This window comes from Haemorhous mexicanus, chromosome 6 (assembly GCF_027477595.1).
Source record: "Haemorhous mexicanus isolate bHaeMex1 chromosome 6, bHaeMex1.pri, whole genome shotgun sequence".
Lineage (NCBI taxonomy): Eukaryota > Metazoa > Chordata > Aves > Passeriformes > Fringillidae > Haemorhous > Haemorhous mexicanus.
Genome location: NC_082346.1, coordinates 44,109,885 through 44,211,816, shown reverse-complemented (window position 1 = coordinate 44,211,816; position 101,932 = coordinate 44,109,885). Strand labels below are relative to the sequence as shown.

The 101,932-nt window shown below is 42.2% G+C and overlaps 2 protein-coding genes across 5 annotated transcripts; both read left to right on the top strand.

Moving 5' to 3' along the window:
* Nucleotides 1-1,017: 1,017 nt before the first annotated feature.
* Nucleotides 1,018-78,910, top strand: SPTLC2 (serine palmitoyltransferase long chain base subunit 2). Of its 3 annotated transcripts, none has more exons than XR_009486996.1 (13): nucleotides 1,018-1,149; nucleotides 11,948-12,142; nucleotides 19,443-19,597; nucleotides 20,632-20,780; nucleotides 21,104-21,228; nucleotides 25,821-25,914; nucleotides 28,571-28,676; nucleotides 29,508-29,727; nucleotides 31,550-31,676; nucleotides 65,533-65,668; nucleotides 67,692-67,821; nucleotides 72,829-73,696; nucleotides 76,071-78,910. XR_009486996.1 is itself a non-coding variant. In XM_059850069.1 (12 exons), exons 1-12 carry the CDS (start codon nucleotides 1,060-1,062, stop codon nucleotides 72,946-72,948), a joined length of 1,647 nt encoding a protein of 548 aa, XP_059706052.1. In that variant the 5' UTR covers nucleotides 1,018-1,059; the 3' UTR covers nucleotides 72,949-78,910. The 3 variants fall into 3 exon arrangements, 1 of the variants encoding a protein (XP_059706052.1); XR_009486995.1 differs by having other exon boundaries at nucleotides 76,068-78,910; XM_059850069.1 differs by having other exon boundaries at nucleotides 72,829-78,910.
* Nucleotides 78,911-80,547: 1,637 nt separating this feature from the next.
* Nucleotides 80,548-101,612, top strand: ISM2 (isthmin 2). 2 transcript variants are annotated; one of them, XM_059850068.1, is made up of 6 exons: nucleotides 80,548-81,245; nucleotides 95,110-95,367; nucleotides 95,864-96,233; nucleotides 97,032-97,172; nucleotides 97,683-97,754; nucleotides 98,214-101,612. In XM_059850068.1, exons 1-6 carry the CDS (start codon nucleotides 81,105-81,107, stop codon nucleotides 98,729-98,731), a joined length of 1,500 nt encoding a protein of 499 aa, XP_059706051.1. In that variant the 5' UTR covers nucleotides 80,548-81,104; the 3' UTR covers nucleotides 98,732-101,612. The 2 variants fall into 2 exon arrangements, with proteins under 2 accessions (XP_059706051.1, XP_059706049.1); XM_059850066.1 differs by having other exon boundaries at nucleotides 80,549-81,245; nucleotides 97,677-97,754.
* Nucleotides 101,613-101,932: the final 320 nt, after the last annotated feature.

The window sequence follows — 101,932 nt, the reverse complement described above, 5'->3', positions numbered from 1 at the left end:
CTCCAGCTGCCGGGGGCGATACCGCTCAGCAGGGCGGTCAGGCTCACGCCAGTCTTCAGCCCAAGTGTAAATCCCACGGGATTAAGCTCTGCCCGAGGCTGGTCTGCAGGGTGCCCTGCAAAGGCCTTCGGTGTCCTACTGGACTCGTGCCTAGACACATCTCTCCCGAGCCGCGGCAAAGGCATTACAGTAACTAGGTCTGATCCCCAAAACGCTCTCTGGAGCTCTCACCCGGGGCTCTCCGTCGGATGATTTCATTAGGACACAGCCCAAGGCGTCCTGGGACAGCCCTCCACGTCTCGGAGGAACCGCTTCGTTCATCAGCTCCCTCAACACGAACCGGCGAGGGGCTGCCCGCCGCCTTACCCACCCCGGCCCTCTCCGCGCTCCAGCCACCAGCGTGCCCGAGCCAGGGCTGCCGGTTTCCCGGCAGGGATGGTGATGGCGGCAGCAGCACCAACCCGCGCCGCGTTGGCCCCAGCCCCCTGCCCAGGGCGGGCGGTAACGCGCTCATAGGCGCTCTGGAGCGGACCGAGGAGGGTGGAGCAGATCCCTTCAGCCCCGGGCCGGCCCCAGCGGCCCCGCTACCACCAGCGCCATGCGCCCCTTCCCTACGCGCGCCCGCCCATTGGCTGCGCCCCAGCCCCGCCCCACTCCCCCCTCCGCCATTGGGCGGACCCTGCTTCTCTCGCGCGCCCCTCCCTCAGCCTCGCGCTGTGGTTGGCTAGCTATTCCCCTCCCCTTCGCGCCCCGTCCTATCCCTGCCAAGTGATTGGGCAATGCTTACCCTCTGTCTCCGCCTCCCCACAGGCATTCTGCTTCGCGATTGGGGGAGCCCCTCCTTTCTCCTTGCTCCCCTCCCGCCCGGGCACCGCGCTGGCTCTCATTGGGCCCCGGCCGCCCACCTCGCACGCGCGTCGGCGCGTCCAGGCGGGACCCGTCCCCTCGCGTGACGCCCGCGCCGGCGATTGGGGCAGCGCGGGCCGCGCTTCCGGTGCGGCGCGGCGCGGCCCGGGCGGGCGGGGGCGGCGGCGGAGCGGGCGCGGCGGGGCCGGCGCGATGGAGCGGCCCGAGCGGCCCCGCGCCAACGGCTGCGGCGCCCACGGCGCGCTCCGCAATGGCTTCGTGCGCGGCCCGCCCGGCACCCAGGTAAGCGCGGGGAACGGGGGGCGCTGGGGCGGGTGGGGGGCGCGGCGGCGGGGTCCCGGAAGGCACCGCGGTGTGGCTGTGAGGGGTGTCGGCAGAACCCAGTGGTTTGTGTCGTCGGCCCTCCCCTGTGGAGAGAGGGCAGCGCCCGGAGGGTGAGCGCTCACCGCACTGGTGGCGGCATGGGAAATGACTGTCCTTCGGGTCACGGCTGTAACTTTACTGCAAGGCTTTTACTGGTGCCGCAGCTTTGAACTTACACCTCGCTGTAGCACAGTAAGTCCGTGGTTTAGGAGAAAAGGTTTTAGCAGTCCTTCACCGTGTTTCGTTGTTACAGGTGCGACGCGCGGGTCTGTGGGTACAAGTAGCCTTGAGCAGGGACTTCCCTCTAGAGCAGAGTTGGTGGTTGATGCAGCGCTTCCCATCTGGCTGTACTAACAGCCTGTGATGCAAGTGTGTATTTGTGCTTGCAGACTTCAGTTGTTTCTGTGCAAAACTCTCAAGTTTGGTGTTCTAGTGTAAAGAACGTAAAAGATTGTCATGAATTCAGCCTCAGCAGAAGGTTGTGTTTCCTTAAGCACCTCAATCTGCTTGAGAAAAGCCTACCTCTATCATCTCTCCTGATGCTTCTGTTTTTCAGTCCTCTGCTGTCCCTTCTATTTTTTCAGTGGGGGCTTGTGCACTCACTGTGTGAACTGGATTGAGAACTGATGCAGGGTATAACAAAACTTTTTTTTCCCTGAGTTATCTTTAACTGAGTATACTTACTGTATTCCTTTGACTGGATGGATGCTCATAGTCTTGCCCTGGCCCTTGGGAGATACAGCACCATACTGGAAGTGAACAAATGCGGGGAGGTACAGTACCTTCATTACCTTCGTTTGGCAGCAGTGTCAGCTTGTACTGGTTTGGGGAGCTGTGGCTTTGGTAGTCTTGCCTTGCAAACACCAAGCCCTGCTGGCTATAAAACCTTACATGTAAATCTTTATAATAAGACAAAGCGTGGTGCTGGAGAGTATTCTTCTGTGAGAGTTTTTCCCCACCCTGTGCTTTCTAAAGAGGAACGTCTGAATACAGTTATATTCTTCTACTTCAGAACAGAAAGTGAGGTAGGGAAGCATTTTCCTCAGGGGCTTTTTTACGTATGTATCAGGAAAATGGTGATGCAGCATGTGAATGGGAAAAAACGTAGATTTCGGACTGAGGAAGCTTTAAAAACCTTGCTGGTTTATGAGATGTTCTGTTCACTTAGTAGCTTGCACATGATAGTATGCTCAGATATGTTTTGGAGACCTGAGGCATTTGAGATAACTGTTTCTAAAATGGGTCAGGGATCACTGGAGAAGTGGTCATGAGAACTCTTACCAAAAATCCAAAGTGTAGCAGCAGTGTGAGATATAAGAGTGTAGGAAAGTTTTACATATTTCTGCCAGCTGTTTGCAGGTCAAACAGATTTGTAATTAGGAATATTACATTTTTTTCTCCATAATTTTATGTTTATGCTGACTTTCAAAGTGAGGGTCTGGAGGTTAGAACTGGACTGGAAGAAGCAGTTGTTTAGGGGAACGAATTATGTCCAGCTTTTTCAGACAGAATCCATGGTGGTAAGTTGCCAAAAGATGTTTGCTGATATATCACAGATTTGGCTACTTGATTGGTCTTTTGCCTTTTCAGTTTTGTTTTTTGTGCCTTTCTACAGAAGAAGGGAAACATGTGAATGCCCACTTTGTGTTGAATGTATTTGCTGTGTATGTATATACTACATACTTATCCCATATAGCACTGGAGAATCTGCAGCTGTAAGCAAGTACCAAAAAGGAGGCAGCTTGCACAAAAGAATGTGATTGTTACTTAGTAGGAAAAAAAAACACACAGAAAAGTAAGGATGAGGAAAAGAACTTTTTCAAGAAAGCCTTTAATGGGTTTTGTGTGAGAAATAAGAGGTAAAATGAGATCTAGCTGAAATGATGGGAAGAGGAGGGGAAAGGAAAACCGTCAGTTTAAAGAAATGTTGCAGTCATTGACAATTTATCTGGAAAACCATGGAGCTTCTGAGGGGAGAGCTCAGAGACACAGTAGTGCATTACCATGTTCCCCAATAGGGCTTGATAGTGCAGGAAAGCTTTACCCACTTTGAACTGTGTGAAAAAAGAGTCCTCTTCTACCTAGGATGTTTCTGCTCAGGTTATCTATGTAAGTTCGAGGGTTTTTTAATTCTTGATTTGTTTGTTTATGTTGTTCAGGTTTTTTTTTTTTTAAATAAAGCTTCCTTTTTTCTAAAAAAAAAATAAAGCTTAAATTCAAATGTGTCTTTATGATACTTCCTCCACTAAGGGTGGTATTTGTTATAGAGTAGGTTCTTTACTGTTACTCCAGCATGTACAGAAGAGAGTGAAATTGTTCACTTAATTTTCAAAGAGGTTGTATTTGTCTCCTTCTGAACTGCTAAACCTCTTTGGTAAGAGGAGGGGGGAAGCTTGCTGCCTACTAAAACTGTGCATTAACAGGCTCTGGCTACCTTGGAGATTAATGAAATATCATCAGTGACTGGGAAAGTGACCATTTGGAGTTAGAGTTTGAGCACAGTAAAAACATTCTGCTGAAGTACTAAGATAAATAACAGCTCTTTGCTTTCCTGAGGTATCTTGTGTTCAAATTACTTGGCTCCTGCTTGAAGTTAATCTGTTTAGGGATTGTTGCATTCACTGAATTTTAATCTCATTATGAACACCTTAATTAAAAGAGGTTGAAGAACCATATAGAAATTAAAAATTGTGGAATGTTGGAGAAAAGTGACTTTTTTTCTGATTGTATACAGTTAAGGGAGTTAATGGTTAGAAAGGATAGTAATTTATGGATGGACTTAAAATTGATTTAGAACTCTGGTGTAATACTGCAGTATATAAGATAAAAACCTGACATCTCAAAGGGTATTGTGATGTGAGGAGTTGAACATAGATAGGAGAAAGAGAGCAAATCTTAGTAAAAGAGATGTGAAGTTACCCCTTCAAGTTGTGCATGATTCTGCTTTTTATGCCTTTCTGCTGTTTTGGGGACAGTGTTGAGTTCAATATAAAAATAGTGCTTATGGCCTTATCAAGAAACTTGTGGGATTAATTAATGGGGAGAAATTGCTTTTTCTTTCTGTAATGCAATTTTAAACTGGAATGTATTTCTCCCTGGTAATGTTTTGCAAATGACTAATGGTTTTCCAATGCTGCATCTGAAAATAGTTTTCTTGCTTAGAATAGGGAGATTGGGACATCTTTAATGGGAGAAGATGCCTTTATTTTCCAAGATAATTTATTTGAATCCATCTATTATTGTGCTCCAAGTCAGTTAGATAGGAGCTGGAATTATATAAACAAATTTTAATTTCCCTGGTGTTTCTAGAAGGTTTTCAAACACCATCCTATAGCAACTTCCAGATAACATACATGCCTTTGTAAACAACGTCTTGTACTGCTTCCTCAGGAAGACAAGGAATAGTTTGGTTGAGAAAAGTGGGAGGACTGTGGGATTTGCATTCCTTTAAGACTGTTACAAGTCCTGAATTCTAACAGCTATTAAAATGCAAGCACAGATACTTCTTTCCTAGAAGTTTTAGTGTGGATATACAGAAAACAGTTTGTGTAGTCTTGTGATTTGTTTTTGCTCTTCTTAAATAGCACAAACTGCTTAAAGGTTCATCTTGTGGGATTGCTTCAGGATGCAGGGGAACAATGGCTTCATCCTGATTTCTAAGATGCTTTTGCTGGAATTCAGGTTAGTGTAGTTTCTTTTGGAGAGCACACTTAAGATGTCTGCAGCAGATACTGCAAGTTCTTCTTGCTACAAGTGGTTTAGTGGTAGCAGTGACGTGAATCACGTTTCAGATGAAAGCTAGGATAAGATAAATGTGTTAAATAACTACCATATCCACTGGTGTAAAAAGGAATTAGAGTCCAGAATTGCGAGCAGTTTTTTTTCACATCTGTGTGGAAATTTAAAATTTAAGTACTTCTGATGGAAAAAAAAAAAGATCCTGAGACTCTTAATCTCATTAACTTCTTGCAAATGGTGTCCAGTTTTGAGCTTCTCAGAAAGATGCTGACGTAACCACATTCATTTTGTGAATCCAGTAGAGGGTCCCCAAGAAATGAAGAGGCTGTGAGAGCTATGTCTGCTCAACGTTAGGAAGAGAGAAGGCTTAACTAGCTGGCTGCAGGATATAGAGAAAATAGGGCCAGACTCTTGGAAGTGTGTAGTAATAGTAGGAGAGGCAACATGTGTAATTTGGAGGAATAGGAAATTTTGATTGCAAATAAGGAAAATAATTTTTCCCAAAAGGGTGGTAAAATACTGGAAGAAATTGCCCAAAGAGGTTGTGGAATCTCCATCCATGAAGGAGTTCAAGAAGATGGTTGGACATGGCCCTTGGCAACCTGTTGTAATTAGCCCTGCTTTGAGTTGGGGCTTGGACACAATGGAGGCCCCTTCCAACCTTAGTTATTTCCATGGTTACAGAGGTGAACTCATGGACTGCAGGGGAGTTTGTCCAGGTTTGGACATTAGCATGTAATCCCCGAACCCCTGTAAAGATGTGTGCCTTAGGGCTTATAGCAGGTACTCTGAGGCTTTCATCAGACCTGAGGAGAGGAATTGCTACTTTCCAACTCTTGCTTGGTTTGATGATTGACTGTATTTCTTATGTCAATAACATAAAACTGAAGTGAGAAGAAAGTTGTGTGATCCAGAAAAGACTGCAATCTTGTTAATATATTGTACTTGACCAAACTCCTCTATTTTTGAAAAAGTGTACCTGTGCACAACAATCTTTTTCTAGTACCAAATTCAGTTATAAAAGCCTGTAAGCCTTTGTAGAAGGAACAGCTGCTCAGCATTTTCCCTGGCTAAATGAATATTTGAGGTCATCATATTAAATTAGTAGTTGTAGTGCCAGTGCTGTGCTTGTTGAGAATTTGTGTCTGTGCTGGTATGAAAAAAAATGCCCATGGTAGCTGCTGATATTATGGGCTTCTCTTAGATTTGAATATGAGCTACTGAGAAATTAGTTTGGGTGAAGTGTTAAAAGTCTATTGATTGTATTTGGATTGCCAATTTAAATTTAGCTGGTGATAAGCCTTAAATGCACTTAAGAAATTATTATAGATGTTTACAAGTTAATTTATTTTTACTATATTTATTTGAGTGATATGTTGTATTTTTCTGTCTTAATTGTACAACAAAAACAATGTTTTTTCTAAATTTCATGTGTTCAGTTTGTTGGGGTGACAAAAGCTTTATCTAGGTTATCTATTGACTTAAATTTCACTAGGTGGAACATAAAGCATTGGCCTGTCTTCAGTGAGGTTTCCAGTTTTTTGTTTTGCCATCATTAAGAAATTAATCCTAGAAAAAAAACTGGTTTTAATTCAAGAGTATAGTTCTGAAGAATACTTATAGTTGAGAAAGGATTGAAAAGTTTAGGAAGTAATGGGGTTTAATGTCTATAAAAATTAGAGCAGATTCTAAAATATGTCAGGAAATGCTTTCATAGGTATCTGAGAGACTGGAGATTGACTTGTTGGGGAAGCACTGCAGACCTGTTCTGTCTTTGGAAATATTTATTGTAAATCATATTTAGTATTCTGTGTGCCTGAAATCTACTGAACGTAATAGATAAAGTTACATGTAAGGTTTAAGGTAATTTAGGGTAAAGAATTTAAAAAAATTCTTTTAAATTAAAAATTTTAAAAAATTAATTATTTTCTTAAATTAAAAAATTTAAGAAAAGTTGTATATTCTCAGTAGTATTCAAATTGTCGCCTATATGTAGTAAGCAAAAGCTACCAAGTTTAATTGCATCCTTTACTTGCTAATGGGGGGCAGGGTAGAACCCAAGCCCAAACAACTTTTAAACATTATGAAGATTTACACTGTTTTTGTAGATGTGTTAAGTGCATCTTAAACAAGGACTGTCAAATTTGTTGTGACTAACTAATTGTAAATAAAAATATTTGATAATAGTTGTCAAGAAGAACAAATCTTTAATTAGAAATCTATTCTTAAAGTCTGTTTTATAAAACAAGTTTATCTCCTATGGGTTTTTTTTAAAGCTTTAAATGTGATTCAAACCAGTTAATTCTAACTTTGGCAGTAAACACTTTGTCTTTTTACCCATGCAACAGTCTGAATTGGAAGTCTAAGCAAAGCAGTGCAAGGAAAAGGGCTAGAGGTGACAGTAAAATTACCACAGTGTATCTAACATTTTAGAGCAGCTCCTTTCATGGAATTCTCACTGCTGTGATTTCTGTAGTGCTGATTTCTTTAATCCTTTGTGATGAATGTGGCCGCTTTTGCATACGGAGGCACACTCATGGATGTGGCCTTTCACAGTGTGTTTCTAAAAATAGAAGCAGCAAACCCGTTAATAAAATTTCTGCAGCATGTGTGGTATTTGGCAATGAGAAGCTACTAAATTTTAATAAGAATTTAGCAAAGTTTTATTCCAGCATAAATAATCTTTTTAATGTGTTTACATTAAGTCTGCTAGGTTTATCTGAATTTGTTCTTCCTGTCAGTATGAAATGAAATGGTCTCTTTAATACAGAGCACTGGTCCTTTCCCAGGGTAGCAGCAGTAAGCAGTTACCATATACTGCTCTTGTACTTGTGCAGCATGTATTGCACTTGTAGCATCTTCTCTCCCTAAAGTACATGCCTGCCATGCAAGGTGTGTACCCAGAGTCCTGTGGTAAATCCTGTGTGTTGTCCTCAGGAGCATCTGCGGATATTCCTGTGTTTGCACATGGCTTTTGTCTTCCCACTCACAAAGGATATAGAGAGCGTCCAAAGGGGGGCTACAGAGCTGGTGAAAGGATCTAGAAGGAAAGCTTTGTGAAGAGTCACTGAGGGCACTTGGTCTGTTCAGCCTGGGAAAGCAGAGGCTGAGGGCACACCTCATTGCAGTTACAGCATCATCACCAGGAGAAGAGGAGGGGCAGGCACTGATCTCTTGGTTCTAGTAATCAGTGACAGGACCCAAAGGAATGGCATGAAGGTGTTCTGGGGCAGGTTAAGGTAGGATATTAGGAAAATATTCTTTACCTAGGCACTGGAACAGTGACCCAGGGAAGTGGTCACAGCACCAAGCCTGACAGAGTTCAAGAAGCTCTTGGACAGCTCCCTCAAATGTGATGTGACTCTTGGAGTTGGACTCGATGGTCCTTGTCCATCTCAGGGTCCAACTCAGTACAGTCTGTGATTGTCATCAGACTCTCATGTGTTCTGCTTAGACCAGTGTAGCCCTTTCTAGCAGTAGCTGTTTGATACTGCTGCAGCTCAGTAACTGCTACAATTCTGTTTCATGTGGTTTGTTTTGCCAAGAGTTTGGCCCAACACAGGCATTACCTGTGGCTGGTTCTTTTCTGTCTTCTGTAACCAGCTGAGTTGTGCTCTCTGATTGTCCCGCAGCTGAGTTCCTTAATGTGATGGTGCCCTTCTGCATACATGTAATCTGCATAGTACAGAAAAGAGAGTTGTAGGTGAGCATACACATAATTTTTTTGATCCATGTGTTTAAGTGAACTCTGACTGTTCTTCATACTTGGATATGCTGTGTATTTTACTTCAAAGGTCATGGCCCACTTTACGATCATAAAGCTTGTTGAAATCATAAAAGTCCTAATCTTCCACGCCTTTTTTCTCCTCCCAATAAAAGGAAATTAGGCACTGAACTGTAGCCACCTTCTTTCTTGGTCTCTGGAACTGAAATTGCTGTTCTTATGCAGCAGCTTTGGAGCTTGCAGCATGTAAGCCTTCATTTGAAGGCTTATGTGTGGATTTGTAAGGCATTCTTGGAAAAACAAATAGGCTTGTATTTAATATGACTACAAATGTCTCTTCTGTAGTCAAATTCTAGAGATTTTTTTATGGTCATATGCTTCATGAAGAGTTTGTGGAATTGCATTCAGTCTTTAATTTTTTTGATTCAGCTAGGATAACACAAGCTTCTCAGCTGATATCACAGCTGACACGCAAATTTAAGGATGTATTAGCACACTGGTAGAAGAAAACTGAGAGGTGAAATTGATTGGAGTATGGGTTGGATCAATATAGGTATTCCTAAAAAGCCTTTCTTAGTGGAATGTTGGGATTGACCATATTGAATAGTTTTTTGAGTTTTAGCACTTGTTACAAGCACAGACACCTCTAAAGACCTGGAAAAAAATTGGTAAGTTTTTATTGTGATTAAGTTTGCATACAGATTTGGGTCTCTCAGGTTTTTTTTTTTCAGTAATTACTTTTTGGTGCTTGGTAACCTCAGATCCATTCTCTTAGGATGTAGTCTTTCATCTCTTCCAGATGAACTTCCAGTTACCTGGGAAAGACATTAGAAGCTTTGATGTGATCTCTAGTTATTCAATACTAGGTAATTTGTGAAGTAGTCACTACCAGTTTTCTGTCTGCTTATCCAGAAATCAGCTGCTGGTAGGCAGGCACAGGTGGCAGGTATGTAATGTGCCTGCTCCTGAACAGCTGCTCTTCACAGTCTGATCTGACAATGTGAGGATGCAAACTTCAACTTGTAATTCCCCAAGTTGTGAAACTGTGGTGTTTGGAGCTTCAATGTGTGATCTTTCTTCTATCTGGATGCAACAAAAGTCTACAGTTTTGTGTACAGGAGCCATAGTGATACAATTAAGCAATTTTGAGAGTAATAGAGAAAAGTGGCTCTCACGGTTTTTCCTTTGCAGTGTTGGCTCACTGATTCTGTGATTGTCATGGTGCTGCTGCCCCTCCTCTCTCTCCAAAAGCTGCTGCCTCTTGTTTGCTGAGCTCTATCGAATGACTTTGTGGAGCAGTGCTGTAAAGACTATTAAGGTCTAATGAATAACCTTCTGCAGACAATTATATTTCCAACATGGATCAGTTCAGTGTTGAAGGGATGCTGTGCTGATAATCAGATTTAGTTGTTTTAGTTTTGCTAGCTGGAGGCTGGTGCAGATGGCTCAAAGTGGGAGTGAGTGGGGCAGAGGCAGTTTCTTTGGCTGGTTTGTTCATGAAGTGAATGGTGTGTGAACCTTTGGCCTGCATTAAAGCCTGAAATTGCCAGCACTTGAGCTGCAATGTGGTAAGCAAGTGCTCCTACACTTGTGCCAAAGCCATGGTAAGTTTCTACCTTAAGCCACCACTGTATGTGACGTGTTTTTAAAATAATACTTCGGTATTAAACCTGGCCTCAAAGCACTGCAAGCTAGTTACCTGCATCTGTCTTTAAATACTGCTGCTAAAAGAGAAGTTCCTACTCTGTCTCTGCTATTTTGTTTCCATACATCGTCCTATTCTTAAGCCCCACAACTATTGTGTCCAAATCAAGGATTGGTTGTGCTTAAAACTCTGTCAGAGGAAGGGAAGAGGTAGAAATGACTATCAGGAGGGAAGGTGCTGTTGTTGTTTATACTTGGTGGCTGCAGAGCTATAGCATAATTGTATTGCTAAGAACAGCCCCTTGCTTCTGAGAATTTGCTTTCATGATATTAATGACAGACTTCAAATACAGACTTGCTCCAGCACCTGAAATGAGCAGGTATCACTTTCCAAATAATTCAGTGTCTGGTGATGCCAACAAGTATGTGTGCTGTAATGATTCATCAACTGTTGTAGAGGTTAGTATGATTCTACCTTACTTTCCCATATGATAATGAGTGACTTAGGTGAATAACTGGTTTTATTCTGTCTGCTGGCCCACACCCCTCAGGAATTATTTGCCATTGTCTTTTTTTGATGAATTTAGGTTCATCTCTTTCCTAGGTGTTGAGGTTTCTTTGATTAGTACATTTAAAGAAATACATTTATTAGTTTTATATATATTTGATACTGCACGAAGGGGATTTATGTCTGGTAGAGTGTTCTTTCATATGTAGCTATTCTATTATTGTGCAGCCATTCTGTAAATTAGCCATGCAGATATCTGTTGGATCTTATCGCTAGATTTCTGTTTTTGTTCATTGACTTATGAGATCTGATGTTTAACTTAACAATTTCAAAAAGTAGTCTAGTTAAAACCATGATCTTTTGCCCCAGTGTTAATATTGGGTGAGAATTTGACCTGTAGCTGTGAAGTTTTTCTGTAATAGTTGCAAATATTACATATTCTAGTAATTGTACTTGAGATATTACTTATACTCTGGATTTTATGCAGAAAGCCATTCTTTGTTCTGTATGCTGACATATATGCCGTGTTGAGACTCTATATACAATGACTTTTTTGTCTGTGGTGTCATGTCCGCCTCATGGATGAGAACAGTGTTTATGTCAGCATCTTTAGGCTAACAGCTACAGAGACACGTGGATTATAACTGTTTTGTTACACTAATATAGGCTTCCAAGTCTGAGAATATATTGTTTAGATCAGTAAACTGTCATGTGGTATTTTGTTTTTTCTGTAGTAACCCTGGGGCACATCACTGTTCTGTTACTTGTGCCCTCTTGGTAGAGGCAATTTTTTCATTTTGGTGTGCCTAGATGTAAGCAATGCTCTGTATGTAACTTTGCAAACTAAATAGTTTTAATGAGATGTTAGATCAAACTACCCTAGATTGGTAACTGTGACTTAGGTTATATCAGCAATTTGGCAACTTTATATATGGAGGCTGGCAGTGTTTATCAGTAATAGCTGAACTTAGCTGGATGCAGTATTTGCTGAGTGGTGGGGGATGCAGAGCTTGTAGATGACCTCGGGGCTGGGGACTCCTCTGAAATGTCTGCCTTTTTTTCAATTAATATCTCAACTGTCTCTCTTTAAATTTTCACTATAGATAAATCATATTGTGCACAATGGAGGATTATACAAAAGGCCTTTCAATGAAGCTTTTGAAGAAACACCAATGCTTGTTGCTGTGCTGACCTATGTAGGCTATGGTGTTCTCACTCTGTTTGGATATCTGCGAGATTTCATGCGGCAGTGGAAGATTGAAAAGTGTCAAAATGCAACAGAAAGAGAAGAACAGAAGGTAACCACTGGGAAATAATGTTCATGGGAAATGATGTGGCTGAAACTTGAGTGTTTCTTTGGGGAGAAGTGTTGTTCAAAGTTTTCTGCTGTTTTCCTTGTCTTCTGGATGCCCCAATTACTCTACAGGTAGTGCTGTGTCATAAAAAAATAATCTTTCGAGTTATTTTTCCTCAGAGTAGTTTCCTCATCTGTCTCAGTGCAAAGCTGCATCAACAGTTACATCAACATACTGAAAGATCCCCCAGCTGCAGAAGCAAGAGTTTGGGAAAGAGAGTCTGCATATTCCAGTATCAGTACTTAAAGAAAGGCTCTGGTTTTAGTTTCATACCAGTGGGAGGCTTTCTGATGCTGATCTGGTGGCTGAGTTTTGATTTAGAAATGTTATTAATTCTCTTTATCTGAAGCAGTTGCAAAGAGAAGCATGTGGGTCAGATCCACAGCACAAGCTATATTACTTGAAATTCTTTTGGAGTCCAGAACACAAGCAGGTTAGGTGATGAGTAATCTGAGGTACTGACTTGTGGCTCACTGATAGTGATTAGAAAGAATTAATTCATGTTATGACCTATTCACAAAAGCTTCTGTTACCAGGTGAAAAGTCTTGCCTGCTTCGGCAGTTACCTGGAATGGATAATTCTGATTTTCAGTACTTGTAAATTATTTTTAGAGATCTTTATTCCCCACAGGAGTTATTTGTTTTTAGGAAGCTACTGTGAACCGTGAAGTTCACAAGCTGTTTTCTTGCTAACTCTTAATATGACCCTTCTTAGAAGAGTGTGACTACCGGTGAGCTGTCTCCAAAGGTTTTACTCTTGCTGATTTGGGTTCTCTCAAACTGTTTTTCTCAACTGCTTTGGAGAGCCAGTGTGGCTTATAAAATGTTAAGCGAGTTCCTTTTCCAGTTGCTGGTCTCTGGTTCTCTGTGCAGCCACACAAGCAGTTGGCTGGCAGAAAGGACATCTCAGTAAGGAAAACAAATAATCAAGGGTGGCAGGGAGGAACTAAAAAAGGGAAGGCTCCTTTGGAGCCTTTTTTTGGAGACAGCACTGGAGTAAAGTGCCTGTCTTTTTACAGTAGATTAGCTAAGGACAAGTGCCTAAAATTACCTCACAGTAGCTTCTTTCTGTGAACATTGTGAGGTAGAATTAAGCAGATTCATAGTAGAGCACTAAATTCCAGAACAGAAGCATTGTTACAGGAGTTTAATGAGTAGAACGCATTTCATATTGGTTAAAAGTACAGGAGTTTAAATTTACACTACTGCCAAAACAGACTTCTGGAATATTAAAGTAAAAATCTTGGATCCCTTTTAACAGCTAAAATATCTGATTAAAAAATTCTGGCTAAATCTCAACTTGGAACTCGATGTGTTCATTGATGCCTTTTGAGCTACTTCGGTTTATGATTTGAGAACATGACACCCTTATATTTTTCTGTACACAAAGTGGAAGTTGATACAGCAGAGAACAGTCAAAACAGTTGCAGAAAACTACCAAGACATTAGAATAAAAGTTTAAATATTGGTATGTATTCATGGTGTTGAGGATTATAAAGGAGTAGCTGAAGTGTTGGTGCAGTTACTCTATACTCTAATTGTTACATTTCTGTTGCACGGTTGTTGTGAAAGGCTTGTTCTGTTATCACTGTGTAAGACCTGCTTACAGCAGCCCCTTTCTGTGCGAGCAGTCCTTGCTCTAACATCAGTGAGTGAAAAAAGGGGGCAGTAGGTCTAATTCAGTAACACGTTATTGATATTAGGCTCTCAGTAAAGATTGTCACAGAGGACCTTGAAGCACAGAGGTTGTTAGCAACAGGTTATCCTAGTCCTAAAACAAATGTAGCCTTGAATTTTTTTATAAATTAACTTGGCATTGCATCTTACCCTGAAAGAATTTAAACTATTTCAGTTTCTGTGTTGGTTACAGCTTCCATGAGGAGATGCACGTATTCTGATTTTGTTTTGTACATAGGATGTCTGTGGAAGGAGCTAATAAGAAGTGCCAGTGAATATGGTGTAAGAATGAAAAATAGGAAATCCTGTTTAAAGAAGTTTGGGTGTTGGAGAAATCTCAGCCTAGTGTACTTCCCCAAATCATGTCTCTAGCACTTAACTTTCAGTAGCTGCTTCTGATATCAGACAAACAGAAAAGCGATCACGTGAGGTCTAGAACATACAGTACTTATCCTCACCCTTTGCTGCTTTAAGCTTTGTTTGCTTGCAAATGAATTGATGAGAGCACGTTGCAGCACGTTTAGTGTGGGAGCCAGGGGTTATTTTGGTGCAGGAGGTGGAGGTGTGTGCTCAATTACTTGTTTTGCAATTATTTTCTCCAATATTTGAGTCTCTCTGCAGGATGACAGCCCAGTCACCTTTTGGTAAGGGAATGCGGGTACTAGTGTGTAGAAAAGGCTCAAAACTCACCTTTTTATTGTTACTAATATGTGTAAATCAGAGAACCCCTGTGATTACACTGGAGTACTTTCTGGCAGATTAGTGGGAATATTTCCTCCGTGTGGAAAGTAACATTTTTTATCACTGAAATTCTCAAGCGCCAACTAGGTTATTACGATTTTCTTAAGTATCAAGCAAAAGGATTAGCCTTACCTTTTTAAAAAAATTTGTAATTGCTAGGTAAAAAATTACAAAATTATGTAGTGTGAGGAAGTATTTTGTAAAGGGCTGAATGAACCTGCTCTGAAAATCATGGAATTGAAGTATGTGGCTTTTCTGTGGTGTGTTTCTGAAGGTGCTTACATTTAAAAGCATAATATAAACTTAGGTCCAAAATAGTATTAAAAACAAACACAAGGAAAACACTCAGTTTTTCTATGTTATGGAGGGCAGTTTATTTCAGTAGAGCAAATTCTTTCTTAAATTGTCACTTAATAGTATAATCTTACTCTGCATCATAACGAGAAAACTGCAAGTGGCCAAACAAATTTAAATAGAGCAGAATTTTGAACAGGGTTGAATTACAACTGCTTCTGATGGCAGGTAAATTCCTTGGAATTTATTAGAGCCATGCATTGATATGAATGATTCCAGGAAAACCTAATAATCACTCAGTGTTGAAATACAAAAGGGTGAAAAGGGGCAGACTTTGCTGGTACTGATTTCCAGGAAATAGTTTCATGGGTTTTGGCTTTGTTTAAAATATATCTAGCTGAGCTTTTCCTGGAAACCAGTGTTATGTAGCACATCCTCCCTGAAGCATTACTGGTCTGTTTTAGGCATGGGTAAATGGCAAGATTAACAATTCTCAATTACCCTGGAATCAATTTATGCATACCCAATTAATTGTGCTATCATAAAATATAGTAAATCTGCAAAATGCTTCCAGAATTTTACGGGCAGGATGAAAATCTCTTTAACCTTCCCTCCAGCCTGATTTGCCTGTTGATTACCTTCCATGTTTTGTGTTTGGGAGTGACTCTAAATGGGGCTGGTAACTCTCTAATATACTTCTTCATGCTCTGTAGAGCTAGAGTTCTTGCCCAGCTAGAACGTGTTTCTAGCATTTGGGGTTTTCAGACCCGTGTTCACAGGAGTCCAGCTGTAGGAATATTTCAGGGGCAGTAAACTGGAGCTGTTTGTTCGATGTTGTCTTAGCACCTCTATAGCTCATTAGGGGCCTCCTGATGATACAAAGGCTACCCACAGTTATTGCTCCACTTTTCTTGACTCACGTAACAGTGAGATGAAACTAGTCTTTCTGCTTCCTTTTAGAGGCCTGGAATTTGTTGCAATTGTCTGCTGGATTTTTGTTCAGAGTCAGTTATGTGTTATCAGAGAGCACGTCAGGAGAATTGCAGATAAGCCCTGCTGGTGCTTATGGCACCATTTGTTAGCTTAGGTGCAATGCTGTGAAAACTTGGCTCTGAAAGTAGCATAATCACTGCATTTGCATGTCCCTGTGCCCTGAGCTAAAGGCTACAGAGCTCTCATTATGACCTTCACTTGTTGCAATATTCATTTAGAGTATGATGAAATAATGGATTCCCAAATCACCTATGCTAAGGTGTTGCACCCCAAGGGAGAATTTTATTCTTCCCTTGACTGGCTGTGCTTTTCATTGAAATTGCTATGCTTTTCAGGTTTCTGGGAGACCACTAGTACTTCAGTTTCTTCATCAGGCATCTCCTCAATAGGGAATGTGTTCTAGGCTGAAGTTGACAGGAATAGAGCTGTTTAAGATTTTCTAGCTCCGTAAATGAAAGAACTTGTTGCTTTTGCTCCCTCTTTTGGGTCCAATGTTGCAGTTGTTTGATTCTATTTACTCAGAAGATTGCTCAAAGAAGCAATTCCTAGAATATTTTTCCTCTGAATGAAATTGTTTACTCTCAGACTGATGTTCTTAGGGACTCTTACAGCTAGGAAGAGTATTGGATCTGAAATAAGATGAAAACTTTATAGAAAAATAGCAAGATCTGAAGATAACAATAACAAGATTTAAAGGTGGTAATGGTTGCTTCCAGCTGTAGGGCACTGTTGCAGCAGAGCACTGTGGTTGCATGTGTCAAAAATTTGAACTCATGGAATATGCTAAGTTGGAAGGCACCCACAATGGCACTGAAGTCCAGCTCTAGGCCTGCACATGACATCCCAAAGAGTCACACCATGTGCCTGAGAGGGTTTCCAAACTTCTCAATCTCTGTCAGGCTTGGTGCTGTGACCACTTCCCCTTGGGAACCTCGTCCAGTGCCCTTTGGGTGAAAAGTATGGATTGATAGAGTTCATCCCTTCCTTCTCCCCAGGTGGTTTTTTGGTTTTTTTTTTTGGTTCAAAGATTGAAAACATTAAATTAGCATGAGGAATTCATTTCAAGTGGTCTTTTTGTTGTACTATCTACTCTTCATCTGGAATGCCACACTGTAGAAGGATGGAGGAGGTAAACAAACAAACAAACCAACCCCCAAATCCATCTGCTCCTGTATGCCAGTTCCAAAAGAGGGCTCTGAAACTCCAAAAGTCAGTATCAGTTTATAAAGACTCAATATCCTTACCCTTTGTTTTTTACATTCTCAGATGTGTGGGTCATGAGAACCCCTCAGTGGGGTTAGGATCACTGAGGAAATAAGACAATCCATTTTTGCATTATGCCAAAATAACATTTCCTGCTTGCTCTATTCCGAGGAACTTGCTCATGAGACCTATCTGAGGATGGTTTGTTGGAGGGAGCAGTACATCTATAGATAACAAAGGAGTTGACAGTGTGCTGATACCTACGCTTAAAGCCCTTTACTACAGTCGTACAACTTGATACTCCAAAAAACTAAAGCTAGTGTCCCATATTAAACCTAAATTCCCTTTACCCATAATTTATTCCTTGAATTCTTGTTGACTTTTAAAACGTATTTTTTCTTTATCATAATCCAGTAGGTTCAGAGAACTTCTCTACCTCACAGTAACTTTAAACTTAGTTCTAATGCTGGCTTTTAAGATCATGTTTGTGTTACATATACTGGTGGTGCCAGCCTGTTGTGGATGATTGTCCTTATGTCACCAGTTGAGCTTGTTACTGTTCTGGCTTTGTCAGCTTGGGTTTCAAAAGAAGACTCATCTGATGAGTAATCTGAAGTGGGATTGGGCTGTATGGACCCAGGCATACCTGTCTGAGTTGGTATGATGACTCACTTCTAGCCTCCGCCTTCCAGCCAAGAACCTTGGCTAAAATACCAGTTGTTTCTCAGCTCACATAGTTGGTGTGCTTGGATAACTGCTGCAGAGCTGAACTCTTGTGCGTAGATGGTTAAGAGGAGTTGAAAATACTTAGAAGCATCTCAGTAGTTTATAATTAGATTTAACAAATCTCTGAGGTATTGATCTTCTTATGTGCCAGCGTTTCTTTTTGGTCTGACTTTCCCCACCCCTCTACAAGTAACAGAGTAGCAGAGGGTTTGAAACAATTGCAGGTAATTATTTTGATTTTGTCATAAATTGGGACAGTAACGTGGAAGAAACAATTGCCCTTCTGTGCATCTTAGGACCTAGAAGTTTTATTCCCACTGTCTGTCTTTGAGAATAGACATACTTGTGATTCTCTGAAAGAGTGATTGCTAGCTAAATTTGGGTTGTTTTTCCACAGTTGAAATGATGGAAATTAATATCTTAGTGCCTTTTTGACACAGGCAGATCAGAAATAGGTTTAGGTGCAGCTGTATCTGCTTAGAAGTTGGCATTTTTGGGCTTGGTCTTTTCTGTGCAGCTGCTGGTAGGAGGATGCAAAGTGAGAACCTAAATGTTCCATTCCTCCAAACTGCAAGGACAGGGTTGTTAAATCATTAAAATAGGAAGGTAATGAAAAAAGTACTCCTCCTGCAGGCATGCATTGTAAGTTAGAGCTTTTAAGTGCCTGTTTGTGTTTTTATTAAAAATCTGCCATAAATGCTCTCAGTTTTGCTTCGGTGGTACAAATGTCTGACACTACAGTACTTGGTGAGATACTCTGCCTTTCTCATACCGTCACCAAAAATAAAATTCCCATCACAATGTTTGCATTTTTCTTGTGAAAAACAGGAAGAAATGCTTGGCTGGCTCATATCTTTGTGATAAATTCTGCTTTTTCCTTCTGTAGATGATTGAAAAGGTGGTGATTTATTTTTTTCCCCTAACAGAAGCAAATGAATTATGCATTCTTATCTCTACTAAATGTCAGATTTTCTTTAATTAAATAGTAAGAAGGAAATCTTGTGAGTTTAGGACAAGAAAAAAATGTTCTTGAGTGCTCAGATGTCCTTGCTGCCACCGTTAGTTTGACATTCTTGTGTTATCCATTCAAGGCAGTAACTTACTTTTCCTGGAAAACATTGAAAGGGAAGCTAAAATTCAGGAAAGGCTCATTCATAAAAATCATGTGGGACTTCAGTGTTGATAAGCTATGCAGAAGAGAGGTACCATAATGCAGTTTATTAGCTTCTACTGAAAACAAAAAATTGTGGAAGATCCTAATAGTAATGTGTAAAATAATGCTAGTGGTGCTATATTAGATGCATTCCTTATGCACAGAATAAAATATGGTAGAGCACCTTAGTTTTCAAAGTCTTTGTGTATTCAGTACAGCAGTGTTTGGTGCTAAAAAGCCATTGCAGGTTCCCTTGCTCTGCTTAACTCAGAGGCTGACTGTAGCACTCCTGCAAAATTATAAGCCCACAAATTAATGAAGAGGATTATTTTATGTTTTGTGTTTTCCTGAGTTTTTTCATTACCCCAGAATGACAGATAAGAATTATTCCTGCTACACTTATTTTACTGTAATATATATTTTCCTTTTACTTTGAGTGCTTTTGATGTGTTTCAGGACTTTGTCCCATTGTACCAGGACTTTGAAAATTTCTACAACAGAAACCTCTACATGCGCATTCGGGACAGCTGGAACCGTCCAATCTGCAGTGTGCCAGGGGCCAAAGTGGACATGATGGAGAGAGTTTCCCATGACTATAACTGGACATTCACGTGAGTCAAAATTGAAGGAAACACTTGCTGTCTTAAAATATAGGGTCTCTAAGAGCAAGTTGCAGGCTGTGAGATTAAAGGTGCAAAGGATTTTGAGCTTTATTATGAGAGTTTGAGCTTTCTAGCAGCTTGAATCAATGAATTTTGCTCTTCTGAAATAGATTTAGCCAGCAAGGTGATGATTTGTATATAATCTTTTGGCTATTTTACTGTGTTAAGGTTTCCTGGGCATACACCTGTAATAAAATTAATACCTTTGTGCTTGATGACAAGAGCCTGGTGTGGATACGTTGTATTGTGCTGCTGCTTGTGACTTTGTGTTGATTGAGAAGAAGTTCTGCCACTTTAAGTAAATGCTGCTGTCTGAACTAAATTTAACATCATTGTTTTAAGTCAGAAGTGAAGTAGTCTGTAGAATCAAAAAGAGAAATACAATAAAGGATTTCTAGTAATGGGAAATGACATATCACAAGTTTTATGTGAAGAGTTTTGCAGCACAGTACTCGGTGAAACTAGTTATGTCTCTTCTTGGCTTTCAAGGGCAAAAGAATTAAAATGGATTTTTTTCTGCTGAACTTCTTCCTTATTCTCCTTGTCACGTATTGTTAGCACAGAAGTGCCAGATGTGTTTCCTTTCTGTGGTTAGAGGATATCCCACTTGAGAGGCTGCCAAGTTAATTAATCTAGAGATGTTATTTTGGATTTAAAAGAAAAATTGTATGTTTCTGGGATGGAGGGAGAAACATGTCAGAGCAACAGATGGTTTGAGAAGCCTCAAGCAATTTCATATGTGATAGCAAATTCACCTGTAAATGTAAACTCTTCTGGGAATTAATTTGTGAGTTAGGGAGAGATTCTTTTTAACTGATTGTTGCAGTTTGATGATGAGAGGCAATACTGAAATAATCTAATAGTTGGTTCTGTTGAGTTTTAACATTTCAGTGTATAGTCTAGGAAAGTGAAATAATAATCTTCTGGTGTAGATAATTTTTAAAATTTTGGGCGCCCTAACTTGTGCTGTTTTTAAAACACAGATACACAGGGAGAGTGATAAAAGACATCATAAATATGGGTTCCTACAACTACCTTGGGTTTGCACAGAAGACTGGGGCTTGCCAAGAAGCGGCTGCTAAAGTTCTGTCCCAGTATGGAGCTGGGGTGTGCAGCACTAGGCAGGAGATGGGTAAGTTGGAGGATGATAGTATGTTCCCTGAATGTTTATTTCAAAGTCTGTATCTGCTTGCAGGTCTTTAAAACATTGTTTCAGCGCTGAACTTTAGTCTAACTGATAAAGCAGCTTTTACTTCAGCGAAGACAAATTGACTTCCTGGATTTAGTTTATGTTGCACAGCAGTAGTCTTATGTTTTCTTATATGGGGTTTTTTCAGTGTTCCCTTATGGGCCTTTAAATAAAGCACAGCTTCGTTGTGCTACATTCTCTTTGTAGAATTTAGCAATAGTGAAAGCTTCTCCTTACTCTGAGTTTCCCATTTGTTTTATGTGCAGGAAACTTGGACAAGCATGAGGAGCTGGAAAAGCTAGTTGCCAGGTTCCTAGGTGTGGAATCTGCAATGGCATATGGAATGGGATTTGCGACCAACTCTATGAACATTCCTGCTTTAGTTGGCAAGGTATGGCTTAAGTCGTGGACAAAAGCTCACCTAACAGAGATTCTAGTGGTTAATTTTTCTAAAAGTGGATAATTTTTCTACATTGTTTGATTTTGTTTTTCCTCAGTGGTAGCCCCTGCAGATTTTCTCTATGTAAACTGTAGGTCACAGAATGCATCTTTAACCATTGCAAAAATCTCTTTGGGAAACAGCGTCCATGGGACCAGTAGCAGCCTAGAACTTTCTCTCTGGGAGAAAGCCTGACATGTTAAAGCTTGTTTCCTCAGGCTACTCTTTGGTGTTTGAAATGGTGGCTGATTAACAGACTGATTGGCTGAAGGTATTTTGGTGCTTTTGAAACACTAAGAACCAACTGTGTCAATTACACAGATAAGCTGAATTGCATATTGGTACATGGAGAATTTATTATCTTTGAGTGACAGCTGAAAAATCCTTCCTTGGAAGAAGTAGAAAGGTTGTTTGGGGGAAATAAAGACTCATGATGTTTACTGTGTGCCCCATAGAACAGTAGACAATTAGTCTGAGTGTCCAGTATCTCTAACTGTGCTATTTTAGTTATTGGGAAATGAAATAAATGTGAAATTTTTGTTTGCCTCTTCTGGTGCAAAATACATGTTCTCTTAGCTCCTCCTTAGTGTAAAATAGTGCAAGTACTGGAACAGGTCTTTTTATTTTGGCAAATGATTCACTGTCAGGCTAATACTGCTAGTCTGTTGGAATTCTTTGCCCCTGTGTAGCAAATTATTTTCCTTTTATTTAATTTATTTATTTTTTCACTTCCTGAGATTGCTTCCTAAATCTTCCATGTATGATATCTACATATTATAAATTTGCTGCCTTGTTTCTTCCTAGCAGCTTTTCTTCCTGGTGATTGATTCTCTTTCACATTAGCTGCAGCGTCTTCCTGCATGCTTTTTTTTTTTTCTTTTTTTTTTTCTTTTTTCTTTTTTTTTAACAAGGAAGTAGCACTGTCTACATCATGTGCCTTTTCTTTTGGTCTGTTTTAAATATCAAATGCTTTACATGTTAAAAAAATTTTTTTTTGAGTCTGATGCTTGAGAGAAATTCAGTGCTTCAAATCTAATCTTTCTGGAGTCAAATACTTCTGCAATGCTATGAATCTGAGCAACATATGTTACTTCTGAAATGTCTTTTACCTGCGTTTTTTGGCTCTTTGTCTTTCCATATCTCTCCAGTTTTATGTTCAGCAGAAAAATTATTCATAATTTCTCTGAGACCTTTCCGATTCAGTACACACTGTCAGGTACATTTAAGTAGATTGCTCATTGTTGTCACTACAAATTACTCATTCCTGCAAACTTACTCAGTCTTTTTTTCTGTGTGGAGCCCACTGTATATATTCAATACTTTACGAGAATACCCTTGAGACACCTTACTCAGATGCTGAGTTTTCACCTTTCACTTCAGCAGGTTTTATAACCATTGAGAGAATCTGAACAGTAAATTTCAAGGCATGTAACATACCTTTTTTATGCAGCTCATTTTAGTAAGCCAACTCTTGTCATAAATGGTACAGCAATCTCTCCTGGGTTAGTCAGGAGGACACTTGGTTTCTTGTACACTTGAAATAAAGTAGTAAGAAGTTTTTGCCTCATAACAACACAGGTGCCCTTATACTCAAGTGAATACTCCAAACAGAAATTGCACTGTGGTAAAGAAGAGAGTTCTTGTCAAATGAACCATTTTGCAGTTCAGAATGTTCACTAAATGGTTTTTTTTTTGGCTGCCTGAAGTTGCTTCTCACTGCACATTTGATTTCTTCATTGTCTGCAAATAAGGACACATAAATCCTAAATTTTAGCACCACCCAGTACACAATTAATTACGTGTGCTCTACCTGTTTGGCAATGCTTTGATAGTCCTCAGTAAAGCTCAGAGATTCTCATGCTTGATTAAACTCTTGGGCTTTTTTTTTTTTAATGACTGTTCGTGTCTTTTTGCATGTCCTAGTTGCATTTTTGAGTGTAAAGCTGCTTGGAACACAAGATATCTTCCAAGTTAATGGTATCTGGGCTCCTGTATTACTACTTAATTAGCTAAAAACAAGCTACTGAGTGTAGTTGCTCACATATACTGGGCCACCAGTTCTTTTTCTGCTCTGTGGAATCCTGAAGCACTTAGTTTATGTTCCTACTGAATCCTCTTTTAATAACAACATATACAGTCCGACTAGATCCATCTCTATGCCATAATTTCATCAGTATTAGTCAGCAAAAGGAATTCAAAAGCTTTGTCATTATTTAGTTGATTGTTATTCACTATGCCTTCTTAACAGCAGCCTCTACTAAGCAGATGCTGAAAGCTGTATTTCAGCACTGTTAAAGCATCACTAAAATCAGGTGTTTCTGCACCTGGTGGTTTTCAGCAGTAGAGACCCTCTGTTCACAGCAGGTTGTCACATGCCTGATACACTCACTGCTGAGTGTGCTGAGTCTAGATCACAGATAATGGGACTTCGAGGGTTACTTAGTCAGAAGTTGTTAGACTATTTGAGGCTAAGCTAGACTCTCAAACTTGCCTGTTTTGGATTAAGTATCATTAATATAGTCAGTAGAACTAGGTAATAACACTATTCTATACTGCCTTTAGCACAGAGCTTTTCATCATAGCTCTGGATGGAGACTATACAATTGAGTTAGAACAGTGATGCTTGAAGGATATTTTTTTGGTTGTAAGAAAGCACATTAATTTCCACATATAGGTGAATTGTAAAATGAAGTGCTCAGGAGTGAATTACACAATTCATGTATGTAGCACTCTGTAGTAAAATGTGGCATTCACTTCAGTGGGTCTTGCAGGATGTGGTGGTAAGCCTGATCTTCACTGACACATTCTTCTAGAGCCCAAGTAGTGTTATCTCCAGTTCCTGTTAGCCTTGTCCTGGATGCTTTCTCAAATGTAAATTTGCTGATAAATGCAACTGAAGTCTTATCATTATAGTAGCATCACTCAGTTTTACATATAATCATCAGTGATTGCTATTCTGTGCCATTGCCCTCTTTCTAGTGGCAGACAGTACTAGACTAGTTACTACTTCTTCAATTTCAAATTAATTTGTTTCTAATTGAATGTCCTGTTAGCACAGGGTGAAAAGAGGCTGCTGCTCATCAATTTGTTAAATCTACTTTCTCCACCAAAAGCTTGTCCTTGTTTTTATGGAAAAGCTATTTCTAGAAAGTGAATCTTTTCTTTTCTCCTTTTGTTTTTTAAAGCTATCGCTTTTCCTGCTTTCTGTCATTCAAGAAGGATACTAGTACTGGATTATAATATTCACTTTTTTGATACAACATTGTTTAACAGCAATGTCCTCTGATGTGTACATAGTCTCTCTGATATAATAGTTACAAAGAGCAAACAGTAGTTGGAAATTTCCATACTTCATATACCAAAGTCTATGAAACATGTAATGGGAATGTTTGTAGCAGCAGTATGCACACAGGGCATTTGTGGCAGTTTCTGGGGAAAGCCAGTCTCTAGCTTTCTCAGAATGTAGAATGTTTCTAGGTGCATCACAGTTCTAGTGCAGAGTCTCCTTTGTTCTGGACAAAGTACTCCTGTTGTCTGTGACACTCCTGGTATAACTATAGGCAATGTTTTTCACAGTCCTTTCTAGTAATTCCCATTGCAGAGAAATCCTCTTGATTCCTTCCTCCATCAGCTGTTATTAGAGAAGCATGGAATGAGTATGTTTCAGTGTTAGATCTTCAGCATCTTGATGCCCTTTCTAGATTTTTAACTGAGCAAAGTCACTTCTAAAGTTGCAGCATGTTTGCATAGTAATTGGAGTGGCCAAGGTTATTTAGAAATGTTGTTGCCTCCTTATGTATTAATCCCCCATTATAAATACATTCCTGTAACCCACAGTGATAATACTGTGACTGAATGTTCAGCATATCAGTTATTGACCTGTAGTCATCACTGCTCTCAAAGCATACATATCCTGTTTTAATGTTTGTCCAAGGATTTATCTTCTGGGCTTTTCTTGAAAAAGCAAATGAATTCAGTATCATGTTTAATGGCTTCAGAAGACTTCTCCAGTTCACCATGCAATTCTGTTTTCCACTTTCTGTCTCTTGTATATTACCTCCATCTACATGTGGGTTTAGTCAGTGGTTGCCTCCTAATGAAAGTAATGGTACAACGTTGAGAAGGCCTTTAACCTAGGTCTTTGGTGTCCTGTTTCTTAGCAGCACTGTCAACTTGCTGAGTGAACTGTGGCAAGCTGCTCTGCTCCCTGTTTTACCTGACTGCATAGGAGGATGAGTACTCATCAATAGCATGAGATATTCAGGCAGATTCAGCTGCAGGACTTCCAGGGAAAGTGAAACTTGAGTGTTTCTTTCAGTTAAGAGCAGTTCTGTATTTTTATTTGCCATACTAAGGCTGCAAATTGGATCTTAGCAAGTCTTGCCTGCACTAGTTGGAATTTGCAAGTAGTTGGATTTGCCTGCATTTATGTTGGAATTTTTTTTCTTAAATGATCTTGAAGCACTTCAGAGCTGAAAGGTGTTACATGCTTGGCTGTGAAACACAACCTTTTCAATATATTCCTCTTTCCCCTTCTAATTCAGGGCTGTCTGATTCTGAGTGATGAACTGAATCATGCATCACTAGTGCTCGGAGCAAGACTGTCAGGAGCAACTATTCGAATCTTTAAGCACAACAGTAAGTATCAGATGGTGGACTCTGCTTTTCTGCAGATGCAATATTTTCTATCTTCTAATAGCTGAAAATCCAATCTCATGCAAAGAAATCAATAGCTGGTTATGTAAAAGGTCAGAAGACTGCTGCTACTGGAAGTTGAGTCATCCTGAATCAGATTTTTGTGTTTAGTCCCAACTGATGACACTTTTATCCTGAACCTGTTCTGGCCTATATCTTCTGCATATGGAGGAGAAAATGCTACCCTTTGGCAAGTCTAGGGACAGTGGTGTTTTAACATGGTTTCTTGTTCTGCCATGCTTGGGTAGCTCAGCATGGTTAGACTATTCTAACAGTGTGTCACATGATGATGCAATCTTGTACTGGTCTAGGTTACAGTTTGGGGGATAAGAAGGTTTAATTTTAGAACCAGATGCTAACATGCTCCTACAGTAACAAAAGCTTATGATTGCAGATGTCCTAGCTAAACTAGACAGTCATGAATTGGCACAATGTAGTACTAAAACAATTTTTGGGACATAAAGCATAGATTAAGTTCAATGAATTACTTGCTTTAAGTATTTAAGTATTTGTTTCCAAAATACACAGATTTTTAAATTTCCTAGTTTGATCTTCTTCCAGAGGAGGTATTTATAATAACTTTCAGGTTAAAACTACCTAGGATTTCCTTCTCTTACTCTTGATGAAAGAGGCATGTGATTGTTCTTGATTAGTAAGAACTACCTTTATTCTTCAGGTACTCATAATACTCTTTATAGTGTCAGTCTCTGAGATCGTGATGACTCTTGCTCTCTTTGAAGTGTGTAGTGGTGACAGCAAAACTTGGGTGACTGCAATTATTTTTCTTTCTTTGTCCTACTTGATAGTGTGGATTCTCTCTGCTGTGCTTACTGTTTCTTTTGTGTTTGCTCTTACTTGTTTTCTATCATTTGTATAATTTGTTTTACAAAAAAGTAGAGCATTTGGTAACATTCTTTTTTTCTTTTTAATTCTTCATAAATTTTGGTTGCTGGGCAAGAACACAAAAGATTTGCATTCAATTTCTCGCATTTGTATGGACATACTTCTGAACATTGCATCAGGTGCAGAATATTAAAGAACATTGGTGACAAACATAGTTCTGGTTATGGGGAGAAGGACTTAAAAGCTGCTGTGATGAAAAATAGATGATTTGTGGGAATGGCTACAATAGATGATTTGTGGGAATGTGCTTTCCCCTGGTGAGATTGTGGGATATTCTAAAAACGTTTTAGATGGTGGGTTTTTGTGGAAGAGAATGTAGTGGCATATTAGAATTAAGGCAAAATGCAAACAATGGTCTTTGCCTGTTATGATGATGATCAGTTCATATTTCTGTATGTGTTCTCAGCCCTACTCTTGTTATACTCTACGCTGCCTTTTTAATGTGATTTTCTTAAGATGTTAATGGTTTCATTCATAATCAGATTTTTAGAAATTGGGAGGGGGAATGAAAGCTTCCCCTTGAAATTCCTTGTTCAATGTTTTTATTTTTTTCCTGCCTTATTCTGTAGTTTGTCCTTTTCATTAAGCTCAGACTCATCTTCCCCTTCTTGAAAAATTAGAGTAGAAGTTTATTTTCCATTTTCTCTCTAATCACACTAACCTTGTCTTTCCTTCATTGAGAGACGTGTTGGAGACAGGGACTACACTGCAGATTTCTTCATCATTGACTTTCTGAATGTTAGCTGTCTTTTAACAGTACATTAACTGACCTACTCTGCTGTTTAGTTTTTAGTCTAGATCTAGTTCACAAGCTCCTCTTGCTGCTACAACTGCACTAGTCTACCAGTTCTCTTTCCATTACTAATTTGTGCTCTTTTTCATGCCCTAGTGTTTATATCTATCTCTTGCTCAGCACTTGGCTTTTATGCTTTGATTAATCCCATCTTCACTCCTTTCCTTGAAGTTTTTTTTCAGGACTGATTCCACATGTATGTATTTGTTCGCATTAGTTAGGTCTCTAAGGATCACATCAAGTGTTTGTAATCAAAGCTTGTAAGATTTCAGAATATGTTTCTACTGACAGTTTCATCTGTCTAGTTTCTGATATGCAGAACATTGTCCTTTTTCCTGCTCTGGTGGTTCTCCTTTTTTTCCTTTTCTCCTTTGGTTTAGAGGCTTCCTGTTCCCACTTCCAATCCCTTCAATTTTAAACAAAGAAATAAAAAAGTACACTTGCCCTTCTTATTTCCCTGCACTTTGGTCTATCTTCTTCTTATCTTTAATTCATTATCCTTGAACTTGTTGTGTTCTAGCTCTATTCTGTTGTTCTGTTCTGAATTATTTCTATCTACAAGGACATTCGTACTACTAAATTGCCTTCTCTTTTCGTCAGAATGAGATACCTTCCTTTTTTTATTTCCCCCCCACACCCCCACTTTCTTTGTGCCTAATGGTCTAACTCGTTCTTTTAGTTTAGAATCATGAAATTCTTCTTTGGAGTTCATACAGTCACCTATTCCCTTCAGTCTCATCCATGATCCTGTAGGGAGATGAAGCCTGTGCTTATTGACTTGTATGTGGTCTGTCCTCCATGATGGAGCAATTTGTGCCTTTTTGGAATGTTGCTGTCTTTAGTCATGTCAAAGTTCAAGCTAGTAGCTGTTTTGGTACCATTTAACAGTAATTTCTGGTGCAGATATGCAAAGCCTGGAGAAGCTGCTCAAAGATGCTATTGTGCATGGGCAACCTCGTACACGGAGGCCCTGGAAAAAAATTCTTATCTTGGTGGAAGGAATATACAGGTACAAACTATTCTTTATATTCCTAAGACCCTCCACATGAGATCTAAATGCTTGGTGTTTGGGTTTCTTTGCCAAATCAAACTATGAATATTGTCACTTCATAGTTATTTCATTAGTCTCATCTGTTAATTACATTCCACTGTGTATGTCTCACATCCTGGGCTTTCTGTTGCTAGAACTGTAGCTGCACCTGGTGTTATCACAGTGTTTCCCACATCCTGATTATATTGTAGAAATTAATAAATCAAAACTGATTACTTATATCAGAGCTGAGGTCTTAAGTTGCTTGTCCATTCCATTCTTTCTGTGCTTACTAGATTATGCTAGTGTGAACAGAATTGCACAAATTTGATGTTTTTGCTAAGAGTGAGTAGGAGCAGTAGGCATACCTGTGTTAGGCATTTAAATCCTAGTGACTTTCAGTACAAAGAGTGGTGTTTTGGAGTGTTACTAATGAAAGCCTGGTCAATTTTTAGAAATATCAGGTAAGTAGATGTCAAGTCAGAGTACTGACATTAGAGTGGAAGTAAAACTGAGATAATTTTATAAATGAATTTTCACTGAACACATTCCTGTGCCCTAACTTCCTGTTGCTGCTACTGTTCAGTTTGTGTGTCAGCATTCCAGAGATGCTGAACAGGTGAAAAGGAGAGATCTGGGCCCCAGGTGCAGGGAGGAGAGGTGCATCTCTGCAGACTGTGATGGGTCTAGCAAATTTTAAATGTTTGTATTTACTGAAAGAGTGAAGAAATGAAAGCTTAGTGATTTTAGTCTCTATGAGATGGTCCCAACAATTAAATCAACTTATACTGAATTTTTGTTTCTCAACAGTATGGAGGGATCCATAGTCCGTTTGCCTGAGGTGATTGCCCTTAAGAAGAAGTACAAATCCTATCTGTACCTTGATGAAGCTCATAGTATAGGTGCCCTGGGTCCCAGTGGCCGGGGTGTAGTGGATTATTTTGGACTCAATCCTGAAGATGTGGATGTTATGATGGGAACATTCACGAAAAGCTTTGGAGCTGCAGGAGGATACATTGGGGGCAAGAAGGTAAAAAGCTGGGAATCTCATGGCTGGTGGTAAAGCCCATTTCAGACAGGTGGTGGAAATCTTCATTAAGCATTTCACATTTAATCTGTTCTTCAAGTACCCTAATGTACATTTGTTTCATAATTTTACATGCTGTCTAATACTGTGGAAGTCTACAGTGCAGAAGAGTCTAGTCTAGTAAAATACCTCATAATTGTGTAATTCTCACAGGGTCAGTGATGATCTGAGTTTGCAGAATGTACAGTAGTGATGCAATACCTTTCTAGGAAGGGCTAGGAGCCAGGAAGCAGGGATTTCTTGACATTACTTTTAATGAGACTTGAAGGAAAAATGCAAAAAGCTTAAGTTTTTCAACCTGTTTGGAGGAGAATCCTCTTATGTTAGTCTGGTAGAATTGATTTCCCCTGGGCACAAAAAATTTGCTTTCTGAAATGACACTTTTACCCTTTTTCTTTTTTGGCTGGTTGATTGTTTTTGTTTGTTTTGGCATTTTATTTGTTTGAGGTTTTGGGGCTGTTTTTTTTTTTTTTTTTTTTTGCTACCGTCTTTTTCTATTGGAAAGTACAGCTAGAAAGTGTTGCACTTGCCAAACCTCTAATTCTCAGAGAGATGGTGTAGACCATTCTCTGTGTCACCTTTCTCATATCGTAAAATGATCTCACAGATCAGGCTTCTAAGCTTTTTTGGAGGGTAAAATTCTACCATTTTCTTACCAGGACAATAATTTTTATGTATTAATTGTGATAATTACTTCCACCCATAAATGAAGATGAAACTTGGAGATATTCTTTGTAGGGTGTTTACTACAGTTAGATTAAAATTTCTTCAACAACTTCCCCAGGAAAAAAAAATCATATAAGTCTTTTTCCTAAGGCAGTGAGCTAGTGGGATTGACTCCATGGCATAAGGTAAAGCAGCTAAGAGGCCTTTGCAACTGTTTTAGCTACTGATTGAGGGATTGCTTCATAGGTAAGAGGCTTTAAATCTTCTTACCTAGTTTATTTCAAAGTCCCTTTACAACTTCCTTTCCTTCAACTCTGACCCTAGGCAGATGGCAACAGAACACCTCCGGAGGTTTTTATGATACATTTGCAGCTTGTGATAGCTACAGAGCTGTCATTATTCATTTTATGGTAGCAAAAGACAGAATCTCTCCTGGCATTCATACTGATGTTTATATTTTAGCGTGGTTTTGTTACAGTTAACAAGCAGCCTAGATGTAAGGTGTGTTGGTACTTTGTTCCTAGATGAGCTGCTTTTGCCCTCTAAGAGAAATAGGATGTGTTTAAGTGGGAAGTGCAGAAGGATAAGGCTGAGGTTTGTACATTCTGAAATGACACCTACTGCTTTATTTATATTGTACTGATGAACGAGAGAGATTTTGTGACCTGTTCCCTTGTTTAGTGTTTTTTGTGGGGAAAAAATTATATTTAGCATGATCCATAAACACCTATGGATCCTGCTCCCCGCTATTTAATTTTCTTTATATTTGCACTGCAATAATAAACACGTTTGAAACTCACCCTGGGCACAGCTCAAGTAATGCAAGCATAATGCAAACCTTTGTTGCAATCCACTGTTGATGGTGTTAGCTAAACAAGTCTGTCATAGACACTTGTCTCTGATCAGCACACGTTCTTGCACTGTGACATTATTATGAGTTGTCATGTCCCTGCTGTTTCTTGTACTGGAAAATTAATCCTTGACGGGGCATTCTGAAAGAGGTTTTTTTGTGGTGCCCTGTTTTATTGTGATTGAGGATACAGAAGCATTTCTCTGAGTGCTGGGAAGGCTATGTCTGATGCCTCTTGTGTTTTGCTAGGAGCTGATTGATTACCTCAGGACATACTCTCACAGTGCTGCATATGCAACATCAATGTCGCCTCCTGTTGTGGAGCAAATCATCACCTCCGTGAAGTGCATTATGGGTGAAGATGGTACAACTATTGGTAAGTCTTTCTAGCAGTAAGCATGTAGGAAGGGAAAGCCAAAAAGAGCCTCTATCACTTTGACAGATAGCACGTTCAGTAGACACTTTCATAATTACTCATTGGTAATTCTGCAGTTGAAATTTCTGGGTCAATAAACCAGTTTACAATTCTGCTTGACAGAATAGCCTAATAACAGAATAACGAGTTTTCACTTAGAGATAAGTTGTCTTAGTCTTGCCTAAGACACGCTATTTTCTTGTACTGATTTTTGTTTTCTGTCCAGCTATTCTAGCTACCTTCTTTTTCTTTCTATTGTCTGTCCTTAGTTATTTGCCCTAGTTTAAAACATTGCTTTCAGAATATTTTGCTGTTGTATCTTTTATAGTTGTGTGCCGGTTTATTGCAGGGACAGTGCTTTCAATTTTCATTTCAATTAAAGTGAATGTGGAAATGTTTCTGAAATCCCTTTTTACTTGGGGAGCTGGAGGCATTTTTCAAAATCAGTGAACTTAATGGATTTGGAGAAAGAATTCAGCATATTTGTCTTTATTGTCTTAGTTTTCCTGTTTCATTGTAGAAGTAAAAAGGGGAAAATTTGTACTACTCTCTGGGCATTCAAAGTCATAATGGCAGATTCTTGCGTCTCATTTGCCTATGGGTAGCAGCCTCCTTCAGTTCCAGCATGAAGTAAGTAGCCCTTTAAGCTGCCTTGAAGCTGAAATGGTACAGTTTGCATGGAGGTTACTTTCCCCTCTTCACAGGTAATTAAAAAGTTGTGAGCAGCTCACACAGGATGCTGATGTCGTTTATTGAGGATCTGTTGGTGGCATTTAGTTTGGAGGCTCTTAGAATTCTAACTGCATTATATGTTGAATTCTTGGAGCTTGAGGCATCTGGCCACGAGGTGGTGGTGGTGGTGTATGCTGAAGAAATGAATTGGCTTTTGAACATGTGTCATCTGACCAACCAATCTGTTTGATATCTTACGGTGGAAAAGCTCACTGGAGATATGGCTTGAGAATTTTCCTGTTGTAACAGTTTTCATTTGGTTTGCTTATATTATCTGAGAACAGACTTAAGTGCCAGCAGTTGGTGTAGGTGGTTGCTCAGCAGAGACATCATCAGTGAGGCAAGTACAGCTAAGCAGCAGCCTGTGTCTGTGCTAGCTTTGAGTGCTTCTGAGTGGTCCATGGGAGAGACCTGTACCAAGATACAGGAGTTGACTCCCTGCTCTCGAGTACAGGTATTAAGCAAGCTTCACACTACACAAAAACTTGTCTTTCTGTAATCTTAAAAGTAATTGTTTGAGGTTTTTATAGCTGATGATTTGCCAACAATCTGTGGTCTGCTTAGACGTTGCTTATTTTGGGTTTCTTCCAATATCTGTTTTGCTTAATGAAGCAGGAAGCAAGGAATGTGTAACTGATTTCTGTTTGCAGTATTTAAACTCAGGCATTTTTGTCTCTTTCTGAGGCTACTTTGTGGTATTTGTTCAAGCCAGGAGAATGGAAGTAACTTCCATTCCACACTGTTCTCCTGCCATTATGCCAGCAAGATCCATCTGAGCTGAAAGGCAAACCAGATTAGGAACCAGTATGGCCAAAAAATAAACTCAAATGATTGTTTCTGTTGTCATGTTGCTTAAAATGCACATTGCGCTACATCCTGCTAATTTGGTGCCAAGAAGTACCAGAATTCCTAGGCATTCTGACAAGAAAATGAGTGGTTTTGGTGTTTGATAGGGGTCTAATTTCCAGGAAGTTTCTGTATGTCCACTTTCTATATAAGCTTTAGCACTTTCCATAATTGATGGGTATAGCAGCTGGATAGCCAGAACCCTGTCAAATCTCGAAAGATTTCTCAGCTGCAGGTCTTGTGAAAGTGTTACTGGCTTTTTAAGCATCTAAGTCTACTTTGAGTTAAGATAAGCACCTCACAGGATGATTTCTGCATGAAAGTGCTTTACTGTTTATTTTCTGCTGTGTGCTGTTTCCCAGTCATGCATTTTTAAAACTGCCTTAAGGCTTTAGAGATAATATTACTTTGTAGACATTTTCTGTGGATGAAGTAGACAAATGTTCAGTTGGGTGAACTAAGCAGCTGATTAGTGATAGCATGTCAAAATTTTTTCTTTGTTTAAAGGCTTTCGCTGAACAACTTGTGTTTGGATTGTGTGGAATTACAGGTGGGGCTCTGGAGGACCACTGCCTGCAGCTGGTTTGACTATGAATAAATAAGGAGTAGATGGGTGCTGGTAGTAGTTGTTAACTGTGAAAGACAAGTGGAGAAATAGTGTTAAATGGGGTCACTGGCAAGCACCTCTGAATTGACTGTGTACTACAAAAATTTCATTGCTTTTAAGTTAGTCAAGCTGAATGAATTGGTAAAGGAAGTTGAGATAGGGCAATGGTTTTACAGCAGCACAGGAGTTGGAGCTGGAATCCGAACAGTAGATGGCTAGCTCCCAACTTTGCTTTGGACCACAGCTAAATCTTTTAATAGCTTCAAGAGTGCTTTCTTGAAAAGAGCTTTTGTGGCTTCTTTGTCTGCCTGCTTCTGTTTACCACATGCTATTTGTAAAACCTGCTTTCGTGCATGTCATCAAATCTTTGTGGAAATGGTCATGTCAGATTGAGATAGTCTGTAGCTGAGGAATAAGTAATAGGAACCAAGTAGTTTTTTGAAGATGAAAGGGTTTTTGTAAATAATTCTGCAAGAATATGTTAATTGTCTAGGTTATTTCTAAATCTAAAGAAGCATCTGAAGACTCCAAACTTAGAATATAAGGTGTTGTAATTACTAAAACTTTACAAAACTAAAAAAGTGTATGTCTCCTTTCAGATTTTTCCAGCAAGTTGCCAGTGACTAAATAGGATATTGGTAAGAGGCAGCACAGACTAAACACAGATGCTAGGAAAAGCTTCTCTACAGAGAATTTAAGACATGTGCTTATGTGCAGATATGCTGCCTTAGTTGGCACAGTAGTTTTCTTGTGCTTGATTTCTACTCAAATTAATCTGTTAATTCTTTGTAAGTGTATGCATGTGACTAGCAGACTTCAATCACCCCGAAGACAGAGCAGTATAATTAGATATTAATATATTATCTGTTCTCTCATCCAGATTGCAAAAACTATGCTAAAAGCTAGAGCAATAAGGAGGCAGAGCCACCTTGTGGATTCTTGGTAGTGGTGGGTTCTTCTATGGGTTCTTCCAGTACTGCAGCTCCTCTACATTACCAGATCAATACTCTGTCCTATTTTACTTTGCATTACTTGTCTTGTACTATAATTGGCTAGAAGACCATCATGGAGTCTTAAACAAGACATACATGATCTGTGATTCCTTTGAGAATTTCTTGAAAGGAACAGTCATCCTCAAGAGTGTGAGCCCCTTGAGCATATAGACTCTCCTCAGAGAACTCAGGTGAAAACGTACCTGAATATCTTGTATATCATCACATTTGGCTTTAATATATATAGTAGAGCAAGGTGAGCAGGAGAGATGGAGATGTCTTCTTTCTACAAAAACAAACTTTTGGAACTGTTTTCCAATTCAGAGTCTCCATGGTTGAAAACTTTAATGAGAAAGTGTTGCAGATGCTTGTCAGCAGTTTGGTGAATGTTGCTCTTGCTGTGTTCAGCCACAAATGAATGAATGTCAGATAGTTTTATAGATAAAGGAGCTTTTTAAACAATGATAATAAAAAGACACAATAAATAGACTTTTCAAGGTCATAGTATACATACACAAAGATGACAAATTGATTCTTGGAATGGAGTTCTGGAAAGCTGTAGCATAGAGCCACTTGATTCTTGCTGTTATTTAAATTGACTGTAGGGAAAATGAGACAGCTTGGTTCTTGTCATGGTAAATGAGACATTGTTATGATTTATGATGTTAAGTACTTGACCTGTCTTGGTGAATTTTTCAGCATCAGTGATTTGGTTTGAGTTGAAAGCTATATTTTTTGCTGCTACAATTTCACTAGGACTGGGAATCCAGCTGGCTCCTTTCTGTTATTTGCATAAGAGCCAGTGATGCATCCTGTACAACTGGAGTTCTGTTAGCCTTGTAGCTGTTCAGGACCCAGCCTGTTTGTTGCCCTGCTAACATTGCTGGGGGCAAGTGGAAGAAAATCATAAGTAACCCAAGTGAGATACAGGCAAATCAAAACATGCAAAGTGAAACCAGTCTAGGGACTGGTTAACCACCTTCAGAGGTGAAACTTAGTATGCTCTCCTATGTATTGAAAACTGAAGATGAGCCTTAAATACAGGTGTGTTTTAAGTCTCAACTAAAGCTGCCAGTACTAATGGCTTGTAAAAGAGATGAGCTATTTCTTTCCACAGACCTTAACTCAGTAATAGTAATTATAACTCTTGACATTTGTAACAAGTTTGACTGATTTCTCTGTGAATTTTAGGAGGCAAATATCCCACACCTAATCATAGAGCCATACATAGCATATTGTGAATAAGTCATGGATCAACCTTGCCCAAGATGGCTCTTAAATTTGACTGAATGTTGTCTTGACCACTGTATAGAAATGAAGGATTAGTATCCAGCATAGTTCAGTGGAGGTAGCAGTTGCATTGGCCATCCCAGCTGCTAAACTATTGGAATCAAATAACTCCTCTTTGAAGGCTGGTCAGTCAGTTAACAGCACAGAGTCAGATTGGTATTTGTCTCAGCACCTCAGTTGTGAAGAGCCAGTAACTGATTCCATCTCATCAGTGAAAACATGTTAAAAAAATTTTAGAACATTTCTACTCTTGCCATTGCTATGTGCAACAATATTGAGTGAGTTAAATCAGAGATGGCAGTTAAACCAATTATAACCAGAATAATAAGAATGTACAGCTGTCTTGGCAGAGAATTGAGCATAACTGAGCTGTTCAGAATTCAGGACCATTGTTATACTGTTAATATGCCCAGAGAGAAGCATGCTGGGGAAAAAAACCAAAAAAAACCCAAAAAACCAAAAAAACAAAAAACAAAAAACAAAAAAAAAAAAAAAAAACAAAACAAAAAAAAACCCTCAGCTTAGATGGTCTGCTTAAATTCTGAAGGAGAAAAGACTGCAATTAGTATTTTAACTTCCATGTGGTTAATTAGGCCCTCAAGTGAAGATAGGACCTCAGTAGTTCAGTCATCTGCCTAATCAGTAGGTTTCTGAAGTTGGACATTTTGTAACATTACTTTTTTCTTTCCAAAGACAAACCAGAATGATATGCAAGTACAAACATAAGCAGTAATGAAGGAATAGTCCATGTTTCAGCACCTGGAATTGAATTTTAAGTAGCTTATGGTATATTTATAAATAAAGTCAATCCTTTGCCATTCATCACTAGCAGTCAATCCACAAATGGAAGCAGTGACTGCTGTTGTACTCAAAGGGGGAAATAGGCCTTCTGCAGGCTGAGGCTGAAAACATTCAATTATCATTAAAATCTGTTCATTTGAATTTCCTCCAATAATGCACTTGTTAATGAGGTGTTAAATTATCACCTAGGGAACCTGGGGACCAGTCAAAACTAATTTGAGCAAAGTGAATTTTTTTTTTTTGTTGCTGCCCTTGAGAATCTCAAGCTGAGCTGGGAAACTGTTGGAAAAACAAATACTCTGGGGGTCATAAAGAGAGTTTCCTGCTTCTCTCCAGGGGTCTAACAGTTTTAAACATCATTCTCTGTATTTGTACTTCCAGCTGAGGATCTTTTAAATCCAGCCTCTTGCTGCACCCCTATCTCCCTCCCACAGAGCGTGGCAAGCTTCCAGAAAAACTGCTTTAACCTGGACTGCACAGGAGAAATCTTTCAGCCTTTGATGCTTTGAAGAGTGTTTACAGACATTAGCAGAGTTGTACCCTTTGTGTTGTACCTTGAAATATGAGAATTCTTCAGTGCCTCTTATTTTGGGCTTTATTCAACATTGTAGTGTTTGTATAGAGCTTATAAACCTTTATAAGTGTACACCTGCTTTGTTCTTGTAACATTCTGGTTCTTTCTATTTCTGTTATGGTAGGAGCTATCATCCTGTGTCTTCATAGACTAAACACTGTTCTGTCATAGCAGAAATACAACTAGAAATATTGTTTTGTTGAAGTAATTTAATTTGTCTTAATTTCTATATTTGGTTTAAAATGTGTGTCTCACTTTTTACTCTCAGTAGCATATGAGATGTCAGGTTTCTACAGAATGCTGGTGTGCTGCTCATACAGGAAAAGGAGAAAATACTGGTAGCAGGTTACTAGCATATATACTATATATAATATATATTGTTAGTAACAGCACAACTCAAATGCTTCTAAATCAGTAGCATTAAGGTTAAGCATTTCAACAGCAGTAGTCACACATGAGGCGATGTGCACTCTTTCTCTGGATTAGTGTGAAATAGAGTTCATGGTTCCTGATGTGGTACATGATTTACTAGAGCAGAGCTTTTAGAAAATACCTGAATGAGCCACAGAAGCACTACCTCCTATCATCAGTCCTGGCAGCTTCTCCAATTTTCTACATAGAAAAAATAATACTAGTACTGCAGTAGTGTCTGCAGTACAGAGACTTGTAGGAAGACTATATAGTATAACTGTTTCTATCTTCTTTGGAAACAGGCAGTAGTCAGTAATGAAGCCTTTCTGTGGGCTGTGTTAGGCTATGTGGGACTTGCAGGCCAGCTGGCCTACCGTCCATGCCTACTTTAGTGGGTTCTGATGGAAAATATGTTTGGCACAAGGTCAACTCCTGCTATTTCACATCAATGGAGTTGACCTTCCACAAATTCCCAAACACAGGCAATCTTGACAATCTACAGTGTGTGCTTTTGTCCTGCTAGAGTGCAGATGTTTGTTAATGTTTCAGAATTAATAAACTTTCTTAGATAGTACAGATTTAATTTTTAAAGGAAGAAGCTGTCTGAAAAACCTGCATGCCAATTAATGTCTTTTGAGAGCATATGGCCAGAGGAGAGATTTGAGATTACTTTAAATAAGATTGAGTGGATTCTTGATTTCGATATTGGGGTTTTGTTCAAGACAAATTGACTTGTCAAGGACAGGATAAACCAACCTGTAGGGCTTCTTTCTGTCACAAGAAGCTAAGCTTCTGTTAATGCTCAGGTTATTGCCTAATTGTTGCATAGTGGAAAAGTTGTGGTTACAATACTGCCTACATGGGGGAAAATGTGTTACAGAGTATGAATGCTTCTCAAATTCGTGTTGGCTCGCAGCTCCTAAGATTTCTTAACTGTTTGTCCATGGACATTGGGATTGCAAAAAAAAAAGAAGAAAAAAGGCGCCAGTACAATACTTCTGAAGCTTTTTAAGACTTTCAAGCATGCCTTCCAGCTGGTCAGCTTAATGTTGTATCATATAAGTGTGTTGGCAAACTCAGGCTCTAAATGAGAGGTGGAGAACTCATTTGTCCTGCAACTATCATCTCTAGAACTACGTACTTGGTACAACCAGATGTGTCACTCCTGTAGAATAACTATACAGGGAGCTGGAAGCAAAATGTTCAGTACCTCCAATCTGAAATACAGCTTGTCATTTCTAGGATTATAGCTATATTCCTGACAACTATCTTTTTGTTCAGGACATGGCAGCATAGAGGGTTTTTTAGCAATTGTAGGTTTATAGGCACAGCTTTGATCTTTCCAGGATCCTTGGAAAACAGAGCTGTTCAGGAAAAACAAGTCTGTAAATGTCAAAGGAGAGACAGGGTCCCCAGGGTTTGGGCCTTTTCAGGCACAAAGCCTGCTCTTCCACCTCACTACAGTTCCAGGTGGCGGGATACCAGAAGCTTCTTGCCAAATACAATTTGCTGACATGGGAAAGCTCAATACCCTTGCTCCTGAAATTATTGCAGGGTTTTAGGGTAAATCTGAGAGCACACTTTAGGACAAGTATGGCTATATAACAGATTTACAGACAGATGTGGGCAACTCTGACTTGGTGTGAAATTTGCAGGCTATAGTTTTTATCATAAGCTGAACTTGGCTGGAAGCATCTTTGATGTCAAAGGAGAAACTTGAAATGTTATAAAGGACCTCTTATTGAATGGATCAAAGTCTTCACAGAAAGATGTATGAAGATGTGTTCTGTGAAAGATTCAGGTGCTGCCTTCTCAATGATTTCATACAAAAGCTTCCTTTTGAAAAAATAAGCAAATAAACCAAGCCAACTCATTTGGTGGAAGTTCTCAATTTTAGGACCCATTAGTAAGGAGCACATTCACACTTGCAGCATCCTGTCTCTCCCATTGCTGCCTTATGTTAGGTGAAATCTGTAGGAATATTATATTGGGAGGTCCTGTTGAAGGACAGAAAGCACTTCAGAACTTAATGTGCTCCATTCCATAAGGTCCCATTTAATTCCACTGATGAAAACAGGTATTGAGGACTATTCGGTTCACTTTAGCCCTTAAAGGATTCTTCTACGAAAAGACATAGTGGAAGGTAGTCTGTCTGGCAGGCTGTTTTTCTGGATTTTCAGACTAACACAGAGATAGATACTTCTCATAGTACCTTACAGTATCAGTTACTGATCAAAGCATGCTTCTGTGTAGGATCTCGTTATTATCTGAAGCTCATGGAGCCTGTTTCATTGGCATAATTTCTTTATACAACTGGCTTGTGTTAAGTTTTTCCAGAAGATGGTACTTCAGTGTTTATGGCTGCCACCTCCCAAAGGAGTTTGCCAAAGAGTACAGTAGTCAAATACATCCCATCCCTCAGGTGGTACCCCCTCAGGGGTACCTCACTATCCAGGTGAGAGAATGGATGCCGTAGCTCTGTTTGTTGCTTTCTAGATGAAGCTGGTTATTTCTAACCAAAGCTGGCTATTTCTAACCAAAGCTGGTTATTTCTAACCAAAGGTGGACACTTTATAGGTGGCTGGTGTGTCTTTTCCAGTGGATGACAAGCCTTGCTGTGCTAGAACTTGAGCGCTAGTCCGGCTATTTTAGCAACAATGTTGTTAGAAGCTTTTAAGGTGTTGACATGGAGTATGACCAATCAGCTGACTTTTGCTGAATACTGTTTCTTGCACTTTGAGCATTCCTATCTGATTTTAAATTTAGGAGCAACACTTCAGTATGTGGCTAATGCCTGCACAGCTGCAGGGAATGAGGGAGAAGACTGTTGCTAGTCATCTGCAGTTAATTTGCAGTGTTTCTTAGCGTACCTTATTGCTCATGATTTATGTGATGTACAAATCCCTCTATTTCGCTGAACTGGCTTTGAGTTTTAGAAGAATAGATTAAGACCTGTGGATATTATAAAAACTTGTGCTTTTATACTGGTTTAATGTAAAATTCAAAAAACAATTACAGGAAAGAAAATTCTAATTTTTATGACCAGCTAGCAAGAGTTCAATAGGGAAGCTAGTGTATTAAAGCTCAGTCAGAAGAGCTACTGAATTACTCTTCTAAAGCTGAGTACTTGGTTATGGATTCTATTGTGAACTCCTTAGAGATGTGCCTAATGGCAGGACAAATATCCCGACAAACTAAATGTTAGTACTATTAATAAATAATAACTTTACCATAAAACTGCGTAGACTACACTTCACTACATTTCCCTGAACACTATTCTTGTATTTGAGAGTTTTAAGGGAAAATTGTTTTGCGTTTTTTTCCTGAACACAACAGAGCTAATTCTTCTTTTCCAAGTTTGGTTTTGGTAGGAGTTTCCTGTTAACACAGGTCATTCAGTGACATTGGGTATGGTTGTCAGACTCTTCATCTTTTCTAACCCTATAGCTTTGGCTATAACCTGTGTTTTATGCAGTCATTTTTAAAGGATTTTAATACTTTTCATTTTTATAGTACTTCATACTTGTACCTTCTTTCTTCATTATATTTTGAGAGAAGTGAGAACAGTTTGGGTTAGAAGAAGGCTACGTAGCCACTTTGGAGTTTTAGGTTGGTGTCTTTTTTTGGTGGTTTTTTGGGGGCTTTTTGGGGTTTTGTTTTGTTTTTGTTTTTTTTTTTTTTAATTTTTTTGTTTGTTTTGTTTTGTGGTTTTTGTGGATTTTTTGGTTACTTTTTGTTGTTTTTTTTATTGGTTTTGGGGTATATTTTTTATCTTGGTGTGAGGGTTTTTTTTGGTTGGTTGGGTTTTCTTGGTTGGTTGTTTTTAGTTTGGGGTTTTTTTGGTGGGATTTCCTCCATTAGGAAGAAGGCATTAGTAGCTTGCAGCCTGTTGATTCTGGATATGGCACCCTAATGTCCTGGTTGAGTCCATAGATTTTGTTACTTAATTGACTTGAAAATTTTAGTACCAAGGGAAATCTTTGGAAAGTGTTATGTAGATTAAAAAAAAAAATCCACTACAAATATTTGTCTTGTGTAGGGATTAGTTCGTCTGACAATTCATCATGAAGTGAAGGATTTGCATAACAGTGTCTTCATGCAAGCTCTGTGGATACCTGGTAACCAAGGGGAATTACACTGGGTTCCAGGAAGTAGATGGGTAGGGGGTTTTGACAGTTCTGTTGTAATGGCATTTATTGGAGTGGTGGGACTCCAATACCACTGCTGCTGCTCAGACATGGTCTTGGATCCATGTGGTGGTCTTCATAAAATACCTTCAGTTTTGGGTTTTATATATTCAGTGGGATTGAAGGCTCACATGAGGGACTTCGGGAATATTTTTCACAGCAGGATTTTTTCTAATGCAGGGTATAAATGTTCAGTGACTTCCCTTTAGATTTCAGGGTAGTCTAACATGTGGCCACAAGGGCTGTGTATTCCATACACCATACATTTGCTTTTCTAACAGAATTGTAATAATGTAACCATGGGGTATTTCAAGTGCCTTTTCTTTTAAAGTGTTGTCTGTGTGGGTCACACCTGTTAAACTTAAGCATTGTGCTTTTTCTTGGAAAAGCTGGTGTGCACTGCAGCAGAGTGTTCAGGAAAAATAAATACAGTTTTCTGCACTATTTCCTGTGGTCTATGCATAGAGAGAACAGCTATGCCATATAACATAGGGTGAACTCCAGCCTAACAGTAGCAGAGTGGCAGAACTTGTGCTAATAATATATGAGTACAATAGATGCTTTTTGTTATTTGTTTTATCTGTTTTAACATGGGTAGATTCAGAAGAAATTTTGTGCTATTGCTGTAAATGAGCTTTGGAGATGGAAAGAGTACTTCCAATGCTGATATTTTTATTTTCCTCTGGAAGAAGTACTTACAGTGTTGTCCTTTTTGTTCTCCTTGCGCTTAACCTAAAGCTGATTTCATGTTTTATACTGACCATATCTTTCCATTTTTGGTTATAGTTCCCTTGAAATGTGGAAAGGGGCTGCTTTGTTGTTCTTACTGCACATGTTCACCTGGAGGTGATAATCTGTCTGGTTCTGTAAGGTTTTTTATATCTGTATGATATTTTACAATTAATAAATACAGTAATATTAGCTGAAACTAGGTGACTGCTACATTATGTGTAACACTTCCAGTTTGAAACAAGAGAACTTCATCACATATTTTTGTATATATATTTAATAGCAATTCATATCCTGTATCTTCTCTTGTACTGCATAGGGAATGATTTCTTTACCCTTTTGTGTTGATGTTTAAAATCCCAAGGAACAGTTAGCTTTGATACTGACTTTGATTGTAAAAAAACAGTCTGCACAAAACAGATGGAAAATATAGTTCACACTCTTTGTTGCTATGTTGTAAAGCTACTGAACTGTCTCCATGGAAGTAGATTATAAACATCCTTAATATAATATGCTTTGTCAAAGCTTGCACATTCCTTGGCCTCTAAAGAAATGTGGTGTTTGTATGTGTTCCTGATGTTTTTGCTCTCTGTGGCTTCAATCTGTCTTAAAGGCCTGCCAACCTATTTGTACTATACAAAGGTTCGAGTCTTTTTTTTTTGTTCTTTCCCTTCTTCATTGATGCTCTCTCTTGAGATTTTTAAGAGCAAAGATGTGATTTTTGAATTTCAGTGCCCATGGTATCATAATAAAAAGAAAACATTGGTTTTAAATGCTTGCTTTTTTCAACAATTCAATTAACTTGGCAAGGTAAGTTTCATTGAAACTATATGATTTTTTTCATGGTTCTGACTTTATAGTGAAGGTGCTATAACTAATTCAAAAGAACAGCTTGACGAGCTCACATTTCTTTCTTCTCAGCAAGACACAAGAATAGCTGTCAAATAGGATATGTACAGCTGTCTTTTTAATGATAATGAATGCTATTATGATGACTGCAGTTGTGATATTACAAAATCTGTATGAGCTAATGTGTAAGTGGTGTTAATACAATCCCACAAATCCTCCCAGTGATTAATATGTACAATTAGATAATACCTTTACCCAGGCAATGCAAACTTAATGTCTTTGTTCTGGAGGGATAGCCCTAATCACATTCTTTAAAATTACCTGGTGATCTGAACCGGTGCTTTATAAGTTCAATGACTGTAAATCATAATTGTTATGCTGCAGGGCATTTTAGTCATGTGACAACAGTGCAACCAGATACAGTAAGCAAGGTATAAACAAACAGGAACAGCTATTGTGAGTTCCATTTCAGAAACTGCTTTCTGGATTGCCTAGGGGAGCCAGTGGGGGAATTCTTGCAGGCAGTATTGCTATTCTTCAGCAGATCCTTCAGCTAGTGTCAGAGTGAAGTTGGCTGGTAATTGGTGCTCTTGTTCTCACTTTGTATCACAGTAAATTTTTTTTGTATGGCTAACCTATTTAGCTGTGATAACTCTAGAGAGAATTTAAACTGCTTTCAGTAGAAATTCAGCCTCTAGAAAAGTTCTATGTGAAAAAATACAGTGGTACATGTAAAGTTGGAGTTAGGGAACCCTTCTGCATCTCATGAGCCTAGTTTGTCATTGCAGCAGGGCTTGAGACATATCACAGGAGGTGAGTGCAATGTGACCATGAAATGTAACTGTTGTTTGTATGCAATTCTTTGCATATGAAATAATTTTGTGTTCAGTCAGTCTTACTAATTTTTAGATACGCAGGTACGTGCTGTTGCTTTCTTGTTCTTTTTTTTTTTTAGTGGTAAAATGGAGGTAATGGGTAATTTTATCAACTTAATCAACCAGACATTATCTTGAATTCTCCTTTAAGTGGAAAGGGCTTGTATGTTTCTGACAGCCTTCTGACAGGAGGCAGTGTTTTGGTTTGGTTTTGTTTGTTGTTGTTGCCTTGGACAAGAGCCACTCTTCATCAAAGATGTCAAATCCTACTTCTATCTAGGTGGATTTCCTATGAAGAGTCACACTAAACACAAAAGGAGAGCATGGGATCTTTTGTTCTGTGTGGTGTAAACTTTAAAGTAGAGACAGCTGCTGTTTATGCAGTGTCTGCTATATCATTGAGTTAGTACAGAGGGAAAAAATTCAAAAGCAAAGATGCATGTGATTTTAGTAGTCATGAAGTAATCCAATGGTACCAGCAACCAGCAGTCTTTTAGACTTTCCTAAGTATTAAAAAAAGCAGGTTTCTGTAATTCAAAGTGCATTTTGACTGAAGAGAAGTGTCAAGAGACGGTATTATGACTTCCCATCTGTTGAAACTTAGTTATTGCAATTAATTTCAAGTTGGCATTATGTTTGAGGACGTGGTTGTCTCTTATATGGATAACTCCAGCAGATAATTTATACAATGTGGATCTACTATTTTATAATTTCTGTATCTTTAAATTCAAGGGACTGTTGAAGCTAAACAATGAGAGCAATTCCATTTTACTTTGCATGCTGTCTTGCATAAGATGAAAGCCTGCATAAATGTAAATCGGCATTGTGGTTGTATTTGGGGCCTGTTTTTGGAGGGGATTGGATTTTTTGTGGTTGGTTTGTTTTGGTTTTTTTTCCCAATGCTAACTTATTAATAATTCAGACCTAAAGAAATCAATGCTTGCTGCATGACTTGCAGCATGTTAGGCTTAAATGAAACACTGATACACAGAGTTTGTTTCACAGCAGTCTTTGAATATGCTCTATAACCACAAGTTTTCTGGCAGCCCAGGTTTTTTTTAAGTTTGGAGGGAACCACTAGTCCAGCAGAGCTTTTGCAGAGGCAGGCCTAGGGGGATGTATGTCCTGCTCAGTAGTCCTTCCCTCTTCTTTAGGTAATGTTTGTGTAGACTTCAAAGACTGCTTGAGGTCAGCAGATCATTTCCTCTGATTATCACACAGGGAGCCTGAGATGGTAATGACTCCATATCCCTGTTGGGTGTCATTTTCTTATCTATACAGAGGGAAAGGGCAGTTTTTAAAATTAGGGTAAAAAGCACTGCAGCTCAAGTGTTAAACCTTGTGAAGGTTGCTGCTACAAGCTCAGTGGTTCTTAAGATCTCTTTTAAAGGTTGACAAATGTAAACACATACATTTTGCTGAATTACAGCCGGATGAGGCTGTTGGTATCCCTTTAGCTGTGAATTCCTAAGGGCTGGATGTGCCTTATAGGACAAATAAATGGTCAGATGAAAAAGCTCCAAGTTCAGAGAGCTGGTTTCAGCAACCTGAATGTGTGGGAGAAGGTACTGTTATGGCCAAGGCATCAACTGATGAACCTCACATAACAGCAAAAAACCTCACACACTTCAGCGACAAATATCTCGCATGTCTCAAATGCCAGAGTTGCGTAGGAATTATGCTGGCATTAAGACAGCTGAAATGTTTCCATATTAAATTACAAATAATCCTGCCTTTTGGATGTACCAAAGAGTTGTGTGTTGTTCCTGTTGTGGAGCAATATTTTAAACAGAGGGATTTGAAAGTTCATCTGTTGAAATAGTCAGTGCATTCTATTGGCTGTATTTTTATCAGAATGCTAAAAATATCTGGTATTTTAAAAAATGCCATGATGTTGCATACCAGTGGAGCGTTTAAAAATCTGTATTCCTCAGAACTGTACTGAAATTCACTTCATTGCAGCTCACACAAAGTTATGCAAAGTTGATCATTGGTGCCCTGTGTTTTTTGTTAGTTGTGGGGTTTTCTAGGGTGTGTCCCCCTGTTTAATTTAATTACATCTCAGTGCAGATGCTAGTTCATCAGTGGGTGTCAAGAGGTACTAAGGTGTTTCAGTTAATAAAATAGGTTAATTCAGTTCCTGGCTCTAGAAAATCTGGATTAATTAGGAAATCTAAATTGCAAACTAGAAGGAAGAGTCATAATAAAACGTACATGAGAACTGTTCAGACACACTTGTCCTTAGGGCTATTTTACATTATTTTAATATGGTATTAATTAGAAGGCGATATCACTTCTTCAGTCACTCACTGGAGCAGGAGATTGATAAAGAGGAAGATTCTGAACATGCTACAGTCTGGTTCTGCCTTGGTGTAAGTGCTGACATAATTAGCAGCTGATCACCTGTGCTCTGGTGTAGCCTTTGTTCTTTGGCTTGATTTTTCCAAGTACTGTGGGTCATTTGATATTGGTGGTTCTGAATGTATTTTCTTCATGTAAAGACAAATGCCTTCAGTTGCCTGTAGCTTGATTTGGGATCAACTGCATTTTGTTTGCTCTACTTTTTCATTAACATTGCTTTAATTGTAGTGGCAACATTAATCCTTTATAGCTGTCGGGGAATCTCAAAAAGGATGATTTTGTAGTATACTCTGTGTAATATGGCAGAGTTGGAGACAACAGTATTGTACAAAATAACTGTAAAAATGTTTTGTTATCAAGGTGATACTAATTGTTGTGTGTTGGAAAACAAACATCAAGCCTCCAACTTGGAAAGAATATTGAGCTTTTTCTTGTGTGTGTCTTTGCACACTGACTATGAGTTGCTGCACACCTGTGTCTGGGCTTTGGAGAAGCCTGCAAAATCTCCTTTAAGGCTACTGCATAGGTGCAAGAAATGCTTAGTAAAAATAGATCTGTATCTGTGTGTCTGTGCAAGTTATCAATTGCTGTCTCCACTGTGTTATGCTCCCACTGTATGTGCTTACTTAGAGTGAATAACAAAGAGATTTTCCAGTGATACTTAAAGTTCTGGTGAGACTGGACCCTGGTATCCTAAGGTAAGAGCCACCCTTGCTCATTCAGACAACTTATTCTTTCTCTGGGAAGCTTTTTGTTAATGCATATAACTGTGCTTCTTGAGAGAACCAAAGAATCATGCTTTATCTTCTACCCTTTTTTAATGAGTTGTGGTCTTCTGGATGGTAATTCATCAGCTACTTACTGCAGCTTCTGGAGGTGATGAGCAGAAATCTGTCGGCTGAAATTTTTGTAAGGTCTTAAATGCTGTTCAATTTTTGTGGTAGTTTGGGGTTTCTTTTGTTTCCTATCATGCTTTGCTTCAATGTATTTTGTTTCTAAGGCTGTAAATCATAGGTAAAATATATTAGAATCTGTAATGGCATCCTTTAGGCAACTCCTACATGAAGAGAAGAATATACTGATTTGATCTTTGCTAGAGAGAGGGTCAATCAAAAGTAAACTGAGCTAAGACATCTTCTAATACATTTGTTACCACTGTGGAACTTAAACTGCAGGAATATTTCTGTTCTATTCTGTTAGATGTAATTCCTGGAAATGGTCACACTTGGACTTCCAGCTCATGTTTAATTTCCCAAGCTAGACAGTTATTCTACTTTTTCGAGGTGAACAAAATGTTCTGGTGTTATGAAAAAAGGATGTGTTTCTTAACCACTTCATTAAATATGTACTGTTGAAAGAAGGACAAGTTCAAAGTCAGTTTTTGGCGTGGAAGTAGGCTCAGAAAATGCTTTGAGTGTTCAAATAATTACTGCTTTTTATTTGGCAAGGATTGAAACTCAAGGGGAGATTTAGTGTGCAGTGAAATTCATCCAGTTTCTTGCATTGCTCAAAGTGAAGGTGCTGTTTGGTTGCATTGTAACTTGTTTAATTATCCTGCAAGGTCCAGTCTTCTGAATTACTCCAGTATGATTGCCACGTGTTTCCAGATGTCAGAGGAGTATCAACCTAGTAGTGTTTTGGTGTGTGAGACACGGCCATTCTTTAGCATTGCTTGCTAGTTAATTTTAATTCTCTGTGCTTTACAACCTTTCCTCCCAGAATAAATGTTGCTACTCCAACTTTTGACATGCAAAAATGCAAAGCAGAAGAGGTGCATAGCAAAGCAATGAATATCTCCCATAGTTTACCTAAAAGGCCTGGGACAGAGGAGGTATTTTAATGCAATACAGCTACTTTTGCTGTAAAATTTGTGATGAAAAGAATCTATGCAAAAAGCTTTTAAAGAAAATTCAAAATGTCTTTGCTGTTTGGGGGATTTTTAAATTGTGTGTCATCAATGTCCTCTGAGACACTTGTGGTGTGTTTTTAACAAATGGTCTCCTTCACTTCTGTGAGTCTAATGAATCTTGGAGCTGCACAGTGGGAGTCTTGACAGACTGGAAGTTGCATTAAACAGCTTTGGGTTTTTATTGAAAACATTGTCCTTGGTTCAAAGGAAAGGTAATTATTCTGCCCTGGAATGATAGCAGCCCCTCCTTTATTGACAGCACACCATCTGGTTGTGATAAATTACATGGCCCTGGCAAGGCTGCAGCTTTTTGGTACCAATAGGTGACGTAAAAGCTTTATGTCCAGATGGTAGAAAATAAGAAATAAAGATTGTTTGTACAAATGACACACTTCCCTGTGTTTGGTATCATGGTTTAACCTTCAGTGAGTCACTAAGTTTTTGGGGTTTTTTAATGTATTTTAGATACATCTCTTAAAGGAAGATTTCAGAAAGCAAGGTGGTATATAGGATTTTTTAGGAACTAATTCTTGCTGCAAGGTAAATTCCACTGATCTCTTGAGGGAGAACTTGAAAAAATTATGATGGAAATCTTGAGTATTTCACATGCAATTGGCATCATTTATTTTACTTTACCACCCAAGGACTGTTAGAGTAGTTCTCACCTAGCACTAAGAACAGTGCAGATTATTAAAGGGTTTTTTTCAAGAACTGGTTGTACTTAAACTTGTTTGTTGCTGTAGCTTCAGGGAGGTAGGTTCTTTATTGAAAGCTTGCCAAGTAGTCAGTTCACATCTATTATTAAAAGTTCAGACTGCTTCTAGGTAGTTTGGTAGCGAATTTGTTCTCCTGGCAGCTACTTTTTCTTGCTGTCCTAGCCAAAATATTATTTCTTCTTCTAACTTGTTTAATTTTATGATACCATTTAATGATATGATGCATTCAGGCTCAGTTCTTGTGCACTGTCAAAAATAAACATCTGAGCTAATGGTTATTATTAAACAGAGAAATGTCTGCAAGAGTCTTGGAGGATAGAGGCAGTATTCGTTCTCATAATGCCTGAATTAGAGCTGTAAGAAAGGTTTAAATGTTTATGAGTAAAACCTACTGCATGTGACTTCCTACAGTGTCTGATTTGTTGAGAATGTTGGCTGGTACCTACTTCCAGACTTTATTTCAGAATGCAATTTTAAATTCTCCTGCCATGTATTACTATTTAGGGTTTAGAAATGTCTTCCATTTGTTCTTTTTATTTGTTTTAAAAACATAATCACAGCACACTATGATGAAGCTTATTCTTGACAAGTTCTCCTGGTATCTTTTGTGAGGCTAGTTGCTGCAGAGGAAAGTGTCACCAACTAACTTTGCAAAGCATTTCAGTCTCTTTTATTTGGGCTGAGGTAGCAGTAATACCACTCATTGCAAATTCTTCCTTTCCTACTAGTGCTGGTTTTGGAGTTGGATCCTTGCAGTTATATTTGCACAATGTGGCATGAATAACATTTATCTTAGATTTAGATGTAAAGAGGAAACACTTTGAACCTGACATTGCTATGCTTGTTATTTCTGTGGCTAGGCACTTTGGACATGCATGTGGGGATTGGCCACAGGTTAAAATAACTCTAAAGCCACATTGAGTTGTTACTAAAATTCAGTCAAGAATTCTATGTATAATGAGCAAAGTGCCCTGGCAAGTTGGGCTCACTGTTTGGCTGCCAGGGTACATAAGAAGCGGATGTGTATTATTCTGGGGTTTGGCAGCTCAGACCTTCACCTTTTGTGGGCAAAATGCCTCAGCAGCTTCCAGCTGTTTAGGCAAATGCCTTATATCTAATATGCACAGTCTGCGGATGAGCAAAAGTTACAAAGAGCTCATTATTAGTCCCTCAAACCAATAGACTTGAAATTTTATCCTCTGTTATGGAAGACAGTTTAAAGTACAAGGCAGAACTAGATGTATGTAATTGTAGTTTGTATTAATTAATGTGTGTAATGTTTTCTGCACCTGGTAAATTGTGACTCTTTGATAATTTTAGGATTTACCAAAGAGGGAAAGAGCTCCTGAAAATGCAAATTATGAGGGCGCTCAAGCATTAGAACACACTGCTCATAGAGATTGTAGAGTCTCCATCTGTGAAGGCAGTCAAAACCCCAACTGGACGCAGTTCTGGGCAACCTACTCTCTCAACCTGCCTCCCACAACCTCTACACCTACATCCTACTCTAGGTGATTGTTCTTGAGCAGACAGATTGGATTGACCAATTTTAAGACGTCTATTCCATCCTAAAGACTTTTTGCAAAGGAAAAGTGGTACCTTCCATGTCAGTAACCGCTTTTTTCACCACTTGGGACGTTTTATATTTTTACACAGAGAATAATAAATCTGCAGAGCTTCTTTTACATTCCACCAAAGTCTTTTTCAGGGCCATAGGTAAGGTGCAGAGTAGATGTTTCCAGAGTCATTGTCTGTGCAAGATGCATCCTAAAATGACTTCATTGTATTGACACTTGCAGTGATATCAGTTCCTGATGCTTCATAGGTGATTTATGTTTGTTTGCTTATGGCCAGTTCCAACCTATGGCCAGAGAAGCTGACTTGTCCTCTGATGAGATTCCTTCTGATGGTCTTTGACAAAGCCAATACAACATGTCAGTTAGCCCATCCTATTAGGCTTGGCCAGCTGAGGATAATTCTAGCATCTCATTTCTTGGACAGACCCTAGATATATTAAATACTTTCAGATCTGATTGAGCAGAATCACATCAGGAGATCATCAAAGCATTTGGAACCTCTGTCTGGAGTTGAATGATTCCCATGTGTAGAACACTGTCACAGTTAGAAGGGATGTGCTAATTGGTAAGCAGGGAAGAGCCTGCATTCTTACCATGCCAAGTAGGCTCTTTTGTGACATGTGTGGGCTGTTATATGTCCCTTGCTCAGCAGTTCTGGAGTAGCTGTTTGATAACTGTCTTTACAATTTACCCATTGTTTAGATAGGTTTCTTGCATCTGCCTTGGCCGCTTACATCTTTGAGATGCCATTTTCTCTATTTAGTCACCCTGTAGTCCTGAAGTACCAAAGCAGTCCAATAAAGGTGTTTCCTTCAGTAAAAAACTTCTCTAAGGCAAATGCCAATTTTCATTCCTACTATACTTAGACACATTATGAGGGTCACAGTCAGTTTCTCTTTCCTCTCTGAGGACAACTATTTTGGTGATCTTGCTGCAAAGGAATGATAGATTTTAGGGGTTTTTTAGTTTTTCTTCCTAATAATTGACTTTCATCCAAATCTTCTTGCATTTTCAATTTATTTAAGCTTATACTTCAGGACTGAAACTTCCAATTATAGAGAGCAATCGAGTGTTGTTAAAGGCATCTGTTTATCAGTGCCTGCAGTCACCTCACAAACTATTAGAATTGGTTACGGAAGTCTTCTCTAGTAGTGCAAGCATGCTCTGCTAAAATATTCTAACATAGCCCAAAATAACTTAAAAATGTCTTTCAGACACTTGCAGGTCCATCAATCTTGCATTTCAGTCATGGCTTCATCAGAATTCCTGCTGCTGGTACAGCAGGTGATAGTGATGCTACATTTGATAAAGTAGCCCTCTATTCATATATGTTTTAAAGACTTGGATCCATTGTTGGCTTGTTGTAATGATAGGGACTGATTGGAGTCTTCTATCCTGATTTTTAGATTTACCTTTCTTAACACTTGGTTTGTTATTTTCATGTATAATAACCTTCCTCTGTGTCCTTAGTAGGGTACTGAATTCTGTAGTTGAGAGACTGTAAAGGACACATGTAAGGCTGAACATTAGCCTTGTCTCAATCACATGGGGAAGATGCAGGTTGCTATACAATTGTGCCAACTACAAAAGCAAAAATCATAGAAGTTGATTAGTAATGATGTATGCATACCTGGAAGATTAAACCTGCATGCATACAGGGTAAATAAAGAACTGGGTTTTCAAGAAGTAATTTTTTTTCTACTTTAATGACTATGAATTAATAATTTCAATGGTTCAGCTATCAATATTTCCAATGGAATTTACTCCTTTTATGTATTTGCAGCTATTACTAAATGTTTGGGGTGTGTTTGTTTTAGGAATCAAGGTTGGCCAGATTTGAGGCAGGATGAACTGTTTACCCGTTTGTGGTTTTTTTTTTCTGTAGGATCAGTTTAATCTGGTTTAATCAGTCTGGTTTAATCTCTTTCTCTTTAATCCTTGAATTTTCAGGATCTTATAAAAAGTATTTTTGTTGTAGAAAAGCTGACTCCTGCAGTTCGATAAACATTGGCTCAGTTTAAATCAATTGGTTTTAATACTGCCTTTACTAACTCCTTAATGTTTATTCATGCTGGTCCCTTAGCACATGTATCCTATTTCAGTCTTTCTGCTCACTTGATGAAGCCTGCTGTTTGAGGCAAATTCTGACTAATCAAATAATTATAATACTGTCATGGCTGTGCACAGAGGATCGGCCATTTTAGCTGATTTTGTTACAATGTCATTTTGTAACATCTTTGTGTCCCCATACTGCAGAAACCCTTTGACATGAGATAAGACTGTTGTGCTCACTGCTGTACGCACATTGTCACTGTTTTAGAGAAGTTTAAGTGATACAGAGAGCAGGGCAGTATGAAGAAATCAGGCTTTCAGATACTCCTTCAGTGGCTACAGCAAGGTTGGGCAATGCTACTACTGTCAGATTGGAAGTGCATATGCAGCCAGATCCTTAAGTTCTTTCATGGTCACCAACACAGATATTCTATTAATAGAATAATAAACTCTGAAATGTGGTATTTTGAGCAATTAGTAGGATCCTCTGGCAAAGTGCTTCTGTTGTGGTCTTTCTGTAGTTAAAGGGAGCTTATGCAAAAGATGGAGACAAACATTTTAGTAGGACCTGTTGCAGTAGGACAAAAGCTGTTTTTAAACTAAAAGAAGGTAAATTCAGACTAGAAATAAGAAAGAATTTTTTTTGTAAGGGTGATGGAACACAGGCTCAAGTTCTCCAGAGAAGTGGTGGATGCCCCATCCATGGAATCATTCCAGGCCAGGCTGGATGGGGCTCTGAGCAACCTGGTCTAGTGTTAGGTGTCCCTGCTTATGGCAGTGGTGTTGGAACTCTATGATCTTTAAGATCCCTTCCAACCCAAACTGTTCTGTAATTCTAACAGATTGCGTCTTTCCAGTCACATCAAGCAACATGATCTCTTCTTGATGAGAGCTGCATCCTTTCATGATGAAGTTCATGGGAGAGAGCAGGCTGCCTTGGAGTTCTTTAAATGCAGCTGGTAGTTGCAAACAAAATCAGAAAGTGCAAATATAAAAATATTCCTCTGGGCTCTGGAATATGCCAAAGGCTTCAATCTCACCAGTATATATAAACTCAGTGAATACACAGTACATGCACCCAGCTGTTTTTTGGCATTCCTTTAGACTCCACTGGAACTGTTTAGTTTGATAGCAAATGCAATGACGGATACTTAATATTAGCATAAATTTTGTTTCTCTGAGACATTTTTATACCAAAAATATCAGCCATCGTTTTTTTTTCCTCCTTTTTCCGTTTCTGATTCTCCTTGGCTTTACCGTTGTCAATTTTTAAAATCAGATTTAGCTGTTTTCCTCTCTCCTTTAAAGCACTGACTATTTTCACCCTCACCTCTACAGTGGCTCCGTACTGAGTATCCACATAATCCAGACAAATACACTGCATACAGTGTTGTTAAAAGCCAGAGTTAACTCAAAATGGTCACGAGCCTAGCCTTTCACTGCTTCTCCCAAAATAAATTGTTGCTTATGCTGCTGCCATATGGCCAATGAACATGAGCTCACAGCCGTCTTTTGATTTTCTCATCCATGCTTTCAAGTGTGCTGACTCTTGAACCTCTTCTCCCCCCATGTTATTTGTAGCTTCTCTCCTGAGTGGTGAACTCAGGAAGCATGCAAGTATGTCAGAATAAATAACTTGACTCAGCTGTCCTGTTAGCGTCTCCTGGGTGAATTAAGCCCGGCCTTCCCGTGCTGCAGTGCAGCCCTTTTGCCGGGAGCACAGGCTGTGAGCAGGTACCGCACCTGGGACTCCTGGGTGCCGCGCTGGCCTCTAGTGGAAGGTGCCCGCTCCTTCTGGTGACCTCGGCCCTGAGACATACAGCCCAAAGACTCTTCCCATTCCCAAATTTGCTTTAAACCTGGATTCCCCATCAGCCCTATGAAAAAACCCACTGAGTTGATTCTGTCTTCAGCCTGGTTTGCTGAATACTACATTTTGAGCTATTAAACAGTAATGTAACAGCACTGAGTTAAGGAATTATTCTAATTCCTTTCTTTAGGTTTCCCATTGTGCTTGGAGGTTCTCTTGGCATTTGCTGATGTGAGCTGGTTCTTTCTAATATAAAACTGGGGAAATACAGTATTCTGGCCCATACATTTTAATATCTCTCTGTGCAATCTCAGGTTACATTACATTATTGTATATAATACTTTTCTGAAGATCTATAATGAAAATCTGCAGACAGCATCTGAAGGGAAGGATGTAAAATTCTTCCTGCAAATATTGGCAATGATGCAATGTTCACATAAGCAAACTTGGAGGAAGCAGACTAAAACCTGTGGAGTTACCTTGTCACTGGAACTTAAACAATGAGATAGGAAAAGTATTCTGATAGATAAGAAATCTGTAGGTAATGTATAATAAAATTTTATTTACTATCTTTTATAGAGGGATCTCTCAGAAGAAACCAGCAAAACTTTGCTTCATATCTCCATCTTGTTTATGAGCTGTTGTAAATAACTTTTTTCAGGCTGACAGAATAGGCTGCTGTAGGAGGTCAGCTCTCCCTTACTGTGTGGGTGAGGGATACCTTTGAGTGGTTTGTGCAGGTGAATCACTGTTGATCCCTCTTTCTGCCTTGGGGTGTCATGAGTTCGTGTCATGAGTCTGCTTTTTGACAGATGATGTTACAAGTGTTTTAAAATTAGCTCAAAATCAGCACATGCTTGGTCCTTAAACATCCATTACAGCATTTTTAGCAACATTGTGCTCTTCCTGTCTCTTAGTGAAACTTTTCCTTAAAAGGTAAAAGTTTTGCCATTTAATCACTGTTGAACTGGAATTTTGTTTAGTGTTTTGTTTCTTTCTTGGTTTAAAATCTCACTTTACTTTCTCCGGTTTTAAGTTACTCACTGTAGCCTCTAATAGGTACTACTTTGTTTCTAATCTGACCCTTGCTTCCAGTCAGATATTCATAAATTGTGCTTGTCCTTTCTGCTAGTTGGCAAATCCAAAAACATTTTGGGTTTTTTTCATCATGCATATATTATTAGAAGTCATGCTTGACTAGTGCTTTTCAGGAGCAGCCTTCAAGAGGAGAGTTTTCTATATCTTCTGTGAAGAACATGTTCATGGCACTAAAAGGGTAGTAGTGCTGTTATGTCTTCTCAAAAAAAAAAGACATTGGCTGTTGTGTTGGGTTTTTTAATGCTGAGGTATTTACAAGTATAATGTCCAGAAAATAGCTTGTCTTATTATGCTAACATTGCAAAAGATCTTCATAAGCCCTTGGGAGGCAACTTAGCTTCTGAAAGCTTAGTGGAGAATCTGTTAAATCAGCAGAAGAATATTGAATTCCTGGTTGAGATTTGAAAAATGCTTGTTTCCAAAACAGAATATGCTGAATTATGTCTTTCACTGAAACAGCCAACCAAAAGATGGAAATGTAGGAATAATAAACAGAATGAAAGTATAAGCCTTTGCAAAAACAAGGGGGTTTTAATGTGGAAAAATTTACAAGCTTGATTGTATAATAGCATCGCTCTGACTTGAAGAAACAAACTTTTAGAGAATGATATATGTAACTGAGTTTTCCTTGCCAGTTTACTTTGATGTAAGCACTTCCCAATGTCTGAAAACACAGAGGTTTTGAAGAAGAAATTTTATCTTCTTTTCTTTTGTTTTGCCCATTGATAGCAAGGTATATGGAGAAAAAGCACTATCCATGTTAATGAAATTGTGCTTTATCTTCTCTGTCATTGATGCTGATGCTCTCAGAAAAGCAACCACAGAGTATTGCAGTCTGGTCCGTATTCATGCTGTGTAGGTTGTGTGTAGCCATTGTCTGTTTGGGGAAACAGGACACAATGGCATCGCATTGTTCTCAGTGCCATTGAAGTGCATTGTGATTTCCTTCTCTTCCCTTTGTTTGTTTTCTCTGATGGAAGACTTTTAACATCTGCTAAAAATTGTAGTAAGCTTAAATGGTCCAGGATTTCTGTAAAATTGGGTTATAGGTTGGTTATTTAGTTTGGGAACAATGGTGGATGCTACAGAACCTACCCTTTACACAAGCTCTTTTTATTCCACACAACAGTCTGTAAACATTAATGCTTCAGTGTGCCCTGGGGGCTAGGAAGGCCAGTGGTGTCCTGGGGTGCATCAGGTAGAGCATTGCCAGCAGGTCAAGGGAGGTGATCCTGCCCCTCTACTCAGCCCTGGTGAGGCCAGAGCTGCTGTGCTGTGTCCAGCTCTGGGCTCCTCAGGACAAGAGAGAGTTGGAGCTTCTGGAGAAGGTCCAGTGGAGAGCAACAAAGATGATCAAGGGACTGGAGCATCTCTCTCATGAGGAAAGACTCAAGGAGCTGGGCCTGTTCACCCTTGAGAAGAGACAACTGAGAGGGGACCTTGTCAATGTACACAAGTATATGAAGGGAGAGTGCCAAGAGGAAGGATCCAAGCTCTTCTTGGTGGTGCCAAGGAACAAGGAAAGGGGCAATGGGCAGAAACTGATGCCAGGAAGTTCCATCTGAATATGAGGAGAAATTCTTTATTGTGCAGATGACTGAGCACTGTAACAGATTGCCCAGAGAGTCTGTGGTGTCTCCCTCACTGGGGATACAACAGAAATGTCTGAATACAATCCTGAGCTAAGTGATCTAGGTTGACCCTGTTTGAGCAGGGAGGTTTGACAGAATGACCCACCTTGGTCCCTTCCTTACCCATTCTGTGTATACATGCACTCAGAGCTGCCATAATCCTCATAAGCATTTAGTTGTCCAAGTACCTTCTTTTAGTTAGCTTGGTTTTTATTTTTAGTTCTAAGACCAAAACTTGTTTAGTTCTGGGAAAGCATTTGTACAAAGAAGGGAAAAGTTTTATTATATTCCCTGGATTGTGGCTATCAGGAGAGGAGAAGACAAGAAACCTGCTGAGATAAGCAGTCCTATAAAATTCATAGCCCTCCTAGCAAGGGGTATCTGCAGAGGTCATGCTAACATCAGTGAAGTTGTGGTGTTTGGCAGGGTAGACAGATTGCTGGATACATCCCTTCCTTGACTTAAATAAGCTCTACTAAGGTAAATGATTCTGCCACAAATTAAGGATCGCACATCTATCAGTAGTTAATATGCTTCTGACCTCCCAACACCTGGCAAGAATTCGTAAGATGGAACCAGCTTGAAAAACAATGTGAAGTGAATTACAATAGAGACTGAAAGCAACTTTTCCACAAAGAATTAATAGAGTATTTTCATCTTAAAGGTGCCTTATGGATCTGATATTAACTTGCTACCATTTTCTTTGAGTGATTTAAAACATCTTTAATATGCTCCTGACAATCTTGTTAACAAAACATATTTCTTTTTAGACACATACTGAGTCTTACCAGAGGCTGAATGCTACTGTCAGACTACATCTTGACAGTTCTTGCAGAATTCTTACAAATCTCTGCTAATAAATATTTTCATTTCCTTGATCACATAATGGAAACTGAACCTGAAGGTGTTTGATTGCATTACAGCATGACCTGTTATTGAGGGACTGAGTAACTGGGCCAGTAAATGTGTCACAAGTGGAATGATTCTGCATGTGCTGAATTCCAATCTGTTTGTATCAAGGGTGGTTTTTTTAATTCTACATTTTTCATTTCATCATTAAAAACAAATATGTTAGTTTTGAATCAGTACGTAAGGCAAAGGCATAAAATTGCTTAGTTTAGCCTCTCTTTCCATGTTGACAACAAAGTAAATGGGTTAAAGGCTGCAATAATAAAACTCTAATATTAGTGTTGAGCATCTACACAATTGGTTAAGAAAGAATATAGAGTAACTTCATCATAGCTGCCTAATGTGAACTGGTATTTGTTGACCAACAAGAGCTTCTGCATACAACTTAAGAGTTTCACTGATGAGGAGTCATTTTTCAAGATGTGTCCTACAATTTTGCCTTGAAGTCTTTGTAAGAACTAATTAAAAATGTAAAGCTTCCTTTATAGTGCAGTAAGTATCTTTGTTTTAGATCCAGGAGGCAGTGATCCCTAGTGTGACAAGCAGATAAAATCCTGCCTGTGTGTGGTTTAGCCTGTCTGAAGTTGGTTTGCCCCTCTGAGTTCAGTGTCAGAGGGCAAGTCTCTCTGTGTATAATACAACATGCTTTTTATTTCCCAAGAAGCCATGCTGATGAAGTGTTGCACTGTTTGGAGCAGATTTGTGATTGCTCTCCAACTACTGCATAGAGATCAAGGCAGGGGGAGGGAAACAAGTACATCCTGGTTGAACTGAATTTTCTTTTGTGTTCAATACCATCTATGATAGCTTATTTATCAACCTTAATAGATGACAGAAATGTTACAAATACTAGATTTTTGTGAGAGAGTAACTTCCACAAATTCTTAGGGTTCTTTGTAAAGATGATTTTTTTTAACATGGAATTGAGAAGTTACACGGACATCAGCTCTGAGAACTGTCTTCTTTTTTATTTTTCCAAGGGCTAAGTTCATCCTGGCCTTGCAAAAATTTTTAATTGCTGAGCAATTATTGTTTATTTATTAATAAACATAATTTTGCAAATATGGGTTGTATGAGAATCCTTAAGTATCTGGACTGTTAGTTTAAGCATGAGCTTTTATGAAAGAGCGAGGTTAAATGCAGGTGACTTTCTCTGTTGTTGTGTCATTGGTAAACCCATTGCAAAAGGAGTTTAGATGTACTGTGGTGGGATGTGCAGCTCTCTTTTTACCCTGTTGATAATTATAGTCAATATCAACTCAATTTCTACTTCAAGAAGAAATGTGCCTAAATATCTGTTATGTAAGAACATAATCACACACTGGATAAGGTTGGAAGGGTCCACCATGGGTCATTCGCTCCAACCATCCTGCTCAAGCAGGGTTACCCTTGAACACTTTGCACAGGATTGTATTCAGACATTTCTTCAATATCTGGGCCCTGCAGTTTAGGAAGAACATTGAGATGCTCAAATGCATCCAGAGGAGGGCAACGAGGCTGGTGAAGGGTCTGGAACATAAGCCCTGTGAAGAGTGGCTGAGGGAGCTGGGGTTGTTTAGCCTGGAAAAAAGGAGTCTTAGGTGAGACCTTGTCATTCTCTGCAACTACCTGAAGGATGGCTGTAGGCATGTGGAGGTTGGTCTCTTCTCCCAGGCAACCACTGACAGAACAAAAGGACACAGTCTTGAACTGTGCCAGAGGAAGTTCAGGTTAGACGTCAAAAAAAAAAATCTTCACTAGAAGAGTGATTAGGCACTGGAATCATCTGCCCCGGGAGGTGGTGGGGTAACCATCCCTGGATGTGTTCAAAATAAGACTGGACATGGCACTCAGTTCCATGGTTTAGTTGATGGGGAGGGACGTGATACTGATGAGGGAGAATCCACAACCTCTCTGAGCAATCTGTTACAGTGCTCAGACATCTGCACAATAAAGAATTTCTTCTCATGGGGTTGTTCTTCCGCAGATGCAGGACCCTGCATTTGCCTTTCAGACAGTTCTTCTCTGCCCATCTCTCCAACGTGTTGAGGTCCTTCCGAAGGGCTCCACAGCCCTCTGTGGTATTGGCCATTCTTTCATGTCATCAGTGAACTTGCTGATGAGGTGTCTTATATCTTCCATCCAAGTCATTGATGAACAAGTTAAACAATACTGTGCCCAGTATTGGACCTTGGAGGACACCACTAGCGACAGGTATCCAACTAGACCTTCTGCCACCAATTACAACCCTCTGGGGTCTGCCATTCAGCCAGTTCTCAATCCACCTCCCTGTCCACTTATCCATTCCACACTTCCTGAATTTGCCTGTGAGGATGTTGTGAAAAATGGTGTCAAAAGTCTTGCTGAAGTCTAGGCAGACAATATGCTTTCTCTCCCCACATCCATCCAAGTAGTTGATTCATCACAGAAGTCAGTCAGGTTTGTCAATCGTGATTTACCTTTAGTGAATCTATGCTGACTATTCCTGATCACCTTCTGGTCTTCCATGTGGGTGGAGATGGTCTCCAGAATGAGGTACTCCCTCACCTTTCCTGGGATTGAGGTGAGGCTGACTAGCGGGTAGTTTCCTGGGCTCTCCTCCTTGCCTTTTGGAAGACCAGGGGGACATTTGCTTTCTTCCAGTCTTCAGGCACCTCTCCTGATCACCAGGACCTTTCAAAGATGATCATGAGCTGCCTTGCTGTGGTGTCCACCAGCTCTCTCCACAGTTGTGGATGCATCCTGTCAGGGCCCATGAACTCATGGATGTTAAGTCTCCTTAGGTTTTTTTCTAACCCAGTCCTCCTTCACCAGGGGAGAGTCATCTTTACAATACTCCTTTACCCTTCCTGGTCTTCGGACCAGGGTCAGAGATTCCTGAGGAATGGTCTTGTCAGTGAAAACCAATGCAAAGAAGGCATTCAGTAACTTTGCCTTCTCTGCCTCCTGTTTTCATTCTAACTTCTGCCTTTCTGAGCATTATGACCTCTAAAGTATCACCTTCACAAGTGATGAAGAATTATTCACAGAACCACTGTATATCCTGAGTTGGAAGGGACCCACAAGGATCAAGAAGTCCAGCTCTTACATGAATGGCCCATACAGATATTGAATGGACTCACAGCCATGGCATTATTGGCACCATGCTCTAATCATCTGAGCTAATCCCAGGGTCATTGCTTTAGCCTGTGGGAACCTGTTCTGGCAAAGATGCTAATTTACTTCCAGTGGTTGCAAGGAATATATGCATCTCATGTGCTTTCAGATTCATAATGGAGGACTTTCTCTAGGGTGTTGGAATTTATTTTTTTCTTAAGGTCCATGCTAGCCACGTTTTTTAAAGAATGCTTCTTATATTGTTTAGTTGTGACAGGAGAGTCTTTCTCCCCTTTAGATGGCATGTGACTTTACTTCTGATAGAATGGCAGCATGTTCTTTAGGAGATATATGTGGACTTGAGACTAAATGATGCCCAGGCTACTACAAGCAAGGAAGTATTTTACTAAATTGTAAGAGCAATCTTGATATGACTGTAGTAAATTTGCAAAAGGGTAAAGTACAGTAAAAGTTGTTAGTTATCCTCTAATTTCAATGTTGTTCTGTCAGAAGCTAGTTTAAGCCATTTACAGGACCCATGAGGGACTTGAGATGAGTTGATCTGATAAACAGTTGTAGTATTTTTAACCTTTTGAAGAACTCAGTTCCAGTAATCATCCATTTTTTCCCCCCTTTCCTTCCTTTGCTGAAGGTCATCACATTCCAGTTTCCTAGATGAAAGGACATTACCAGAATCATTGCACAACTTCTATGCAAGAACAGTTGGCAGGGTGGTGTCTGATCTGGACTTTTTTGCATGGTCTTAAAAATGCAGCTGCATACTGCCAAAAAAGCCAGTTACTGGAGTGTTTATGCAGTCCTGACAATTTTTCTAGGCCTACAGCTGAGCAGTTGTGGACAAAGCTTTAACCTTCAGGAGATGCTTGGGCTGGGAAGGGATTTAGAGGTCCTGTTTGAGTGTTCAAGCACTGTTTGGGTTGCGAGTGGGATTAGCAATGATACCTACTCACTGCTGTTTCCAGCACTGTTTGGTTTGTCTTTGTGGTCCCAGAAAACAAGGTGGAACTGTACTAGCAGTCAACAGCCTGCTACACCTGTGGGTACCAACAGGGCCAAATGTTGGTAGAGCCGAACAGTGGATCTATGATTGTTGCATAATATTGCAAACCCTATTCAATTAGCATGTGGAATCACTCTTCCAAGTGTAGGATTTTACAGTGGAGTAGGAGATTAAACAAGTTGAAGTACAGAGAAGAGTACTTGCACAGACTGCAGGGAGAAAGGCAAGCAGAGGACAAAGAACCTGTGCTCAATTTTTGTTTGATCCCTGGTTCTTTGCTTCACAACTACAGTTCTCTTCAGATAGTAATGACATGTGATGGGTATTGAACCATTGGATAGAGATGCCACTGAATATATTTTCAAGTTCTTGGTAATATTATTGTAGCCACAAGTTTTTAAATGAGTAATAATTTCATTAAATTACTTGATGGCTCTAGGGTGAAGTAAAAGCTGATAGGCTTTTGAGGTCACAAAACTAAAGAAGGCAACATCTTCCAAATCTGTCAGTTGCTTTTAATAGGTGATTACATCTTTGTAGAGAACTGAAAGACTCGTTCTTGAGACTTGTTTAAATTGCAAAGCAGTCTTCAATCTATAAGGACAACTCTAGAATCATAACCTGGTTTTATTGGTAGGAGTTTAGGGAAGACTGTGAAGCAGTTGCCAACTACAAATTAAGATTGCTCTTTAATCTTTAGTGTGGAAGGCTTCCAACAACATGGAAGGGGGTGTGAATGTGTAGAGGGGAAAACCATACAGGTGATGAAATTCCTTCTGCTTCAACACTGTAAACTCCATGCTTTATGGGAACACAGAGAAGATGCATGTATGGCATTCCTTGTCCTGGGAGAGGGGCTGATCACAGCAGCTGTGTATATTACCTTACTGCTCGTGAAATCTGATTTGTAATTTGTTGCAATTGTACATCACTGACCTGACATATCAGAAATTGTTGCATTTCTGTGTAGGAGATGTGCAGATGCAGCTTTCTCAGAAGATGCCAAAATAGCTTTTTTTCTGCATGCAGTTTGCTGTGGACACTTGTGTATTTATTGCTTGCCTCAATATTAGAAATGCAAGTAGTGGCTTTTGGCCCACTATTTTTAGTATCTTGCAGTTAGCTTGGTTCTTTTAATTTTACTGAGTTTGTTTCTTCTTCTCAACTTCATTTTGCAGTCTGGGTTATTTTAAATGACCAAATAATTGGTCTGAAAGCATAAGAGAAAGCTGGGTCTGCAGCAGAGGATCTGATGTGAATAAATTAAAAATGTAGTTTCAGAAGTTTAAGAAGCCTTTGTGTTTTACTGAAATCTTGCTGGTTTTTGAGGAAGATAAACTAAGCTTCTGGAGAAATTGTGGGGGAGAAAAGATTAAGAAATAATACTGTTAATGGAGAAGAAGAGATGTCTTAAGTGGCAGTCAGTGCTATTAAAAATAGCAGCTTCTACCTACTAACGATAGGCCAAGTTTTGCAAACTTAATAGGTTTCACCTTTTTTTCTTATGCTGTGCCTTTGATGGGGTTTTGCTTTTGATTGCCTGGTTGTGGGTGGAATGTCTGATCCTCTTGGCACCAAATACTATATAGGTCTTAAAAGTACATTTGTTCTGGCCTGGAGCAGAGCTGTGTGGGTGTTGGATGTTTCTTTGAGACCTGGCATTCCTATTAGTTAATCACCTTATGTTATCTACAACTTTAAAGGAAGACGATGAATGTCTAGCAGCCACCTTCTCTGTGTGGCAGAGATCTGCATGCTGTACATTCAGTGGTTCAATTTATGAATCACCCACCTGGGGAAGGCAGTGTTTGGGTAATCAGTTATCCAGAAATATACTTTGTGGACCAGAGACAAGTAAGTTAAGTGTTACTTATTATAGTCTCATCAAAGGCATAGTGCTTAATCTCATAAGCACATTAGAGTATTACTTGATCAGAAATGTATTATGATCTGCTTAAGTGAGATGATGTGAACCTTTTTCTGGGCAACACAGGATCATAGTACAGTGTGCTCGGCTAGAATTTAATTAACTGATAAATGGGTTCTTCTATACGTATATCTGAACATTTGAAATATTTTAATTGTACTAGCTGTCTAATGTCCTGTGTACTAATTTTGACTAATATCAAAGAATCCCTACAGAAATGGCTGAATACATGATAAATTGGCTGCTGCCACTTAACTGAAGTGAGCTGGATTATCAGAAGTAATCGGTTTAATTTAAACCCAGCTCATTTTAACTGAAAAAGGTTAGGGAGCAGCCACGTGATAGTTCAGCAAAGAGATCTAAAGAGGAAAGTAGTAATTTACAATAGTGCAGGCAAGCAGGATAAAACATGTGAACAACACCAGCTGATTCAATAGGTTTTCCATTAATTATTCAAAGTGTAAGCAAACTCTTCTTCAAGATGCAGTTACTAATGAATTCTGAGAAAACTTTGACTCTTGTTTAAAAGCAGGTAACTGCCTTTTTTTTGCCAGGTACCTCTTGATTGCAGGAAAACCTCACATGGAAAAACTAGGCAGTGCTTGGACTTGATAGTTGTGCCTTTCTTGGTCCATTCAGACTTGTCAGAAAACGCATGAATAATCTTGGTTATGTGAAGGAGAAGAAAGTACAAATCTCAATTTGCATTTATTTTTAATGCTTCCATAAGCACAAGCAAGGACATTAATGTCTTGTACTTTAGTTTGAGGTCTTGTGTTGCAGTTATGGATGTGACTTATGGCAACTGAGTTCAGTCTCACCTTCAATTCTTTTCTAGGGAGAGCACGTGTGCAGCAGCTAGCAGAGAACACGAGATATTTCAGGAGACGACTGAAAGAAATGGGCTTTATCATCTATGGAAATGAAGATTCCCCTGTTGTGCCTCTGATGCTGTACATGCCAGCAAAAATTGGGTAAGTTTGATAGCAAAACTTCTTACCCATCTTCTTTAAAGCTAGGTTGGTATAAGAATCTGAAGAGTTTTCTAAATATAAGAAAACATTTGTTTGATTTTTGCTTTTATGATCATTACTGAGTCCTATAAAATATGGAACTGCTCTAAGTGATCTTGAGAAAACTGAGGCTTGTGGCTTGGGGGCATCAAGAAAGCACTTCAGGGAAGCAATTTTGCCTCTATGTGTCACATTTTAAAGGTTGGATTGTGTGTTTCCATTATATTTATATGTAAAGTGTATAAATGTGCTAAAGAGGAGCTGAAATTGAATGGAAACTAACATTAAAAGTCACTGGAGGAAGTCTTTCAACTAGCTCCTGAATCAGAAATAGCCAACATTTTCATTTATGAACTTTGAAAATTAGAAAAGGAAAAACAGTGGAGATGGAACATGATGGGACACAACAACATGTATTTAATGAATCCCTACTTTTAAAAGGTTTAGATATAATCACTCAGGCACTGGTATGGTAAATACTAAAACAACTGTAGCACATAGGTTTATAAATTCTTGCAGATTTGTGGAGTGCTCTGTGGATAATTAAGACTAAAACTCTGCAAGAAGGATACATAAAATATATATTGAAATTTTTTTCAACATAAGCAAAAAACCTGATTTCAAGGATGGCTTAGCTTTGATCGCTACTTTTCAGGATTTTTATAATGCAGTGCTCAATCAACACATTCAAATTTGGAAAACATAATTTCATTTTACGCTCTACTCAACATCTCTAGTGCTTGACTAGCTCAGGCTTCAGTCTGGCACTTTTTAGGAAGCTAGATACCCTTGTTCTCCATCCTTCTCAGTGTAGCAGAGTTTTAAAAGGCATGTTACCTTTATGGGTGCAGACTACATGTCCAGCACACAGAGGCAGCTGTTTCCACTGCCCAGCTCCTCTACCAGTCAATACAATCTTTTCCTTGGAAATTTTAATGGAAATATTTATTAGCTGAGTAGTTGGGCCAGTATCTTACTTAAAATGAGCAAGAACAGAGAGCTGTGATGAGAGTTGGCCCTTAGGATCTGCATCGGATTTACTTCATCTTTTCTTTGTCCCTTGTAGCCTGTTTTTAAAACAGTTTGAGAGTAGTAAATGAATACAAAATGAAGTGTATCAGGATGCACCTATTTATAAGGAAAATAGTTGTGGCAGAAAATTTAAAGACCTAGTAAAAGAATGTTATTTTATTATTTTATATGAACTTAAGAGGTCCTTATAAACCTCTTAAGTTCATTGCTACTTCTCACAACAAGGTCTGTTCAGAAAGGATTAACCAGTTCCTGTGGCCTCTAGAAACACCCCCAATTGCACTGCCATTACAGATCCAATCAATATCTTTTTGCCTCTCATTGTATAAGTCACAGCCACTACTTTCTTTAGTCTCCTGAAGAATTTTTTTATTGAAGATAGTGTGTGACAGTTGCATGATATTTTTGCACCTTCCCTAAAAATATTAGTTATTATATTAGATTATCTCAATTTACTGTGGTGATTCAGTGGTTCCCATGATACCTATAAAGTGGTACATTCTGTGATGCAATAATGTACTTTAATAAAATTAAATTCATGAAAACAAAACATCTTGAAATTGCAGAAACATCTGCTTTGGGGCATTGCAGTGTGAGGGGTTCCTTGTACAGTCAAACTTCTGAGCCAAAATCACTCTTTCCTTTTGGAAAGATTTCCAAGCTTAAGTTACAAATCCATTTAGAAACAGCCTGCTAAAAGACCATATAATCTTTCATCTTTGTTAGAACTTAATACACTGAAACCTTTTGAGAAGGATCACCTTGGGACTGAATTTAAAAAAGGCTTTTGTGAGCTGGCATTTCTGCCTCTAAAAAGAAAGCACTGGAAGCTCCAAACCATGGTGTGACAGCCTTGCTGCAGCAGAGGCCTGTGTGGGTTACCACACCGAGTCCTTATGCTCCTGCTTTGCCAGCACTGCAGTAACTGTGACTGTCTCCTCCTCTCTGGCAGCGCGTTTGGGCGTGAGATGCTGAAGCGGAACATCGGTGTTGTGGTTGTGGGCTTCCCTGCCACTCCCATCATCGAGTCCAGAGCCAGATTCTGTTTGTCTGCAGCTCATACCAAAGAGATGCTTGATACAGTAAGTATCTCGTCTTCCTTCTGCTCATGCCTGCTAATAAACAGATACAACAATTGTCTGGGTTTTGTACGCTGGTTCAATGTTTGGTACACAGCATGGCTGCACCTAATCTTCTAAGCCCTTTGCAATAGAGCTGGCAATGACTCCATCTCTTTCCTTGCTTTAACAGTGTGGAATGGACTTTTCTTGTCCTGTTTTAAAAGGAGACAGTCTCATTCCCGTGAGACAATGCTTTTTACCCTCTTTAAAGGCTATACTTTGCATTAAACGGGTTAGAAGGAAACATTTTGCATCTTCTGACCCTAGATGTTAATGGTAAGAGAAAAAAAATTAAAAGGCCTGAGAATCTCCAAAACATTTATATTCCTCTCAAAAGGGAGCACATGATTACTAGTGAGAATTTTTATTCCAGAGATTACTATTCCTGTTCTTGTTTAAACCTTCAGAGCACTGTATCTTAAATGTCCTAGTGAGTCTGTACCACATGCAATGCCATACTTACCCTTACCAGCACTTGCAGGGGAAATAGAGGTCCCCTCAGAGGAGGCCTGCATCAGAGTTGGGAGATGCTGCCTTCAAAGAGTAAGGATGGTGGTTACTCTCTGACTAACAGAGTTGAAAGAATTGAAAGATACTAATAAGTCTCATTATTCTTAGTATGTCTTGGTGTGGTAGCTACATTCAGTTTTGAGTCTTCTGAATAATCTTTTTTCATGGACATGAAAAAGGCTGTCTCAGGCACTGCCAAAGTTCTGCATTGCACTTTTTTCCCCACTTTTAGGGTCTGTGACTCAGAATATAAACTAGGTTGAGTCATGAATTTTGACTTCATTAGAGTAGACTCTATCCTATTCAGAGACCTACTTGAAAAAATCCCATAGGATACAGTCTCAAAGAGCAGAGGTGTCCAGGACAGCTAATTGATTTTTCCTCCCCACTCCTTCCCTGAAGAATGATCTATCCTGATTTAAAGGAGAAGAAATGGGATAGGAAGCCTGCATGGATGAACAAACCAACAAAAATATATCATGAAAGTGTATAAGAGGTGCAGGCACTGAAAAGCGACCAGGGATGGGGTCAGGAAAACCAAAGCCACCTGGAACTCAGTCTGTCAAAGGACATCAAATGCAGCAGGCGGAGCTTTTATGGGGCATTAGTAGCAAGAGAAAGAGTAGAGAAAATGTGGAGGACTGCTGCTGAATGGCACAGGGAAAGCAGGTGAGAAATGCAAGAGGCAAAGGGTACTCAGTGCCTTTGTTGTCTCAGTCTCCTGGTGAGACTTAGGAATCCTGAGACCATGAGATTAGTGGAAAAGTATGGAGCAGTAAAGACTTACCTTTGGTGTGAAGGAGGCCAAATAAGGGAACATCTAAACTAAATCAACATGCACAAGTCCATGGGACCTGAAGAGCTGCATCCACGAGTGTTGAGGGAGTTGGCTGTCACTGCAAGGCCACTCTTGATTATCATCTTTGGAGGAAGACTTCATGTTGGCTGGGGGAGGCTCCTGAGGACTGGAAGACAGCCAATGTCACCTTCTTCTTGAAGAAGAGCAAAAAAGTGTAAGGAATTGCAGGTTGAAAAGCCTTACCTCTATCTTGAGAAGATTGTAGAGAAAAAAATCTTGAAACTATTTTTGAACATTTTGTGGACAAGGAGATTGGGAGTAGTCACAGAGTTAGGAAGGAGAAATCATGCCCCATATCCAAATATGATCAGGTGGTAACATTTCAATATGTGAACAGCAAATAGGATATCTAACAGATAGTTACTAATGTCTTATTAAAAAAATAGACTCAACCTTTTCACACTTGACTGCTACAGAACTTACATAAAAATCAACAGCTTAAAATTACAAGTTTTTTTAATTTAATTTCTTTTAAAAAAGTAGTAAGGTAGTGTGTGGTGTGAGCAGTTTTGTAATGTATGTGTAGTGTCATTGAGCAGTATCACCCTGCCATGTATCTGCAGTGCTGTACTTGCTGCTCCTGAGTTGTTTCTGCCTGTGACAGATTCCCTAACACGCCAACAACAGACTGCTTAAGGAATTCCTTCCCAGCTACTTGTCCTGCTACTCTTCCCTTAAATACCTCAATTTAGTTATTTCTATTCCAAATAAAGGTTTGGAACCAGTACTTTCAGAGAAGACCCTCTCCTTTGCTTCCTTTTGCCCTGTATAAAATAAATAGTATCAGACTTGGCTCAGAGTGTGGTAATAGACCTGAGTTCATTGACACAAATGAGGGAGCAGTAACTCCTGGGACAGGTGGCATGGAGTGGGGATGAATGGATATGAGATGGGAGGAAGGAAAATAAAGAAAACTGAAGTCTCTGAAATAATATTGCTGCAAATTGACATACTCTTTCTAAAACTGACACTCTACAAAGTTGATGTGCAGGCACTACCTGAGCAATTGTGCACTTTTACAGTTGGTTAGGTTCTTGGCCTTCTCTTTTAGTGACTAGCTGGGGCCTTTGCCATAATAAGCTGCTTTTGTAGGGTCTGTATAAATACCACATTTGCGTTCTTCCAAAATCTATCTGTAACTTTTATTACTCTGTTTTAAAAACCTCTTTTCCTGTCAATTCTTTCTGCATTTTCCAAAAAAAGTTTCAAATTTTATGCACTTAACGTAAGATTCATTGCTAGAGTACCTCTGTAAGTGTTAAATGTACTAAATTGAGGAAATGCTTGTTCAATATATTAGAGCTTGTCTGCTAAGAAAATTAATCCAGAGCAAAATGAGGTGTGAATTTTGAAGTGAATGAAGAAATCCTGATTTAGCTCAGTATGTGGAGGCTTTTTTCCAAGTTAGAGTAACCCCCTTTATGGTTCAAAATAGCTGCATGCTCAGAACCCAGAACATTGGCAAGAGGAGTTAATAAGGAGCAAGTCTTTGTGTCAGTGACTTTGTGCAGTGTTTTCTTGTGATGCAGTGAAAAGGGATTGATTTCAGGCAGCTAATCATTAAGGCAGACCTCAGGTCTAATCCCTCTTTCTAACTGTGGCAGCAATATCCAGGAGGAGGAAGAACTAAAATGAATGGACTTAGAGAGAGCTGGCAGACAGCTTCTTCAAGTCACTGACAGAGGAACAACTTGGTATCCCATCTTTGTATTCATGGATGCTAACTAGGGCTCTTGTGGTATTTTTTTAAACAAAAGTTAACCAGGTTTGAAGCATAGGGAAGAGAGGCTTCTCTTGCAAATACTGATATTTGTAATGCTTCCTTGTTCTTATTAAATACACCCACATGATGAGGAACAGTACTTAGTTAAAATTTTAACTGTTTTATGTAAGTAAAATTTCCTTGCCTAAAAATATTTGGCTTAGGATCAGAGTGAATTCCCTCATAACCTGCATCGCTGTGGGCTGTGCTTTCTTTTCAGTGATGAAAAATATATTACACTCTCCTAAAGTCAGAGTACACCAATGCCATTTCCTTTGTAGTCTTTGCTGGTCACATGGTCCTTTTTGTTTTAAATTAATAAAATCCTAAATCTGCATTCAAGAATAACAGTTAACATACTCTTTCAACAGAAATTCAGCTTTAAATTGCTTCCATATGGGATCTTTACTTAAGGCTCTGGCGGACTGTGCCCACACTTTTGTTTTGTTTTGTTTTTACTGAGGTCCAACTTCTGGGTTTGTCGTTCCCCCAGATTTTAGAGTGCAGAGGTTTTTGCTGCCAGATATAACAAGCATGAAGGGCCATTGTTTAAAGAAACAAAAACTTGAACTATCCATCTAGGAAGAAAAAATATGTAGAGCTATTAACCCCCATCTTCCAACTGTCCTCAAGAGACAAGCATTTGACGCAGATTGGAGCATCAGTGTTGAATTAGTGACATTCTGAAGCAATGCTGAATGTACCTATCTCAATAAATTTACAATTCATGGAAACAAAGAATGCCAACCTTTGAATTAAAAAAAAATCATATTGGACTTGAAAGTGATCTTCTGAATTAATTTTTGTCACTTGCCTATATAAAATAACTAGCATCACGTGCCATCACAGATTTGTCTGCAGCAACTGATGTATTTTGTAGTATGCTCTAGGAGTGTTCTGTAGAGAAATTAGGTTTAGGATTTGGCTTTTAACAGACACTATTGTGTGTGGACCAATGTCTTATCAGAGATTGCAACATAATGGAAGTATGATTAACTGAGCTGGGACTTCCCTCATTCCTTACGCAAGCAGATGTTTGATCTCTGGTAAACTTCATAATATTTGACTTCAGGTCAAAATGATGAAAGGCTGTGCTAATTCAGTAGAATGTTCTGGGCCATCAGTTGCTTGAGTGCAGCCTTTGTGGCAACCTCAGTGGGACTTGCTTTCCAAGGAGAAAATGCTTAGGGTCCTACCCAGAATAACTTTTTATTTTTCCTTCCTTGGATTGTCTGGCAAAAATCTCCTGTGCCATGTTGTTTATGACACACAGCTTTCATCTGTAGTTGTATATGGACAATGCAAATTAACCAAATGTAGATATAACAAATGCATCTATAGAACTTGTTGGCTCACTATTATAGTTTGTCTTTGCTATTTTGCAATTTAAAAAATACAGTAGATCTGGTTTGGTAGCACAGGTTGCTTTCAAACTGAATGATTCATAAGGAGGAGTCAAACCTCAAACAAAATGTACTTTTTTTTTTTTTCTATTTTAGCTTCATTACCTCCAGGAAGGGAAGAACATTACTCTATTTTTCTATCTGTGAATAGTCATGGGGTTTGCTGGATATTATAATCCTGTTCTGGAACAGGGCTAGTCAGGTGGATGCATAGGCGCTTTCAGTTAAGTGACCAGTGCTGTTTACGTGGTCTCAAAATTTCTGAATGCTAAAATGAAAAAAAAATCCTATGCTCTTCTGAAGGTACTGGCTTCTAGCACAGTAAAATCTAAAGTAAAATGGCTGTCAGAGCAGTCTGCAGGCATGCATAAAGGTAGATGTGTGGATAACTTGCATCTGTCTCCTCTGCTGATCTACTGTGGTCTCTTTGTCAGGCTTTAAAAGAAATCAATGAAGTTGGGGATCTTTTGCAACTGAAATATTCCCGTCGCCGTTTGGTACCTCTCTTGGACCGGCCGTTTGACGAGACCACATATGAAGAAACAGAAGACTGAGCTCCCTCCATGTGCCTCAGTGGGAGGGACACACCCCATGGGACACTCCGTGGCACACAGGCCACAGCATCCGTGAACAACACACTTATGACTGCTTAGCATAAGAGACATTTCCTCACAATACTGAAGTGGCCACATCAGGTCTAAATGGCATTTTGTAAATAGGGAGAGGAGAAAAAAATTCTTTGATTTCTATGTCTTCAGGGTCTGGCCCTAGAGGTGCTTGGCTTTATTTTTTTCTTGTTGCTTTTTTTTAATTTATTTGTCTCAATGAGTTCGCAGCAACCTAAGTTGGCTGTGGCTGATTAGTCCAGACTTTGTATGCACCATTAGCCTCCCAAATGCTGGCTGAGATGTTGTGAGCATGTGTGACGCTGGCATGGCAGCATTTTCAGTGTCACTGCTAGGTGTCTGATCTTCCCAATTAGGAATGAGCTGACCTGTCTGTTTCTGGAGACTTCCTAGAGAAACTGTTGATTGCTAACTTTGACATATTTAACAAGATGGATAATCAACCAAAGTTGTTTTTTCTTTTTCATTTGCAGTTACTTATGTTTAAAACTTGAATTTAGCCTTTTTAAAATAAATGTGTTGTTGACTTGTCGCTGACAGGACCATTGTTCCCAAACATTATTTAGTTTTGTAAGCCACAGGGAGAAGGCCTCCTGGAACTGTAGCCTCTTTTCCTTCCCAGAATGGATACCAGATTGTCTCCTGGTTTTGACACTAATTGTCCTTTTGATAGAGGGTAAGTGATGGAGAGGGGTTTGTTTTGTTTTGTTTCTAATACTTCTATTTAAAAAAAAGAAAAAATATGGATTGTATTTGTGTTGCTTTCTCATCTTCAGGTGAGTTTCTCTTGCTTTAGAATTATCATAAAGTCATGAACAAGTCACTAAGTCCTAGAAGGGAGCCTTTGGTTTTAAACAAACTAGAGCAAGTCTTGTGCTTAGTCTTAAGACGAAGCCCCCTCTGTAAGCAGGCCTGTACAAGGAGTGACAATTAGGAGAACCATCTATTTCGTGCAGATCTGTGAAAGACTGCTGCCCTTTGCTGTGCTAGCTCACTGTTTCTTGTCATCTGTGAGGTGTTCTTCACTGGCCCTGTTATGCATACGGATAGCTTGTAGTCATATACATTACATTTTGGCTGGCCAGCAAAGTCCCCATTGGCAGCTGCATATCTGTAATATCTGTAGGTCCTCCCTGAAGAGAGAGAATGTCCTCATAACTGCATTTAGTTTAATATCTTTATTCTTTTGTACTTCTGTTACTTACTGATCAACACTGCTCAAATGAGTGTTTGCTGAGCCAGTTGCTGTTTGAAGTCTTTATCTGCAAGTTTCATACTGTCCCTCTGTTTCAAATAGATGCCTTTGCTCAGCACACCTTAGAACTGGTCTGCTACTTAGTATTTACATCTTGAATTCTTTCAGTGAACAGAATGGATCAAAAAAAAGGTACCAAAAGTTTTAAATATGAGTCAGTTGCAGTATAGTTTGTTTCTGTATTTTATATTTAGACATATGCAATTTCTGCAAAGATAATAAAATGTTAACATTGTGTCAGTTGGGTTGGGCCAACTCTTCAGCTTGGGTTAGCAAAATACTTTTTGCAGGTTACTGGGGTTTTAGAAACAGACTGATCATCATAATACTAAAGCAGAGAGCAACTCAAAGCTCTTTGTGTGGTGCTGAAAAAAATAATTCTTTTAAAGTTCTTTAGTGTTCACTCTGCAACTAACAGGGAGGGAGTGTTTTGGCCACTAGAACCAAGCAGTTCTGCAAATACAAAGTGGTGAGTTAAAACAGAATTGGTTTCTGTTTTATAGACTATCTAACTTCATGCATTTATAGATCTTGATACATTTTAGTGTAATGGAACTTCAAAACACTGGTTCATTTTTTTACCATTGAATTTCAGAAATTTAATTATATGAGAAGAACTGAAATTGACTGTTTGAAAATAGGTTCAGTTAACTGTTTCTGTCTTAATCCATTAATGTTGGTTGGCTCTTCTTCTGGAGCTGAGTGAGTGCAGAGTCTGAGAAGTCTGTATGTGCAGCTTGGATAGCTATGAAATAGTCTCGTGTTCAGGCAGAGTTAATAAACAGCAGTTAGCTGAGCTTACTCTCTCACCCATGTTCTGCCCAGGACTAGCTCTAACATTCCAGCAGATTACCTGCTTTCTGACTTCAAGAAGCTTTACTGGTTTTTTTTTTTTCTCTCTGGATTGTACTAGGGAACAAGAGGAGGTTAGTACAGGAAGCCCTGACATCAGCCCTGATCCTATTAACTTGATCATGAAATAGCTTAAGAGCAGACAAAACTGATCAATTTAAAGGCTTGGATCAGTAGGTAGCTGTTTTTAAGCATTCACAAATGCAGTGTGTTTGTCTGCTGCGTAGCTGACTCAGCTTGGAAACTGTGATGTATTAAGTTAGAAGTGTGTTATCATAGATTCTACAAGTGTTGAATCTTAACCTTGTCTCTGGGAATCAGTTTTAGAGCAGCTTGTCTTTGGAAGCGAGAAAAGCATCTGGAAAAATCTTCATAATATAGATAAATCCTGTGTAATACTTCTGAAATAGTGTTCAAAAATTACTTGTCTCCATTCGGTTTCTAGTTGCACTTGTTGAGGAAGTTGTGTTCAAGCTTCTGCCTTTTAGTATCTGTCTGCTGTATCACACTGTCTGCATATAACTTTGAATTTTGAGTTGCAAAGGCACTTCAGAAATAATTCTGGCAGTTAGCGTTTGCAAAGTACTTGGTTACATTTCAGCCTTGCCATATCCTTTTTGGAAAGCAAATCCCCCCACTCCTCTCTGAGGCCTTTTGTTCAAGAGAAGCTGTTTTGCCAAAGTTTGGTAAAAATTATGAAACCTGTTGAAACTGCTTCTGAAAAAGTAAGAGTTACAAACCCAGGATTTCACACTTTTAATTCAGTAATTCACTGAGCTTGAAAGCCAAGAAAATCTTTTTGCATCTACTGAAAAAACTCCAATAAGGGTTTGTGCTAGGCAAACCTGCAGCATGTATGCTGTCACAGTATGTGTAGGAGGGATTGCTGCTTTGATATTTATGTACTGACCAGAAATCTGTCTCCTTTTTCTCCTGGCAGTAGAAATGAATGAAAGAACCAATCTTGAGAGATCACAAAGGAAGAAAAGCTGCTTAAGAAATAAAACTTCAGTCCCTGCCAACTTTTCAGAGACATTCTAATTGAAAATGACTCCTGGTATTTCTTAAGAGATGCAAAATTGAAAAGAAAATGAAGGCTGCTTTTGAACAAAGGATTTTTGCTCAGTACTGTATATTGGCTAAACTTACTCATAAATATACAATAGTTACCTTCCCAGTACCTCTCTGAAGAACTAAGCAAGCAAGTTTTTGCCTCTCTTGAGTAGAGTGAAGAGTTTAGAACCATTACTGTTTTTAAGGCTAATGGCCATATTCTTTCACTCGTAAGAAAATTGAGAAGTTCCTATTACTGAGCATCAGCAAAAAGTGGGAGATCTGCTTCTTGTTTGAAACTGGCTTTCCCAAGTAGATCTTTGTCTTAAGGAACCAGATTTGTAGTTTTCCTTTAGTTCTTTGGCAGAGAAGAAACCAATTTTTTTGTGTCAGAATATTCAGGGCCTTCATTTTTGTTTTTTACATGACACAAACTTTTGTATAGCATGCATATGGTTTATTTAACTCTCTAGTTGCTCTATCTTTTCCCTTTTAAGTAGCATCCTTAATGAAGTTCTGGTTCTTGAGTTACAGGTGTAGTATGCTTTTGCTTTAGGCAAAGACTCAGCAGCGAGCTGACCAAACACCTGAAGGGATTGCATTATCCATCCTCCTCTTGCTGTTTCCTCTAAAAGTGCAGATGTGATACTCACTATCAGAGCTGCACCTTCACAAAGAACAGGCAAAGGAAGTGTACCCATAAAATCAGCAATTCTGTGCTGTGTGGATGAAGGATTGATACTGCAGAGATGGAGAAAAGGGGTAGTCAATCATTGCTTATTTTCAGCTGTACAGAGATCTTTCATGTGTACTTTAACAAGTATCCCTAAATCAGGAGTGCAGTTTTCAGTGCCTAAATGGACACTTCTCTAAAACTTTTTCACACCAAGTAAGTACTTCTCCTCCTCCTGTGCAAATTTCAATTTGTTTTCTGAAAAGCATTTGGCCTATGGCCGTTTGCTTGTTCAGAAGCCGTGTTATCCATTCAGGGAGTTCATAGGAAAGGCTGGAAGAAGGCATGAGCATGACTCTTCATTTCATCTAAGAGAACACCATGCAGCACTGGATCTGGAGCACTATGCACGAGCCCCCGTGCTGCATCACAGAGAAGGAAACTTGTGGAAATTATCTCAATTTTCAATGCTCAGTCAGAGTGTATGCAGTTTATATATATTATTTTTACAGTTTATATTCAGCCTATGAAAGTGTCAAGCATGCTGGGATCTGTGTGGATGGCAGCCTCTGCATGGAGATTTGAGGCACCTGCAGTCTGTTCTATTTTAGCACAAGTGAAGTGCTGAGCTGTTCAGGAATTCTTAGTATGAGCCCTTGGCAGGTGCATTGGTGGCTTTGGTGCTGAACCTGACACCCAGGTGGCATTGGACCACTATTTGGGAAAAGCACAAGTCACAAGACCTGCATAACCTGAACATGGTTTTAAAAAAACAAAACAACTCCAATGCCATTCTGATGGCTTTGTATTCCTGTAAACATTCCCAGCCTTGCAGTTGTTCACCTGTTCAAGGATTCAGGCGTAATACCAGAGCACAAACATAAAGTGTTTGTGTGAAGTATTGTGCTTTACCTTTCACTGAAAAGAGATGCATTTGTTGCAGACATTGGAGCTGTTGTGCTTATATCCCCAAATGGGGCTGGGTGAAGCAGATGATGACTGTGGTGTGTGTTGAAGGCCTTAAACTGTGATTCTTGGTATGAAGAATTAAAATTAAAACTGACCTTGAAGAATGCAGTGGATTTTAACCCACGGAAGAATACTCGGTGCTCTTAGCTAAGCAGTATGTACTGCTGTTTTCTTGGGAGGGAGAGGCTCAAAACTCAGTTTGTGTGTGATCCTGGCTAGCAGCTGTTTAAGGAGATGTCTGTATGTGGGAGCCAGAAGTAGTGCAGTTCTCTGCCCCGATGTCCCTGTGCAGCTTACATAGTTCTGTGTACTCTCATCAGTAACTTGTTCCTGGGCTGCTGAAAGTGGGAGACATACTGAGGCGGTCAGGGACTTCAGAACCAGTGCAAATTCATTCCCTCAACGCTAGGTGAACAGGTCTCACATGAATATGCCAAGGCTTGGTGCCATTCCAAAAATACCCACAGTGAGGTGAAACATGCACCAAGCCATCTGACCTTTGTAAACATTTTTTTTTTTTTTTTTTTTTTTTTTTTTTTTTTGGGCCAAAGCTCATCCTATTCAGATGGTATTTCTGCTACCCCCTAATGGTTTATTAAGCTTAATGCATCTCTAGCCTCTCACTATTAACCTCAGACCCACTTGAGAGAGAACTGAGGAATGCTGGAGCCTGAGGCTTTAGGCAAGCAGCCCCAAAGCCAATGGTGGCCCACATTTCCACAAGCCCTGGGCAGAATTACCAAGTCACAGCACTTCATCTTAAATTGCACTGTATTCTTATGCCTCTGTGTTGCTATAATGTACATATATATTGGATTTTTTTGTAGATAAGACATTTTAGATAAAATTTTTAAATGGGCCCCCCCCAAAATATTTTATGCCAGATGTCTAATTTTTTTTACACTTGTGATTAACATGAATATGGATGCTTTGTGGGCAGGGAAAAAGATAAATGGATGGTACATTGGCTTTAAAAAGGTAACAATGCATGTTTAAAAAAAACACTGGAGAAAAAAAATGCTTGGGGAAAAAAATTCATTCAAATATATTCTATGTTCTGCATAATAAAGACTTTAAAAAAACCACTATATCATGATTTTGGCTCTTTTTTTCTTAGTGAGGCTTTTCCCTCTTGAGAAGACTGAACTCTCTCTTCTTTCCCAGTCCTTTTCCCACCCACCCCCAAAATAAAGACCTCAAAAAAATTCAGCACATGAGTTTTATACTGGAATGACTGGGTAACACCATAGCCTGTTTGAGAGCTTAGATCATTGTTCCCCTCTAGCCTTGTACTCTAGAGCCAGGAAACCTTGCATGAGAGATGGATGCTTAGCTGGGTTTTGGCAGTCTCTGGTCCATGGTACAGCAAGAGCTTTGATGTGCAGTCTAGAGAAGCCGCTTCTGTTGTGGAAAGACGCCTGCAGTCGTAGCTGCTGTTCCTGATGTGCAGCACTCCCACGATGAGTGCCTGCTCTCAGCTCGGTGCTGGCCCCAAAAAGCTGCTGTGCTTGAAAGCTAGGCTGCTACCCTTGGGTGCTGTTAAGAGTGTCAGGCTGCTCTCAGCTGCTGTGCTGCTAATGAGATGTTTGAAAAGGCTTCTTGATCCATCTCACATGGAATTCTTGACCTCACATCTGTCTTGCAGTTTGTGTCTTGTTTTAAACATTTCCTTCCATTCATCTCAGCCCTAAGTCTGCATAAACCAGATGTTGGTATTTGAAAAGGAGGTGCAGGTCCTGATTTTCGCTGTGGGTACATAAATGGGCCCAGGTGACTTGCAGCTTAGTGCTCAGGCTGCTGTAGAAATGTTGAGTTTTCCCTTCTAAGTCTCCCTTTCTGGGACCGTGCCAGCACTGGCACTTCTCAGTAGGCTGCAAAACCTCCTTTCAGTGTCCTCCCCTAATAATTTTTTCATAGTTCTTTCCCTAATTTCCTTCGTAGGCTCATGAACACATGTGGAAATGCTGGAAGAGATACTCTCTACGCCCCAAATAAACAGCCACTCCATGTTTCCAACAGGCTTTGAGGGCTGGATAAGATGCTGCCGGCGCAGGAGACAGCAGATCATTAAATAAAGACTTCTTTTGACTGGTAGAAACTTTCTCCCGCAATTCGGGAACAGCCGGGGCTTTCACCGGGGAGCACAGAGCCCCGTTTCTGCCCATCGCGGGCCGGCTCTGGAACGGGGGGGCCGGCCCCCCTTCCCGCAGAGCGGCCCCAGCCCCGGCGCTCGGAGAAAGGGGGAAAGGGGGCGGCTTTTGCGAGCTCTTTTCGCCGTGGGGGCGGCGGGAGGCTCTGAGCCCCCTGCCCGGCCGCGTCCCCGCTCCCGCCCCTCCGTCCAGAGCGCCTCCATCCTCTCCGCCTCGTGCGGCCGGGCCGGAGCCGCCGGGGCCCGCGGCCGCCCCGCCCCGCCGGGAGGGCGCTGCGGCGGCGGGGCTGCCCCGGCGGGAAGCGCCCGGTGCCGCGGGGCTTGTGCGAGGCCGGCGCCGCCGAGGCGCGGAACAAAGAGCCCCGGGCCGGGCCGGCCCCGCCGCAGGGGCAGCGCGCCGCGGGCACCGCCGGGCGGAGGGGCGGCGGCCGCCCCGGCCATGCAGCTGCCGGGAGGGGAGGGGCGGAGCGGGCGGTGGCGCCCCGGAGGGGGCAGCGCCCGGAGGGAGAGGGGGGAGGTCTGGCAGTGCCGGCAGCCTCCGAGCGGGGCAGGGGCGCGGCGGGGCCGTGCCCGGGGCAGGCAGCCGCGGCGGTCGCCCGGGAGGGGCTGGACCGCGCTTCAGGCGAGCAGGAGCCTCTCCCCGCCGAGCGGCCTCCCGTCCGCCCTCCGGTGCCCGGCGTTGCCTGCAGAGCTGCGGCAGCACCGGGGAATGACTCGGAGAGGAGAGGAGAAGAGGAGGAAAAGAAATCGGATTGCCGAAAGGATTGGGAAGTGGGGTGGGGAGGCGAAGCTCTCTCCCTCCCTCTCTCCCCGCTCACATTTGTGAAGCTTTTCAGAGTTATCCTTCAGCATCAGTACCGGCAGGCGACCCAGGGGACCGCGACTGCGGAAGGTGCTCGGCAAACTGCAAGAGCGATCAGAGGGAGCGGAGTGGCCCGGGCCGGCGGACCCTACCCCGGCCCCTGCCCGCGGGACACCGCACTTCCCGGCTCCGGTGGTATATATACATAAGATACATATTTTTTTACGTTTTTACTGCTCCTCTCGGAGGACAAGATTTGGAGCATTAAGGGCGGGCGTGCTGCCAGACCGCCTGTCCTGGACGTGCGAGGTGGGGAGAGAGGAAGGGAGAAATGCTTCTGATTAGAGGGAAAGTCGTGCTCATCCTGGGATTCGTCTTCCTGACAACTTTCCTGGCTGCGGTGAGAGGGCTACCCGTGAGGGGGAAACAGCGCAGCAATACCCCGAAGGAGAGGAGCTCCAAGCTGGCGGAGGTAGGGCGATCTTTGGGGTAATACGGAAAGCCGGGAGGGTGCTAGGGCGAGCTCTTCCTCAGCCTCTGCACTCTCTCCCGTGCCCGGGAAAGCTGAGGGGGGCAGCCAGGCACCTGGGTGGTCACTGGGGTTCCGTCCCTCGGAGGCAGTTGTGCATCTCGGACGGGAGCAGCATCCAACACGTGTCCCGCGGCTCGGCCGCCCAGAACTCCGGGGAGAGAAGCAGCAACGGGGAAAAGCAGCCCCCCATCCCCATTATCGCCTGTTTCCTCACTCGCTGAGGGGCAGAGCCCATTCCTGGCCTGCGGGATTCTCGGGAAGCCTCAGGTCTTCGCACTGCACAGAGGCTGAAGGAAAGGGGATGCTTTAGACTTCCTGAGTTCTGGGCCGAGTGCTGTGACCCAGTGCCCGGGAAGATTCGCGGCCTCCGGCGGCAAGCATCCCAGGTCGGGGAGAGGGGTCCGGCGGCAGTCAAATTAGCAGCTGGTGCCCTGCTAGGAATGCCAAATCTCCTCCACCAGAAACCTAAGACACGACAGATTTCAGCCACCATCTCTCCTCCCTTCCGAAACGCTCCTAGGGCAGGTTCCGGAGCTGCCATGCTCCCTTCAGGGCAACCTGGCCCTGGCACTGTCCCCCGGGACAGGCGGCCTTGGGAGCCCCTCGGCCGGGAGGAGGGGATGTCCCGGGTCTGCGCCTCTCGCTCCTCTGAGTGCCGGATCATGGCCCGCGCTCAGTGGGTTGTGGAAGGGGAAGCTTCAGCAGGCAATGAGGGACTGATCAGACTGGGAACCAACTGGTGGGACCTGATGGGGATGACAGGAATGGAATGGAAAAGAAACCACCGGGAGAGCGGGTAGTAAGGAAGACTATTGGATGGTTAAAAGAAGCTGTTTTCCATCTTGAAATTGTTTTCGGGAGGAAAAGTAGTTCAGGCAGTAGAGCTGTGTTTAAAAAGTACTCTTTGAAAGAATGTTCCTGCTAAAAGTAGGTGAAATGAATTATTGAGAAAAGTGATGGTAGGATTTTGAGCAGGACAGTACGAGCAGCTCAGTCCTCGCTGGCTATACGCAGCAGTACGGAAAACAGCAGATTTGATCTCCAGTGTCAGTCAGACTTGGAGAGGAGGTGCAAAGTGGTGGGAATATCCCGTATTGCGGGTTAATGCCAAAACGGGGTCTGATCTGTGGAGGAGTCATACTGGCAGCTCCTGTTGGATGCACTAAAACTCCATTCCAGCAAGAAGTCCAGGGCACGAGTGTGAGGAGGGAATCTGCCACTTGAATGCTTGGCCAAGGGGCAAGAGAGGGCACAGGCTGCATCCAGCCAAGTACCACCACTAGCCAAGCCTGATGATGGTTTTGAGTGGAGTGTGGACTGAGCAGATACAAAGAGAGCTGCTGGGGATGATGTGCTGTACTGCTGGTAATATCATGTTGGTGCTGTACTTTGCTACTGAAACTTCAACTATAGATGTAGATGCTGCTTTAATTGCCAGACAAATGTCAGGCAGAGTGACCTCAGACTCCAGCTGCAGAAGGAGTAGGGATTTACCCTTGAAATCCAGGAAGGTATTGCAGCGCTGTGGCAGGGACCAAGGATAGGACAAGCTGTTGGGAAGTTGTGCATGCCCTCACCGCGGGACCCTGCAGCGTAGTCTCAGGCTCCTTTTTATCTGACATCTGAAATCCATGGGAGAGCGTGTGCGCTGCTGTGAGTCGCGGTTTGTGAATGGCTGTGAATGGGGAGCGTTGTGCGGCCAGCCAAAGATCACACGCGGCACTTACACAGCGCGGCCTCTGTCCCCGGGACCTTTGCTTCTTGCAGAAATACAAACATGCAAGAAGGGTATGGGCAAAGGTTTGAGGGTGGAGGTTCAGAGCAAGGAGGAAGTTGAAGAATGGATTCCTCTGGCAGTCTGTTGGTGCACCCTGCATCCCTCAGAGTACTGGGGGCACAGTTCTCATGGCAGGGAGGAAGCAGTAGGTATTGGCATGTGTCTCCTGGCTGCGTTTTGGGATGAAATCCTCTGTTTCTGGTGCATGCAGGGGACAATTGAGAGTAGTCATGCCCAGCTGTTTGAACTAAAGCAGAGAGCACAAGCACAGCAGCATGGTGGTTAAAAAAAATCCAGAGTGATTTTGGGTCATACATACAGATGGTTCCTGTTGCAGCACTGATCCGTCCTGTCTCTATGGCAGCAGGGCAGCCACAGCTGGAGTATTGGTTACACTATGGGTAATGCCCTACAGATGTGGGTAGAATGAAGGGGGCTGTGAGGAGAAAAATAGAAATGACAGAGCAGAGCAGATAGACAATCAAAACCATTAAGCAATTACATAACTTGAAGTTTTTAAAATTTAATAACTTTGTTTAAATCAAACATTTTTCCTTGGTTTAGAACCGAATGGGATTTTTTGTAATCTGTGCTGAGCCTTAGAATTGCACTTCCACACTAAAATAGTTTAGAAAATAAGTTTTTCAGTAATTTTTTTTGAGATAGAAAGTGTTATTATTGTAGGAAGGATGTAGGGAACACATGCTTTATTTTTGGGTCTTAGCCTTAAGGGTATGTCCGAAGTCCTGTACCTCAGTCAGGATCCAGTATTTCCAGCCATTACCAAAGGAGCAAGTACTTGTGTTTACATTGTCTTAGCAATGACACAGGTCAGCAAAGCTTTGCCCAAATAATACTGTGCTCAGCATAAACAACAGAAATAGTGAGAATATTTTGCTATTTCTTCAATCTATTTGACTAGAAGTTGAAAAGGCAGGATGGAAAAGCTGAAAGGCAGTTTTCTTTCCAAGCTTTGACTTGAATCTAACAAGAGAAGATAGCTGCTCCTTTGGAGGTTTGTTGGTGATGTTTGGGAAGGCAGGTGGGTTCAGAAACAGCAGACGGGTGTACAGCAGGGGTTTAAGAAGCACTTTTGTGGGTGGATGTGTCGTACTTTGATGTGAGCAGAAATGTGGCAGGATGGAGCACTGACTGTTAAGTGGCTATTCAGATTTGGGTAACAATATTTGGAAAAGCTCGTGTCCCTTGTGGAGACAAGCTACAGCTCATTACATCTCTTAATGGTTTGTTTATTTATTTATGAAGTCAAGAGGTATAAATGAAAAATATGTTTTGATAAACTCACTGGATTTCAAAATATTGGCCCTGAACATTGTTAGTAGATGTTTGGATTCTTTCCAGCTGATACCAATCAGTTATGATGCTCTTCTGGTAAACAGAAAACAGCCATAGTACTAACATGCTACAAATGTAAGTGTTCAGAGTGATTAAATCTGTGTGAACTGACACAAGAGTTTCAATAGTTGTGCACAGGAATAACCGTGCTGGCAGGAATGGAGTGTTGGATCATCTCAGTGCTGACAGGGCGAGGCAGAGCAAGCCAACAGTGTTTTATGGAGGGTCCAGGCCACCCAGTCCAGCTCTGGTGGGCTTGGTGAGTGCTCTTTTGCAGGCGGGAACCACTCTTGAGAGAGGAGCCCAAGAGCAACGTCAGCAAACTCCCCAAATGTTACTGCAGGGCTGGGACAGGGGGCAGATCCAGGCTGGAACTTGCCGTTGGATTTCCCCTGGTCTGAGGCTGTAAGCAAAGCAAATCTGGCATCTGCGATAAGAGGTAAAGGAAGGCAACAAAAGAAATATCAAGCATAGCATAAAGGCTGAATTGGCTGCAAATCAGTGGGTTTGTGCAGCACCTGATATGACTGGCTCCTGGCCCCTCAGAAATAAGGAAACAAGTAACGCTACACATTATTTACTGGTTAAGCCAGGCAGTGAGAAAAGCGATGGGAAGCTACTTGTAAAACTAAAGGTCTACACCTGATTAAAAATCCTTTAAGAATTAATTATATAGCAGTGATGTGATGCCTGGTCAGAGATACCAACAGACAGGGTGAAGGAGCTCCAAGGTGATGTGGTGTGGGTGTACTAGATTAAAAAAGTGTTAAAGGGAAAGAAATCTCAGCTGGGCTTGAGCGGAGTTTGTAGGGAGGCTGTAAGTCGGGGTAGCCCTGTTATTTGGGAGCCCTAATGTAGCCTAGACACATTGGTTTGGGGAGGCCACTGGGGTGGTGGGCTGCACAGGCACAGAGGTCTGCGGGGTCTGCCCCAATGCTCCCGCCCAGCTCTTGCTCCGTCCTGACTCCTCCAGGGCTCTGGCCAAGAAGAGCATCTCGGTTTCCCCGGAGCCCTCTCGCCGTGCCGTGGATCTCCAGCCTGTGTGCCCCGTGTGTGCCCTGCGGGCAGCTCCTGCCGCCTCCTCGGGAGAGCCCAGCTGCGCTAGGAGCGGGCAGCTGCCTCGGTGCTGGCTGCCTGCACAGCCAGATCCCCGCCGCCACTGCGGGCTGTGTCAGTAGCAGAGTCATTTTGCCTGAGGATGTGCTTTTTACCTTTTCATTTCTTCAGCAATTAAGCGTTCTTGTCCCTGGCTTTGTCCTTGGCGGAGGTCGGATTTGTGGGTACAAAACGTTCACTGAAGCATCCTTCCGCTCTGAAAGGGGCTCTTTGTGCGCAGGGAGGTACTTCGCCCTTTGTAGCAAATTCCCTTTTGAGAAGTGCCAAATTATCTTAGTCAACACAGTTGAAAACCCTCCCGCCCTGGGGCTGAGACAGCAGCAGAAACAAAGGAGAGCCGGGTGTAGGGAAGCTGCCCGACAAGGGGGCTTCTTCCATTTTCACTGCACAAATAGGTCTGCTGCGTTCCCATTGTTACAATCAAAGGGGTTCCTGTAAAAGGCACATGTAAGGGGAAGAGATTAGGCATAAATCGCCCCACAGTGTATTGCCCTACACTCTCTCTGGGTTCCCAAAATTGTCCAACTCCTGCAGACCCTTTCCTCAAAGACAGTCAGACTGGGGGACTCATCCTGCCTCCAGCCATGATCCTTCCCAGTGGGGTCTGTGCTAGAGCGTAATTGCTCTTGTCAGTGTTTTAGGGGTAGGGGGCAAAAACTGGTCCAACAATAGCAGTAAGTAATCTTGCTCTCAGAATAATCCTCAAAACAAGAAGCCCGATACTTTCCTTAGGGGAGCCTGAGGACAGTCTGAGATGCAGACAGGCCAGCAAGGTGTACCTGTGCTGTCCAGCTCCTTCAAAGCAAATTTATCAGCCAGAGGATCAGATTTTGTATAATATACCTGGAGCAAGGAAGAGATTGCAGCATATTTCAGTGTTAGATCGGATTTGTTTCAGACAGAAGCTTGCAAAAGTGCAGTGTAAGACTATTTTTTGTTTGTTTGTTTGTTTGTTTGTTTTGGTAGAATGTTTTTTCAAGGAACTTTCATTGGGCAGCCTGATGCTTTTATGTGACCACCTATAAAAGTCAGCTTGCATGGTGTTGCTTCTAAGCAATTCAGTTTCACCATGTTCCTTCTGTGTAGGGGCTCTGGGGGCTTGTCTGAGAAGCTGAGATGTACTTTCATAAGTACTGAGATGTACTTTCATCTCAGTGCTTCTGAGATGAAGACACCAAAACTATGGTGACCTGCCTGGCTCTCCGTCCTAGGTGGCCCTTGGCACAAAGGGCGCCAATGCCTCCTGGGGTTCAGGTTGGCTTAGTCTCTAGGGCAAGGATACAACTTCAGAGGGAACAAAATGCAGTCAGTTGCTGCCTTCTGCTGTCCCCTGGCACCACAAGACAGGCACAAGGTAGAGACCTGGCTGCAGATGGCCAGGAAACATCCCTGCATGCAGGGAAGAGGTGGTGATACGTGGGTTTATCTTGGATTAGGAGCTGGTGGGTGGCCTGGTCTTTCAGGGTGTTATCTAGCACTCAGGACTTGGGCTGCCAGGCATGTGTGGGAACATGTCCCAAACCAAGAGAGCCACTACCACTTGTTAGGGCTTGACAGGAGGCTGGCACATGGCATGGATACAGGGCCTTCAGGTGAGCCCCTTCCACCCCAGCCTTGGCAGCCTGGCCTAGGGTGGGCAAGGCAGCCCCGGCTCTTTCCCAGCAGCCGAGCCCCAGGTACCTGCTGGCTGGGGAGGCAGTGTTTGCTGGATGGCCTGGAGGTGCTGTGAGAGTGCCCCATGTGGAAAATCGACATTTCTTTGCCTCCCTGGGATGCCCTCTCTTCCTTAGCACTTCGGCACTTCCTCCTGCTGTCCTGCCTGCCGTCCCCTTCACCTGCAGCCATTCCCACAGCAGCCAAAATCACAGGGAATTCCAGCTGCACTGTGCCGTACCCTGAGCACCTCCATCAAAACGAGGTGTTGTACAGATATCTTCACGTGTGCAGTTCCCAACACCTCCCCTTGGAGACAGTGTGCTTTTATTACATGCTAAGGCTGCTGGCTCCTTAAAATCAAAGCTGGCTGGGAAGGGGAGTTGAGCTTGTCCCCAGGCTGGGGAGCTGCAGCCAAGCAGCTGGGGCAGGAACTGCTGGCTCAGAGTCACCCCAGCTTTGTCCCTTCAGGAGGAGGAGATGTAGCACCCCTGCCTGGATTCCTTCCTGTGCAGGGCATAGAGATATTCCAAGTGTGGCTCAGGTACCCATTTTGTCTGTTGTTGAAGGGATCCCTGATGGATTTGCATTTGTTTGGTTGGCTGCATTCCTTGCCCCGCTGCTTGCATGGAGGGGCAGCCTGTGCACCCTTCGTGGGACAAGGGAAGCACATGCCCCCTGCACTCCCTCCTGCCTGCGATTCCCTCCCCATCTCTTCACGCCGGCTGGAGGAGGCTGGTGTTGATCGGGTCTGGTCAGTTTCTCCACCTGCTTTGGGCTATTTGGGGTTTCTTCCTTTTGTAGTTCTGCTGGGCTGCGGCAGGCAAGGAAACAGCAGCTGGAGCAGTGGGAGAGTTAGGTGTGCAGACTAGCGAATGCAGATCTTCAGCTGGAACAAGTTAATGGTTACTGAAGCACATGGGGTTTAGAGCTGGACCAAGTTAGCAGCGACTCCCTCTGATGCATTGGGAGCTTATGTGTGTTACTGCTGAACTGTGTTAGCAGAAACCACGTGCCCTAGCAGGAGCATTTGCCAGAGAGCACCAGAGGATGTGGATGTGTGTCTGTTCATCTCTCTGGGGACCTCTCCATGCAGTCTCTGTGGGGGCCTTGCTCCCATGACTGAGCCGAAGTCTCAGGATCTTCAAGTACTGGGTGCCTTGCCACCAGCTGTGTCCCTGCAGCAGCCACCACCCGTCATGGATTGCCCTGGGACCTGTGTGCTTGGGCAGGGTCTCTGGTGCAAGGACAGCCCCGTCTGCTGTGCTGGGACCTATCAGCAGTGCTCCAGCTCCCCACGGCCTATGTGGCTCCTCTGTGTAGAAAGCAGACCAGTTCGCCCTGGGGGCAGGTGGGGAGAAGGAACTGAGCTGTGGTGAACCTTCTCGAGAGCCTTCTCCGAGCATAACCTGGGAGACCCGCAGGTATGCCTGGCCCGGCCGCAGGCTACCTGAGGAGCGTGTAATTTTCTTTGTCTGCAAAATGGGGGTCTTGCAGACAAAGAAATTTGTCTCAGTGTTGAACAGGGAGGAGATGTTTATGGTAGAGAAACATCTGCCAGTGAAACAACCATGATCTACCTGAGGAAGTCAGCAGTTGGCATGGTGAGGTGAAAGGCCACAAGGCTGCTGCTTTTCCTCCTTGTGTCACAAGTGATCAGGGGAGTGAGGGTGCTGTGAGCAGGTTACTCATGAGCACACCCACAGGAGAGCTGACTGGTGAGAGGAGCTGGGCTGTGCCCGTGGGCTGCATGGTGAGGAGCATTCTCAGTAGCCTGGACGACCTCCTCATTTTTGGTCTTGCACAGAGTCAGCTGTGCTGTGTCCTTGCTCCTCATGGTGCTGCGTGCTGCTGCTTCTCCGTGCTGTGGTGTCTTCTGCTCCAGGGCTGGCTCTGCCTCAGGGGCAACTGAGTCACCGACCTTGGAAAGAGTTCTGAGATTACAGTTGTTGCAACTGTGAGACATGAAAATAAATGTGAAACATGAGGAAGCCTTTGATGCTGCCTCCTGCAGCTCTCTACCCAAGACAGTTGGAATGAAGCTAGTTAGAAAAGAAAGTGATACCATATGATCTGAAGTATTTTGATAACTGCATGAAAATTATAATCATGAGGGCGTAATAATTATCTGCACAGCCCACAGTTTGCTGCTGGCTCCTGCTGGTCTGTCATAAACAGGATCTGCCCACGTAAGCATGATAACCAAGTGCCTTGTCTATTCCATGAGCACTTGTAGAACTCTCCTAAAACCAAAAGGGAGTCTTTATTAAAAGAAAAGAACAAACCAACAAAAACAAACACCAATAACCCCCCTCACAGCACCCATGTAAGCTGATCCTGAGGTGGAGGGGATAGTACAGCGTTTGGGAAGCCTCAGTTCTGCACTTCACCTGTGCCACAGCCCCTTTGCGGGCAGGAGCGTAACCCAGAGCACAAGAAGAGGGAGGCAACGGGAGATGTTAACTTCTTTAGATTACCCCTGGCAGATCTTCCAGAGCTCACATGTCAAAATCCTGAGTGACAGCTCCTGCTAAGCCACCTGCCTGTAAGTCTAAATGTGTTGGATCTGATGGCTGGGACTGTGGCTCAGAAGGTCTAACAGACAGTAACAGGAACTGAGTGGCATGTTTGCCTTCCCTGTTATCTGGTAGGTACCCAGTTCTTGATGCCTCTAGAAGATGCTGTGCTCTGTCAGGGCTCTGGGAAATCCCTTAAGTGAGTGATGAGATGGGTGGCAGAGGTCACTTGCCTAATGTGTGTCCCATGGATTTTCCATCTGGCTGAAAGCCTGCCAGTAGACAGGTTATGTGCTGGTGGACAGCTTATGAGCCAGGAGGATCAAGCTACAGCCCTCAAGAGGCCATGGTGGTTTCAGCTGGCTGGGCTAAAAAAGCCCTTTATTTGGGCAGTGCCTCATAGAGGAGAAAGCATGTTCTGTGGGAGGGAGGCATCATGGCACACTGCATTCCTTCCTGGTGATCACCCTGCCATTCAACCTTACTTTATTTTAACGAGACAGCAGTGTTACCTGTTAGCATTCGAAAAACCTCCCTTTCTCCCCATCCCACCAGCAAAAACTGCCATGAGCCTTTCTGCAAACTGCAGCCTCAGAGCTAACCCCAGACATGCTGGGCTTCCTTCTAATGCAACCAAGCAGCCTTCTCTACTTCCATAGCTTTATAGTACGGCTTTATAGTAAAATTCTACTCTGGAGTTGTTCCTACCCAGTTTCAGTCCAAAGATATTTTTTTAATACTTTCTCCAGATTCTTGCAGCTCATTTAGGTACATATAAAAAGAAAAGTTTTATGATTAAAAAAAAATTGTACTTGACTAATTCATAAGTGGGCAAGTTTGCAACAGACAGATTTTAAAATAATGTTGGAAAGCTTTGGGGAAAGAGAAGGAAGGTCTATTCAGGAAAAGATCAATAGTTCTTCTGGTGGTTTCTTGTTTCAATACAGCATGGTAAAACTGTTCAAAGGAAACCTAACACAAGCAGTAATGATTAAGCAACAAAAGCCCCCATTCCTTATAATTATAGCTCAGTGTGATACCGGCCTTTAGCAAATACGTCATTTTCTTCACTGCAGTGTTAACAAGCCCAAAGCACAGCCTGAATGTTGCCTCTGATCTGGCTGCCGTGGGCACAGGTTTCCTTGGTTCGAGTTGAATGAGTTTATGTGCTCGATAATTGGCTTGGGATAGGTGTGGGTAGGAGCTGCATCCTCTGAGCTTGTCCTGTGCTATTGACTTGCTTGCTCCACTGGCTGCTGATGCTCTAGCAGTGCTTCACTGCCAGGGGAGCTCTCTCAAATGTGCTTGGATTGGTTTAACCCCATGATGAGGGGCAGCTCTGTAGTTACAAAGAGCACTGCTGTTGGGTGCTCTGGCAGCTTGCAACTCCTGCAGAAATGCTGAGGGATGTGCTGGAGGGACAAGTGCCCGTGGTTGTGTAAGTGGCCGTGTGGTGGTGTCCCTGGTTGCCAAAATGCAGCACAGCACAGGAACTGGTCTGATGATGTTTTCAGGTTTTAAACTGAATTGTCATGTCTCTAATAGTAAAAGCTGCGGCACATGAACATTGGTCATTTGCTTCCTTAATCCTGATTTAGTTCAAAGCCTTATGGACATTTCTAGCAAAATCACAAATTTTAAGAGCAGAAGAAATTACTAGAGCCTTGAATTTCTTCCCTAGTGCAGTTGCAGTACTCATGTGTTGAGCCCAGTGATGTGGGTTTGGCAATCTTCACAAGAAAAATTGTCACTTTTCTTTTTAATTGTTCCTGTGGTTAATTACCTATGGCATTAAAAGCATGATCCTTATTCCTCAGTTAAATTTATTTGGCTTTGACTTGGTCACATTGCTTCCCATTATGTGTTTCTGTTCTGGATTATAGTCTCTGGTGCCTGATGGATTACTGCCTTAAAGAACTGGAAAACTGAGTCATTGCTTTCTTTTTTCAGCATGAGAAACAAATTGAATTGTACAAGTCTTTCACTGGAAAAGACTTGTACAAGACTTGTACAAGACTTTCCATCCCTTGAAATGTTTTTGTGGCTGCTCTCTTCATCATCTCCAGATTTTTGAGCAATTCTTATAGAGGTGTATGGACTAGACATGGAAAAATGTCAGCTTTTGGTCTCTAGAGCAATGATGTGTGGCCTTTTCCCACTCTTTTTCCACACACCTTGTTGCCCATGTTATGTACAACGTAGGCATGACACTGGGGTGAATTGCTAATGAGTTATTCCCCCTTCCAAACTTCTCTTCTAAGCTTGTGCCTCAAGGTGTTTCAGTGGTCACTCCTACATATGGGACAGCCTGGACCATGTGGGAAGGGCTCCTGGGCTGGTAGGAGGCAGGTATGACTCTGCTTACAGCCTTCAGTCAAAACACGATCTTCACAAATGGAAATTCCATACTCTTTCCTGAGTGCTGCCCCAGAGTTTCTCTCAGGTTCCTGCCCTGGGAACCCTCATTCCCAGCCAGGTAGGATATGCCAAGTGTAAACAGGAACAGCTGTGGCAATTCCTTGTTCAGCTTTTTCCTTTGCTTGGTGCTGGCTGGTTGCGGGAGAGGGTTGGAACTCGGCTGAAAGACACGGATGGCTTCCCAGAACTGCACTCTGCCTCCATGGGGGTGGAAGGAGAAGGGAGCTGCTGCTGATGAGCTCTCCAGTGGTTTGCAGGCTTTCTCTTGTGCTCTATAGAGAGCAGGGGAATAGTGTCCAGAAGACTTTGCTTGTTCAGTTCCCTCTTCCCTTCCCTTAGCCCACTGCAGTGGCTGTGCTGTACCCTTGATGGCTTTATCCAGCTGCTCCTTTTACGGCGCAGAGGAGAGGGTGGGTGTCATGCAGCAAGGGTGCAAACCTCAGGTGGTGCTTATGTGGCTGTCAGGGGACCCTTGATGACTTGGAGAAGACACATCTGATGCCATGGATGCTCTGACTTGGAAGGAGCACTGGGCCTTCTAAGAGTTTGTTAAATCCATTGATTGACTGTCTGGGGCAGGGCACTGAGCCTTAGACAGCAGGGACATCTGATGCAGGGACAGATTTTAACCCAGAAACCTTTAGAGTGATGCAGATGCCAACAGGAGGGAAGCGTTGGGTGGTACATTGTAGTGACCATTGCTGAAGGGCTCTTGGCCATCCAGGGTGGTCACCCCGGTCATGCTTATGCCTCCAGAATATCTGAGAGCTGAGGGGGTTCTGTTTGCCCTGCAACACTTTTGCAGCCAGTTCTCCTGGAGCAGTTTTGCATTTTCCCTGTGGGAACAGTACTCTGAATTTCTTGAGCTTGTTTGGGCGTAAAATCTGAATTAGGCACTGAGTGTAAATTTGGAGACTTTGAGTCTGTTCCTGGCTTGCTAGCTCTGGTGTCCTTGGGTGAGCTCAGATCTTGTTGCTAGAGGAGACCTCACTTTCCATGTGTATTAAATTTGGGCTGTGTGTGACACAAGCTTACCCAGCCCAATAAGCTCTTTGCAAATTAGGCAGGAACGCCAGCCTTTCAGGGCTGTTGCCAGTCTCTTGTGCAGGGGTTGTGTTGGGCATGTGCAGCTGGCAGCAAACCCAGCACAGCAGGCAGTGTCATGCAGCCAGCACTGGGACATGGCTATGTTTGCCTGCTCAGCCCCCTTTGCTGTTTTTGTCCTACCTGGGCTCCTTGCTTCTTGTTGAGGACTCCTAGGACATGACAGGAGACCTAGCAAGGGGCTAAGGCACTGGGAACTAGGCTGAGACAGAGCCAGGCATCATTCCCGTGTATTCTGCCTGAAACCATTGTGGTTTGGATGGGGACAGAGGGAGCTGGGAGGGGAAGGTGTATGCAGGAGGGTCTTTCTGCTCAGGTTTGCTACCACCAGTGCCACAGGAGTCCTCCAGGCCAGGGAGAGGGGCAAGCCCCAAACGCTCTCTCTGGGCAGCGCAGGTTCTGTCCTGTCTGCAGCCCTCTCTCCTCAGGGCCCATCTGGTGAAGTCTGTCACCGGCCCTTCCCTGCGTTCAGCCTGCCCTGGGCAGCAGCCAAGGGACCAGCAGCGTCCCTGCTGCTCTTTTTCCTCCCCCGGGGATGGAGGGATCGTGGGCTTTGATGTACAGGGACAGGGCTGGGGACGGGCTGTGTGCGCTCATGAGAGTCTGGCTAGGCTCCAGCTGCCTTTGAAGTGCTCCAGTGATCAGGATGAAAGGGAGGGGAGTCCTTCCCCAAACCATCTGGCTCTAATTGCAGGTAGAAATGCCTCTCTGCGTCCCCCCCGCCCGGCGCTGTGGGGAGGGGGCGCTCCGTGCTCTTCGTTAATCCCACGGCTCTCGACCGGGCCGATGCGAAGGGTGAGAGCTTGGGAACAAAAGGGGGTTTCAGCTGGGCAGCCAGAAAGAGGCAGACGCTGGCGGAGATGCCGGGAGTTCGGGCACCTCTGCTCTCAGCCATGAGCTGCGGGGCCCTGCAGACCTTCCCAAGGACGCCCGTGCCTCGGGGGGGCTTTGCCAGTTGTTCCCATCTCGGGTTTCTTGGGCACACTGGAGCCTGCTGGCCCCTGGAGTCACGCTGCTCTCTGGTACCGGGTGCGGGATGAGGGGAGCCCGGGGAGCAGTCCTTGGCAGCATTGCCCCATGTAGGCTGTGCTGCCTCTCGGGCAGGGCTCCCTGTCTGCTAGCCTGCTCCTCCTGGGACTGGAGGGCTAGCTCTGTGCCCCTGGAGGGGCAGCAGCACTGAGAGCCATTGGCAGCACTCGCAAGTGAGTTTTGTTGACTTGTTTGGCTGGGAATCTTCTCTTTCCCAAAGAGCTAAAGGTAGCTGGGTTATATCTGCCAGCAGTTTCTTTCTGTCTTTGTGGTAGCTTTTGGGCACCATCAGAAATTTCAATTAAACCTGTGCTGCTTGAAGTCATCTGCCCTAATACCAATACCACAGAACAATGTATTTGGGTGAGGTTTTCCCCTTTGTCATAAAGCCCTGGTTTTAAACTTTTTATATAAATATATAAAAGTATTAAACATGACCAGTGGTAACTCTGTAACCAGAAACAACCCTTGCTTTTAACCCATTTCCAGGGACTGAGAAATAGCTAAAAAGGGAGAGTGAGAAGTGGAAAGCCAGTCAAGATGGTCAATGGGACAGCAGAGGGGTGCAGGGAGGGTGGTCATGGGGTTGAGAGTACCAGTCTGAATAGACCTGTAGGTTCAGGTGCAGCAGAACTGAGCCCTGGCACAGCACAGGGCACTTGGTATTAACTTGATTGGTTAACATGTTAATTGCTATCCTGATCCTGCAGTAAGACGGGGTGGAGGGGAACTGTTTGGGGCAGGAGACCAGACCCATCTTCGCTGGGTAGTGGTTTGCTCCCTGCCCTGCACCAGCACCGTCAAGAGCTGTTGTCTCTGACTCTTCCCTCTGCAGGTATCGGCATCATCCAGCCCCCGTTCAGCAGGGGACGAGGAGCTGCCCCCGTCGGGCAGGGCGCGGGGGCTGCGGCGCAGCGGGCAGGCTGGCCCGCGGCGGCACAGGCGCAGAGGGCTGGCTCAGCAGGCTGCCAGGAGCCCGGCACTGCCCCAGCCCAGCGGTGCTGGCCAGGAGAGCCTGCCCTTCATGCTGGACCTGCAGAACTTGCCGGGGCTGGCCAATGTGGACCTGAGTGCCCAGAACCCCAACATCCAGGTGGGGAGTGGGTCTGGGAGGGCCACGGGGGGATGTGGGTGAGTGCTGTGGTGAAAGTGCTGCTCTCCAGCCTCATTTGGTTCCTTGAGAGAAAAGATCTCATGAGCAGGGTCTGTGTGGCCATTGTCATCTGTTTTCTTGGTGACTACCAGCTGCAGATAGCTGGCATGGAGAAGCTCCTTGACTGAGGAATTTGCTCAGAGCCTTTCCCCTGGCCTCCCCACCCCCTCTTCACAGAGCAGGGGTAAACCCCATGGGGGACCCCTCAATTTCTGAGGGTGGCGTTGGCCCCTGTGGGTGACCACCAGCTACCCCGTGCTTCCCACTCTGTCCCTGCTCAGTCCCTCTGGATGAGGAGGTACCATTTGCACTCCTCATATGATCCTGCAGCCCTGAGTGTCTGCGGCTGCTTGGGCTGGGAACCAGGGCATGGTCTGGCAGGTCTGTCCAAGAGCTGTGCCCCAGCTCACTGCCTTGCCTCATGTTTGCCCACCAGGTGACCATTGAAGTGGTGGATGATCCTCAGGCTGAGATGGAGATGGACTTGTTGAAGGAGACAAGCAACGACTGGTCTCTGACATCCTCTGAGTGGTTGTCTCACAAGGACTTATTCTGGCCCCTCTTCTGGGAATACACTGACCCTGCTGAGGGGGAGGAGGAGGAGGAAGATGAGGAGGAAGAGGAGGAAGAGGATGACAACCTGGATGTAGGGGACAGGGAGGAAGAAGAAGAGGATGATGATGAAGAGGAAGATTACACAACAGATTATGAGGAGGAGGAGTCCATGCTTAGTGGAGTAGGCGGTAACTGGGACCAGCGATGGCCTGGGCAGAAAAACTGGATCTTTAAGGAAAAATACAATTACGGTGAGTTCTTGGCATGTGCAGCTGCCCTGCAGACCAGCAATGCAGGTCTGCACTGTCCTGCCTGGCCTGCAGCCCTGCACCAGGGATCACAGCACACTGGTGCTCAGCTCCTACTTACAAAATAAGCATGCCAAGGAGCAAGGCCAGCACACTCAGCCAGGGCTGCCAGCAGTCAGACATGCCAGTGTCCCAGCAGGAGTTGTCCTTGCATGTAATCACACTGGAGCATGGGCTCTAGCGAAGGCATGCTCAGATGAGACATACAATATAAATGTTTAATGACAAGTGCTGCTGCCATTGACTCAGGTTGCTGTAGTGACATCAGTGTCAGAAGCCTTTTCCACAGACCTGGGTTCCCCCCAGGAGAGGAGCTGCAGAGAGCTAGATGGCAGATTCTGGTGGGCAGATGGGCTGGGGCACCACAGCAGCTCCCTCCTGCAGCTTCCTGGCTATGACCCCAGAACCAGCCAGCCTTTGCTAATATGTGGTGTTCAGCATCATGGCCAGTGTGCTAGGCTGTGTGGGGGTGGGCAGCAATACCTGTTTGGGTTGGTATGATTGGGAGCAAAGCTGTGAGAATGAGAGCCTTTGCTCAGGGCTGCTTCCCTGGGGTTGGCAGTGAGGATGGGGTTGGCCCTTGGCACTACATGGCTGGGCACCTCCGTGTGCCCCAGGCAGCACTGTCTCTGCTCAGGGATGGAGGCAGAGCTGGGGGGGGTCCCAGGTGGCTGCTGTCTCCCCTGCTGCTAAAGCTTTGCTGAGATCTATCACTCTCTGCCTCTTGCCTGCTGTGCACAGACTATGAAGATGAGGAGGAGTGGAGCCCATGGTCCCCTTGCAGCATCACTTGTGGCAGTGGCAACCAGAAGAGGACGCGGTCCTGTGGCTATGCCTGCACAGCGACAGAGTCGAGGACCTGCGATCTGACACACTGCCCTGGTGAGACCCTGGCCAGAACAGTCCTTGGCTACTGTCTGACTTTGATGTGGGCTGCTTCCCCACTGCTGCAGGGCATTGCTCATGCTTCAAGAATTAGTTATGTTTAATGTGATCAGGGCTAATGACCATGGGGCTTTGTTTCCCCAAAGAAGCTATGATTGGGCTTCATGGCTCCCCAGGCAGTTGTGTGGGGATTAGGGGTGGTAGAGCTGACATTAAGTTTGCTGTGTGACTTCTTGCACCTCTCTCATATTGGAAGCTTGGAATCCTCTCCTGAGGCATATTGAGAGCCAGCTCTATCCACAGGGATTTACATAACAACAGCCTCTGTTGGGCCAGTCTTGCTGCTGGCCCTTCCTTCCAGTCACAGAGCCATGTTACCAAAGAAGTGGCAGGAGTGGGGCTGGGAGATGGGTGGTGTCTGATGCACATACAGAGGGAAAAACCACCTTTCTTCCTGTGTTCAGCCAGGTTCTTTGTTTTGGATTTTTTTTCTGTCTCAAGGAGCAGAAGGAGAGATGGTCTTCCCCACAGAGGAGACACTTTTCAAAAGCGACAACACCACAGAGCTGTTCAACTCAGGTCAGCCTCTGCCTCTGCTTTGCACTGGGGGCTTCAGTGACAGACCTTGGGAGGGTTGTAGCTGGCTGGAGGGGAGGGTTCAGGGCTCAGCCAAGGGATCCTGTGTCTGGTGTCCAGACCTAAGTCACCCAAACCACTGCCAAGTGAAGGCTTCAGTGGTCATGCTGGGAAATCCAGTTGCTCCCACAGCCCTGGTACAACACAGCTTTAGGGTTCAGTGGCTGAAGCCAGCCTGCTACGTGCCCTCTCCCATAAGGGAATGTTGCCAGCACAAAACCCCTTCCCTCTGTCACTGCCTTGGGAGTGGAGCCTGGCTCCAGCTCGTTCCAAGAGCCTGGCTGCTCCTGCTTGGTGGCTGCAGGCTCCGCTGGTGGTGCTGGCATGGCTTCAGGCAAATGTCTGCTGGGTAAAGTGGGGTGCAGAGCGTGCATGCGCTCACCCTTTTGGTACCCTCCCCAGAGGTGGACAGCTGTGAGAAGTGGCTGAACTGCAAGAGCGACTTCCTCACCAAGTACCTGAGCAAGGTGCTGACGGACCTGCCCAGCTGCCCCTGCTCATACCCGCTGGAGGCCGTCTACAGCGCCGTCAACCTGCGCGACGAGCAGCGGGGCAAGAGCTTCCGATGGCGGGATGCCAGCGGGCCCAAGGAGCGCCTGGACATCTACAAGCCCACGGCACGCTTCTGCCTGCGCTCCATGCTCTCCCTGGACAGCACCACCCTGGCTGCCCAGCACTGCTGCTACGACGAGCACACCCGCCTCATCACCCGCGGCAAGGGGGCCGGCGTCCCCAACCTCATCAGCACCGAGTTCTCTCCGGAGCTGCACTACAAGGTGGACATGCTGCCCTGGATCCTTTGCAAGGGTGACTGGAGCCGGTATCACGCCGTCCGGCCCCCCAACAATGGCCAGCGGTGTGCCGACAACCCCGCCGAGGAGGAGTACCTGTCCCAGCTGCAGGAGGCCAAGGAGTACTAGCCACAGCCACTCTCACAGGTGCCACGACCACCACTGGCTGGCGTCCCTGTGCAGCCTGGCCAGCCCTGACCCTCCCTGAGGAGCTCATCGGCTCCTCAGTGGTGCCAGGCAAAACGGGGAGGATGCGCCGTCTGTCTCATCCCCTCAGAGGAGTGTCTCTCCGATTTCTGAGGGTGCTGGAAGTTATTGTGGTGCAGTCCCTGCCGTGCCACCCAGGGCAGTCCTGCAGTCCAGGGCTCCTGGCCTGGCGTGTGGAAAGCAGCAGGGGCTGGGAGGTATAAAGGGAACAAGGGGCTGCTCCTGTCTGCTTTTATTCTCTATGACCTTTCAATGCAGCCTGAAAGCTGAGCACAGGGTGAGGTGGGCTCAGCTCCTGCTGGCTTCACACCACATCTGAGGAGCTGCCGCAGGCATGGCTGCCTGCCCTGGTCTGTACACCTGCCCTGGCACATGCTGGTTTATGTCTGAAACTGGGGGTAGGTCTTCCTAGAGAGTGCAGGGCTGTTCCAGCCACGCATACAGAGCAGGGCCCCCCATCCTTGGGTTTGTGCATGCATGGTTGGGAAGGAGCAGGAAAGGCTTATGGGTCTGGGGAGTGGGCTGTGGGGCAGGAGGAAGACTGGCTGCCTGGGCTTGCTTGGTGAAATTGCCTAGCCACCAGGGTTTTGGCTGCCAAAGCTACACATATGTGGACCTCAGAGGAGGTCAGCATGGGGACACCACCTTGTGTGCATTTCAACCCCTCTGCCCTGTTGCTTGGAAGAACAGAGTGGTAGCAGCTGTGCAAGTCAGCGCTAGCCCTCTACCAGACCTTGGCCCCTTGGCAGTCCCCAGAGGGTCTCAGGAGCACCAAAAGAAAGTCCTGTGTTTCCCACTCACAGCCCTGCCAGGGGCAGGAGGCACATTGGCCACTGCTCATGCCATTGCTGCTGAGGGGCAAAAGGCACTGAGCCAAGCTAGCCCTGCTCCCTGCTGAGTCTGCCCATGTCCCCAGCTGCTCCATTCTGTGTCTGCCCAGGTCCCCACCTGGAGGTAGCCCAGACAAACCGAGCCATGGACCCCTCGGGCTCACTTCCAGGCCAGGCTCACAAGGGTGGCTCCAGAGGAGGAAGACACATGGGCTAATAATGTCAGTACCTGGTGTCCACAGATCAGGGATCGTGATGCTCTCTGTTGGCTCTTTGATCTTGGCCTGGGTTTTATTCGGCTTTTCACAGGTCCGTGGCAGTGTCTCCCAGCATATTTTGGAAGCTTTTCTGCAGAGAAACTAAGCTGAGCACCTTTGTCCCTGGACATTCAGTTGCTGAACTGGCAGAAAATTATAAACTTTTATTTAAGAAATTTTATGCATCAGGGGAAATAAACGTCAAGCACACATAAAGAAGAATGGAGTCATTTCTACTCTAGAGTTTTCATGCAAGGCTGCTAGCTACTCCATGTACTTCTGCAGGGCACTGTTGAACCAAAAAACTGGTTGCACAGGTCCTTAGTTGACCATCCTATACTGTCTGTCCTTTTTACAGGAGCTTTCTCCAGCCTCAGTGAATATTCTTGGTCTGAAAGCTCTTTGGGGAGTCTTTCTAGGGGTGTCTTTGTATCTGTTGTGTGTATGTTGATCTATTTGCCTTGGTTACTGATAGAATAATTGCATCCTTGGTCATCCATATCTAAGGCTTCATAGCTGGTAAAACAGAAGTATTAATGAAGTTATTGCTGAATTATTCTTACTCAACTATTATTACACCCTTGTACCCCTAGACTCTGGATATGAGTTCTATCAAAATACAGGCAGACATCACCCATTTCCCTACAGACATGCAGTCTGAGATGACCAGTATTCTGTAAATGGTGAGAAGGAAGAGAACCAAATAAGCATGGATGGAGACCTAGACTTTGGAACATTTTCATGATCACTGCATGTTCTCTAGCCCAGATGGTCATTCACTTGCTGGTTTCTGTCAGAGGTAGGTCATACAGAGGTGGTCAAGAGGGGGTGATGTGGTGACTTGGCTCTGGGAGCCAGGGACCTTCAGCAAGAGACATGGATGCAAATGAAGCCATGAGTGTCTGAAGCCATGGAAGGATGAGCTTGTGAGCTGCAGTCATTCAGCAGAGCATATTTCCATTCGCATGCCATATGCCATCATTAACTTCATCAAACTCTCAGTGGAGTTTATTTACCATCAGTGCAGACTTCTTTAGAACAACCTCCTGTTGAACGTGCCTAGTGTTCAGTATTGGACCCAGGCATGGAAGCAGGACTTTTACAAACGGCCTTTCTTGAAGAAGACTTGCAAAAGCTCAGCCAATTTGTTTGTTAGGCTGGCTACTCTCTAAGGAAGTGCTCTTACATTGAGAGTGTTACCCAGGATTTTACCCTCCTCTTTACTCTGGCTGTGTCAACCAGTCTAACCCCCAGAAAAAAAACTTGTAATTTCTGTAAGAACTGGAGTTCCTGTCCAAGGGCAAGTAAAAAAATTTCTTGCATTGATACTCCCCCCTTCCCTGATGTCTACACAAAAGCTAGTTGAGAGCCAAGTAGCTGTTCTGCTTTGCTGCCTCTGTGGTTTGGACAATACAGGCACAAACTGGAGCATGAGAAACAAGCACTGTTGTTCCTCATACAAGCACCTTACGCACCATGAGGCTTTGCAGAACACCATGAGAAAAGTAGACATTGAGCAAGTGTTTATTTTTATATCCCCTCAAAGATTCTGTCAAGCCCACTGCTATTTAAGTGATGAATCTCTAAGCTTTCACTCCTTAAGTTTATTGGGTTTTTATATATATAATATATATATAAAATGTCTTTTATTCCTACAAAATTTCACAGAGAAGAATTCTTTAATCTGATGCTGCAATAAAGCACTTTATATATGTATATGTCATGCTGATGTCATTCAGTTGTGACTGAAGCATGTGTTGCTATTTATTTTGGTTGAGAGGGATGATGCTGTGTTTAACACTGTGTGTCTTGGGTTCCCAGCCCCAGCTGGGGCCCTGGTGGCTTTGCTTCCTTCCCTTAACATTTGCATTTGAAGTTATCTGGCTGCAAAAGTCACAGGTAAGAAAGACTATCTGGAGCCCATGGGATATGTGAAGTTCTGCTCACCGGGAAGGAAGCCTCCTACAAGAAGACCCTCAGGGTCAGTGCTGAGAAGCAAATGCATTGCCTGTGCCCCAGCCCTAACCTTGGGTTTT

Excerpts from the sequence above, each read along its gene's own strand:
- SPTLC2 (XM_059850069.1), top strand. The coding sequence starts at position 1,060 with ATGGAGCGGCCCGAGCGGCCCCGCGCCAACGGCTGCGGCGCCCACGGC. Across the intron at positions 29,728-31,549 it reads GATACATTGGGGGCAAGAAG|GAGCTGATTGATTACCTCAG; the intron begins GTAAAAAGCTGG and ends GTGTTTTGCTAG. Across the intron at positions 31,677-65,532 it reads TGAAGATGGTACAACTATTG|GGAGAGCACGTGTGCAGCAG; the intron begins GTAAGTCTTTCT and ends ATTCTTTTCTAG.
- ISM2 (XM_059850066.1), top strand. The coding sequence starts at position 81,105 with ATGCTTCTGATTAGAGGGAAAGTCGTGCTCATCCTGGGATTCGTCTTC. Across the intron at positions 97,173-97,676 it reads CGATCTGACACACTGCCCTG|GAGCAGAAGGAGAGATGGTC; the intron begins GTGAGACCCTGG and ends TTCTGTCTCAAG. Across the intron at positions 97,755-98,213 it reads CACAGAGCTGTTCAACTCAG|AGGTGGACAGCTGTGAGAAG; the intron begins GTCAGCCTCTGC and ends TACCCTCCCCAG.